The sequence below is a fragment of the Apium graveolens genome, chromosome 2, assembly GCF_009905375.1.
Source record: "Apium graveolens cultivar Ventura chromosome 2, ASM990537v1, whole genome shotgun sequence".
NCBI classification, from domain to species: Eukaryota; Viridiplantae; Streptophyta; class Magnoliopsida; order Apiales; family Apiaceae; genus Apium; species Apium graveolens.
In genome coordinates, this window is record NC_133648.1 from 126,831,317 (window position 1) to 126,975,495 (window position 144,179).

General features: G+C 35.9%; 5 protein-coding genes and 1 non-coding gene across 15 annotated transcripts; 5 read left to right on the forward strand and 1 right to left on the reverse strand.

Annotated features, from left to right (window-relative positions):
* The first annotated feature begins 56,582 nt into the window (after nt 1-56,582).
* On the forward strand, nt 56,583-60,316 carry LOC141707830 (nudix hydrolase 16, mitochondrial-like). 3 transcript variants are annotated; one of them, XM_074511205.1, is made up of 4 exons: nt 56,583-56,905; nt 58,351-58,480; nt 59,623-59,706; nt 59,870-60,316. In XM_074511205.1, exons 1-4 carry the CDS (start codon nt 56,835-56,837, stop codon nt 60,125-60,127), a joined length of 543 nt encoding a protein of 180 aa, XP_074367306.1. In that variant the 5' UTR covers nt 56,583-56,834; the 3' UTR covers nt 60,128-60,316. The 3 variants fall into 3 exon arrangements, with proteins under 3 accessions (XP_074367306.1, XP_074367307.1, XP_074367308.1); XM_074511206.1 differs by having other exon boundaries at nt 58,366-58,480; XM_074511207.1 differs by having other exon boundaries at nt 58,381-58,480.
* A 1,897-nt stretch (nt 60,317-62,213) lies between these two features.
* On the forward strand, nt 62,214-68,867 carry LOC141707833 (TGACG-sequence-specific DNA-binding protein TGA-2.1-like). Of its 4 annotated transcripts, none has more exons than XM_074511214.1 (10): nt 62,214-62,382; nt 64,002-64,088; nt 64,201-64,343; nt 64,635-64,715; nt 64,788-64,847; nt 65,020-65,097; nt 65,196-65,238; nt 65,379-65,650; nt 66,635-66,883; nt 67,806-68,867. In XM_074511214.1, exons 3-10 carry the CDS (start codon nt 64,239-64,241, stop codon nt 67,950-67,952), a joined length of 1,035 nt encoding a protein of 344 aa, XP_074367315.1. In that variant the 5' UTR covers nt 62,214-62,382; nt 64,002-64,088; nt 64,201-64,238; the 3' UTR covers nt 67,953-68,867. The 4 variants fall into 4 exon arrangements, with proteins under 4 accessions (XP_074367315.1, XP_074367316.1, XP_074367317.1 ...); XM_074511215.1 differs by having other exon boundaries at nt 64,014-64,088; XM_074511216.1 differs by having other exon boundaries at nt 62,214-62,378.
* A 1,087-nt stretch (nt 68,868-69,954) lies between these two features.
* Nucleotides 69,955-75,036, forward strand: LOC141707831 (microtubule-associated protein 70-1-like). Its single transcript, XM_074511208.1, has 11 exons — nt 69,955-70,322; nt 71,136-71,221; nt 71,843-71,908; nt 72,007-72,177; nt 72,378-72,548; nt 72,672-72,827; nt 72,919-73,065; nt 73,579-73,650; nt 73,733-74,269; nt 74,353-74,525; nt 74,771-75,036. The coding sequence occupies exons 1-11, from the start codon at nt 70,097-70,099 to the stop codon at nt 74,790-74,792; spliced, it is 1,827 nt and encodes a 608-aa protein (XP_074367309.1). The 5' UTR covers nt 69,955-70,096; the 3' UTR covers nt 74,793-75,036.
* A 145-nt stretch (nt 75,037-75,181) lies between these two features.
* On the forward strand, nt 75,182-79,941 carry LOC141707832 (F-box protein At2g32560-like). Of its 5 annotated transcripts, XM_074511213.1 has the most exons (6): nt 75,182-75,508; nt 76,663-76,973; nt 77,092-77,198; nt 77,341-77,513; nt 77,633-77,707; nt 79,073-79,941. In XM_074511213.1, the coding sequence occupies exons 1-6, from the start codon at nt 75,469-75,471 to the stop codon at nt 79,255-79,257; spliced, it is 891 nt and encodes a 296-aa protein (XP_074367314.1). In that variant the 5' UTR covers nt 75,182-75,468; the 3' UTR covers nt 79,258-79,941. The 5 variants fall into 5 exon arrangements, with proteins under 5 accessions (XP_074367314.1, XP_074367313.1, XP_074367310.1 ...); XM_074511212.1 differs by lacking the exon at nt 75,182-75,508 and having other exon boundaries at nt 75,557-76,973; nt 77,663-77,707; XM_074511209.1 differs by lacking the exon at nt 75,182-75,508 and having other exon boundaries at nt 75,560-76,973.
* Nucleotides 79,942-92,635: 12,694 nt separating this feature from the next.
* Nucleotides 92,636-93,303, forward strand: LOC141693031 (uncharacterized). Its single transcript, XM_074498017.1, has 3 exons — nt 92,636-92,730; nt 92,807-93,003; nt 93,125-93,303. Exons 1-3 carry the CDS (start codon nt 92,636-92,638, stop codon nt 93,301-93,303), a joined length of 471 nt encoding a protein of 156 aa, XP_074354118.1.
* Nucleotides 93,304-111,612: 18,309 nt separating this feature from the next.
* Nucleotides 111,613-111,719, reverse strand: LOC141710333 (small nucleolar RNA R71). Its single transcript, XR_012570859.1, has one exon. It is a non-coding gene; the product is annotated as a small nucleolar RNA R71 (small nucleolar RNA).
* Between the last annotated feature and the right edge of the window lie 32,460 nt (nt 111,720-144,179).

Below are 144,179 nucleotides of genomic sequence, written 5' to 3' on the forward strand. Positions count from 1 at the left end.
CTTTTTATTTTCTTGATTTTCATGGCATGATTTAGGATCCTTAAGCATAAACAATCCCTCCCAAGATTCAAACATAAAGAATAGAACCTCCGAAGCCACCAAGAAAGGTATAAACCTTCATCAAACTTTGTTTAAGTTTTAAGTTTCAAGAAAAGTAAGGATCTTGGATATAAGTATGGTTTTGATGATTGATTTGATATTATATTGATGTTTAGTTAATTAGTTTTAAGGTTGACGATTGTTGCCTCAAGAACATGATATTATTGATAGGAGTTAGTTTTGAGACAACTATTTGATGATTGTTTATGGTGGTATAATGATTTAAGACGTAAACGAAACTCGTATCGTAATTGTAACCTCATTAAAATGAACAAAACTCAACTTAAGTATTCTGCAGAAGTTCCCGAATGTATAAACTGTAGTTTCTTGAAAAGTAATACTTTATTATGATAGAAAATGTTATGAGGATCATTTAGGCACTTGAATCGCTTGATTTTGATTTACGGATCAAAAATTATGACAGTTTTAGTAAAAGCGATTTGCGCAACAAAAACTGCTACAAATTACGAACTTTGTAAATAGAAATTATCATCTTAAAAATATTTAAAAATCATGAAAATTTTAACAGAGAGTAATAAATATAGTTTATCAACTTCCATAAAATTTCAAGTAAAAATGTTGATTTTTCAATTTTATAAAAATGTCGGAGCCAAGGTCGCGCGGAGTACGAACGTCAAAAACAACCCCCTGTTGGAAAACTGCCACTTTGGGATTTTCACCCCTGCTACCAGAAAACCATTTTCAACTAATGTGTTCAAAATTTTATCTAAATCGTGCATGCAAAAATGTTGCGTCAATTGAGTTAACGGTTTGAGAGATATCGACATTTTAGTGAAAACGGTTTGAATAGTAAAACTCCGTAGTTGACCGAATCTTTGAAATGCTTTTCACCTAATTAAATTCATTTTATCAAAATGAAACTTTTATGATAAATATTACAAGAACTCAAGAAGCTCCTTGAGGTGGTTTCGTATTAAAATATTAATTATACGGTTTATTAAAAATGATAGAGTGCGAGTCGCGTAATAGTAACATTCGGTAAAGTCAACTCTAGAAGACTATTTTGACCGTCCGTTTTGACCAAGGATTGATACTTATTTCGAGTCGGTCGAATATTGAAAATTATGAAGTATTGAACTTATTAGAATTATAAGTTGGTGATGAGAGTAGGAATGCTGATTAAGATTATGATATTTGTTGATTAGAAAACCCGGAACGAGAGGAAGTCGGGAAACGTATCTTGGACTCCAAGTAAGTTTTCAAACCCTACCTCTTTAAAATTGTTGTGTTGTATTTGTTTTTCAAATAATTGTGATATATACATGATGTTGTATTGATATTTTATGAATTTTGATATATAATATCGTACAATATATTAATAATTTCGGTATAAGAATATTATCGGATTTCAATCGATAACGCTAGAGAATAACATTGTATATGTGAGGTATATATTTTAGAACGAGGATCGGTCAGTATGATTTGATGAAAACCTGGAAGTATTCCTGAGGGGTTTTATTTAAGAATATTAACGTTATAGTAGAGCGTGATGTATAAGTTGTAAGACCGAGAGTCAGTCAGTTTTCATAAAGTATAAACCCGGGAATCATCCTGGAGATGTTTTGGACAATCAAAAGTCCGTATTTATTTTATACCAAGAGACTCGATGTCCACTTGTGAAGTATTAAATACCTCAAATTTATTTAAAATGATTTCCAAAGATCGTACTCCCTCAACTATATTTAATCACTCGAACAATGACTATTATTTCGGATATTCATTTAAATAGGAGAATTATTCTCCAGTAATTATTTATTTCAAATTCGATTAATTATATTATTAAAGATTACTTTAATTATTTAAACATAAAATAGTTGGGGAATATTATTTCAAGTGTTTCTTTAAAACATAATCATTCGTGGTCTAATTATTTAATAATTATTATAAATTTATTAATTTATTTATTAAACGATTCAATATGATTTAAAAATCATAAAACCTATTCAAAAATACTCCTGGATTTCAGAAAATCATACAAATACTTTCAGATCGTCGATGAATTTATTTCGACTTATTTTAAATATTTGAGCATAGTTTCAAAAGAAACTCCCTCTTATTTATTTATCTGTTGACAACGGTCAACTCACATCCTTAGTACTTCCTCCCGAAAATTCTCGGAAGTACATATATATATACACATATGAGACGAGCTGTTCCTATCAACAAGCAAAACGCTTGGGGAACTTCGATATAGTTCGATGATTCCAAGTATATGATAAGATTCTTAAATTGACATAGGAGGGGTAGAGATCCAGTACTTCATGGACTGGGGAGACTGCTATATAAATTTTCGTATGAGAAGGTACCATGTGTACTGAGGGATATACGAAGTTTGCAAAACATAACCGGGATGAATTGGGAAGCATATATAGCCCGAATGCGTCTAGGGTGACAACCGGGAGTATGGAAGTCGTCCATTTACATGTAGAAAAGTATATCATTATATGACTTATCAATGTATCTCGGGGGCTCCAATGAATGTCTTATTTTTCCAAATTATTTGTGATGCAATACCGTAACTCAAGCCTAGGTGATGGGTTTACCATTAAGGTATTTGCGGGATAATAAAAGTATTGTTATCGAAAGTAAGTGTGAATCACCGAGGAAAGCTATTTTAAATAAATATACTTATCGTATGTGGAATTATACTTAAATTTCTCATACAGTCTATTCATACTGTATGGCTGAGAATTATTGCTCACTCTTACAGATAATCAGTATGCCGGTGTGGGACTCAGTCGCTTGCAGTCATGGAGAGAATCCCTGGCAGCTTTGTCTGAGGTGGGCTTGAGTATCAGATAGGTATAAGATATCAGCGTAATTATTGTAACTTCATGTAGAGGTTATGAATAATTGTTTGAGATCCTGTAAAGTACATTTGAGTTTTAATAATAGATGATACTTGTTGTACGTCATTTCTAAGGCTATAACTTGTGAGTGTGTGAGATTGGGGGTCTGTGATATGGAATTATTGGATTATTGAGTTAATGCAGGTTACACATGATTAAATGATTGCGTGACGACCCGGATTCCTGACCCCGAATTTGGGGGCATTACACAGGGGGGAGTTTCTTCTAATCAAAACTCTGTCATGCATCAAGACAACAATGAGGCCTCTTCATCTAGAGCTAATCTACTACAACAGCGAAAATGGACTAGAGATCACCCATTTGAATTAATTATTGGTGATACATCTTCAAGAGTGCAAACAAGGAAAGTAACTCAAGAAGAATGTCTATACAACAGCTTTATGTCACAAGAAGAGCCTAAAAAGGTAGAAGAAGCTCTGTTGGATCCTGATTGGGTTTTAGCTATGCAGGAGGAGCTGAACCAATTTGAACGGAATAAAGCTTGGCAGCTGGTACCCAAGTCCAAAGGAAAGAATCCTATTGACACTAAGTGGGTATTCAGAAATAACATAGATGAAAATGATATAGTAGTCTGGAACAAAGCTAGATTGGTTGCTAAGGGATACTGTCAGCAAGAAGGAATAGATTTTGATGAGACATTTGCTCCTATTGCAAGACTTGAAGCCATCAGAATTTTCATAGCCTATGCAGCCCATGCCAATTTCAGAGTCTATCAAATGGATGTTAAAAGTGCCTTTCTGAACGGAGATTTGGAGGAGGAAGTCTATGTCAGTCAGCCTCCTGGTTTTGAAGGTCCCAATTTTCCATAATATGTCTACTATCTCTTGAAAGCACTTCATGGACTGAAGCAAGCTCCTAGTGCCTGGTATGACACTTTGTCAAAGTTTCACTTAGAAAATCATTTCACAAGAGGTACTGTTGACAAAACTTTATCCTATAGAAATATTAATGGCTCTAGCATACTTGTTCAAATTCATGTAGATGATATTATATTTGGCTCTATAGATGAGAAACTTTGCAGAAAGTTTGCCAAATTGATGCAAAGTAAATATGAAATGAGAATGATGGGAGAACTAACTTACTTTCTTGGTTTACAAGTTAAGCAAGTTAGTGATGGAATATTGTTGTGAATATGTTGTGCACTTGATGATTACCTAAACAAAACATCTAAGTAGATTTTACTTAGTGAAATAATGTAGCACTCGACGGATAAGAATTATAGTCCCGACGGATAACTCAGTTTGAGTACCGACGGATGAGTAATTTATTATCCATCGAGTGAGTAGCTTATATAATGATAAGTTTGTAGCACAGTGTTGTATGCACCTTTGTATAGAATCTGTAGTAGCATATAACTCATGTTGACTTTAACTAGATATGCAGAATAGGTTGATTAACTGTACATAAGCAATGTCTAGTAATTCTGTATAAGTGAAATGAAGTCAAGTGCCAAAATAGCTATCAACGGATGCTTAACAAAGCTTCGACGGATGATCAAATGACTTTCAACAGATGTTCAAAATAGCAGTCGACGGATGATCAATTAAGTCATCGACGGATGATCTGAAAGTCGACGGATGATAATATCAAGATTCAAACATCAGTTGAACAGTGAAAGCTGACATACAGCCATCGAGATTGGATACAAACACTGTGGAAGCCTATTAACTGGGTAATAAAGGACGAAAAGCAGCAAAGATCAAGACTGTTAGATTTTATATTTATTCAGTTCTTTTGACTTTGTAATCTTGGTAATATATATAAACCAAGAGAGTAGCAAATATAAAATAACTAATAATACTAAGTGAGCTTAGAAACAAACACAGAGAAATCTTTGTAAGCACTATCTTTAGCATTTCCTGTGTTCTTAGTTGTTCTATCTTGTAAAAGCAGCTGTGAGCATTTCTGCACATAGAGTTCTCTCGATATATTAATATATATCTCTGGTGGAATTGTTTAAATCCACCAGAAAGTTTTTAAAGACTCTTGTTTTTAATTACTCTTGTTTTGATTCATTAAATTTTATATTCCACATTGTGCTAATCAAAACAGATATATCTATAATCGAGTTGAACATTTTTATTTCAAGAAAAAGGTAAAGAATTCCATTCAACCCCCCTTCTGTAATTCTTGTTATATTGTTAAGGGACTAACAATTGGTATCAGAGCAAGCTCTTAATCTACAAAGAGTTTAAAGATCAAAACAATTCAGCAAGATGAACAAGAAAGATGTTGGATTCAAGATTCCTTTTCTGGATAAAGATAATTACCATCATTGGAAGGTAAAGATGCATCTTCATATGCTTTCTCAAGATGAGGCCTATGTGGACTACATAGAAAGAGGCCCTCATGTTCCAATGAGAGCTGCAACAGGAAATGAACCATCAGTTCTAAAGCCAAGGCATGAATGGTCTGATCCTGATCTTGAACAAGTCAGGAAAGATAAAAAGGCCATGAACATTCTGTTCAATGGTGTTGATGCAGATATGTTTGATAACATCATCAACTGCAAGACTGCCAAGGAAGTTTGGGACACAATACAGATAATCTGTGATGGTACTGAGCAAGTAAGAGAAAATAAAATGCAGCTCCTGATTCAGCAATATGAGCATTTTCACAATGAAGAAAGTGAGTCACACACTGACATTTTTAGTAGATTCCAAAAGCTACTAAATGCTCTTAAATTGCATGGAAGAGTCTATGAGACTAAAGACTCCAATCTGAAATTTCTCAGATCTCTTCCAAAGGAATGGAAACCAATGACAGTCTCATTGAAGAACTCACAAGATTATAAGGAGTTTACTTTGGAGAGACTGTATGGCATTCTGAAGACCTATGAGCTTGAAATAGAGCAGGATGAAAGAATGGAGAGAGGAAAGAAGAAAGGAGGATCCATTGCACTACTTGCTGAACTGGAAAAGGAGAAGAAAGTGAAGATGGAAGCTGTGGAATCAACTTCAAAGGCCTGTGAAAGCAAGGGTAAAGGGCTAGCTGCAGAAAGTGAAGATTCTTTGAGTCAAGATGACATGGAGGACATTGATGAGCACCTAGCATTCCTTTCAAGAAGATTTGCCAAGCTCAAGTTCAAGAAGAACTTTGGAGCTGCCAAGCCAAATAGAAACATGATGGATAAGTCAAAATTCAAGTGTTTCAAATGTGGCTTGGCAGGGCATTTTGCAAATGAGTGTAGAAAGTCAGATTCCAGTAAGAAGAGATTTGAGTCTGTGGATTATAAGCAAAAATACTTTGATCTACTCAAACAGAAGGAAAGGGCTTTTATTACACAAGAGAATGATTGGGCAGCTGATGGTTTGGATGAAGATGAGGAGATCAGCTATGTCAATCTAGCCCTTATGGCCAAGTCTGATGAAACAGAGACAAGTTCCTCAAGCAATCAGGTAATTACTACAAACCTTGCACATTTATCTAAAGCTGAGTGTAATGTTGCAATAAATGACATGTCTACAGAATTGTATCATTTGCGTGTTACGCTTAAGTCCCTCACTAAAGAAAATGCTAAAATTAAAGAAAACAACTTGTTTTTGAGTGAGAGGAATAATGTGCTTGAGTCTCAGTTTGTTGAGTTTGAGAAACTAAAAATTGAGTGTAGAATTGCTAAGGAGGAATTAACTGAGTCCTTGAAAAAGGAAGAAATTTTAAAGAAGCAGCTCGATCGTGAACAGGACGTGATTAAAGCATGGAAAACATCCAGAGATGTTCATGCTCAAATCACCAAGGTTCAAGGAATTGAGTCCTTTTGTGATGAAGCCTGGAAAAAGAATAAGGAAAAACTAGAACCTATTTTGGTAGATGGATTGCTGACAGATGTAGACTCGACGGATGATGAGGACTATCCGTCGGATAACAAAATGTGTTATCCGTCGAATGATAAAGTTCTCATCCGTCGGCTATGAACAAACCCATTAGTAAAGCCAAATTAACCAAGCTAAATGAAAAGTATGGGTCTGTTTCCAAGAACTTTGTTTCAGGGGAGTCAAGTCAAGCCAAGAAAGGGAAGAAGGCTAATGTTGGTCACATAACTGTCAAACAGTTGAGTGACAGACTTGAGAAGATAGAGGTAAAAACAGAAACTAAAAGGAAAAACAATAGAAATGGTAAAGTAGGGATTAACAAACATAACAACTACACACCTGACAAATATGCTCCTAGAAAAATCTGTGTCAAATGTGGTAGTGTAAATCATTTGTCTGTTAATTGCAAATCTGCCATGCCTACTCCCATGTCTGTTCAGCCTCAATTCTCTAACATGAATGCCATGCCTCCTATGCCTGTTAATGCTATGCCTACACAGAACATGAATGCACAGTTTGCTAATATGCCATTTGCACCTAATCCATATTATGCTACATACAATATGCCTCAAATGCCATTTAGCATGCCTTACTGGAATAATATGTTTGCACCAAGCATGCCATTTCCTGTTAGCCATAACATGCATAATAATTCTGTAGCATCTAGTGGTTTCAAAGGCCCAACCCAAATGACTAAGGAAGAATCTAAAATTCCTAAGTCAAATGAGTTAAAACCTAAGAAACAGAAGAAGAAAGCTAACAAGGCAGGACCCAAGGAAACTTGGGTACCAAAATCAACTTGATTTGATTTTGATGTGTGCAGGGAAACAGAAGGAATCTTTGGTACTTGGATAGTGGTTGTTCAAGACACATGACTGGTGATTCTACCCTGCTCACAGAGTTTGAAGAGAGAGCTGGCCCAAGTATCACTTTTGGAGATGACAGCAAAGGTTATACTGTGGGATATGGCTTGATTTCAAAGGACAATGTCATCATTGAAGAGGTTGCCTTAGTGGATGGTCTCAAACACAATCTGTTGAGTATCAACCAGCTTTGTGATAAAGGCAACTCAGTAACCTTCAACAAAGAAACCTGTGTTGTGATTAATAATCAAAACAACAAAGTGGTTCTCACTGGTGTGAGAAGAGGAAATGTGTATCTAGCTGACTTCAACTCAAATAAAGCAGAATCTGTAACTTGTCTTCTCAGTAAAGCAAGTCAAGATGAAAGTTGGCTATGGCACAAGAAGCTATCCCATTTGAACTTCAAGACCATGAATGAGCTGGTAAAGAAAGAGCTAGTTAGAGGCATTCCTCTGGTGGAGTTTACAAAGGATGGACTGTGTGATGCCTGCTAAAAAGGGAAGCAAATTAAAGCATCATTCAGGAAGAAACTTGATTCAGCAATTGAAGAACCTCTACAACTGCTTCACATGGATTTGTTTGGACCAGTCAATGTTTTGTCAATCTCAAAGAAAAGATTTTGCCTAGTAATTGTAGATGATTTCTCAAAGTTCTCTTGGACCTATTTCCTAAAGTCCAAAGATGAAGCTAGTGAAATCATCATCAATCACATAAGGCAAGTTAACAATCATCCTGATTTCAAAGTTAGAAGAATCAGGAGTGACAATGGAACTGAGTTCAAGAACTATGTCATGAGAGCATTCTGTGAGGAAAATGGGATCCTGCATGAGTTTTCAGCAGCAAGGACTCCACAACAGAATGGAGTAGTGGAAAGAAAGAATAGATCTCTTATTGAAGCTGCAAGGACAATGCTTGAAGAATCAAAATTACCAACATATTTCTGGGCTGAAGCTGTCAACACTGCATGCTACACTCAGAACATCTCTCTGATTAATCAAGCAAAATGCAAGACACCTTATCAATTGTTCAAGAACAAGAAGCCAACTCTGAACTTTCTTCATGTCTTTGGCTGTAAATGCTATATTCTGAGAAATCAAACTGATCAAAATGGGAAGTTTGATGCTAAAGCAGATGAAGGAATTTTTGTTGGATATGCTGTTGGTAAAGCATATAGAGTCTACAATCTAAGAACCAACATTGTTGTTGAATCTATACATGTTGTGTTTAATGATAAAAAGATTGAAGGACTAAAAGATGGAGATTACCATGAGAGCCTCAAATTCGACAATGTTGAGATGGTCAGTGAAGAAAGTGATGATGAAAGTGATCAAGAAACAGTGTCTAAGGATAATGCAGACAAATTTACTACAAATGAAGCACAAAACTCAACATCCGTCGAGTTACATAATGCTTCATCCGTCGGAAGGCAGTCTGTATTATCCGTCGGAAGACAACCTGCCTCATCCGTCAGTACTCAAAATTCACCATCCGTCGGGTTATCAAAAGGAGCAGGAAGTCAAGGCAGATCACCCATAGAAAGCACCCCAATTTCAAATCAAAGATCCACAAACTCAGGGGGAGTTTCTAGCAATCAAAACTCAATCACACATCAAGACAACATTGAGGTCTCTTCATCTAGGGCTAATCTACCTCAACCAAGAAAATGGACAAAAGATCACCCCATTGAACTGATTATTGGTGATGTCTCTTCCAGAGTTCAAACCAGGAGAGCAACTCAAGAAGAATGTCTATACAGCAGCTTCCTGTCTAAGGAAGAACCAAAGAAGGTAGAAGAAGCCTTATTAGATCCTGATTGGATTTTAGCTATGCAGGAGGAGCTAAACCAATTTGAAAGGAATAAAGTATGGAAGCTGGTACCCAAGCCTAAAGGAAAGAATCTAATAAACACCAAATGGGTATTCAGAAACAAGATGGATGAAAATGGCATAGTAGTAAGGAACAAAGCAAGATTGGTGGCTAAAGGCTATTATCAGCAAGAAGGGATAGATTTTGATGAAACATTTGCTCCTGTTGCAAGACTTGAAGCCATCAGAATCTTCTTAGCCTATGCAGCCCATGCCAATTTCAAGGTCTATCAAATGGATGTCAAAAGTGCCTTTCTGAATGGAGATTTGGAGGAAGAAGTGTATGTAAGTCAACCTCCTGGCTTTGAAGATTCAAATTTCCCAGAGTATGTCTACTATCTATTGAAAGCACTTTATGGACTGAAGCAAGCTCCTAGAGCCTGGTATGACACATTATCAAAGCTCCTTTTGGAAAATCACTTCACAAGAGGTACTGTAGATAAAACTTTATTTTTCAGAAATGTGAATGGCTCTAGCATACTTGTTCAAATTTATGTAGATGATATTATTTTTGGCTCTACAGATGAGAAACTTTGTAAAAAGTTTGCCAAACTGATGCAAAGCAAGTATGAAATGAGTATGATGGGAGAACTAACTTACTTTCTTGGTTTACAAGTTAAGCAAGTTAGTGATGGAATATTCATTAGTCAAACTAAATATATTTTTGATCTTTTAAAGAAGTTTGATCTAATGGATTGCACATCTGCAAAAACTCCCATGGCCACTGCAACTAAGCTTGAACTAAACACTACTGAAAAGTCTGTGGATATTTCAAGTTATAGAGGCATGGTTGGCTCACTTCTATACTTAACAGCCAGTAGGCCAGATATAATGTTTGCTACATGTTTGTGTGCTAGATTTCAGGATGATCCTAGAGAGTCTCATTTGATAGCTATTAAAAGAATTTTCAGATATCTCAAAGGAACACCAAACCTTGGCATTTGGTATCCTAGAGATTCTGGTTTTGATCTAACTGGTTATTCAGATGCAGATTATGCAGGTTGCAGAATTGATAGAAAAAGCACAACAGGAACCTGTCAATTTTTAGGAGACAAGCTTGTGTCCTGGTTCAGTAAAAAGCAAAATTCAGTTTCTACTTCTACAGCTGAAGCTGAATATATTGCTGCTGGCAGTTGCTGTGCACAGATTTTGTGGATGAAAAATCAATTGCTAGACTATGGTTTGCAAGTTGAAAGGATTCCTATTTTCTGTGACAACACAAGTGCAATTGCCATCACTGAAAATCCAGTGCAACATTCAAGGACAAAGCATATAGACATCAAGTACCATTTCATAAGAGAACATGTAATGAATGGTACTGTAGAGTTATATTTTGTTCCAAGTGAGAAGCAACTTGCAGATATTTTTACCAAGCCACTGGATGAATCCACCTTTTCTAGGTTGGTAAGTGAGTTAGGTATGCTTAATTACTCTTGAATTTATCTGAATTATTCTTGCAAGTTGAAAAGGAGCCAGAAATTTAGTTGATTTTCAGTCTTGCATGAAATTTTGGCTAAGTCAAAATTTGTCTCTCGACGGATGACCATTATCCATCGGGTTGAGTCATCCGTCGATATTCAAATTGTAAATAAAAATCAATTACTTTTCTGGAATATTTTAAAGCTCGATGGATAACATTTTATCCTCATCCGTCGAAGTGTCTAAATCTTAATCGTTAGTTCCCTGAACATTATCCATCGAGTATACTTACAGTTTATAAGCATTACACGACGGATAATGGGTGGAATTTTTAAAGTTTATTTTAAAATGGTAATTTTAGGCAGTTTCTATTGGGTAATTTATTTCTCTTTATTATTTTTATCCGTTGAGTTTGAGCAAAGTATAAAAGCCTATTTCATTCTAATCATTTTCTTTTATCATTCTCAAATTCAACTGTCTTATTTCATTCTCTCTCAAGCAAAAATCCTCTTTTTCTTCAAGCTTTTCTTCCTTAACAATGGCACCCGTAGTAAAGATCATGTCACAGACTGGGTTCATCTATGAGAAGAACAACTTCACTGCCTTGGTCAATAAGGGGATTCAGTAATCTGAAGACTATCATAAGATGATGGACTTCGTGAAGAACTGCAAGTTAAGTTTTGCTATGCTGGAATCACCCACAATTTATTGTGAAGTTGTTGAGGAGATGTGGACAACAGCAATCTACAACTCTACTGACAAAATCATCACTCTGACCATCAAAGGTAATGTTTTCTGTATCAACAGTGATGTCATAAAAGCATGTTTCAAGATTCCTGATGACAATGTTACTGTACCACACACTGACACTGATATTGTCAATATGCTAAATTCCATTCATTATGCACTTCCTACTGCAAAACTAAGTAAAATTAGAAGACTAGGTCTTAGGAAGGAATGGAGTTACTTGTGTGATGTAGTAACTAAGGTCTTTTCTGGAAAAATCAGCAATTTTGATTCTGTGAACATTTCCATGCTTAACATGCTATACATGCTAGTTACAGACAAATATTACAACTTAAGTGATCTGGTTGTGTATGAGTTAGGTTATAAACTAGGTGACTTAGCCAAAAGAGGAAAGAATATTTACTATGCTAGATTTTTTATGCTTTTGGCTAACCATCTTTGTGAAGAGATTGTACTTGAGAACCCAACCAACAAATTAGCGTGTTGGGTTCAAGAGAGAAGAATCATTGCAGATTTGAACAGAGCCAACCATCACAAGGATGTGCCAATGTTCTATTTTCCTGTAATGCTGGCACCTCAGGTAAGTGAGGTAAGTTCATCTACACTCTCAACTATTCCAATCCCTTCTATTTCTTTGACTTCAGGCATAGCTATGGCAACTGTGATAATGACCAAACAGTTGCCTACCAAAGCTGCCAAAACAACTGCAATTCTTAAATCCAAATCAAAGAAAACCCCCTCTGGTATCTCTCAAAAGGTACCAGTTGAAAATTCTACCAAAAACAAAGAGGGGAGTGTGAAGGAGGGTAAGATAGGTGAGGGAAGGGGTGAACATCAAAGAAACCCCAAGGATAAGGTTGGAAAGATAAGTGAATCCCAGCCTAGCCACACTGCAGTTTCCCAACAAACTGCAGTGCTTAAAAAGGACAGAAGCTCACTTCTAGCTGCATCCTCCCAAAAGGATGTGGCTATTGAACAAAGCTCTCATCCAAGAGCACAGGCCAAGAGGGTTAGGGACACAAGCCTACACCAAACTTACACTAAAAAGAAGAAATCCAAAACAACTGGGGATGCACAGGACACACACTTAGTGCAAACTGGTGCTAAAGACACAGTCCCTGCACCTTCTCAAATTCAGATTGATGTGGCTCCAATAAATGTGGAGTCACAGCCAAAATCTCTCTTGATAGAAGCCACTGAAACACAATATTCACCAACCAACTCACTGGAAGTGGACATGATAAACACTTCAATTCCTGATTTCCCTTCTTTAACTCTGTTGGGGAAGCCAAAATCTAGTGCAAGTGAGCATCATCTTTTAGATGATTTGTTGGCTCACTTGCCAATTCTTTCTGATTCTATTGTGACATCTGTGCCTCAAATAACTTCAATCAACACAGAGTCAACAATAGTTTCTCTTCCCACCTCATTCATTTCTACTCTCTCGATGGATATTGCTCATCCGTCGAGTAGTGATTGTATCCCGATGGATAAGCTTAACAGCAGTTATCCGTCGGATAGCTTTACCACTCACCCGACGGATATCATTTATCCGTCGAGTGTCTCTGCACAACTTCAAACTTCAATAATTTCAAGTGCAGAAGATTTGGTGGTAATACAATCACTCTTAGGACTGAGAGAGGAGAGTGTATTGAGTGAGAGGCTGGGTTGCTCCCAGGCAAAAGGAGAGGAAAAGAGTGAATCTCAGCAATCCATTCATTCAGGATTGGCAAAAGTGAGTGAGAGGAGTCCCACCTTAGTAGGTGAAGGTGAGGGTGTGAGGGTGGGGAGCCAGGGTGAGACCCTGATGCAACAAAAGAGAGAACATGAGAGAAAAGCAGGTACTGGAGCAATAAGGATGGAGCCAGCCATTGCTAGTGAGTCAATGATTGTGGATGATGCTGAAAAGGAAAGACAATTTCAGCAACATTACAAAGCTGTAATTGATAACATTTCCTTGGATGCTGCCACTTTTACTCACCCTGTTTCCGCCTATCAACGGTTGGCTGCTCAGGGCAATGTGGAGGCAGAGCAGACTTTGCACTTAGTGCACACCACAGAATCTCTTCAAAGAGATAAAGCTGCTGTCAACAGGATGCCTCCTCAAGCTGGAGAGCCATCTGAAGAATTTGGAGTAAATTCTGATGATGATGACTCTAGTTCTTTGAATGGAAGCATGAACTTAGGGGGAGCTGAAGGCCAAAGTTCTGCTTTAAGTTTACCTGAATGGGCATGGGCAAAGGACTTTATACCAGGACAATTTGAGGTGTCTTTGGTAAGACAAGTAACAGCTATTCAGCAAGCCCTTCAGGAAGTTTCAGATGCTGGTACCAAGGCTGTTCTTAAAGCTCATCTAGACTCCTTGCACTTAATGAAGATCCAACACTCCAGACAGAATATCAGTGTGGATGAATTGAAAAAGGAGATAGCTGACTTAAAGACATACAACTCTGAGAAACTGGATTCAATAATGCCATATGGTACCATGCATGATTTATTACAAAGGTTGAGAAGAGAATCAGATTCTGAAAAGAAGATAGCCAAGCTGGAGACCAGAGTTCAAGTTATTGAGAATTCAGTGGCCCTACTTCTTCAAAATCAACAGACTCAGACAAATCTTCTCATGCAACTGGCTAAAGCACAAGGCCTAACTCCTTCACTTGATGATAACAAAAAGGGGGAGAGAGAATCAAGTAAGGGGAGAAAGGACCAACTAAGGGGGAGAACATTGTAGTTCAAATCAGCAAAGTAATTGTACCTTCAATTACTATCTCCAAGCCACCAGTTGCAGATGGTATAGATCTTATAAATGCAGCAGCAGCAAGTTTGAAAGATGTTGATAAAGAAGAGTTGACTCTGATCAACTGGAAAAAGATTGATGAGGAAATACAGAGAAAGTTTCAATTAGTCAAGGAACCAGATCAGTCAGCAATCCATCACTCTCATATCAAGCCAATCAATGTGAATGAGATGAGCATGAACTATCTGGAGAAAGGACAATCTTCCTGCATCAAGACTACAAAGGCTGAGATGATTCTTAAACCAAGGGCAAACTATCCAAAGTCATCTTTGAAGAACCCTATGGATACTGTGTATGAGACACCCAAGCCTGATGAAAAGAAGCTTCTGTCAAGATCTATTCTTCTCTACAAAGATCCAGCTGATTCAGCCTCAAGAGAGAGAATTGCAAAGATATTCAGAAATGGGAAGGAAATTTGTGTGGTAGCTGGACATCCACAATTTGCTCAAGCAAAGGAAGAAGAAAAAGCCAGATTGAAGCAGGAAAAGAGGCAAGCTCCTCTAGATGCAAAGAAGTCTAAACAAAAGAAAGAACAGTTTGCTATCTTGACCAAGCTACAGGCTGTGAACTCTTCTCAAAAAATTCCCTCTCAACCAACTCAAGCTACTGGATCAAAGAAGAAGATTGAAGAACAGAAGAAATCTCCAAGAAAGAAAGAATTGGCTAAAAGAACAAAAAGAAAGTTTGATATTGTTAACAAGGAATTGGAAGATCAATTTCCAATGGAATCCACTAAAGCTGAAACTCAAGCATCAAAGCCCTCTGTGGTATTTGAAGACATAAGGGTGGTAGACCCCTACAGGAACATACATGAAGAGCCTATTGTGCCAAAGGATGAGCCAATAGAGTGGGATAAATTACCAATTCCTGACTTCAACTTGCCAATTCTCACCAAGCCAAGAAGGACAAAATCAAGGGCAGTCAAGAAAGTGAAGCTGTCACCTCTCAAATCCAAGGCAGTAGTCAAAGCTCAACCCAAGATCAACAAGGAAGACTACTTGTACTTGTGTGACATCAAGGAATTTTCAGACCTAAACCTTTATCTGGAGGAGCTGGATGAGGTAAGGGCAATTGATGCATACAGAAACCTACCTGAAAGGTTGGTATTCAAGTACAAAGGAGGAAGGGAGATTCAGTGGCCTCTTCACAAGATACTTCAAGAAAGCCAAGCTGTGTTGATCAAAGTCTATTCATCCTTCAATAAAAACTTTGGGTTTAATGTAACTGCAAGAAGATTAGTATTGAAGAAGATTGAAGAGCTAAGGAGTGTTAGAGCCAAAGATGCACTACCCAAAACTCTTATCATCCCATACACAGGGAGAAGAGTGCATCTAAGGCCCTACTGGCTGATGGAATTCATGGATGACAAGGGTGTGAGAAGATTCTTCAGACTAGAAGACCAATTGAGTATCTCTAGCAATGAGACTCTTTTGGAAATGCAAGAAATGTTAGATCTCTCAGAATCTGATGAATTAGAATTCCACAGACAGCTCCAGAATCAAATTGAAGAAAACAACAGAAAGCTTGGAAGAAGATCCAGACCTTCAAGAAACTAGAAAAATCTGCTCAGGCTAGAGGAGCATCTTGAATTGACTGTGAGCCAAACCTTGTATACCTTGTTTAAATTGAAGCACTTTCAGTTTTATCTACTTATCTTTAAAGATATATGTTTAGGATGTTTTGTTATCATCAAGTGTCTCTTAATTTATGGCTACAATTCCAGTAGACATAAATTGGGGGAGATTGTTGTGAATATGTTGTGCACTTGATGATTACCTAAACAAAACATCTAAGTAGATTTTACTTAGTGAAATAATGTAGCACTCGACGGATAAGAATTATAGTCCCGACGGATAACTCAGTTTGAGTACCGACGGATGAGTAATTTATTATCCATCGAGTGAGTAACTTATATAATGATAAGTTTGTAGCACAGTGTTGTATGCACATTTGTATAGAATCTGTAGTAGCATATAAGTCATGTTGACTTTAACTAGATATGCAGAATAGGTTGATTAACTGTACATAAGCAATGTCTTGTAATTCTGTATAAGTGAAATGAAGTCAAGTGCCAAAATAGCTATCAACGGATGCTTAACAAAGCTTCGACGGATGATCAAATGACTTTCAACAGATGTTGAAAATAGCAGTCGACGGATGATCAATTAAGTCATCCACGGATGATCTGAAAGTCGACGGATGATAATATCAAAATTCAAACATCAGTTGAACAGTGAAAGCTGACACACAGCCGTCGAGATTGGATACAAACACTGTGGAAGCCTATTAACTGGGTAATAAAGGACGAAAAGCAACAAAGATCAAGACTGTTAGATTTTATATTTATTCAGTTCTTTTGACTTTGTAATCTTGGTAATATATATAAACCAAGAGAGTAGCAAATATAAAATAACTAAGAAAACTAAGTGAGCTTAGAAACAAACACAGAGAAATCTTTGTAAGCACTATCTTTAGCATTTCCTGTGTTCTTAGTTGTTCTATCTTGTTAAAGCAGCTGTGAGCATTTTTGCACACAGAGTTCTCTCGATATATTAATATATATCTCTGGTGGAATTGTTTAAATCCACCAGAAAGTTTTTAAAGACTCTTATTTTTAATTACTCTTGTTTTGATTCATTAAAGTTTATATTCCGCATTGTGCTAATCAAAACAGATATATCTATAATCGAGTTGAACATTTTTATTTCAAGAAAAAGGTAAAGAATTCAATTCAACCCCCCTTCTGTAATTCTTGCTATATTGTTAAGGGACTAACAAATATTCATTAGTCAAACCAAATATATTTATGATCTTTTAAATAAGCTTGACTTAATGGATTACACATCTGTAAAAACTCCCATGGCTACTGCAACTAACTTGAATTAAACACTACTGAAAAGTTTGTGGATATTTCAAGCTATAGAGGCATGGTTGGCTCACTTTTATATTTAACAGCTAGTAGGACAAATATAATATTTACTACCTATCTTTGTGCTAGATTTCAGGCTGATCCTAGAGAATCTCATTTAGTAGCTATTAAGAGAATTTTCAGATATCTCAAAGGAACACCAAAACTTGGCATTTGATATCCTAGAGATTCTAATTTTGATCTAACTGGTTATTCAGATGCAGATTATGCAGGTTATAAGATTGATAGAAAAAGTACTACAGGAATCTGTCAATTTCTAGGAAATAAGGTAGTATCCTGGTTCAGTAAAAAGCAAAATTCAGTCTCTACTTCTCTAGCTGAGACTGAATATATTGTTGCTGGTAGTTGTTGTACACAGATTTTATGGATGAAAAATCAACTATTGGACTATGGTCTACAGGTGAATAAGATTCCTATTTTTTGTGATAACACAAGTGCTATTGCAATTACTGAAAATCCAGTATAGCATTCGAGGACCAAGTACATTGACATCAAGTACCATTTCATTAGAGAGCATGTTATGAATGGTATTGTGGAAATTTATTTTGTTCCAAGTGAGAAGCAACTTGCAGACATCTTTACCAAGCCACTTGATGAATCCACCTTTACTAGGTTGGTAAGTGAGTTAGGTATGCTTAATTACTCTTAACATGTTTTGATGTCTAAGGAAATTGAAATGCAGCCAAATTAAAATTTGATATTTCATGTCAAAGATGAAATTTTGGCTAAGTCAGAATTTACATCTCGACCGATGTTCATTATCCGTTGAAAATGAATATCCGTTAAATTTTATTGTATCATCCGTTGAAATATCATATATTATTCTGGGTGCTCTTAATCCTTATCCGTCGAATTATTCTCAATCTTAGCAGTTAATTCTAGGCATTATCCATCGATTTTACTTACAGCCTGTAAGTATACTTCGATGGATAATCATTAGAATGTTGACAGTTTTCTTTATTTTTAAACGGCTATTTTGGGATAATTTGATTGGTTACTTTATTTTGCTTTTATTTTTTAACTGTTTATTTTTGAGATAGTATAAAAGCAAATTTCATTTTTCATTTTTTACTTTTATCTTTCTCAAGCAATTTCTCTGACTCTTTCGTCTCCAAAGCAAAAGCTTTCTTCTCTGCAATTACTCTCATTCTCAGCAATGGCACCAGTAGTCAAGATCATGTCCCAAACTGGGTTTGTTTATGAAAAGAATAACTCCGTCGTACTGGTGAACAAGAAGATTGCAGCTTTTGAAGATTACCACAAAATGATGGATTTCATTCGAAGTTGAAAACCGAAATATGCTATGTTGGAGTCTCTTGTCATCTATTATGAAGTGGTTGATGAGGTATGGACCACTGCTGTTTACAACTCAAAGGAAAAAACAATTACCTTCACTCTTAAAGGTAAAAATTATTGCATAAACAGTGATATAATTCGTGCTTGTTTTCAATTGCCTGAGAATAACACATTAGTTTCACACACTGATGCAGATCTAAGCTCTATGCTTATTTCTATGGGTTATAATTTTGACCCTGCCAAGCTAGGCGAGGTTAGAAGAAAAGGCCTTAGAAAGAAGTGAAGCTTTCTCTGTGATTCTTTTATCAAAGTCTTTTCTGGAAAAATAAGGAACTTTGATGTTATGACTTACTCACTTGTTAACATGCTATATATGTTGCTTAGTGACAAGTACCATAATTTCAGTGAGTCTGTCCTGTATGAATAAGGCTTTAAGCTAGGAGCCATTAAGAAAAGGTCTGAAAACATACATTATGCTAGATTCTTTATATTACTAGCTAACTTTGTTTCTGAAGATCTTATCATTGAGAACCCAATCAACAAGCTTTATTGTTGGGTTCAAGAAAGAAGGGTTATTGCTGATTTGAACAGGGCAAACAACCTCAGTAAGGTTCCTCTAGTCTACTTTCCAATCATGGAGGGGCCTCAGGTAAGTGAGGTATATACTTCTGTCCCTGCTACTTTTCTACCATCAGTTTTTTTGCAGACAACTGTGGCTATGACACCTGTGGCAGTGACCAAACAGGTGCCCACCCAAGCCACAAAATCAAGAATTTCCAAATCCAAGTCTCAAAGACCCCACTCTAGTTCCTCTCAAAAGGAACCAGTTTCAAAAACTACCAAACCTAAAGAGGGGCGAGTGAAGGGAAGTAAGCCTGGTGAGGGACAGGGTGAACGTAAAAGAAACTCTAAGGATAAGGATGGAGAGATGTGTGTAACCCAACCTAGCCACACTGCAGTTTCTCAACAAACTGTAGTGTTTAATAAGGATTTAAGCTCATTACTAGTTCATCTGCCCAAAAGGATGTCACTATTGAAACAAGCTCTCAACTAAGAGCACATGTCAAGAGGGTTAGGGACACAGACTCACCCCAAACTTACACAAGAAAGAAGAAATCCAAAACACTTGGGGATACAGAGGGTGCACACACAGTGCAAACTGCAGTCAAAGACTCAGTTACAGCACCTTCTCAAAGTCAGTTTGATGTGGCTCCTATAAATGTGGAGTCACAGCCAAAATCTTTAATCATAGAAGCACCACACACACAAAGCTCACCCACAAATTCTTTGGATGTGGACATGATTTACGCATCAATTCCTGATTCTCCATCTTTAACTCTCATGGAAAAGCCAAAATCTACAGCAAGTGAGCATCATCTTTTAGATGATTTCTTGGCTCACTTGCCATTTCTTTCTGATGCTACTGAGAAATTTGTGCCAAATCTTAAATCAATCACCACAGATTCTACAGTAGTTTCCACTCCAAACTCTGTCATTTCCACTATCTCGACGAATATTGTTCATCCGTTGACTAGTGATTGTATCTCGATGGATGTGATTAACAGCATTCATCCGTTGAAACTCTCAACTACTACCTCGACGAATATTTCTCATCCGTGGACTATAACTGCACCACTTGAAATCTCAACTATTGTTACAAGTGCAGATGATTTAGTAGTTGTACCATTACTCCTAAGATTGATGGAATGGAGTGAAAAGAGTGAGTGGCTGAGTTGCTCTCATGCAAAAGGAGAGGAAAAGAGTGAATCTATGTAAGTTATTTCTCTCAGTTTGGCAAAAGTGAGTGAGTGGAGTCCCACCTTAGAAGGTGAATATGAGGGTGTGAGGGTGGGAAGCCAAAGGGAGCCCTTGATGCAAGAAAATAGAGAAAATGAGAGAAAAGCAGGTACTGAAGAATGGGAAGAGCCCATTATTAGTGAGTTAAGGGATGCCAATGAGGCTGAAAAGAAACAGCTATTTCAACAAGATTATCAAGCTGTCTTAGACCGTGTTTCTTATGAAGCTGAGGCATTTACTCACCCTGTTCCATCTTATCAAGTTTTGGATGAACAGAACAATGTGGCTGCTGAGAGAATTCTCAATTTGGTGCACACAACTGCTTCTATGCAAAGGGCCAAGGATGCAATCACTGCCATGCCCTCCACAACTGGTGATGACTTTGAATATCCAACTGGTGTTTCTGAAGACAGCTTTGGGGATGATGGTGAAGATGATGAAGGAGATTTCATGAACATAGGGGGAGAAACAGGCCCTAGCTCCAGTAAAAACACTCCATCATGGATGTTTAGTAAAGAATGCAGTGAGCGCCACTTCAAATCAACTCTCTTCAAACTAATTTGTCAGACTCAGACAACACTTCAAGCCACTACATATTCCAACACCAAGAGTCTTTTTCAAGCCAACCTTGAGTCTCTTCAATTGCATAAAATCCAATCTCTCAAGAAAAATCAAGATGTGTCTGAGATCTAGACAGAGATTGGACAAGTCAAAAAGGACATCACTGAAAGATTGGAGTCTATGCTTCTTGCCACTACATTGTCAGATATCAACAGACAACTCTGGAAAAACTTTGTTCTCAGTAGCAAGGTGGATTCTTTGGACACTAGGATCAAGACTCTAGAAACCTCTATTACTCAAATCCAACTCCATCAAGCTCAACAGACTCTGCTTCTTCAAAAGTTGGTGGCTGCACAAACCTCAAACCCTGCTCAACTTGATGCTAACAAAAAGGGGGAGAAAGACTCTATCATTCCAGTTAGCCAGGGAGAGTCAGCTAGTGAGGGGAGAAATTGCTCAACATAAATGTCAGCAAGGTACTAGTTCCAGCAATTGCTTTCATAAAGCCACCAATGTTTGACAACATTGATTTAATCAACATAGCAGCAGCTGAATTGGAGTTGAATGAAAAATGGAAGAAGTTTGATGAGAACATCAAGAAGAAATTTGGTCTAATTAAGAAACAAGACAAAGCCTTTTCTCATTTCTCTCAACTGAGATCAATTTCAGCTCATGACATGAGCTTAGGGAACATGGAAAGGGGTCAACCCTCAACCATCAAATCTCCAAAGGCCAATGTGATTTTTCAACCAAAGAGAAATTATTCAAAGAACTTGGACAAAAATCCATTGGACCTGGTCTATGAAACTCCCAAGCCTAATGAGAAGAAGCTGCTTGGAAGGTCTATTACTTTCTTCAAAGATTCCAGAGACTCAGTACTAAAGAAAAGAATTGCTAAAATCTACAGGAATGGCAAATTAATCTGTGTGGTGGCTGGACATCCACAGTTTGCAGAGGCTAAGAAAGAAGAAAAGGTGAGGCTCAAACAACAACAAAAGCAAGCTACTTTAGATGCCAAGCACCAAGCTGAGAAGCTTGCAACCACAGATTCTGTAATGCCAACTATGACAGCTGAGACTCATATTGAAGAAAAGCAAGTAGAAGCAAAGAAGATTAAGAAAATAAGATACAAGCTCAAACCAAAGAGGAAGCTGGATTTCAATTAAGATAATGAAGAATATATGCCAACTCAATCTACCACCTCAAGTCAAACCGCCACACCCATAATGGAGCAGACTGAATTTAAGGTCTATCTTGACATGAATTTCCATGGTGAAACCATAATTCCCAAGGATGAATCAATAGATTGGTAAAGCCTACCTCTTTCTGATCTAAACATTCCAATCCTACCCAAGACAAAGAAAAGAGCAATCAAAAAGGTCAAGCCTGTCAGACTTCAATCCAAATCATTGGTCAAACCCAAACCAACTGTCAACAAGGGAGATTAACTCTTCATTTGTGACATCAAAGAATTTTCAGACATAAATCCATATCTGGATGAGCTGGAAGAAGTAAGAGCTATTGATTCCTACAAGCACCTTTAAGAGAAATTGGTCTTCAGGTATAAGGGTGGAAGAGAGCTGACTTGGCCCATTCACAGAATTCTCAATGAAGGCTATTTTGTTTTGGTGAAGATTTTCTCCTCAATCAAGAAGAACTTTGGATTCAACATATTTGCCAAGAAAAAGGTACTGAACAAAATTGAGGAGATAAGGAATAGTTGGAGAGGACCAAATGCACTCCCAAGAGTCCTAACAATTCCATACACAGGAAGTAGAGTGCATTTGAGGCCTTACTGGTTAATGGAGTTCAAAGATGAGAAATGCATCGAAAGATTCTTCAGATTGGAAGATCAGCTAAAAATTTTAAGCAATGAAACTCTCGTGGAGATGCAAGGAATGCTAGATCAGATAAATGAGGATGAATCTTAATTCTACAGGCAACTTCAACACCAGATTGAAGAAAACATTAAAAAATTGGGAAAGAAGTTCAAACAATCAAGGAAATAAGTTATATTTGCTCAGTCTAGAGAAGCACCTTGATAATGGCTTGTAAGATTCTCTCTAAACTTTCCTTTATATAATTGTCAATATATTGCAACACTTATTAATTTTATATACTAGAAATCAGTCTGTATTCATAGGGTGTTTTGTTATCATCAAGTTTCTCTTAATTTATGACTACAATTTCAGTAGACATAAATTGGAGGAGATTGTTAGGAATATGTTGTGTACTTGATGATAAGTTAAACAAAACATCTTAGTAGATTTAATTTAGTGATTTTATAGTTTTCAATGGATGATCACTTTAACATCCGTTGAAAGGGTAGCTTATGTATTAATAAGTTTAGTAGCACATTTCTGCATATTGTAATGCCTTAGAGAACTAGATGTTTTATAATGTTTTAAGTCATGTTGACTACTAGATTGATATGCAATATAGGTTGGCTAATTGTAAATATTAGATTCCTTGTAATCTTGTATAAATGAAATGGAGTTAACTGCTATGAAGATAGTCTCAACGGATGTTCCACAAGGCTTTAACATATGATCAACTAAAGCTTCAACGGATGTGTTAGATATATTTGATAATGTCATGACTAATATGATTTGTGTTTAGTTTTCAGATCTTACTTAACAGGACAAATCAGTACTTAACTGGAAATCAGTACTTATACTGAAGTCAGAACTTAAGATATCAGAACTTAAGTTGTCAGAACTTAAGTTATCAGGAGATATTTATCAGGAGATAATATCAGGACTTAAGGAGACTTTCAGATAAGGAAGGCGGCTGATTGAAAGGAAAGAAGATCAAGACAAACGCAAGAAGAGATATGCATGAAGAAGAAATTCTATGAAGAATAGAATACTTGGAAGAAAAGATAACTAGTTGATATATTTTAGGAAGCAGAATTATATTCCATATCAATTAGAATTTATCTTGTAACTGTGTAGTATATAAACACAGATATAGGGTTTACACTATATGTGTTATCATAATCGAAGTTATTATTTATTGTAACCCTAGCAGCTCTCGTGATAAGTTGTTCATCACTGAGAGAGGACAGTTCCATATTGTAACAAAGTTTATTGTGTTAAATAAAATCTGTTTTCTGTGTTCTTATATTCGATTTGATTGTGATAAACACTGTATTCAACCCCCTTCTACAGTGTGTGAGACTGAACAAGTGGTATCAGAGCAGATCTGTTAACATACAAACTGTTTAAGATCCAAAAACAATCATGTCTGAAAAAGAACAAACTCCAACCAAGCCCACCAAAACTGAAGAACCTCCAAAGACCCAAATCCATAATCGATATGAGACTATTAGAGTTCCCATACTGAAACCATCTGAATATCCCATATGGAAGGTGAGGATGTTTATGTTTCTGGAAGCTACAGATCCAGAATACCTTGACAGAATCAATGAAGGACCACACAAGCCAACCAAACTCTCTGTTGTAGTTGCAGGTGAACCAGCAAAGTCCGTTCCAAAGGAGAAGAGTGATTACATTGCTGAAGATATCTCATCGATTGCTAAGGATGCTAAGGTACGACACTTGCTATATAGTGCCATTGATAGTGTCATGTCAAATAGGGTAATTAACTGCAAGACTGCAAAGAAGATATGGGATGCCTTGGAGACAAGATGTCAGGGAACTGATTCAATTAAGAAGAACAGGAAGACTATACTCACTCAAGAGTATGAGCACTTTGACTCAAAAACTGATGAGTCATTGACTGGTTTATATGACAGATTTGTCAAACTCTTGAATGATTTGTCACTAGTTGACAAGGAATATGATCTTGAAGATTCAAATCTTAAATTCCTGTTAGCTCTTCCTGAAAGTTGGGATTTGAAGGCCACCACTATAAGAGACAACTATAATCTTGAAGAAACAATTCTTGATGAAATTTATGGGATGCTCAAGACTCATGAACTTGAGATGGAACAAAGAAGCAAGAGGAATGAAAGAAAGTCAAGGACAGTTGCTCTAAAGGCTGAGGAGGAATCCCCCAAAGCATCTGCCTCAAGAAAAGGCAAAGGAAAACCTCTCATCACCAAGTCTGATACTGAGTCATCAAGTTCTGATAATGATGATGACTCAGAAACTGAAAGCTCACCTGAGATGGATGCTGATGAAGAGATGATGAAGCTGTGTGCTCTTATGGTGAAAGGAATCACAAGGATTACATACAGGAAATTCAGAAAGGGAAAGAAATTTTCCAGGAAAGGTGCAAGTTCTGATAAGAAGGGTTTCAGAAAATCTGAAGGCAAAGGAGGAAAGTCTGACAGAGGAGATTACTCAAATGTCAAGTGCTACATCTGTGGTGAGAAAGGCCACATATCTCCTGGTTGCAAGAAAGTGAAGAGTGACAAAGGCAAGGCTCTTGTCACAAAAAAAAAGCTGGACAGACACTTCAGATTCTGAAAGTGAGTTAAATTATGCCTTGATGGTAAATGCTGATAGCAGTTCTGATAATGCTGAGTTAAAGGTACCTCAAACTACTTATGCCTTTCGTACTAATGATATTACTGAGGTGAGAAGATATCTTAAAACCATGTTCATTAGTTATAGAGATCAAACTTTAACATGTGAAAGATTAACTTCTGAAAATCTTGCTTATAAAAAGAGGAATGATTATTTAGAAAAAGAGTTAGTCACGTTCCATCAAACTCGGAAAGATAGAGATGATGCCTTTTATGTTAGGGATGAAGTACTTAAAATAAATGAATCTCTAAATACTGAGTTAGAAAAGGAAAGAGAGATTACCAGGACTTGGACTAACTCTGGCAGAACAACTCAGAATTTGTTAAGTAGTAGAAACTGGAAAGAAGGCTTAGGTTATGGAGATGATAAGAATGATAAGAGAACTGTAGAAATTGAACCTACAGTTGTTAAACAAAAGCCAAAGGTAAATCCTGTTAAGTTTGTAGCTGTAAAGTCTGATATTGATAAATCAGAAGTTAAAGAGAAATTAACTTCTGACAAACCAAAACAGGATAAGCCAACTGAAGTTAACATAGGCATAATGACAAAGAAGCAGCTTAAGCATAAGCTGAAAGATGTTAAGAATGTATACAAGGTAAAGCATCCTAGGAAAAATAGGAATGGAAAGGAAGGTGTGAATAAAAGTAATGATCATAAGCCTGTTCCTAATGCTCCTAGAAAGAAATATTATAACTGTGGAAATTCTAACCATCTGACTTCTTTTTGCAGGAAAAATAAGAACATAAACTCCTTACCTTCAAAGTTAGGAGTTAAGAGTCAGTCTGTTAGATATAGGCCACAAAATCCTTGTTTTCATTGTGGTAGTTTATGGCATTCCATTTATACTAGTAAGGAATATCATAGTTTGTACTATGATTATTATCAAATAAAACCTTCTTTAAAGAAAGTTAGCATTATTCCTTCTAGTGTAAGTTCTGATGCAAAGTCTGATAGTGTAAATGTTGATAAGAAAAATGTTAACATAAACTCTGATGCTAAATCCGCTGCAAATGTTAACAAACTTAATAAGGCCAAAGGATCCAAGCAAGTCTGGGTCCTTAAAACTAATCATTAGTGGTCTTTGTGAATGCAGGGCAACAGGAAAAACATCCTAGTTCTGGACAGTGGATGTTCAGGACATATAACTGGAAATAAAGCCTTGCTATCAAACTTTGTGGAGAAAGCTGGCCCAAGTGTTTCTTATGGAGATGGCAACATGGGAAAAACTTTGGGATATGGCAATATCAATCTGGGGAATGTCATCATTGAAAAAGTAGCTCTAGTCTCAGGACTTAAACACAATTTGCTGAGTGTTAGTCAAATCTGTGACAGAGGTTATCATGTGGATTTCTTTGAAGAACACTGTGAAGTTGTAAGCAAATCTACAGGAAAAGTTGTTCTGAAAGGATACAGGCATGGTAACATTTATGAAGCCAAGCTTTCAATAAGTACTGATGGTTCTGCAATCTGTCTGTTAAGTAGAGCATCAATTGAAGAAAGCTAATTGGCACAAGAAACTCTCTCATTTAAATTTCAACAATATAAATGAACTAGTCAAGAAAGATCTTGTGAGAGGTTTTCCAAAATCAGTATTTGCTCCTGATGGCCTTTGTGATTCATGTCAAAAGGCAAAACAAAGAAAATCTTCATTCAAGAGCAAGACTGAATCTTCAATTCTTGAGCCTTATCACCTACTACATGTTGATCTATTTGGTCCAGTGAATGTCATGTCCATTACAAAGAAGAAATATGCTATGGTCATAGTGGATGAGTTCACCAGATACACATGGGTGTATTTCTTGCACACAAAAAGTGAAACTGCATCTATCTTGATTGATCATGTCAAACAACTGGATAAAGTGGTTAAAGACTCTGTGAAAATCATAAAAAGTGATAATGGCACTGAGTTCAAGAATTTGATTATGGAAGATTTCTGCAAAGACCAAGGAATCAAGCAGGAATTCTCTGCTCCTGGAACTCCACAGCAAAATGGAGTGGTTGAAAGAAAGAATAGAACACTCATTGAAGCAGCTTCAACTATGCTTGATGAGGCAAAGTTACCAACCTATTTTTGGGCTGATTGGTTTCTTGGTTTAGCAAGAAACAAAAGTCAATTTCCACATCAATTGCAGAAGCAGAGTACATTGCTGCAGAAAGCTGTTGTGCACAGATTCTTTGGATGAAGAATCAGTTACTGGATTATGGGTTAATATATTCTAAAATCCCTATTTACTGTGATAATCAAAGTGTTATTGCTATGACAGGTAATCCAGTTCAACACTCAATGACAAAGCACATCAGCATTAGGTACCACTTCATAAGGGAACATGTGGATGAAGGTACAGTGGAATTGCATTTTGTTCCAACAGATCAACAACTAGCAGATATCTTCACAAAACCACTATGTGAAGCAACCTTTACAAGATTGGTAAATGAACTTGGAATGGTTTCAGGTTCTTTTTCTAAATCTGCTTAGTTTATGTTCTGATACATCAGACTTTATGATCAGTATTTACAGATATTACTATCTTTGTGAATTATGTGCCTAAATTGAAAATTTTCTTAAATGTTGATTGTTGTCTGATGTGAATTTCTAAACTCTGATAGTGATATGAATGTTTCTATGACTATTCAATCCAATGAGGATAATTGTGCTAGATGCTGAACTAGTAGTCTTTAATATACTAAAGATCCCATGTCTGAAGTAATTGTTTATGTGGAAATCTCTTAACACAAGCAAATTCTGATATTGAGCTTAGTTGAAGTTTACTTTGTGTATCTTATTACTAAGTCAAAAACTAGAATAGTGCTTCTTATCTGTTAAGTTCTGATGTTAGTAAATCTGATGGATGTACTAAGTGCTGATAAGCCTCACTTATCAATAGAAAATAAAAGAAATAAAAATCAGGTACTCCTTTGAGATCTAGAGTAAAAAATGTGGAAGGGAAGACCCAAGTGCATTGCTGGTATTAAGTAATATGCATTAGAAAAGTAAAATAAAGTTTTCTTGGTGACTTTTCACATTCTCTGATTACTGGAGAAATACTCTGATAATAGCATAAATTATGATAAGCAGTTGTGACTCACTTATACTGAGAAGCCACTATAAAAAGGAATTTCAAAAGATGCATAAAATGAGCACAAAACAGTTGAGGTGGACTCATGCATGAACTCATTCTATAGTAGACTTCAGAATAATGACAGATTTTAAGCAAAGTTCTTAGTTATGCCTTATTTCTAAGATGTACTGAAGTGAATCAGACTTTACTCTTTGTCTGATATTTAGCTTAATGCACACACATACACTCCATATGAATGATGAAAATTACTGTGGTGATAAATGTTATTTTGGATGAACTGTTTAAGTGTTAGTTGCATAAATTCTGAGGACAAGTTCTGATGGAATTTCTGATGATTAAGTTCTGATGTACCCATATCAGTATTTGTGTGAAGAATTAAAGGAATAAACATTCACTTTTCGAGTTAAGAAGCCATATTCCGATGACTTTTAAATTCTGATAATAATTAAGTTCTGATGCTGACGTGGCAGTATTTATTTACTTGGTTTATTTTTGGTCATTATCTCAACGGTCACATTTTTTTTCAGAATATTGGTTTATGTGAGATAAAGCAGTAATAATCAATTGTTTAGTGGGAACAGGTTTTTTTGAAACTGAACGTGCAAAGTCATAATTGCTTATTTACCGTGCCCACTAACTTTTGCCTTAACTGCTACATGTTTAACAGGTGTAAAGGTCTGTTCCACTCCTCATTAACTGCTGTAATGTGGGTTTTCTAAGTAAAAGAGACAAAAGGTTTTCAAATCTTTTATTCATATTTTTATTCTATTTCACTCTCTCTTTTTTCTTATTCTCTCACATTTTTTGACGGTTTACTATACAGACATTTCAGGCAAACAAGTTTCTCACTTATTTCTGATGGCGCCCAAGGATTTAATTGTTGATGGAGCCAAGTTTGTACCAAATAACTATGCTGCAATCTTGAACAAGGCTGAAGCTCCATCAGATTTGCACTTTGTGCAAGATTTCTTAGCAAATAGTGAGATTGGGTATGCTTTGACCCAACCTCAAACCATTTCAAGCCAACAAGTACTAACGTTTTGGCGGACTGGGATTTTTGATGATGGTGGTGCTACTGGTACTCCAAGCATCGTATTTGAAGTAAATGATGTTGAACATGTAGTTACTCCTTGAAAGGCATATGTCATAGCCTATTTGTTTATTCGAGGATTTAACTCAACTCAAATAAGAATGTAATAAGTAAATAGTGGATCTACCGTCAAAGAGATCTCACAAAGTAACATTTGTCAAAGGATTCAGAAACAAGGTTCATCTACAGACTTGAGGAATTAATTCACTGGAAGAAGCTCAAGAAATTGATCAAGCCTCAGTGATACAAATCAAGATTGTGGATTTAATCAAGTGACAGAGATCTCGTCAGAGGATCAGAGAATTACAAGGATTTAATCTGAAGAAAATCAAGTATCAAAGTCAAGACATGAAGAAACGTCACTGAAGTTAGTCACTCATGAACCAGACAGTACATCGAGTGTCAACATTGAAGTGGTGGAATTGATTCATAATTCTCAGTGATTTTCAGAAGATTTTTAGAAGAATGGTTGCTGCTCAAGATTAGTATTAATTCTCTATTAATTAATTAAGTCATATAATTTAATTAAGAAAATAAATTATATCTGCAAAGATTAATTTATTGATTAATTGAATTAATTGATTAATTAATTCTGAATTAATATTAAGGATTCTCAGAATTTTAATTGGATTAAAATCTGTTTTAAATCAGCAAGACAATTGAAAATGAACTAGCATGACAATCTGGATTGTCATACCGATTGTCATGCCAGGCCATTTTCAATAGTCTCACCGAAAGTTACACTGGGAGGAGGATTGTCTTGCCAGTTCATTCTGATAGTCTTGCTAGTTCATTCAATTGTCTCATCGAAAGTCTTGCTAGCTCAATGGATTGTCTTGCTAGCTCAATGGATTGTCTTGCCAGTTCAAGTAGGTCTGTTAATTGAATTATAAAGAAAGGAGCAGCAGAAGTCATTCTTTATCATCCAACTCAAGAACAAAACACAACAGCCGCAGCAAAATATTCCATTTTCATCTGCTGAATTCAAGATCACAATTTCTAGTTTTAAAGTTAAATCCAAACCACTAGAAATCATTCTCTTGTTCTTGTGTAACTATCTAGTGGATCAAAATCCCTAGAACTTAATCTCAAATTGCGTTTAGCATTTGATTCTTTTTATTGCAAAAATAGAAAAAGTTCATGTCGAATTTATTCTAGATTTGTGATAATTAATTTGAGATTTATCCCTTGTAATCGATACCGTTGTTGTAACACCTTTCAAGTTTAATAATATTTTTATTTAACTTGAATTTTGTTTCAATTTTTTATTCCGCACTAAATTCGATTATTCGGTATTGTTTGTATTCAACCCCCCCTTCTACAAACACATTGGGACCTAACAATTGGTATCAGAGCCTTCTGATTAACGAACAAATCAAGATCCTAGACTTCTATGATTTTTCAACTCCTTGAATTTTTATTTATTCAAAAATTCATAATGACTTCACAAAAAGTTGGAACCGTTAAAATTCCACTATTTGATAAAGAAAATTATATCATGTGGAAGAAGAAGATGCTCTTGTTTTTACAAGTTGCAAATCCCAAATATCTGAACTTGTTAAAGAAGGGTCCAACAACTCCAATGGTTATTGAACCAGAGGTGATAGTAGATGATGTTGTGATTACCAAAGCTAGAACCTATCCAAAAGAGCCTGAGGATTTTTCTCCTGCTGAAAAAGAAGAAGCCTCCTTGGATGCCAGCCTTCAATTAATATTAATTGATTCCCTTGATCCCTTGATGAATAGACATGTGATGAACTGTAAAAATTCCAAACAGATGTGGGAAACTATTGAGGTGATTAATGAAGGCACAGAGGAAGTTAGGGAGAACAAGTTGGAGATCCTAACCTCTGAGTATGAACATTTTAAATCCAATCCAGGAGAAGGAATTACTGAAGTGTTTGAGAGGTACAATGCGTTGATCAACAACCTGAACATAAATGGAAAATATTATTCAATCAGGGAGGTCAACAAAAAGTTCCTTTTAACACTGCCAACTCATCTTGAACATACAATCACTTCCATTAGAGAAGCTAGAGATCTGAGTGAGATTTCTTTGGATAGACTCTATGGTGTGTTAAAAACCTATGAGTTGGAGCAGATTCAGCAAGAGGAAGTCTACGGGAAAGATAGAATGGTCAGCACATCTACTGCTCTTGTAGCTGAAGGTCAACAACAACAACAATCTCAACAGTTAGAGAGAATGGTACAGTTTTCCAAGGCTGAGGAAAATGTGTTAGTAGCAGAATATGATCCTCCTACTACAAATCAATCCAGTGATGATTTTTATTCCTTGGAAGAGCTGGAGCAATTGGAAGATGAGGCAATGGCCCAAATTGTCAAGAGATTCTCCAATGTCAGATTCAAGAGAAATCCCAAGTTGAAGTACAAGTCCAACTACAACAGATTCCAGACAGGTGGATCTTCATCCTCTAACACCAGCAGTGGTGGATACAAAACAAGGATGGTTAATCGGAGCACCATTAGATGCTATAACTGTAATGAGTTGGGACACTTTGCCACAGAATGTAGGAAGCCAAAGCAAGTAAGGAAGAACTCTTATGATTCAAATCAGAAGAGTAACTCTGAAAGGGCTTATCTGGCAAAGAGAAGAAGCTGGGATGATACTGATAGTGAAGATGAAGAAGAAGGGAATCTTGCTCTTATGGCTATTGATGGAAAAGCTTCATCGTCAAGAAAAGAGGTAAAATATACTGATGCTGAATTAGTTTATCATCTAGGAGGTAACTTAGATTTTGCTCGTCGTGATAATGAACTGTTAAGTCAACAGATCAAAGACCTTGAGAAAGAGGTCAATGAATTAAGACTTGTGCACATTAATCAAGACAAGTTAAAAGAACATGTAACACCCCCAGATCCGGGGTCGGGGATCCGGGTCGTCACGGTCTTTCTTTCCACAATATCACTTAACTTAATTAATAATAAATAACCTCATGCTGTGACCCCACACTAACACACCACAACCCGTTATAGTCTCAGAGATGAAATGGAAATAAGTACAAGTCCTTGAATCCACAATTTAAAAGTTATTACAACCCAAAATGATTATTTGATAAGTTTATAATTAATTGCCATTATCTGCCACAAGTTATAATTATACATAATTGATTCCCAAAAGTAGAATGTCTGGTCTATAGATAGATCTACCTCTGCAGCTATAGCAGCTACGATCTCAACGGGAAGGCGCGGGGCGCTTCCCACGCTCTTGCGCTGGGTCTGCTTGAGTCTGACCATCTTTCCTAACTGTTGTTGTGTGATGAAGAAATGAAGCAAGAGTGAGCATTACAGCTCGCAAGATAATATATAGTGTAAACAATAATGCAAGCATCTCAATGGATAACTTACTAGAATCCTTTATCAAGTGTAAGATAATTACTTACAGGATATAAGCAAAAAAAAGGGATGAAGTTACCAAATACTTCACTATACTTATATCATTTATAAAACTACTTGAACTACCATTGTTCAAAGTATAATGAGTTTTCAACAGTTCATCACATAGATGAGACTAAAGGAAAAAATTTGAAAAGATTAAATCTTTGAAATATCATTGAATGAAATGAAGTTACGAGATACTTCATTAAGTCCCGATATATATCCACATATATATCTCTTATGCATTTCCTAAAAACCTCTGCCATGTAAAGTATGAACAGAGTTTGTAACATCCAATGAATTTTTGGAAAGGAAAAGAATTGTGGCATAAACCCGATATCTTGTTGATCAGGCAAAGATACCAATAAGTAACCTTTTCTACTGTAGATGGATGAATTCCTCGCCGGTCATCACCCTGGCCGCATTCGGACCTCGCGCTAGACCGTTACCCGGCCACTCACGCGTGGATGGACTGTCACCCAGTCTCTTACACCTTCATAGACCATACCCCGGCATGTCGCTTATGCCGACTCAATCAGATGGACTTACTTCCCGAACATTGGGCAAGTAATCAAATTGTTGTCTGAAGACAGCAACCACGTTGCGAATATAAAATACACCACAGAGCCGGATCCCTCAGGTTTTGAGCGAGTATTTAAATCCCCTTGAAAGGAAGATCTTTAATATAAAAATGAGTTTTGGGATCCGCTCTAACTTTTAAAAATCATTTTGAAGACTCGAAAACATTTTTAAGAATGTTTGGAGTAATGCCGATTTAATAAAATAAATCAGTCCCAATATATTAGAAATATCTGAATATTATTATTTAAATAATATTCCCATAAGGATAATCCTTATAAAAATAATTGAAGTAAAAGTTTTAAAACTCATACTTGAAATGAATATTAATAACCAAAGATATACTTATACGAAAGTATGATCTTTATTTGAATAATCGAAAACAAGTTTGATTATTGAAACATTATTCTTTAATAAAATAAAGAATATTAATTAGTAATTTTAAACAGAGTCATAAGTCCTCGAATAAATATTCAACTAATATTCATTAATTAAAATAAACGGAGTCATAAGTCCTCGAAAGAATATTCAACTAATATTCATTAAATAAAATATACCGAGTCATAAGTCCTCGAATGAATATTCAAAGTAATATTCATTAAATAAAATAAACCGAGTCATAAGTCCTCGAATGAATATTCAAAGTAATATTCATTAATAAAAATAAAGTTATCGAATAAACCTTATTCGATTAATAGTTTTGAAAACTATATCAATATATATATAAGTATATATATATTATATACTCGGGAACATCGACTCCCGGTTTTAGAAAATGTTCACCTTTGGGTCCCCTATACTAAGGGTATACGCAACTACTGCTTATCTCTAGCATAGGTATTATGCAACTATAAGCAATTGAATCAACAATATATCAAAATTACAAAACAGACATGTATATATACCATATCACATGCTCCAATATATCGCAAGATTTGCTAATTAACCACCATGCATCTATCACAAGATAATGCATATACATATGTATACATCACAATAATAGTATAACGGGTAGAAAACTTGCCTGAGCGATAGGGGGTGATAAATGGCTTGGGACGAGTCTGGTAACCTATAAACAACATATAAGTTGAAATTAAACCAAAGTCGCTTATGAATCTATACTTTAACCAATTAGACTCTAACACTCGCTTTGCGCTCAACGATTCTCTTAAGTCGCTCGAGTACCCTCATCTCCACCATTTTTAATAAATTAACCATTAAGGGTTTTAAGGCGATTCTTTCGCGAGTGCCTTGCCAACTGCCTAATACACTTTACATAAATGATTCATACTCCAATTAGTCCTTAAGGGTTTCAAAGTAAGGCGAGGGGTAATGGTTCGTTCGCGAACGCCGTTACTTAAAACTGTCGTTTCTCCTAAACCGTACATCGGATTCAAATGAACCACATATCAAAATGAAGCTCGTAACATGAACTATCTAATCATGGCAATGGTCAAAACCTAACAGTGAGTCCTCGGGTCCTGATTGTTAAGAACAAAATAGTCTAAAGTAAATCGGACATTACGACGGCTATGTTTACGCGATTACCAATTTTTATCCTACTCTAAATCAACCACCAATCAACCACAATTCAACCATACAACCAAAATCCATACTTACAATGCTACAACAGCCCCAACAACTCCATATTTCCAAATTTATACTACTTCCCATCATGAACTAAAAGATATACTTAAGTTCTTTAACTAATCAACAAGTTTTACAACTCCAAACACATCTTTAAATACTCAATAATAAATCTTCTCATGAACCATACTAAACACAAAAGCTCTAAATATACAAAAGTAGGGCTAGGGTTTGAGATTATACCTTCCTTGGTGAGTAGGAGTAACTAATTAGCTTGGAATCACCCTTGAAAGTCCTTACCCAAGCTTAATCTAAACAAAAACTCAAGAACAAAATTTTAAGTTCTTGAAAAACACTATTCACCCTCTTCTTCCATGAATTTTAGGAAGAGATTGTGAAGGAATTTGAAGCTCAAACTTATAGGATAGCTATATCTATGCATAAGGAGTATTAGATAATTACCTCACTAATTAACAAGGCTTGGATCTTGGATTTTGGATTTTTCTTTCTTGAAATATGAAAAGGGCCGAGAGCTTTCTTGAAGAAAAGTGAAGTCAACTTTGTGTTTTGGTGAAATGAATTGTTGGTTGGTTGTTTTTGGCTTTTGTTTTAATTATTTACCTTTTAACCATGGTGATTTTTTGTGTGGTTCTTAATCAACCAACAACACACTTCTCTTTGGTCATGCTTAGGTCATCAATCCTATGTCATCTTCCCATGCTTTTCCTCTTCTTATTGGTTTGATGACATCATCCTCACTAATCTCTTTGATTAGCTTCTAATTACTTGGCTAATGACCGCTGATCTGTTATACGGTTCGCTTAACTTTCGTTTTCGTTTATCGTTTGAGGGATCATACCCGGGATCTTATTACTTGGGTTTCCTTAACCTTTCTCAATACATTATATTCCTTTTATGATTCTCTCTTATAATCCTTGAATTTAAATCCTTTTTATCATGTTACCTTATACTCAATTCTTTCGGTATCTGGTGGATTTTCGGGAAAAATCAAAGTGTTTGAATTTGGATTCTGACGATCTTTACATACACTTATATATCATATAGAGTACTAATAAGATCTCAGAATAACAATAAAAGAACTCCTACATAGTGTGGCATGAAAAGTTTTCTTATTCAGCAATATCAGGAAAAACACTATTCATAAGGGTTACAAAAAGTTCAAAATTTTGGGGTTATTACAGTCTCCCCTCCTTAAAAGGATTCCATCCCGGAATCAACTAGAAAACAAATGGGGGTACTTTTCTAGAATTGCGCTCTCTAGTTCCCAAGTCGATTCTTCCACATTGTGATTCTGCCAAAGCACTCTGACTAGCTTGATTACTTTGTTCCGAAGCACCTGCTCCTTCTTATCCATAATCTTTACTGGTCTTTCCACGTAAGTCAGATCTGGTTGCATATCCACCTCCTCGTACTCCACTATGTGTCTGGCATCCCGATGATACTTCCTTAGCATTGACACATGGAACACATTATGAACTTGTTGTAGGTTCGGGGGTAAGGCTAGCTCGTAATCCAACTTCCCAATCCGTCTTAGTATCTCAAAAGGTCCAATGTATCTTGGGCTTAGTTTCCCTTTCTTTCCGAACCTCATTAACCCCTTCCAAGGGGATACTTTTAGTAGTACTAAGTCCCCTACTTTATACTCCTTGTCCTTTCGGGCTAGGTCTGCATATTTTTTCTGTCTGTCTTGGGATGCTACCAGCCATCTTCTGATGAGATCCACTATGTCTTTGGTCCTTTAGACCACTTCGGGTCCGAGCATCTTCCGCTCTCCTACTTTATCCCAGTATAAGGGAGATCGACACCTTCTTCCGTACAGGTCCTCATAAGGCGGCATTCTGATGCTAGCATTAAAGCTATTGTTATAAGAAAACTCGATCAACGGCAAGTGATCATCCCAACTTCCTTTAAAGTCTATTGCACAGACTCTCAACATATCCTCTAGTGTCTGGATGGTCCTTTCACTCTGCCCATCCGTCTGGGGATGGTAAGCGGTACTCATATTTAACTTGGTCCCCGCACATTCTTGAAAGCTCCTCCAAAATCTGGAGTTGAACCTGGGGTCTCGGTCTGAGACAATGGACGCTGGGACTCCATGTCGCGTCACTATTTCCTTAAGGTAAATGTCCACCAGTCTATCGACTGTGTATCTCTCATTGATAGGAATGAAATGAGCTGACTCTGTCAGTCGGTCTATAATCACCCATATGGCATCATGGTTGGCTTTCATCCTTGGTAAACCAACAACAAAATCCATGGCTATCTATTCTCATTTCCATTCGGGAATCTCCAGGGGTCGTAAAAGTCCACTGGGTCTCTGGTGCTCTGCCTTTACTCTTTGGCAAGTCAAACATTTGCTTACCCATTCTGCTACGTCCCTCTTCATGTTGGGCCACCAGTATTACTCCTTCAAATCCCTATACATCTTGGTGCTTCCCGGGTGAATGGAATACCTTGAACTATGGCTTTCATCTAAAATCTCATCTTTAAGCTCTTGAACGTTCGGAACCCAAATCCGGTAGGAGTACCTCATTATCCCTTTATCATCTCTCTCAGTATGGATCTCTTCTCCAGTCATTGACTCTCTGCCTTCATTCATTACTTCCTCTTGGCACAATCTAATCTTTTCCAATAACTCTGGCTGCATCGAGATCTCAAACAGCTTTTCAGTTCCGACTCCGGTTACCTTTACTTCTATTTCCATTCTCTCAAAATCCCTCATTAATTCTTCTGAAGTCATTATCATTTTGAGCTTTTCCTTCCTGCTAAGGGCGTCAGCCACCATATTGGCTTTCCCTGGATGATAGAGAATCTCACAATCATAGTCCTTGATTAGCTCTAACCATCTCCTCTGGCGCATTTGAGCTCTTTCTGCGTAAATATGTACTTGAGGCTCTTATGGTCTGTGAAAATCTCGCACTTCTCTCCATACAAGTAGTGCCTCCAAATTTTTAAGGCAAAAACTATTGCCGCGAGCTCAAGGTCATGAGTAGAATATCTAATCTCGTATTCCTTCAGTTGTCTCGACGCATACGCAATCACCTTACCGTGCTGCATAAGCACACACCCTAATCCTTTGTGCGACGCGTCACTATATATCACAAAATCTCCTTATCCGTCTGGCAATGCCAACACCGGGGCCGTTATCAACCTTTTCTTTAATTCTTGAAAACTGCTCTCGCATTTTTCCGTCCATACAAACTTCTCTATCTTACGAGTAAGTCGTGTCAAAGGGGCTGCGATCTTCGCAAAGTCCTGTACATATCTACGATAGTAGCCGGCCAATCCTATAAAACTTCTTACCTCTGTGGGTGTGGTTGGCCTTTCCCAATTTGAGACCGCCTCTATCTTGGAGGGGTCGACCAATACTCCTTCTTTATTGATCACATGTCCTAAAAACTGTACTTCATTCCGCCAGAATTCACACTTCGAGAATTTGGCAAATAATTGTTCCTCTCTGAGTATTCCTAGAGTTATCCTCAAATGCTCTGCATGTTCTGCCTCAGTCCTTGAGTAGATTAAAATATCATCGATAAAAATTATCACACACTTGTCCAAGTACTTCTTAAATACTCTGTTCATTAAATCCATGAAAGCCGCTGGGGCGTTGGTTAATCCAAAGGACATTACCAAGAACTCATAGTGCCCATACCTGGTACGGAACGCGGTCTTGGAAATATCTTCGAGTTTAATCTTTAGTTGGTGATATCCAGTTCTCAGGTCAATCTTGGAAAAATAAACAGCATCCTTTAGCTGGTCGAACAGATCGACTATTCTAGGTAACGGGTACCTGTTCTTTATGGTTAGCTTGCTCAACTCTCGGTAGTCGATGCACAGCCTCATGCTCCCATCCTTCTTCTTAACAAATAACACTGGTGCTCCCCACAGAGACACACTGGGTCTTATCATACCCTTATCCAAGAGTTCCTGCAATTGAGTAGCTAATTCCTTCATTTCTAACGGGGCTAACCGGTAAGGTGCTTTTGAAACTGGCGCCATCCCTGGGGCCAACTCAATAGCAAATTCAATCACTCTATCGGTTGGTAATCCCGGAAGGTCTTGTGGGAATACATCTACAAATTCGTTGACTACCGGAATATCTTGTAAGTTGGGTACCTCCTTCTGCGTGTCCACCACATAGGCTAGATAACCCTCATTTCCTTTTCGTAGCATCCTTTTGGCCTGGGCCATAGTCAAAAAATTTTGCGTCTGCCTCTTTCCTCTAAATATGACTTCTTTCTTTCCTAGGATATTCAACTTAACTTTCTTCCCCTTACAGTCTATCTGAGCATCATTGCTAGATAGCCAATCCATTCCCAAAATTACATCAAACTCCCCTAATTTAAAAGGAATCAGATCAACATTAAAAGATTATTCCCCTATGCCTATCTCACAGGCGGGGTGAATCTGGTTAACAGGAATAACTTCATGATTGGCTATTTCTACTTGTAAGGGTTCTATCAAGGGTTCAGCCTTAAGTCTTAATTTACGTGCAAAGTCTCTTGATATAAAAGATTTAGTTGCTCCCGAATCAAATAAAACATTTGCACTAGCTGAATTTAGAGAAAGGGTACCTGCTATGACATCTGAGTCTTTCATAGCATCCTGGACTATCATGTTGAAAGTCCTCGCAGTAGGTGGCTTATTAGAAGCAGCCCTGCTTGCTCCTGAAGCTACTGGTTTATTCCCTAGGCATTCCCTCCTCATGTGGCCTGGTCTTCCACACTGATAACAGATGATGGTCGGGCTGACACTAGGGGATTGCGAAGTACACTTGTTAGAATAGTGACCCTCTCGACCACACTTAAAGCAGGTTACTGGCTTCCCCTTACACTCCCCAGAATGCATCCTACCACAAGTGTTACAGGCTGGTAATGGGGGTCGAGACTGGTTGGAATAGGACCTTCCTGACTTCTGGCCGATCTGGCTCACATTCACACCTATTGGCCGCTTAAACCCAGTACTCTTTCCTGGTAGGGACACTGCTCCTCGATTAAATCTAGTTGGGAAGCTCCCCCCTGCGGAACCTCCACCCATGCTCATACTTTTCCTCTTTATTCCCTTCTTCTCTCTTTCCTTCTGCATCTGTTCACTTCCGGCTTCTACAATTGTTGCCTTTTGCACCAGAGTCGCATAATCCGTAAGCTCAAGGATTGCCACCCTATTCTGAATCCACGGTTTCAGTCCCTGCTGAAACCTTCTAGCTTTTTTTTCTCGGTGCTCACAAACTCCGGCACAAACCTTGATAACTCAGTAAATTTTGCTTCGTACTCTACTATATATAAGTTATTCTACTTTAGCTCCAAGAACTTGAGCTCCATTTAGTTCTCCATAAACCTCGGGAAATACTTTCCCAAAAACAACTGACTTAACCTCTCCCAGGTTATGATAGCATCTGTCTCCATGTTTTTCTTGGCCTCCCACCAGTAGTTGGCCTCTCCTTTCAGAAGGTAGGTAGCAAATACAGTCTTCTGTGCCTCATAGGTACTCAGAATCTCAAAGGATTTCTCCATTTCCTTTAGCCATGCCCTTGCCTCAACTGGGTCGGCTGATCCGTGGAACTCAGGGGGCTTAAGGGACTTGAAAGCCCTGAAAGAGTTTGCCACAACATTGTTATTTCCTTGAGGGGGTGGGTTGGGTTGACGCTCCAAGTTCTGCCTTAGTAGTTGCATGAACTGACCCACGGGATCCATGCCTGGGTTTGGTACTGGTTTCTCAACCTCAGTTTCTCCTTCTTCAGCCTCTATCTCAAATCCTTCAACATCATATGTTTCCTCCTCCTCTCATACATGGAGTCATCCTGTTCAACATAATCCTCGTCTTCCTCTTCACTGTGTTCTTGGTTCCTACCATCCTGGTTATGGCTTCCTTGGTCCTCAGATCCAGGGTTCGCCCTAGTTCCAATCTTTCTTGGCGGCATAATACTGATAAATATTTGGGAAATTCAATGTTAGGTCACAATCATACACAACATTGTGCCTTGCACAGTTCTATAATGGGGAGAATGTATCTCGCAATTCTATTATATTATGACAGTTCTAAAAGAAGTGCAGTAATAATAATGATAAAAACAGTGATCTCGTCACTAAGGAACTGAACTGAAAGGAAACAAATATATACATAATGCGAGAAATACATAGTTTGATCTAGTAAAAAGTACAACAGTGCTACAGCCGTCTGCCCAAAAGTGATACACAAGAGTCTATCTGTCTAGTCAGAAAAAGGGATGCTATATACAAGTCAACTATCCCGGAAAATTGGCTCTTACTATGGCCTCGACTAACTAGACAACTAGACTATCCCATCGTCGGTCCTGAATCACACACCGGGGCGGGTCAGCTCCCATACCCTTTCCATCGCATGACTGAAGATATAGTCGGCCTGCCGCCTGGAGATCCTACCATGCCTGTCCCCCTGGAGCCTCCCTCCTCAAGGATCGGGGTATAGTAGCCCTAGTCTCATAAGCTCGGGCACGCCTACCCGCCCTCTCCGCATCCAACTCCCTCCTGACCTCATCCAGCCGGGCCTCAGCAACAGCCACTCGGGTCCTTAGTACATCCTGAACATAGCCGTGAGCTAACAAAGACTGCCTATGGGCAGGGTCGAGAGGTGGTGAATCCGGAGCCGCTGGGGGTGCCTCCTCGGTCTGTCTAGGCTCGGGAGTATGGGTCTCTGAGCTGTCATCATAGGGGATCCAAGATAGTGGTGGAGGGGTAGGAGCTCTGACCACCGGGAGTGTGGGTAAAGGGGTACCAGTGTACTCCACTATAGCTCCGATATGCTCCTCAGCTACTGGGACCTCATCCGGGTCCTCCTCATCTGAAATAGCAATAACCTCTGTCTCTGACTCCTCTGAGGGGTCCTCCTCATCCTCCTCCATCTCAGGCTCCTCCTAATCCTCGGCATCTAGCAGTGCCTCATCATGCTCACGCTCGAACATCTCAGGGTCCTCTATCTCATGTGCCTACACATTAAACGAACTAAGTTACTATCATGATACTTATAAGGGTTCCCGTAAGGGTTTTAACTGTCAGTGCTACTTTAAGTAGTCCGACCATGAACTTGGCAAGAGTTCATATTATCTTTGTGAGTTTATTATTATATCGTCGCATCATCTCTGAGGTTTATAACACTTGGCTCTAATACCATTACTGTAACACCCCCAGATTCGGGGTCGGGGATCCGGGTCGTCACGGTCTTTCTTTCCACAATATCACTTAACTTAATTAATAATAAATAACCTCATGCTGTGACCCCACACTAACACACACCATAACCCATTATAGTCTCAGAGATGAAATTGAAATAAGTACAAGTCCTTGAATCCACAATTTAAAAGTTATTACAACCCAAAATGATTACTTGATAAGTTTACAATTAATTGCCATTATCTGCCACAAGTTATAATTATACTTAATTGATTCCCAAAAGTAGAATGTCTGATCTATAGATAGATCTACCTCTGCAGCTATAGCAGCTACGATCTCAACGGGAAGGCGCGGGGCGCTTCCCACGCTCTTGCGCTGGGTCTGCTTGAGTCTGGCCATCTTTCCTAACTGTTGTTGTGTGATGAAGAAATGAAGCAAGAGTGAGCATTACAGCTCGCAAGATAATATATAGTGTAAACAATAATGCAAGCATCTAAATGGATAACTTACTAGAATCCTTTATCAAGTGTAAGATAATTACTTGCTGGATATAAGCAAAAACAAGGGATGAAGTTACAAAATACTTCACTATACTTATATCATTTATAAAACTACTTGAACTACCATTGTTCAAAGTATAATGAGTTTTCAACAGTTCATCACATAGATGAGACTACAAGATAAGATTTAAATAGATTAAATCTTTGAAATATCATTGAATGAAATGAAGTTACGAGATACTTCATTAAGTCCCGATATATATCCACATATATATCTCTTATGTATTTCCTGAAAACCTCTGTCATGTAAAGTATGAACAGAGTTTGTAACATCCAATGAATTTTTGGAAAGGAAAAGAATTGTGGCATAAACCCGATATCTTGCTGATCAGGCAAAGATGCCAATAAGTAACCTTTTCTACTGTAGATGGATGAATTTCTCGTCGGTCATCACCCTGGCCGCATTCGTACCTCGCGTTAAACCGTTACCCGGCCACTCACGCGTGGATGGACTGTCACCCAGCCTCTTACACCTTCATAGACCGTACCCCGGCATGTCGCTTATGCCGACTCAATCAGATGGACTTACTTCCCGAACATTGGGCAAGTAATCAAATTGTTGTCTGAAGACAGCAACCACGTTGCGAATATAAAATACACCACAGAGCCGGATCCCTCAGGTTTTGAGCGAGTATTTAAATCCCCTTGAAAGGAAGATCTTAAATATAAAAATGAGTTTTGGGATCCGCTCTAACTTTTAAAAATCATTTTGAAGACTCGAAAACATTTTGAAGAATGTTTGGAGTAATGCCGATTTAATAAAATAAATCAGTCCCAATATATTAGAAATATCTGAATATTATTATTTAAATAATATTCCCATAAGGATAATCCTTATAAAAATAATTGAAGTAAAAGTTTTAAAACTCATACTTGAAATGAATATTAATAACCAAAGATATACTTATACGAAAGTATGATCTTTATTTGAATAATCGAAAATAAGTTTGATTATTGAAACATTATTCTTTAATAAAATAAAGAATATTAATTAGTAATTTTAAACGGAGTCATAAGTCCTCGAATAAATATTCAACTAATATTCATTAATTAAAATAAACGGAGTCATAAGTCCTCGAATGAATATTCAACTAATATTCATTAAATAAAATAAACCGAGTCATAAGTCCTCGGATGAATATTCAAAGTAATATTCATTAAATAAAATAAACCGAGTCATAAGTCCTCGAATGAATATTCAAAGTAATATTCATTAATAAAAATAAAGTTATCGAATAAACCTTATTCGATTAATAGTTTTGAAAACTTTATCAATATATATATAAGTATATATATATATATAATATACTCGGGAACATCGACTCCCGGTTTTAGAAAATGTTCACCTTTGGGTCCCCTATACTAAGGGTATACGCAACTACTGCTTATCTCTAGCGTAGGTATTATGCAACTATAAGCAATTGAATCAACAATATATATCAAGATTACGAAACAGACATGCATATATACCATATCACATGCTCCAATATATCGCAAGATTTGCTAATTAACCACCATGCATCTATTACAAGATAATGCATATACATATGTATACATCACAACAACAGTATAACGGGTAGAAAACTTGCCTGAGCGACAGGGGGTGATAAATGGCTTGGGACGAGTCTGGTAACCTATAAACAACATATAAGTTGGAATTAAACCAAAGTCGCTTATGAATCTATACTTTAACCAATTAGACTCTAACACTCGCTTTGCGCTCAATGATTCTCTTAAGTCGCTCGAGTACCCTCGGCTCCACCATTTTTAATAAATTAACCATTAAGGGTTTTAAGGCGATTCTTTCGCGAGTGCCTTACCAACTACCTAATACACTTTACATAAATGATTCATACTCCAATTAGTCTTTTAAGGTCTTTAACCTAAGTTTCAAAGTAAGGCGAGGGGTAATGGTTCGTTCGCGAAACGTCGTTACTTAAAACGGTCGTTTCTCCTAAATCGTACATCGGATTCAAACGAACCACATATCAAAACGAAGCTCGTAACATGAACTATCTAATAATGGCAATGGTCAAAACCTAACAGTGAGTCCTCGGGTCCTGATTGTTAAGAACAAAACAGTCTAAAGTAAATTGGACATTACGACGGCTATATTTACGCGATTACCAATTTTTATCCTACTCTAAATCAACCACCAATCAACCACAATTCAACCATACAACCAAACTCCATACTTACAATGCTACAACAGCCCCAACAACTCAATATTTCCAAATTTATACTACTTCCCATCATGAACTAAAAGCTTTACTTAAGTTCTTTAACTAATCAACAAGTTTTACAACTCCAAACACATCACAAAACCAACACATCTCTAAATACTCAATAATAAATCTTCTCATGAACCATACTAAACACAAAAGCTCTAAATATACAAAAGTAGGGCTAGGGTTTGAGATTATACCTTCCTTGGTGAGTAGGAGTAACTAATTAGCTTGGAATCACCCTTGAAAGTCCTTACCCAAGCTTAATCTAAACAAAAACTCAAGAACAAAATTTTAAGTTCTTGAAAAACACTATTCACCCTCTTCTTCCATGAATTTTAGGAAGAGATTGTGAAGGAATTTGAAGCTCAAACTTATAGGATAGCTATATCTATGCATAAGGAGTATTAGATAATTACCTCACTAATTAACAAGGCTTGGATCTTGGATTTTGGATTTTTCTTTCTTGAAATATGAAAAGGGCCGCGAGCTTTCTTGAAGAAAAGTGAAGTCAACTTTGTGTTTTGGTGAAATGAATTGTTGGTTGGTTGTTTTTGGCTTTTGTTTTAATTATTTACCTTTTAACCATGGTGATTTTTTGTGTGGTTCTTAATCAACCAACAACACACTTCTCTTTGGTCATGCTTAGGTCATCAATCCTATGTCATCTTCCCATGCTTGTCCTCTTCTTATTGGTTTGATGACATCATCCTCACTAATCTCTTTGATTAGCTTCTAATTACTTGGCTAATGACCGCTGATCTGTTATACGGTTCGCTTAACTTTCGTTTTTGTTTATCGTTTGAGGGATCATACCCGGGATCTTATTACTTGGGTTTCCTTAACCTTTCTCAATACATTATATTCCTTTTATGATTCTCTCTTATAATCCTTGAATTTAAATCCTTTTTATCCTGTTACCTTATACTCAATTCTTTCGGTATCTGGTGGATTTTCGGGAAAAATCAAAGTGTTTGAATTTGGATTCTGACGATCTTTACATACACTTATATATCATATAGAGTACTAATAAGATATCATAATAACAATAAAAGAACCCCTACATAGTGTGGCATGAAAAGTTTTCTTATTCAGCAATATCAGCAAAAACACTATTCATAAGGGTTACAAAAAGTTCAAAATTTTGGGGTTATTACAGAACAAGTATCTTTTCTAGAGAATAGAGTTAACTGTTATAGACAACTCGAAACTATTCTCTAAGACAAGATCACTGGTCTTGAGACTAAGGTTAGAGCCTACTTCAATTCTTGTTCGAAGGCTAAAGAGTTCTACAGTAAGCAAGCTGTTAATCAAACATCTGGAATAGGTTATGATTACAATGCTGCTATTGGAGAATTAGGCATAAACTCCCCTCCTCATGTCTGTGCTAAAGGTAGGGAAGTACCACATGTGCTTAAGGGTGTTGATGAACCCCTCTATAAAGCATCAATTGCTGAACCATTTGATGCGACCTCTTCTGTTATTCAAGAAGAAATACGTGCTGAAGATCATGCTAATGAGAAGGTTGTTTCTGAGTCAAGTGTGTCGAAAGTTCCAGTCAAAGTTGTGAAAGCAACTGAGACTAACTCAGATATACATGAGTTGGATAACAAAAATGCCATGTCTATCATGCATAAATTGCCTGATGTTAATCACTCTCATAAAGCATGTGGTGTTGCTAATTGTATGTCTTGTGCTTTTAATTTGATGTATGCTTATTTTAATGGTAAGCATGTTTCTAGTGATAAGACTACTCCTCGTCAGCATGTGAATAATAGGAAGCATGATAGGTCTAAGACTGCTAGTCCTTCTAAGGCTAGAAAGGAGACATTTGTGCCTAAGCTTAAACAGAAATTTGTTAAGGCTGTTTACAAGGTCAAATGTCCAGTCATTGAGAAAGTTGAGACCATTAAAGTTAAGAATGTTGTTTTACCTGACAAAGGTCAATTCTACAAGTATGTCGGGCCCAACCAAGTTTGGGTTCCGAAGAAGGTCTAATCCATTTGTAGTGCAGGGCATTAAACAGGTGGAACCGGTAGTGTGGATTCTTGACAGTGGATCGTCAAGATATATGACCGGAGATAGAGCCCTGCTATCAAATGTGGTTGAGAAAGCTGGCCCACTGGTTACCTTTGGAGATAACAGCAAAGGTTTATCTAAGGGATATGGCGGTTTGTAAGCTGGTAACGTTATCATTGAACTCAAACTTCTTTCTACATTAGTGATTTCTTATTTCATGTAAATCCTTTGAAATCACTATTGTACATCATTTCTCTCAAAAGATTAAATGTATAATTTTCATTCATTATATATCTTAAGTACATTTTATCTCTCTATTGCCATATGTTTTGTGATACAGGTTCAGTCTCCAATGACTTTCTTTCGTTGACAGTCATGAAGTTGAAAACCCACAACATCTATCCCAGAATGTAAAGACAAACACAGAAACAGAACCAACCAACACTCTCTTACCACTACATGTAGTATGAATGAGCGTGAGGGAGACAGTGCCTTAGTGCACCACATAAGGAAGGTTCTGTAGTCAACCCAGTAGCTCTGTCTCCTACATAGATGAGTAGTACTTAAACCGAGACAACTGCTAGCTCCCATACATCTTCTCAAAAAGATGTAATGGCTTTTTTAGGCACAAAAACAGTTACTAGATTCATTCTCTCAACAGGGTGCGTCTATTGAAATTTGCCTGTCGGCCAGGGTATCCGATGTAGTGTCACCACCTCAAACATAAACAATTCTTGATGCCCAAGGAAAGGTTACACACACAAAGGATGAGTTGATGGAAACAAGAGTTTCAACCATTTTAAGGTCAGATTCGATTGTTCAAGGTTCTTTAATGGACCAATTGCCTTTACAGGTGTTAGGAGAGGATACTGATCCAAAAGCCATATGTCAGTGGTCAGTGTCTACCTCCCCGGGCTTAAATCCCCTGGATGCATCTGCGGATAGTGGATCTGACATAGGCGCAGATCGGCAACTTGTTGATAATGATTCAGATATTACCTGATGAGTCACAAGGAAATGTCTTCACAGACATTAGAATGGAACTTTGATCTTTATGCTAAAATTCGTTGGATCATTGTTTACCTTCCCAGAATTCAAATCTGGAACCCTAAAAGGGAAACTAGCAACTTGTAGATTATGACTCAGATTCATCTGACGAGTTTAACAAGGATGGGGATTTGCGAACTCCCATTGCACCACCTGTGACCTCCTTAAGGATGGCTAAGGTGATTTTCCTTGCAGGTACAGCTGAATGTTGGAGCTATGAGAGGAGTGATACACTTGTGAGAATGAGTGTAAACACGAGTGGAGAGAAGAGTGAAACACATGTGAGGTACACCTAAACAGAATCACACACTCACAGTGAGGAAGAAAGAGAAACTACTTGTTATTTCTTTTCCAACCAAGTGAAATATGAGAACTCCTTCAGACAACGGCATACATTCCTTCTCTAAGGGGGAGATAAAAGCTTAAGTAATAGTTTGGAGGATTCCTCAACTAAGGGGGAGAAATAGCAGGGAGGAAGAAAAAGATCCTACATATGTACATTACAAAACACCATTGTTGTTTGTAACTACGGATCCTATTATACGGGAGAGGTGGTAAATACAAGGCGATTTTCTTCATAAGGGAAGAAGCTGTTTTCCAAAAGGGGAGTACCGTTGGTTTTTATCTGTGGATCCTATTGTACGGGAGATGTGGTAAATGAAGGTGATCTTCTTTAATCAGTTGATTCTCATAGGGGGAGAAGCAAGAGATATATGCGCAGCTCAACAAGAAATGTGGTTGTACAAAAGAAGATGAAACTACTTGAAGATATGTTCAGTCTAGAGGAACATCTATTTGGAATCTGGAAAATGTTAAATGTTATCCAGAACTTTTCTGCTATTTACTTTGCATTTCTGTTTATATCTTTTTCTTATTTGTTAGTTGAGTTATCCTCTAGGTATTTGTTGTTATTGTCTAACAAACAAATAGGGGGAGATTGAAAGGCATATGTCATAGCCTATTTGTTTATTCGAGGATTTAACTCAACTCAAATAAGAATGTAATAAGTAAATAGTGGATCTACCGTCAAAGAGATCTCACAAAGTAACATTTGTCAAAGGATTCAGAAATAAGGTTCATCTACAGACTTGAGGAATTAATATACTGGAAGAAGCTCAAGAAATTGATCAAGCCTCAGTGATATAAATGAAGATTGTGGATTTAATCAAGCGACAGAGATCTCGTCAGAGTATCAGAGAATTACAAGGATTTAATCTGAAGAAAATCAAGTATCAAAGTCAAGACATGAAGAAACGTCACTGAAGTTAGTCACTCATGAACCAGACTGTACATCGAGTGTCAACATTGTAGTGGTGGAATTGATTCATAATTCTCAGTGATTTTCAGAAGATTTTCAGAAGAATGGTTGCTGCTCAAGATAAGTATTAATTCTCTATTAATTAATTAAGTCATATAATTTAATTATGAAAATAAATTATATCTGCAAAGATTAATTTATTGATTAATTGAATTAATTGATTAATTAATTCTGAATTAATATTAAGGATTTTCAGAATTTTAATTGGATTAAAATTTGTTTTAAATCAACAAGACAATTGAAAATGAACTAGCATGACAATCTGGATTGTCATACCGATTGTCATGCCAGGCCATTTTCAATAGTCTCACCGAAAGTTACACTGGGAGGAGGATTGTCTTGCCAGTTCATTCTGATAGTCTTGCTAGTTCATTCAATTGTCTCACTGAAAGTCTTGCTAGCTCAATGGATTGTCTTGCTAGCTCAATGGATTGTCTTGCTAGCTCAATGGATTGTCTTGCCAGTTCAAGTAGGTCTGTTAATTGAATTATAATGAAAGGAGCAGCAGAAGTCATTCTTTATCATCCAACTCAAGAACAAAACACAGCAGCCGCAACAAAATATTCCATTTTCATCTGCTGAATTCAAGATCACAATTTCTAGTTTTAAAGTTAAATCCAAACCACTAGAAATCATTCTCTTGTTCTTGTATAACTATCTAGCGGATCAAAATCCCTAGAATTTAATCTCAAATTGCGTTTAGCATTTGATTCTTTTTATTACGAAAATAGAAAAAGTTCATGTCAAATTTATTCTAGATTTGTGATAATTAATTTGAGATTAATCCCTTGTAATCGATACCGTTGTTGTAACACCTTTCAAGTTTAATAATATTTTTATTTAACTTGAATTTTGTTTCAATTTTTTATTCCGCACTAAATTCGATTATTCGGTATTGTTTGTATTCAACCCCCCCTTCTACAAACACATTGGGACCTAACACTCCTGGGGTAGTTCGAAAAGCTCTCCACTTACCAGAAGGTTGTACATTCTCAACAGTGGAGGACCCTGTTTTACAACAACTTATGGCCAGTTTGGGTTATGAGAAAAGTTTGGGAAAGCTTGGACAACTGAAAATAGCAAATATCAGGAAAGAATGGAGCTTTTTCTTTGATTGCATCACTAAGGCATTCGCCAATAAATGCTCCAACTTTGATGTTATTCCAATCATGAGTCAGCAAATCGGGTATGCTCTTATTCATCAAACTCACTTTGATTTTGCAAGTGTTGTGCTAGGTTTCATAGGGGATAGGATGACAGAGGATAGGAATGTAGTATATTTTGCTAGATTCTGTCAACTTATATATACTTTTTGTTGTGCTGATGAACCCCATCCTACCACTGATTTAATTTCACCCTTTAAGCTTGTAAAAAGGGCTTTTAATGATTTGTTAAATGTTGACATTAAGAAACAAGTGGTTAGACCCTTACAAATACCTCAGTTAGTGAAACGGATACTGGTAAATGCTGATCCTCAAACCTACACATTTGTTTACCCTGATGTTCAACCCACATTCCAGCCACCACAACAGCCATCAGAACATACCACATCTACACAAACACCTCAACCTACTCAACCCTCAATCAGGACATATTTCAAACCATCACAGTCATCTCAATCTCAACCTTCAGCACATCCTGTGAAGCCTTCATCTTCCAAACCCAAGAGGACTAAGACAGTACCTCAGACTCAACAGAAGAGAAGGAAACTTGTTCTGAGAGATGAGTCAGACAATGAGGAACATGTTCCCATGTCTGAACCTGTTGTGGTAGAAGCTGAGAAGATCTCTTCACAGAAAGACACTGTAATTGGGAGTTCTAGGCCTCTCAAAAGGCTTAGAAAGCTAAATTCTGATGATAAAGCTCCTACAGTGTCTCTATCCTTGAAGAAAATGAAAAAGCAAAGAGCTCACAGGGACACAGTTGAGTCAGAATCAGAAGATGAGGAAGCAGCTAAGGAAGGGGGTCAGAAATCTCTGATCCCAACAGAACCAATTATTATTGAATCACTTCCTTCAGCACAACCAGAAACTGCTCAAGACAGAGTGCCTACTCCTCCTGTGTCACCTATAATTGAACAAGTACATACTGATGACCCAGGTACAAGTGCTGAGATTGATATTCATAACTTGATTGTGCCTGAGGTTTTGTACTTAGAAGCTCCACCAACTCAAATCATTCCATCAACAACACCAATTCTAGATGCTGATTTTAATGAAGATATTCCTACTACACCAATTCTGAATCTGGATGATGAAAATCAGATTTTAGGTGGGCATCAAGGTTTGGCTGTTGATCAGAACTTAGTTGGAGATCAGCACTTAGAGGATGATGTTAAAGCCTCAATAGCCTCTCATACTATTCTTTTATCAGAGGATGCTGATGATGCTGATTCTATAAGTTCTGATGCTGTTAATGCTGAACTTACTGGTGAAGCTGCTGTCAATGTAGATGCTGATGTAGCTGGTCCATCAGGACATGCACCTCAATAAGCTCCAAACAAAGCTGACTTAATCAAGAAGTTTATTAGAGAAGATGCACCAGTACCTTGGAGTGAAACTCCTAGAGGAAGGGAGTGGACTAAGGAATGGAACAAAATTGATTTTGTTCCTTCTTCAACCATACTTGCTGAGCACTTGACCAAAGCTGATGAGATGCTAGTCAATGATAATTTCAAGACACAGCTCAGAGTTACTGCACTAAGTACAAGGCACCTTCAAGGTCAACAATCTGTAACTCAGGCCAAGGTAGACAAGATTCAAGAATCCATAAATCAGCAAGATATGCTTGTCAAGCTGGACAAGAAAAGGTTTTTCAAACCTACCTTTGATAGAATTGAGTACTTTGAGAAAACTCAGGAGAAGCAACAGGCTCAGATTGATGAAATTTTGAAGAATCAAGCTTCTCATCAAAATCAACTCAATGAGATCCAATCCTCTGTGGAATTTCTTGTTTCTCTTCTTTTATCCGCTGATGCCAAAAAGGGGGAGAAAGTAATTAAGTCCAAATACAAAACTGTTAAGACACTTAAGGGAAAGGATGATGAAAAAGATGACCAGGGAAACTCTGGAATGGGTGGAGGTCATGGTCAAAGGTAAAGGTTTTTCATCAAGTAAAGCTGGAAATACAAGTCAAAGAATAAGTTCTGATACTGGGAAAAAAATAAGTTTTGATACTGGTAAAAGGATAAGTTCTGATGAACATCTGGAACTTGATGAGGAAATTTTAAGACAGTTATTTCTGAAAGAAAATCCAGGAATGCACTTTGAGAGTCTAAAGGAAGAAGAAGCTAGACTTAAGTTAGAAAAAGTCAACTCCAAATCTAAAGCTTCTGTTGTTAAAAAGAAACTTCCTAAGGCTAAAGGCATTGTGATAAAAGAAAGGACAAATCCTGAGGCAACTAAAGCCAAATCACAAGTGGAGATAGATTCAAGGTCCAAGGGCAAAGAAAAAGTTGATGAACCTGTAAAGGTTTATGTGCCATTCATGGATGAAGAAATATCTGATGAAGATGCTAGTCTTACTCTGATACAAAGGAAGATTTCTCAAACAACCTCTGACATGGCTCATGTTGTTCAGAGTCAAGATATAGTAAGTTCTGATATGACAGTGAAGCAAGCAACCTCTGACATAGCTCAAGTTGGCTTGATATCAGAAGATAAGGAAAATGAAACCTCTGACATTGCTCATGTTAAACCTTCAAAGTTACTCCTACCAGGATTCACCAAAGCTAAATAGACTCAATCTTTGAAGACTGCAACAAGTGGTTTTGAAGCAAGAGTTGTTACAGGAAAAGAAGCCAGAGATAAATCTGGATTGGGTAGTGCTGATGAAAGAAGAATACAGAACACAACCAATGATCCAACTTCTTTAAGTGAACCAGGTGTTGGAGAAACTCCTGAAAGATTGAATCAGCTTGAATCTGTACAGATGGTTTACCATACATTTTTAAAATAACACATTTTGTTATATTTTATGACAGATGGAAGGGTATACCATATTAGGCAGAATGCTATACCACTGAAGTATTTTGAGGAACCGGAACATGTTATATTCTTACTTCAAGTGAAGAACAGATTAACAGATAGTGCTGCAAATTATTTGAAGACTCAAATTCAAAGACAGAAGAAGCTTTACTCTGTAAAGTCTGACAGCACATACTGTCCCAAGTACAGAGATCACAAAGGTGATATTGTCGAGATGAAGCCTAACTCTGCTAAGATTATAACTATTTTTCTGGGTTATAAGGCTGTAAAATTCAATCTTGAGTCTGACAAGGCATATTTAATCAGACTAGATCATGATATAAGGAAAGCTAGAATAAATGATCTCAGGGCTGCTATCTTTCAAATTGGTGAAGATACAGTTGAATTGAAGAATGCTAAAAGGAGGATGGTTAATGAACTTGAATATGCTGAGAGATGTTTGTTAAAGAACTATCTCAGAACAACTCCTAATATTAAAGAGATCAGTAATTGAAGCCAAGTCAAAGATCTACAACTGCTTAAATTCTGATGTGTATACAGACTGAAGCTGTTATCAGACCTTGAGGATGGTAAAGCTAAAAGGACTGTAAGTTGTAGTTATCTAGTCAAATTTTCATGCATTTGTACTTAATATTTTTGACATCATCAAATATCTGTTAAACTTGTATATTATGCTAATTTACAAGTTGGGGGAGATTGTTAGATATATTTGATAATGTCATGACTAATATGATTTGTGTTTAGTTTTCAGATATTACTTAACAGGACAAATCAGTACTTAATTGGAAATCAGTACTTATACTGAAGTCAGAACTTAAGATATCAGAACTTAAGTTGTCAGAACTTAAGTTATCAGGAAATATTTATCAGGAGATAATATCAGGACTTAAGGAGACTTTCAGATAAGGAAGGCGGCTGATTGAAAGGAAAGAAGATCAAGACAAACGCAAGAAGAGATATGCATGAAGAAGGAATTCTATGAAGAATAGAATACTTGGAAGAAAAGATAACTAGTTGATATATTTTAGGAAACATAATTATATTCCATATCAATTAGAATTTATCTTGTAACTGTGTAGTATATAAACACAGATATAGGGTTTACACTATATGTGTTATCATAATCGAAGTTATTATTTATTGTAACCCTAGTAGCTCTCGTGATAAGTTGTTCATCATTGAGAGAGGACAGTTCCATATTGTAACAGAGTTTATTGTGTTAAATAAAATCTGTTTTCTGTGTTCTTATATTCGATTTGATTGTGATAAACACTGTATTCAACCCCCTTCTACAGTGTGTGAGACCGAACAGGATGATCAACCAGACTCTCAAAGGATGATCCAACAAAGTCTCAACGGATGATCCCACAGAGTTTCAGCGGATGATCTAACTGAGTTTCAACAGATGAACAAATTCAAAAGAGTAGTTGATAGTGACTTGACAGTCACATGCGTTGATTGTATGCAAATGGAATGTGGCAGCCTATTTACAGGTTTTAGAGAACAAAGAAGCATTTCCATTTTCATGCTAAACTGAAGATATTTAAAAATGCTAGATTGAGAAATGAAGGAGCATGAGATTAGACTAGAAATATCTTATCTTATTTGTTTGTCTTTTTATCATGTAATTTGGTGATATATAAACCAAGTGTAGCAAGTAGAACAGTATTGAAGTAAGTGGGCAATTACCCGAGAAATAGAAAAAACTATATCTGTAAAGAATTTCTTTGTAAGTTCAACTTGTAAGCAGCTGTGTGCAAATCTTGCATCACAGAGTTCTCATATTAATATATATCTCTGGTAGATAAATTCAATCCACCAGAAAGTTTTTGAATACTTGTATTTGATTACTTTGTGTTTGATTTCTTCAATATTTTCATTCCTCACTTTAGCAAAATCAAACCTTGTTATATATTCATAGTAGAACAATTCTTAAAATTTAAAAATAGCCAGAATTACATTCAACCCCCCTTCTGTAATTTTTTGTTAGATTGTTTGGGAATAACAAGAAGTTCAGGTCAATAACTTAATTTCGTGGGCTCGAGGCCCACGATTATCACTTATAAGGTGGCCTCAATCCTATGGATTTTGGAGAAGAAAATCTAGCCATCTATTTCTTGCTGCCGAGGAATTGCATTTAGTTTGAAACTATATAAATAGCGGTACTTATGCACATTACGAACCTAACCCTTGCGGAAAAAAAAGTGATTCAAACATTCGATCTTACAAATTCGATAATTTATACGATCTCATCCATCTCCAAACACGAAACCCTAATCCTGACCTTCATATTCTACGTTCTTCACCATCTGTCACTACCTCAATTCCAACAACCCTCCGAATTCATTATCTCCAAATTTATCAGTTAACAATATTTTAAAAAACATATTAAAATGCATCCATTTTATTCCAATTTAATATTATAATAGTACCCGATTTTAGATATGAATCACAATGTCTGATTAACGATTTTTACACTAATTACATTAAGTAACATTTTCTTTTTTGATTTTTTTCAAACATACCCCCTCCGTCTTAATTTTTGACTTATTTGACTTTTGTGGTCATAACGAACTTTGATCATAAATTACATATAAAATATGGTTAAAAATAATTATAAAAATTATACACTTAGAAATTTTATCTAACATACTTTATGATATATTTTTTAGATTTTTAAAATTATAAGAAAATTATATGTGACTTGTAGTCAAATTTACAAAGTTTCATATAAGCCAAAAATTATTGGACGGACGAATATTATTTTAATAGATTTTTTCGTTATATGCCCTAAACACACTTTAACGGTAAGTTATTTTTATTGTGTGTGCATGGGCTTATTATAGAAAACCATAATATAATATCTATATAAGATAATATTAATTTATGAAAATAAGGTGAGTAATTACTAAAATAAGTAAAAAAAAATAAAAGATTGGTTGAGAACCAAACACTCATGACATGACTCACCCCTCCGTCCCTGTGATTAAAGAATTGTATCCGATCTCTCCATTTTTGGGCATCTCTCTCTGCGCAATTTATTTTACTCTGAAACAACAGCAATGGTGATATTGATATCGTAATTTACATACGCATATCTAATTACATATAATAGCATTGCAATTTAATCATATAAAAACAGATAAAAGGAGTTGAAACAATAAGGATGCAATTATAGATGAGGTTGGTTTATTGAACAAGGAGAGATGTCTGAATTGGTGGCCCGCACTGGTCGTCTTCAACAACGCTATGTTGATGGCCATCGCCTCGTTGCCGGGTATCCTCCTCCTCTCTCTCTCTCTCTCATGTATCTATGTATTGTTCCTTGTTTTGGTTTTGTTACTCAAGGATCCAATTAGCAAAACAGATATTTTCCCTTTTTCATCTTTTGTGCCCCATTGCATATCTTAAACATGTTCCCCTTATTTCTTCCACATTGCTTAAATATATTTATGCATTTATGTCATCATGTCCACCAGCATTCATTACTTTCGAGTTTTTCGGTTAGGCATTGCGTCTCCTTTTTCTTTATCCTATTCGGATGTAGGGATCAAATCATCAAATGCAGGCGTTTTATGTCCTTGTCTCGGAAATAACTCTGCATTATATAACGGAAATTGACATATACGGCTGTTTTTATGGCAAACCAGGGATGTCTGAATTGTTTATAAGCATAAATTATATCTCTGAAAATAGCTCTTTCTTCCTAATAAAATTGACCTAAAGGTTAATATAGAGTCATTATGTTATTACTTGACAAACAGGCTATATAAGTTGTTATCTCTGTAATAACTTATTTTTGTGTATGCATGCCGAACAAGGGTCAGTGGACGAGTAGTGAGTTGGAGTCATTTGATTTTGTTGTTTACCACATGATTTGTGTAGATACTCTACTAACTCAATCTATCCAAATTTTCTAGTATGTGGCTTCTTCATTTCCTAGTTCGTACGACTTGGAATAGCTCTCATTTTCTGTGTGGCAGTCATGTATCATCAGGCTTCTTTGTCTTTGTATTGTCGGGGTTAAGATTACTTGTTGAGTAAAAGGGAACTGCGGTTGGAACTCATTAGAGTTTTTTTGGTCTTACATAGTGGAAGCTTCTTTAAGATATTTTAGTTACTTTTCTTAGAAGTTCACATGTGTGTTCCAGATACATTTATTTAACTTTGAACTTGTTTTAATGGGGTAGAGGTGATTTGAATAGGGAAATAGTTTCCTAATTCTTAAAAATATTGCTACTTTTGGCTTGTAATTCCTGTAGGGGTATATAAGTAGTGGATTGTGGAATTTATACATCTTGTATGCATTTGATTGAGCTAGTCAGATTTTGCTATAGAAAAGTCTCTTACAAAGTGGTTCTTCAAAGATTTATAGCATCTAATTTGAAAGGTATGCCCATTCTTAAGGATGATAGTGGTTCATATAGACTATAGTTTGTCCATGTGCATATTATCAACGTGATAATCAGGTAAATCATTCCGAATGTTTACTGAAATGGTTCTTTTGAAATGTCTCTCGCTTTCTTTATGTGAATCTATTGCTTATCCATTAATAGCGTTTCTTTTACTAGAAGTCTAGAACTTTAGTACAGTAGACATTGCATATTCATATTAAACCAGCTGTAAATGTTATATGATCCTGTACTTGCAATATATGTCGAATGAGTGCATTCTATATTCGAATGAAATTTTAGTGCAATCTATAATTTATTGTTTGAACAGTAGTCATTTGTGCAGGTGTATTCCATTTAGGTATCGAGATTCTGAAGAAAATGATGGTAAAAAATCTGAAAAAAATGTTGAAGTACTGATGATCACCTCGACTAGTGGACCCGGTTTTCTGTTTCCAAAGGTATGTATTAGAGGTATTTGTTATGATTTAAAATTTTGTTTCTATCGAGTTGTAAATCCAAATTGCTGTAAATCTTTTACTATCATATTTTTTCATGCATGAGCCTTAATAATGTAGTCCCACCTCCTCAACCTACTAGAAAAGACTGAATAAATTTATGAATAATGCACTAGGCATTTGGTGAACAATCTGTAACAGCTTGAAAGTGGGACAGTGTATATTATTAATATGGTAAACAAAAGTAGCTTCTGATCTTCAATTTTCAGTCCTAGTTTGTCCTTTTTCTTCTTCATAGTTCTTTGTTTTTATTAAATCGCATTCTACATATGAGGCGAGTTGATACTAGTTTTCAGTGTGGCATTTGTGGCATTTTGTGGTATTTTTTATGAATTTTTTTGATTTAAGAAGCATATATTATAAATCTACTGTGTGTGTTAGAACGTGAGCATACTGCAACTTTAATTTTTTTTATTCAGTTATTTTTAAAAGAACTGACTAAGTGGCGGTCATGGTAGCAAGTCTCCTTTGGAAGAAATTGGAATTGCTTGTTATTTTGGCTTGGTGAGATGGTCAAGTGTATACTTGCTATTCCGACCTTCCATGAACCTGTTGCTTGATACAACCTAAATAGACTGAAAAAAGTAGCATGTTTAATTTGATATTTTACTCTGTATGTTCAATTAATGAAAAAGAAAATTGTGGTTTTAAGAGTGCATGAATGTCCAAGGTTTGGAATTCCTTTTTACTTTTTTTTTCCTTTTTCTTTATGTTAAGTACTGTTTTTAATTACTTGCTATTATTTTCTACTTTTTTTCTTCCACCGCAAATATTGATACACCTTGTCTTTAGTTCCTATCCCCTTGTGTAAGTTTTGGGAACTCCCCATTGTCTAATTTCCCTCCAATGAGGCAATGATACTTGAACTTAGGAATTGTCATTTTTTCTATCTGCGCTTACCTCTTCTCTTCAATTCTTTAAGCCTTCAAAAAATCATGGCATCTGTTGAAGTGCATAATTTATCATCCCTGGCGTTTTACCTACACTGTTGAGATTGTTCTTCTTATATTTCTGTCAAATCTGTGAATATGTGGCCAAGTGCTTCGTTTAGGATAGTAAATCTTCCTTTGTTTCCTTCTTGACAGGGTGGGTGGGAGAATGATGAAACTGTTAAAGAAGCTGCAATGCGTGAAGCTGTGGAAGAGGCCGGAGTTCGAGGAGATCTAAAGGTAAACGTAAACATGATTGTTGATTAGTTGTAGATGAGATATGTAGTATTGTACCAGGTATGTAGTAAGTAGTATGTATTATGAAGTGTTATCACTGGCCTAAATCTTAAACTGTAGTTACTGTGAATTGTTGTGATTTGTTTAATGTTATATTGTGTTCCAGCATTTTCTGGGGTATTACTACTTTAAAAGTAAAACACTTCAAGATGAGTTCAGTCCTGAAGGTTTGTGTAAAGCCGCGATGTATGCTTTGCTTGTGAAGGAGGAGCTCAATTCTTGGCCGGAACGGAACCTTCGTGAAAGACGTTGGCTATCAGTTTCTGAAGCAGGGGAATGTTGTCGGCATTCATGGATGAAACAGGCCTTGCAAGAGGGATTTGTAAGGTGGCTTAGTGATGGTATGATAAGCACCATGGAATAGGGCACCATTTTCCAGTCTACTACTTCCTTGAGTAATGTATACTTGATGTTTTTTCAAATAGCACTGTTGAAGCCGATTTGCCCCCTCTTTTTGTTGAGAATTAGGAGGTTAAAAGAGGTTTAAAGGCAGATAGTTGAATTGTTTTATATGAATACTATTAGTTATAAATGGAAATTGTTGATTCTTTCCTGTTTGACTGCTTCCTTTAATATGATTTAAAGACCATATAATTGGGGGCTTCAGAGTTTGCTCGGTACTTGCATAAAATATGCCAATATTGGTGGTTCAGAAAATGATCCCTGATGGAATATGCAAGTCGAATCAATATCATGAATTGGGTATCTAATTATTGGATCAGTAAGGCCCCATTTGTTTGGCCCTGAATGTTACTGAATGAATACTGATCTGACCGCATCTTTCATTAACGTCATTTGTCAAAACATTTAACACATGAGAAATTCATAAATCACCTAATCATTCATGTAGATAACTTTATTCCAATGATTCATATGATACTGTCCACACTTTTTATCAAGCTTTTATATTATTTTTTTCCTTCATTTTTGCAAAAGCCTATTTTCTCTTTCATTTTTAATATTTTTTTATTAATTATAATTATTATGACATTCATAATTATATCATTTTGCCCTAACATTAAAACAAATATTACGATAAACAAGTTATTTTATTAAGTTAATAATTTTTTAATAATATTCCCATGTATCCAAATTTAATATCTAGCTACACTATATTATATTATAATCAATGAAACCTTAAAATTTTGAGAGTGGATCGAAATACCTGCTTAATTTACTTAACTACCCTTATTTAAATTTTATTTTTACTTAATTAACCTAACTTAATTAATATATAAATCAATAAATTTTTTCAAGTTAAACACATTGCCCTTTTTATTTTACCCAACTAAAACACTTCTTTTTATAAAAAAATCAAGAGCAATTTTATTTAATAAAATATTATATTTATTAATAACTAACCAATTATTTTTACTAAAGCGTATTAGTACCTTTTTTAATTTATACATGTCTTTGTCTGAATTACATTTTTAATTAAAACACATTATTTTTTAAAATATTTAGTGCATCTAGCATTTTAAATGCTTAGCACTTTTAACATTCAATATTATATCAATTTTAAAATCTTGTAATTTTTTCAGACTCATTTAATCACAAAATTTAATCATTCAGAAATCATAAAAATAAATATATATCAAATGATCTTAATCAATTGATATTCAGATTTTTGATTAATTCAGATCATTCAGAAATATTAATAATTCAGATATAAATGATTCAGATTTGCCAAATGACCCTAATAGTCATTTTTACCATAATCTTTAGTCATTTTCACTATTGTTTTACTTGGTAAAAGTTAAAGTGAGAAATAATTACTTGCAGAGTCATATATTTAGTAACATATTATCTCGAATAATTGTGGAATATACTAAATTATAATGGTCAATTAATTCTATGAGTTTGTGGTATTTTAATTAATAATTACTAATTATATGAGTTTGTGTCATTTTAATTGATGAAATTATGTAAATGGAGGAAGTTGTAAAGTATAATATGTGTTCGATCTTGATTTTTAGTTTTCCATTTTAATCATTAAATCTTCAAAATCAATTTTATAAGAATTATCAACTTTTTTTAATAATAAAATTATTTTGAAAAAAGAATAATATTAGTGGCATAAAATAAATATAAAAAAATATTATCAAATGACGTGTTAATATTAAATAATTGAATTGATAGTATTGGTATGAATGCATGGTCTATTTTCATTTAACAAATAAAAATCTGACACGTAATAATTTGTGATTATTTTGAGAATTTGGAATTTAGAATAAATTAATAAAAATAAAATTAATAAGTTTTAATTTGCAATATAACATGAATAGAATATAATTTGAAAACTAAAAGAGAAATTAGAAATATAAGAAAAGACAAGGGTATATTATACATATATAATAAATATTATCAATTATTTAAATTAATAAAGGGGGTTACCCAAAATGACGTAAGGATTAGAAGAATGGAATAGAATAGAATAGAATAAAGCGAAGCCCAAACGTCAGGCTTTCGTTATCTTCCTTTGTCTCCCCCTGAAGTTGTGTTGAATAAGATACCACTCACTGACACTGTTACTGTAGTAGTATAATTCTGTATTTTGATTGCCCACAAGAAGCTAGCCCCTCCTTGAATATATATCTTTTGCCAAGTGAACACTAGTAGGTACTTACCAAATCTCTTACATATTTGTATGTATGTATGTATGTATGTACGTATAAATTCAATCTCAGTAATTGGTGCTGTGTTGTGTTCCTTCATCATGGCTTTTTTACTTTTGCTTGTCAATTTACCTTTACGCCCAGGGCTTCTTCTTCGCTTCAATTACAGGGTTGAAGCCTTATGTATGCTTCTGTTTTAATTTCCTGGAATTCACCAATCAAACAAAATGTCTCTACGCTTCTACTGATTTTTTTTTATTAATGTATGAATCAGAAATATAGGTTTCGTCAATAGTGGCTATGCCTAGTAGTTACTACTAAACATTGTGCATCTATGTAAATTCAAATTATGCCTGTTTCACTCTTGTCAACTGTGTATGTGGTTCTCTTTCTGCTTTCCATTTAATGCTTCTCTTGTGTGTCACATAATGACCAAACTCTTCTTATGCTGAATTTATATAAGCAACACTTTCGATTAACTCATGTAGCACAACACAATACAGATATTTGGTAACCACATTCTACTCTCTCATTAGCTCCCATGCCAAACATTTCTTCTATTTGTGATTTTTATGGTAGCTCAATGCCAACTATTACTCTACTCAAATGTGTTTTAATAGGGCACAAGAGTTGTTCATATTACTCCCTCCGTCCTAATCATTTTCTCTACTGATCAAAAAACATGTTTTTACTAAATTTTACTATAATTACATTTATTTTCTATATTTAAACTCATACAATACTGTATTCACAAAATTATAACATAGTTAAAGTTTATTATACCTTCATCATTGAACGTGGACAAACTTTATAGAGAAAATAAATTACGAAATGAGGTCAAAATAAGTGGGACGGAGGGATTATTAATTTTCTCAACTGCAAGGGATTACTGCTACTTTCATTGGTATGAACACTTCCCATACCTACTCACATTTCAGAATGTGAGACTTCTAAGATCATTTATCTAATATCATAGATTCTGGTAATGTTTATACAAGTGGCCATATTATACCTTCAGAATTAACTTTTTAAGCTGCTGTAATCTGTTTGACTCTGCTAGTGCAACTGTGCAAGTTCTTTTTACTCTGTTCGTGTAAAAAATATAAGTCATTGTTAGAGGGTATCTAAGGATTTAGATTTTTGCCTAATGATTTTGTCCCAGATTATCATTTTGCAGCAAAGTCTTGTAGAATGTAAACAATATTAGATTTGTTCAGATAGAAAGTATTTATTGATTATCTAGATGGCAATTGATCTTTGAAGAAATGAATAATGTGATCTTATTATTTGCACCTTAGTACCTTACATTGATCAACATCCTGCTCAACATAACCGTGCCACTTCCCCTGAGTTCAGCCATGTTTTGTTTTGAAAATAGATTCTGCTTCTACCTTTTTCACTTCTGATTTTATTAATTTGTGGAGTCACATTATGAAGCTTATACATATGCTTTTTTGCATAAGCTTTGTAATTTTTATAAACCATCATGCGTAAAAGTAAGCAGCAGAGTTGGCTTTATCAGAAGTGGGTTTCCCACTTCAAAAGTACATACCTTTAATTCAGTGAGCTAAACAGTATATAGTCATGTTCATAGTTGCAATCACTCACATATTGAACTTCAAGTTTGGTTCTCAGATCAACTCTTTGGAATCCCAATATACAACCGCCTCAGGATTTTGCCCATTCTTCGGAATTAATACATTTAATAAGGTATAGTCGTATGCCTATGCAATGCTTGATGCATAATGTTCGTTTCTAATATTACTACAATGTTAATTAGTCAATAGTTAAGTTGTTACAATATGTCTGTTGCTCTTTTCAGGCTTTGCAGCTGAAAAAGGGTTTGTAAAGCTTGTATATATGTTTGGTTCTCAGCATGAGAACTGGGAAGAGTCAAATATGGCAGATAGAAGCCCTATGACCGACACCTCCACAGATGTGGATCCAGATGATCAAAATCGAAGGGTAATTTATCTTACAGAAAAACATCACATAAGTTCCCGCTTAAATAGATGCATGTTTCTTTTCTCTTAGCTGGAACCAAGTGTTCAAGACCAGGATTAACAGTTGCAGGGCTGTAGCTGCTGTTTCAGCATGCATAATTTTTTATCAATTACCCTCACCTTTTATATTTTAGAAGGAGATATTTTTAATGTGTGGGACTTCTCATTATTTCTAGCACAACCTTTTCTTGCTTTAATCGTGGCCTTATGCTGCACTAATAAAGAGCCCTCACTTTAGGCCTTCTGTGTGCAGTTTGACAGAGATCAATCCGGTGCTATTGTGCTGGTTGCTGATTCCCACGATGGATCAAAAGATAAACCTTTGGACCAGAAGGTATGCAATTTATTGTATATTTTAACCAGAGACGCTAAGGTCGTGCTAAGTTGAACTTTACTGAAACTGTAGACTCTACGGAGACTTGCTCAAAATCGGGAAGCTGCCAGGAAGAGCCGATTGAGGAAAAAAGTAAGTTCTCTCCTGAAATTAGATCTTCTCGCGTGTAGCAAAGTTTCTGTTTTATTGATTAAGAGCTGTGGGGCACTGTCACATTCTACATGATACATTAGTTATATAATGATCTATTTATATTTAAAGCTGATGGCAGAAGCTTTAAGTCACTATCTCACTTATGTGGCAGGCTTATGTACAACAGCTGGAAAGTAGTCGGCTGAAGTTGACCCAACTTGAACAAGAGGTCCAGCAGGCACACCCGCAGGTCTTTTTCTCGGCCCATGTCTTACTAATATTTACCATCTTCAGTAGTGGTGTAATATTCTAAATTGGTCTGGTTAAGAATTTGTTATTCTATTGTAGGGTGGTTCAACCTTGACTTCAGGAGATCAATCCCATGCAACAGGTGAGAGTGACTGTCTAGTCCGTCTTCTGATCAGCTGCTTTAGGATATGTCTCTCTTTAGTGTGTGTGTTTGTATTTATTTATCATACCATTAGCTTTTACTGATTGGTCTTGTGATTCTATAATTGATTACATTGTCAGGGGCCCTGGCATTTGATGTGGAATATGCACGATGGATGGGAGAGCAAAACAGGCAAATAAATGAGCTGAGAGCTGCTGTTAATTCATATGCAAGTGACAATGACCTTCAAACTGTGGTTGGAAATGTCACTGCACATTTTGATGAAGTTTTTAAGCTTAAAGGTACTGCAGCAAAGGCTGACGTCTTCCATATTTTGTCGGGAATGTGGAAAACACCTGCAGAGCGTTGTTTTATGTGGATTGGCGGCTTTCGTTCATCTGAACTTTTAAAGGTAAGGTTCTTAGTTCTGTCCATTGCCAACATAGGATTCCAAGGTTAATGTCCCCATCAGCCTATTTAATTTATCATTGTAAGTGCTGTGAAGACTTTGAGGTGAGAAGTAAAGAAGTACCTGAAGCCTGAAGGTTTAACTGCACCCTTGCAGTTGTATTTGTCTGATTCACCCCCCCCCCCCAAACATTTTGTTAGCGCAGCGCTAGGAATTTCTCATTTTTTTGATAGATCGTGTCAGCCAAGTAGCATAGTGTCTGAGCTGAAGTATGTGATAATATTCTTGTATTGTTTACGTCAAGTACTGTCTTCTATGTAGTTTTCCTTAAAAATAAAGTCTTGACTTGAGAAAAGGACCTTCTTATCGCAATTTGGGGTTAACAGGCCCAAAAATTTGCAACTTAATAAAGGCCCAAAAATTTGCAACTCAATAAAGGACCTTTTTATCACAAAATATTGCACAAAAATGCGCCTATGTACAAGAATACAAATTTGTAGCTGACTAGCTTTAATTTTGAGAGACACGGTCTGACCCACGTGCTTGCCATTCGGTGGGTCCCTACAAGTGTGAGTGTAAGTTCACAAATGCAAAATAAACTTGTGTGGACTGTTTCCCGTTCTCCTGAAAATCACCTAAAACGCATTGTACGTGTTTCTGATCAATTCTTTTTTGTTGAAACAACATGGCAGCATAAAATGTAATAATGATTTATTATTTTTCGTTTCTTGTAAACGTATTATAAAGCTGCGTTTCCCGGTGATGCAAAAGGCCATTTTGTGGTTTGTGATTTTTTGGGCATTTTTATTCTGAATTCTGATTAAAAGGGCCAATACCCCTTGTTCTTTCCTTCAATAGATGAACACGTTTTATTCTGTAATATTTATAAGATTGCAAAATGACCTTATTACATTTCAGACTGTGTTTTATTTTATAGGGTTCAACATCTTTATTTTTTTTTTCTAAATCAATTTGATGATGATGCAGCTTCTTATGAATCAGTTAGAGCCTCTAACTGAGCAACAGCTGGAAGGCATATATAATTTGCAACAAACATCACAGCAGGCCGAAGATGCTCTCTCACAGGGGATGGAAGCATTGCAGCAATCACTTTCGGAGACATTAGCGAGTGGCTCCTCGAGCACACCCGGATCCTCTGGAAATGTTGCAAACTATATGGGCCAAATGGCAATGGCCATGGGGAAGTTGGGGACTCTTGAAAGTTTTCTTCGCCAGGTATTATCTTTTCGTCATGTTCTTATATTTTGAGTTCTAATTCCAGACTTTCCAGTTATTGTGTTCTTGGTTTGATGTAAACTTACAATAATATTTCAGAGTGTCACTTCCTCGTTTTATGACTGTTCTTATCCTCTACCCCCTCCGTCCCATCCAATTGTATATATTTTTTTAAATGCTTGACACACATTTTAAGGTGGATATAAAGTATACTTCCATAATTTTTTTTTGATTTTTTTTTGTTATAAACTTTAAACAACAAATTTTTATTCAGAAGAAAAAAAAATTTAAAAAACTATTTTACGGAACTATACTTTAAAGGAGCCTTAAAATGCGTGACAAGCCCCCGTCTCCCAATATATACTACCTAGGGGGACCGGGAGTTCTGTCGTGGTCTTGGAATTACACAGTCCGTGTTTAAAACATCGATGTAATCTTTTAAAAATCATTGTTTATGTCTTTGCTCTTTCCATCCATCCTTAGTCCTAGAAGTAATATTTTCATGTTAAAATTGATGGTAATCTAATAGCTTAGGTAGTTGTACACTCGTACTCTTGAAGGACCGACCCAAAAAAGTGGAGAGATGTCTTGTTGTTTAAGTTAGCTTTCTGCTCAGCATGTATAACAACTTACAAAGTGAAGAACTGTAGTTCAGGAGACTTTAGATTAAGAGCATGTGTTCTTTATAATTAAGTATCATTTTACTGCTTATTTCTTTAATTATGCATGTTTTCACATATTTTTTTCGGGACTCACACGGATTGCTAGTCCCTTGATAGGTTTCACAAGACTCAGTGTTTCTGCAGTTGTCTAACTTGCAACGAGCTGCATTATGCATACAATTATATAAGCCAGCTAAATATGAATTCACTCTCTGATTTTGTGACTCATGAGTAATGCTTATAGTTTCTGGCATTCACAGGCTGATAACTTGCGCCAACAAACATTACAACAGCTGCACCGTGTTTTGACAACGCGACAATCTGCTCGCGCCTTACTTTCTATAAACGATTACTTCGCGCGGCTTCGAGCCCTTAGCTCTCTATGGCTTGCAAGGCCACGCGAATAACAATTCAGAATTCCCCGGCCTCCTGATGGGAACCTTAAAAGTCTATGCCCAGGAGAGAAGTGAACCAACAGAATACAGTCCAGATAGTTGTGGCAATTGGTAGTATAGAAACTTGATGTTGGTTATGGTGGGAGCCTTGGACTGTATTAACAAATTGAAGCTGCAATTTACAGGTGCAGTAAAGCCTCTACTGTAGTTTAATACTAAAAAACACAATGTCCAGCGTTAAGTGATTGATTTATGTTAGTTAACCGAATAACGTTATATGTAATAGGCATAAGAACCGAGGATAAGTTTTGTTTACATTGACCACTTGTACAGATCAGATATGAATCAGTTAAATGCAGATATATGTCCTAAACTCCTAGGGTTCATCTACTAAAGAATTTGATCCCGCCCCAAAAAAGAATAAGTTAATATTAATAAATTATTCTAGCTACAAAATTTTGATGCCAGAGCGAGAATATATCCTGGAGATCTGATTGTAGCTTAAGGTCCAGCAGTATGAGATTTTCTTACATTTGGAAGGTGTCCAAATGTAGACGTTTGGTATTCTGCAATTTCCAATGCCCAAACTGGGTGGTTCAGTGCAGTATAACCAAGTGTATTAGGCATTATGATGGCACTGGATAGCTTGAAAGTCTGGTGATTGGTGCTTGTCCTTTCATTAAGAGTTTGTTATTCACATGGGGTTCCTTTGACAGTTGAGAGCCTATTTGTGGGTGGTCCTCCAAGCATCCTGTAGTGTTCACCGATGAATAGATCAAACATGGTTGGTTTTTAGTGCCTGAATAGTGATAGAAAAGGATTACACCTGCTAGATCTTAAGCTTGTCTCATTTGTATGTTGAGTTGGTATTACGGACAAGTACAATTCTGTCATTATAGATATACATTATCTCATTTCTGGGTTGTCCTAGTGAATTTGATAGCATTGATTTTCTGAAATTAGGTGGAGTACATGTTATCCTAATTAGCACTAGTACACATCATAAATTAATATCAGTGTCCCCTAAAAGAATGATTGATCAGCGCTTATTATGAGCAAGTGAGAAAGAAATGGGTGGGGGAAGAATGGTGTTAGATAAGCAGTAGTAGTCTCTCTCAGTCTCTGGGTAGCATCAGCATGCATGTGCCAACAATGTATTCATTTGCTTTTACGCTTTCCATGCTAATTATCATCTATGTCATTCCCCACCATTCCATGTGCTTCTGGTCCAACCCCCCCTTCTTGCTTTTCAGGTTCCCCCTTCCCCCGTACTCTTCTTCTTCCCAACCCCCTCTTCTCTTCTTCTTCTTCTTCTTCTTTAGCAAATACGCTCGAATCTCCCACTCGATAACTATTATCCATAATATTGTTTCGTACCCAAATATTTGTCAGAAGTCGAAAAATTGGAATGTGAGTGTCTGCATAGTGGGAATGGTAGCAGCATTGGGTAATTCCGAACTGAATAAAGAGACCATAACGGTACAAAAGGGAGACTTGCCTTTTTAACGGTTAACTAATTGCAAACTTTACGTTTTTGTTGCAACCACTACATCGTATGTAGCCGTTGGATAAAAAATTGTGATTCATAAGCTTTTCTTCTTTTCTTTCCTGTCACTTTATAACATTGTAATTCTACTAATCTATTTCCTATTTTTCTTTGAACTATGCTCTAACATTCACATATATTTAAAATAACAATATGAAAAACACACCTAACCTAGTGTAAAACACACGATGACGACCCAAAATCAAAAAAAAAAAACTCTTGATTTTTCAAGATCAACGGTCATTTAAAATGGATCTTTTACTAAATTTAACACACTTAACCTAATGTAAAACACACAATGACTAGTGAGAATTTTTTTTTTTTTTTTTAAAACTTGATTGTTCAAGATTAAAATGGATCTTTTACTAAATTTTAACTAATTAATCAATGTCACGTAAACCCCACTAAACCCTGTCCTAAACCATCATTACTATCAATGCAACATGTATACTATTTATACCTCTATTAAAACAAAGATTGAGTCCATTAACTTCTCTGTCGCCAAAGATCTTTTCTCTAGACAAATTCACACCTCTATCTATATATAGTTGTATGATATAGTTGCCAATAAAGAATTTCACGTAATAAAAAAATATAAAGAAGATCTTTGATGGCCTGCGATGATCATAAGAGCGCCTTGCTTGAGCCTAGCTTTGAGTCTTGTAAAGCAACCACTATATCTTGTTCATCCGCAGCTATGCACAAGTATGGAAAGAAACGACAGTCGAGTGTTAATCGACCTGCAGGAGGCTCAGAAGTTGATGACATTGTCAGCCTCCTACATGGCTCTGATCCTCTTAGGCTCGAGCTCACTCGCCTACAAAATCAACTCCGAGGTTAACATCTTTCTTCGCTTCTCACGTATATATGGCGCCTTTTGTTGTTTACATGAAACCGCACACGGAGGCGTTGGCCTTTACTTAAGGACTTTATGTATCCGCTAGACTGTGATGCTAAGAATGTGATGCTAAGGACTTAAGCAATATGTGCCCTTTATGTTGTATTTGTAGCTAACTATTGGTCTTCATCTTACATTTTTGCCAAGTCTAATTATGTCTTTAGTGGTTATTTTAAAGTATGTTTCTGGTCTCATTCAATCTGTACAGACTCCTATTTTTTGAATGTCTATGTTCTTGTGGAGAGTTATTCATTGACATTTCTCCCAAATTCATATCTGGCAGTATCAATAATTTTGGATGCTATTCAGTTGTGTAGTTTTAGAATTATTCAGTTATATAAAGCTAGTGTGAGATTGCTTAAATACCTTAATGGGCTGTCATGTGGAACCACAACATTAATGTTATACAATACATTTACAAGAAAAAAAGTTATTATGTCTAGATTAAGCACAATTTCTGACCAAAGATTAAATAGATCCGACTTTATTTTAGATTATGCAAGTCTTTAGGCTTGCTTGCTGTCTTGAGCATAAATACGTCGTACTAATTTCTGTTTATGTTCAGTGTTTTATATATTGCATGACCATTGCAGGAGGGTTGGGGGCACACTTGGATGTTAACTTGTGGAAACTGTAGTTTAGTTATTGTTTCATGGCAATTATATAAGCGGTGATTCAGTTCTGTAATGGCTGCCATAATCTTTTATGGTATATGGATGTTTCATTTTGTGTCCCAATTTTACTTTTGCAGATAAAGACAGGGAACTAGGAAATACACGTTCAGAAATCAAGGCACTGAAGTACTCAGATCGCCTCAAGGGGAAGGCAGTTGAGGAGGTGTGCCTAAATCCTCCCCTGTAGCAAAAGCTTTTGCATTTTACATGCGTATTGTATATGTGTTAGTAGTTGCTATTTCATGTGTGCTACAAGTATATAACGTGTCCTTATTCAAGTGATTAAGCTAATGTCAATGACCTACACTAGCTTTCTTTATGTGTTTCTGTGGAGGGTTTATTGTGGGGCGATAATGTCTTATATTACAGGGCAACAACATCTTACATTTAATGTCAAGATAAATTAAATACAAGATGTTTTCTGTCCATGCAATGAACGAGGCCATCTTTGAGGTGGCTTCATCTCTGCATCAATATACCAATGATTTATCAATGCATGAGGTGCGTGAACTGAAAAACATACACATATTTGAACGAAGGTCCAAATGGAAAATATTGCAGCAAGTGCATAAAGCTTCCACGTCAAGGAAGGTCTCAATGTAAACAGTCTTGCCATTATTTTTATAAAGAGGCTGTTACCAAAAAGGGTTTAAGCTTGTGACTAGCAGATAACAAAACTGCAAACCATAAAATTAAAATAAGGTTGCATGCCTATATGAACTATGTGATTAAAATAAGTCTTTTTGGTTTATGTTCCTAATCTCTCTCTGATTTTCTACTTCAGTTAACTGATGAGCTGCATAAAGTTGATGAAAAGCTAAAACTTGATGAAGCTCTTTTGGAAAGCAAGGTACATTGTGCTATTCTTAAACAATCAATGATTGGTTATTTTTACTATAGAGTTTGGGAGCATTCTGAATGATTCACTTACTCGTTATTACTCTGCAGCACTTGGAGATTAAGAAGATAACCGAAGAGAAAAAATCAGCTTTGGCTGCACAATTTGCAGCTGAAGCCACTCTACGAAGAGTTCATGCTGCACAGAAAGATGACCAAATGCCACCTATCGAGGCTATCATTGCTCCATTGGAGGCAGAGCTGAAGTTAGCTAGGCAAGAGGTAATATCTCTATTGATTCAAAAGACTTAAATTTACTTGATCCTGGTAAAAGTTTACAGCAACTTATATGCGCTTTGGTGGTATTTCGTACACACATGAAGAATGCAATGAGTATTGTACAAGAACTAGAAATCAAAATGATTTCATAGTGATTGAAATAAAGCTCTTCTTAAGTATTCATGAAATGTTTGTTTGCTTAGATAGCGAGCTTGCTGGATGACAATAGAGCTCTGGATCGGCTTACAAAATCTAAAGAAGCTGCTTTGCTGGAGGCTGAAAAATCTGTTCAAGTGGCTATGAAAAAGGCATCAATTGTTGACGATTTGCAGAACAAAAATCAGGAACTAATGAAACAAATTGAAATATGCCAGGTTTAATAATTTAGAACTTTTACTGTGGCAGATTTTTCATCACGTAGCAAGAACTTATGCATGCATGCTCTTATTTGGTAGCCCATTATGTGGTCTAAAACAATTTGTTGCGATCAACTTTAGGAAGAGAATAAAATCTTGGACAAAATGCACCAGCAAAAAGTTATCGAGGTCGAAAAGCTCACCCATACTGTTCATGAGCTTGAGGAGGACGTTTTAGCTGGAGGGGCTGCTGCAAATGTTGTGCGTGATTATCAACGAAAAGTGCAGGAGATGAATGTATGAACCTCTCTATTTTTTTTATAACCTTTCGACTACTTTGGAAGCAGAAGTTTCTTCGAGAGAGACTAACTTTAAATGGTATCAATAGGAGGAGAAGAGAACTTTGGAACGAGAATTGGCCCGTGCAAAGGTTAGCGCAAACAGGGTTGCTGTTGTTGTTGCAAATGAGTGGAAAGATGCGAGTGACAAAGTAATGCCTGTAAAACAATGGCTGGAGGAGAGAAGGATTCTCCAGGTATGATATTATCTCAGCCTAATAACCATTGTTTGAGTCCAAAGTTAAGTTTTTAGGTTATGGTGCAAGTTGAATTCATAAAAAATGTTCTGTTATAGAAACTGGCAGATTGTCCTATGATGACCAGTATATAGGCAATTGCATCATTGTGTGATAGCAATTCAAAACACGTACAATATATATCAACAATGAATACCAATTATAAATGTAAAGTCTGATCTCGTCAATTTGATCATAGTGAGTATACACTATGAGAGACATCAACCTCAAACACCATTCTTCTCAATTGTACGCAATGCAGATGACTTCATTATTAAGAGAACTCTTTTTGTGTTTAAAGAGACGTAATTTTTATAGCATTCCTAAGACCCCTCTCAACTTCTTCTTTCTCAGCTAATAACGAGTAAATTGTTTTTGTTGCTTATGTATGTGCATACAAAGCAGGGTTTTAAAAAACACTGGAAATGCTAATTTGTCTCTTCTTTTCATATATATATATATATATTTCTGCAGGGAGAGATGCAGCAGCTTAAAGAAAAACTGGCAATAGCAGAGCGTACTGCCAAAGCAGAAGCAAATCTGAAAGTGAGGAATTGGTTAACTTATACGTTACCTGCAGTTCCTATTTCAGTTTGAAACTTAAATTGATAATTTTTGGATTGCATAGGAAAAGTACCAGTTACGTTTCAAAGTTTTGGAGGAAAGGCTTAGAGCGCCTTTGGTTGGGTTTGCTCACACAACCTCAGCAGCTAAAAGGATGACCAATGGTCCTTCACGACGCCAATCTATGGGTGGGACTGAAAATTTCTCCAGGTCACCATCAAATGGATTTTTGTTTAGGAGAACCAGTAGTCAAACTGGATCAGTGCGGGGAACTGGTTCAAACGCTTTGTTAAAGCCAACAAAAGCCTCCCCTGTATTTGAAGATGGTAGCAGATCTGAGGAGAGAAAGAAGCTGGTTTCAGATGCAACTGATAAAGGTAATGGACCTATTACAGATGACGAGTGCATTGAAAACAATGGTATACTTACTTGCATATTTGAGGAGAATGAGAATGGGAGGACAACAAACGAAAAGGTAAGGAAAGATGAAGATAGTGTTTCTGGAGTGCTATATGATATGTTACAAAAAGAAGTCATAAGCATGCGGAAAGCCTGTAATGAAAAAGATAAAAGGCTTAAGGATAAGGACAACGTAATCGAGGTATAATTTCTAGTCTGATTACTCCCTTCTCCTCCCCTGTGTCCCCTCTTAATCAGATTCATAATTGTCATTCAACATTTTAGATGTTGGCAAGGAAGGTTGAAACATTGAACAAAGCAATGGAAATAGAGTCGAAAAAGATGCGTAGAGATATGTCTGTGATGGAAAAAGAAGTTGCTGCAGTACGTGGCATGAATGGGCAAGATCATAGGACACGGCATGCCAGTGCTCCCAGGAGATCTGTTAACGGTGCTAGGTCAGTTGTTGTGCTAATCTTATTTTTTTAATCAACATGTTTCATTAATTTCTATTTATACACTGAATGCTGATATCCGCAAACATATTTTTGATTTTCGAATTACACTTCTATTATATGCACGACAAATGTAGATTAATGAAACAGAGCTGCTATAATCACAGTTATTTCTTTTACTCTTCAAGAAATTTAGATGTATGTATTAGATCAGAAGTACGGAATTAACATTAATTTAAAATTTTCAGGAGCGGAACTCATAGGCACTAAAATGGTGCGATGGGAGCATCATATATCACTGGGCATATCTGTAACCTTGGCAGTAGATAGGATAACTTATATCACATTATAGCTTTCTAATAACATCACCTGTCTACGTTAAGAAAAACATATACCAACCTCCTAATTGTAAAGAATTGGTTTGAACTCCCCTCCTCTTGTTCTGTATTCCATTGGATTAAGAATTATTCTGTTGTAAAATTTCTATATTCTAAAAGTAATTATGTATGGTGAACTATTTGAAGCATGAAAGATAAAACACACACACACAGGGACCATTATGCAGGTCGGTTCATTTTTTTCTCCCTCTCTTTGCACAAGGCTTCATCATTTCTGTGTTATTATTCTTTCAAGTATGTCATCACAGGCACATCAAGTTTTAAGGTAAAAGGATTGAAAACTTTTTGCCTCGCTAGCAGAAAATCTGGCCTAAATGAACCCTTACTTGAGGTTGAAACTCACTAATTTTTTCAAAATGACTCATACTGGCTAGAGTAATATGGAAAGATCAATCCTTACCAAAGACTTGCAGACTACTCATGGGGGGAGAACTCCCTTGTTATTCGATCTTGAAAGTGGAGCACAAAGCGAAACTACCAAGTAAGAAGTAGTCTACAAGCCATTAGAGTCAAATGCAGTGGCATTCAGAACAGTTTACTGTTGGACTATGTTGAAGAGATCGCCGTCCAGTCGGACTGGGGCTTTAGGTATCTATGTTACAATATGTTTTAATTTATCTAACGAATTATAGTTGCGCATTGTTGGAGCCCATACAGGGGTTTCAGTCTAGTTCTTCCTTTCAAACCTTCTTTGATTTATAAGTAACTCCTGTGGTTTAGTTTTTAGCTAATCATTAGTAAAACTTAATCAAAAGTTCAATGTACTTTTTATTTGTGCTTTCTTACTATTAAAGTGAAGACATCGACAGCAAGGTAAACACAATGACTGAACAAAATATTAGTGTATTCTGATGGTAACATTTTGTGAAAAGAATCACAAAAAACAATGCAATGTTAAATATAGCAGTATGCTTCCATCAACAACCTGCATTAGTAAGAATGCAAAAAAGGAGGAAAAAATCTTGTTAGTAACGAAACGTTTAAAGTTTGAGTTGCACGATGTGTGTGAGGATATTTAATATCTGCCGTTGAATAATATGATCCATCTTTCTCTAACACCTAAAGGTTTTTGATCTAAAAAAATGAAAAAAGAAAATTTGAGACTCTAAATAGGTAAGAACTAGGACATTATTTCATCCGGGGGCCGGGAGAAACCCAAGGTGGTAGTTTTGGAACCTTCAGTTAAGACAATCTAATGGGGGAATTCTCTAAGATATGATGATGACAACCCCTCTGATTCTTTTATACACCACTATACTACTAATGGCAGTTCCAATAAACAAGTTCATTTCTCTTCCTTTGCTTTTGGGGACATCAAGATTTTCTTTGTTTCCCACATTTGCTAGTGCCTATCTTATTTTTTGTGGGAGCTGTGACACTTGTTGTAGTTAGAGAAGTACTCACATGTGCTTCTGTCTATATTTTTTTTTATTTACACACACTTGTAGGTAAATGAAGGCCCCTCCTTTAATTTACACACTGACATATATGTGCTTCTGATTTTGTGGTTAAGACTATGGATACTGAGATTGTGACATATATGTTGCCCTGGCTTCTTGAAGCACTATCCCTAGTTTTCATTTACTTGTTCAAAAGAAGTAGGGGTAATGTTTCGCTTTTAAAGTTTCCAATGCTGTATGTTGAAGAGCTTGAAGAAAAGAAATCATTACTGGATTTGCCTGATTTAGCCTTGGACTCGATTCTTAAGAAGCTTTCACCAGCAGATTTAAGTAAATTGTCAGGGGTATGTAAAACTTTGAGGGACATGTGTACAAGTGATCATTTGTGGGAGAGGCACATGAAAAGAAAATGGGGTGGACTGATTGCAGATTTTACCTTTAAGGAATCGCAATGGAGCATAGCTTCAAAAATACACCAAGAAAACTTAGAATGCCCGCAGAAAAATGGATTGGTTGCATTTTTTTCGTGTAAGAAGTCAGATAGAAGAAGGGGTAAGATGAGTGGTACTTTACCTGTGGATTCAGTCATGGCTTTGTATCTGTCTATTGAGACTGGAAAGCTCTGGTTCCCAGCTCAAGTCTTTAATCGCGAGGTAATGATCATAAAAGGTTCAATTAGTTTCCCTTGGTTCTAATTGTTAAATATCAGCATATCAGGGATTGAAAGAGCCATAACAATTAATTGTAGAAAGTGGTTATTTTGTGTTGCAGAATGGGTATGATGGTTTTGTGGTGTCTTGTTATGATGCTGAGCTCAGCTATGATCGTCACTGGTGCAATTTCAGAGCAAGGCAATTAAGCTGGTTTCTGCATGTCGTGTTTGTTGTCTGTCGTTTACCATTGAAATTCGATTATAAAAACTTGTGAAATGACTAAATAATTGCTCATATTAGTTGCTACTTAAAAGATTGCTGACTACTATGTTGGGTGCATTTGAAGTTGAATTCCTAATTGTTGCAGGTTCTCAGATGATGGGAGACTGACCATGGAGCATAATATAGACTGGAATAGGCTTAGAGCACCAGCAGTAGAATGCGGACCGCATACTCTTCATCTCTCAGATTGTTTAGATGACTTGAAACCTGGGGATCACATTGAAATTCAGTGGAAAAGAGAAAGAGAACATCCATATGGTAAATATATGATCAATTAAAATACATTTTCTTAGGCTGGGGCCTTCTTTTTCAGGTAAACAATATCTTTTGGTGATTGTACGTGTTAATATTGGATTAATGATATAAATGTCTCTCAGGTTGGTGGTATGGTGTTGTTGGCCACTTAGAACCATTGCAGAGGTGCAAAGTTTATTGCCAGTGTCTCAGAAGTGGTAAGATGATCATCCTTCTTCCTTTCTTTTTCTGAATATAAGATGATCATTTTACATATTGATTATGTTGAAAAAACTTAGAGAAAAAAGACACCTACATGTACTGCTATATTTCTTGTTTTCTTTTCCTCTTTTAAAACTCAAGGTAAACTAGCCATTATATAGGCTTTACAAACATATTAAAACTAACTACTACTAAAACTAACCACTACTAATTAATGGGTAAATTACATGTCCATAATTTACTCCATAACTCCACTAGCCCACTACTAAACAATTCTAAAATAATATTTTTCTCTAATAATTAATCTATTGCTAAATATCAAATAATTAAATAAACAAATAATTAATAACTAAATTTAAGATTATTCCAACATTCACCCCCATAATCTTAAATTTACGAAGCACTTTCTCTTCGCCTGTGATGCACTTCTCACCACCATCAATTTTGATGCACTATCTCATCAAAAACACTTTGAAGCACTTTCTCTCCAAAAACACTTTGGAGCACATTCTCTCCACAACTCTAAAATAAAATTTCTTTCATTGCCTCTTGAGCCATGATATCTTTCTCATTATTTCCCCCGCTCATGTTCCTCCTTCATTTTTATTCTTGCTTCTCTTTCCTTTTCCACGTACCATTTCATCTTGATATTTCACTAAATATATATGAAGAAATTTTTAATACCATTTGAAATCTCATATAAATACTTAATATATATATATATATAAATGTATGTATTTTTATAAGAGTCTCACAAGCCTTATAACATATAGCTCTGATGCCATGTTGAAAAAACTTAGAGAAAAAAGACACCTACATGTACTGCTATATTTCTTGTTTTCTTTTCCTCTTTTAAAACTCAGGGTAAACTAGCCATTATATAGGCTTTACAAACATATTAAAACTAACTACTACTAAAACTAACCACTACTAATTAATGGGTAAATTACATGTCCATAATTTACTCCATAACTCCACTAGCCCACTACTAAACAATTCTAAAATAATATTTTTCTCTAATAATTAATCTATTGCTAAATATCAAATAATTAAATAAACAAATAATTAATAACTAAATTTAAGATTATTCCAACAGATTATACGCTAATATTTCTTTTATTTTTGAAGTTCAAACGTTTATATATCTGTTTCTTTCTTTTTTTAATTGTGATATTTATATAGAGACTGAGAATAATGAGAGTTAAGCTTTTTTCGTACATTGTAATACCTGGTTTCTTCAAATCATGTAGAACTTATTAGTTCGTTTTTATATGTAAACAATTTAGATGAAGACACTCTTGTTTGGGTTTTTGGTTACTCCTGTATCCGAGTAAATATGATTATAACTTTTTAAATGGCAGACAAAGTGAGACTGGAGTTCAAGCAATACGACATTGCCTCACAATGGAGAGAAACAACCATATGGAGGAAGAATCACGGTGAAATAGGAGATGGATCAAATGGATACTACGGAGGGATCCGCAAAATTTCCAACAAACATGAGATTTCAATGTGGCAGCAGCACTTGCCAATAAAAGCCATGTAAATTTATAGCGTTAGTAAACAGCTGTGGAGAGTATCAATGTTTCTAAAGCATTCCGTAGATAAGCCTCCCAAAATGTAACTAGTAGCACTACAAGAAAACGGGTTAAAACTGACCGGACATAACCGATCGACGTCGATTTGGTCACCTTAAAACCGACCGATGTCACTGATCGGTTATATGCCAACTAAACGACACTGTATCGATGACGTGGCACACATAAAACCGACCACCCTGAAAAAAAAACGACACTGTTTTGCTGATATGTCACTTCTAAAACCGACCACCTATATGTGGTCGGTTATATCCACAAATTCTGCAGGTTAAAACCGACCATATCTGGTGGTCGGTTTTGTAGAATAATAAAAAATTAATTTAAAGTACAAAAAAAGTACCCGTTAGAGAAAAAACGGTGTCGTTTTATTCTTCTGCCTAAAACCGACCGCCGACAGTCGGTTTTAACCTCTTTTTTTTTAGAAAATTGTAAGTTATTTCCATATTTTGTAATTAATGTGTGTGTGTTTAATGTTGGTGTATGTATTAAATGTTGTTGTATGTATTTAATGTTTTTATTTTTTTTATATAATGTTTGTTGTGAGAATTGAAGTTTGGTAGTAGATAATTTGTAAGTTAGTTTCATTTATTGTAATTATAGTGTGTGTGTGTGTGTTTTATGAAATACATGAATAATTATGAGATTAATGATAAATTATTTGTTAAATATTTTTTTTTAATTTTAAAAAATATTATTATAGATGGAAACCATTGATCAAAGTTGGATTGGTAATCAATTGCAAAGCGATAAAATTTCATTGACCCCGGAATATAGAATTGGTGTAGAAATTTTTTAAAATTTGCTAGCGAAAATGGAATGGAAGATGGTACAATGAAGTGTCCGTGTAAATGTTGTAAAAATTTGAATTGGTTAAAGATCGATGATGTTAGATTTCATTTGCTCGCTAAAGGGATGCTCGAAGGTTATACCGTTTGGACGTCGCACGGTAGAAAATAGGAAGAAAACGAAGTCGAACATCACATCACCGTTATTGTGTTCGGGAACCTTCGAGAGTAGAAGAACCGGTAGATTTGAATGCGATGTTACATGATTTAGCAGGTGAAAATTATCAATTTTATGAAACTACGGATACGGGAACTATGAATGTTGAAGAAGCTCCAAATGATAGTGCTAAAAAATTGTACGAGGTTATTGTTGAAAATGGAGTACATATTTATACCGGCAATACAAAGTACACAAGATTAAGCTTTACCACCAAATTATTGGAATTCAAAAATAACTCGCATTGTAGTAATAAAGCTTTTGATAGTTTGCTTAAACTTCTTACGGATGTGTTACCAAAAAAACGTACATTACCCGACAGTTATTATGCAATGAAAAAAATTATGAAGGATTTGAGGGTTGAATATGAAAAAATTGATTTATGTGAGAATGATTGTATGTTATTTTATGGAGATGACAAGGATAAAGTTGTGTGTGATATATGTGGTGAAGATCGTTATCGGGATGTTTCTAGGAAAGATGGTAAAAAAATAGCAAAAAAAATCTTAAGACACTTTCCTTTGATCCCTTGATTACAACGCTTATATATGTCGGCACATACATCCGATCACATGAGATGGTACAAAAATAGAGATGTGAAAGATGGAGAAATAAGTCATCCCGCGGATGGAGAAGAGTGGAAAATTTTTGACTGTCGGTATCCTTCATTTGCTCAAGAGATTCGTAACATAAGGTTCGGTCTTGCGACCGATGGTTTCAACCCTTTTGGCCCTACCGGGAAAAAAACATATAGTATGTGGCCCGTGGTGATAATTGTCTACAATCTTCCACCATCGATGTGTATGAAAAAGCCTTATATGTTCATGACCGATATAGTTCCGGGTCCAAATAGTATCGGAAAAGATATTAACGTTTGTCTAAGGCCTCTCATCGATGAATTGAAGATATTGTGGAATACCGGGGTGAAGACGTACGACCAATCTTTGAAATAAAATTTTACAATGAGAGCGGCTATTATGTAGACAATTAGTGACTATCGCGCTATGAGTATGATAAGTGGGTGGTCGGGAAAACGAAAGATGGGATGTCAAGTGTGTCTTGGAAGCGTGCAAGGGTTTCAATTAAAATATTATGAAAAATGTAGTTTCTATGGAACGAACCGAATATTCCTTGAATCAAATGATCCACTCCGTCAAAAAAGTAATTTGTTTGATAACGAAGAAAGATGATTGTTTCGTGGTCGTTTGTCTGGTGAGGGTATTAAGGAATTGCTTGATGGTTTAGTTTTTCCACCACCCAAAAAGACTAATTCGAAGGTAAGGAGTATCGGATATGGGTAAGAGTATCATTGGACTCATGTCCCAATCTTTTACGAACTCCCTTATTGGTCATCACATAGTTTATGATATTCAATTGACATCATGCATACGGAAAAAAATGCGGCAAAGTCAAAAGTTCATAAAAAAGCAAGAGCGGATTGCAAGCATTTTGGGGTGTTAACACATTTGTGGATCGATGAGAAAGGAAAGTCACCTAAAGCACCTTATTCCCTTACTAGAAAACAACGTAAACTTTTGTGTGAATGGATTAGTTCACTAAAACTTCCGGATAGTTATTCCTCAAATATATCATGTTGTTGCAATGTTGAGGAGTGTACATTTTATGGATTCAAAACGCACGATTGTCACATTTTTCTTCAAAAATTATTGCATCTCGCAATTCATGAACTCCTACCGGGCCTATTGCCGATGCAATCACGACAATTTTTAAATTTTTCCAAGATTTATGCTCATCCGTGGTTACAAAAACTGACTTGGAAATAATGGAAAAATCGGTTATGAAAGCGTTGTGTTTGTTGGAAATGATTTTTCCTCAAAGTATGTTTGATTCGATGGAACACTTGGTTGTACATTTAGTCGAAGAAATTAGACTTGCTGGACCTGCTTATTGGCATTTGATGTATCCGATTGAGCGTTTATTGGGCAAATTAAAATAAAAAGTCGATAATAAAGCAAGAGTTGGAGGGTAAATTGCCGAACGATATATAGAGGAGGAGATTCATAATATTTGTTCCTTTTATTTTACCTCTAACACGATCCATAATAAGGTACGTCGTAACGAGGTTTTGTTTGATGTGCAAAATTCCGAGAATTTAGAAGTGTTCAAATATCCAATTCAATCTCTTGGAAAGGAAGGAACTCGATACATGAGTGATAATGAACGAGAGTTAGCGGAAGAATATGTTCTTTTAAACTATCCTGAAGTTCAACCTTATCTAAGGTACCAAAATCTTACTTTAAAAAATATGCGTAATAATTTTTGTTAATGACACATGCATGATTTCTGTTAATTTTTGTTTATATTTTAGGAAGTACCAAGACCGTGTTATGCGACAACGCCCGGAAATAACACCTCAAGATTTAGATCGTATTGTCAAAAGTCGATTTAAAACTTGGTTTAAACAAAAGGTATTTATCTATTTTTAATTTGCATGATTTGTTTTTTTTAAAATTCTTATAATTACAATGTCTCATCAATTTGAATTGTTTTTAGGTTGATAAAGATGAGGTGGAAGTACCTCGTTTTAGGGACTTACTTGAAGGACCGGTATTAAAAGTTATGACTTTTGAGACTTGTCAAGTTAATGGATATAAATTTTCAACAAAATCTGCATCCGGTTCTGGTATTGCTGTTAAAGGAAATTTGTACGGAATTAATCTTGATTATTATAGTCAACTACAAGAAATTATAAGACTTATTTATCAAAGATGCAATCATGTATATTTGTTCAAATGTATATGGTTTAATAGTGTTGGTAATGGTGTGAGGATTGATAAGAATCGTGTGATTACAATTGATATGACTTCAAGATTGAAGTCAAATGAGATTTTTATTTTAGCTAGTCAAACCTCACAAGTATATTATGCTCCTAGTGTATTGGATCCAAAAGCGAAAATATATACTGTGGTCAAATCTAAAAGTCGTCCAATTGATGAATCTATCGTTGCGCAAAATGATATAGATGACGCTTTTTAGGAAGATAGATCTAATGCATCGAACTCGTTTTCGCTCTTTGTCGATTTTGCACAATATGGACAAATACCGTTTATTTGGCGTGAAGAAGAAGAAGAAGACGAAGAAGATGATTTGAAGGATGACGAAGATGAAAATGAAGGAGAAGAAGAAATAAGTGAATGTGACAATGAGAATGATGATAATGACGAAGATGATGATGGTTTTGACGATTTTGAATAACGTGATTTGTATTTTAAAGATGATTTTTAGTAAATTTTGTAATGATTAGGATACTTTATTTATAAGTTATAGTAAATTTTTAATGGGTTTGTGAATTTTTGGTTTTAATGCTAAATTTTTATGCGTTTACGTCCGGTTAGGGCCAAAAAATCATAATATTTGACCATAATATTTCCTAGAAAATCGATCGAACCGTACGGATGTTAACTTCATGTCAAAATATGCTTATACACAAAAAATTAGCACTTTTGAATGAGTACCATTATGTTTTTATAAGTAAATTAACAAATTTAATTAAAAATTAAAAAAAATGAATTCGATTTGAAAAGTATAATTTTAAAAGGTATTTTTAACGATCGAACCGTACTGATGTTAAATTCATGTCAAAATATGCTTATGCACAAAAAATTAGCACATTTTAACGAGTACCATTACGTTTTTATAAGAAAATTAGCAAATATAATTAAAAATGAAAAAAATGAAAAATATCAAATACACATGATCGAACTGTATGGATGGACTGACGCGGTGAAAACAAACAAATGTACCAAAAATTAGGCTATTTAAAATATTATAATCAAAATCATATGGAATATAATTATTTCAGTAAGTATGTCGGCATTCTGTAGACTGAATAAGTTGAACTTAGCATTCGATATTATAAGTATAATTTTAAAATTTATTTTTAACGATCGAACCGTACAGATGTTAACTTCATGTCAAAATATGTTAATGTACAAAAAATAGCATATTTGAACGATCACAAATACGTTTTTATAAGAAAATTAGCAATTTTGATTAAAAAAGTGAAATAGTTAATAAAAATTAAAAATTATGAAATGCACACAATCGAACCGTACGGATGGACCGACGCGGTAAAAACGAGTAAAATGTACCAAAAATTAGGCTATTTAAATAATAATAATCATGTTTTTATAAGATTTTTTTTTAATTTTGGGGTTTTTAACCCTAAACCCAAACCCTAAACCCCAAAATTAAAACATAATTGAAAAATAAACTGTACAAAACCGACCACTTTGGGTCATAACTGACCACCTAAAAAATGCGGGTTTTTTTGGTGAAAAGGTAAAAACCCCGCCTTTAGCAAAACGACGTCGTTTTGCATGCTGCACAGGGTTCAAGGATAAAACCAATCGACCAGGCTGTCGGTTTTAAGTTTGTTATAAATAAAAAAACGGTTCATTTTTTCTTTTCTCTCTTTCTTTCTCTATCTCTCTATTCTCTCTATTCTCTCTATCTCTCTATTACACTCAAAACCGACTTAATTCACTAAAAAGCTTCGATTCAATGGCGTTTAATTCATGAAGGAGCCCCAAATCATCTCTCATTGCCTCCGGTTTCACTCTCGATGTAAGATTTTCTTATGATTAAGCACTTTTTTTACTCGATTCATATATGTGTGTATGTGTATGTATTTTTTGTGTTTATATATATGATTCGAAGTTAATTATATGTTTTTTGTGTTTGTTAAAGTATTATTCTCACTTAAATTGGTGTGTTTCACTTCAAATCAAACTTCATTGATTTTTCAGTTTTTATGTAAAGTTTTGCATGTAAAACATTCGTCGGTTATGTCAATTTATTGAATATAGGTTAAAGTCATAATTTTTGGGTGTTTCGTCGGTTTGTTTACTCTTTTTAGAAGTATAAATGTATTTTTATGGTTAATTTTTAGGGGTTTGCTCTCGTTAACACATAAAAGTACTCGAAATGGATAATTGCACTTATATGTTAGTTTGTAACTTTAATTTGATGTATATATATGCATTTATATGCCTATATATGTTAGTTTGTAACTTTAATTTGATGTTAACACATTCCTTACTCGAAATGGATACGTTTAATATGCATTTTTGTGATTCGAAGTTAATCATATGTAATGTGATTTAATATGCATTTTTATGTGATTTATGTGATTTTATATGCATTTTTTATGTGATTTTAAATGTATAAGTTAATATGTGATTTTGTATGTGATTTTAAATACATTTTGATGTAATATGATTTTAAATACAAATTGGCTAATATATTCTTATTGTTTATTTTAGGATATTTTTGCTTGGTTGTTGACGTTGATGATGATTAGCCTCGTTGTTTTGGAAATGGCGAGGAAAGGGAAGGGGAAGGAGGTTGAGGAGGATAAAGGGAATGAGGCCAAGGGCAAGGCCAAAGCCACTAGTACTACAAAGGGCAAGGGCAAGGCCAAGGGCAAGGCCAAAGCCACTAGTACTACAAAGGGCAAGGGCAAGGGCAAGGCCAAGGCCAAGGGTAAGGGCAAAGCTAGCGTGCATTTGCGGGATGAGTCGACGGATTCGGATTCGGACCCGAATGATCCAACTCGGCACATGACAAATGCGGAGGAGCGAGAATGGCGAGGAAGGCGACCTCGATCACATTCGAGTGGCTTATATGGAGAGAAACCGCTATTGAAGCCATATCGCATTGTTATCTCCGATGGACAGTAAGTTAAAAAGTTTTTAAATTGCATTATTCCTATATGTTTATATTTTTGGTTCATTGTTCAATATTGTTATGTGAATTGTTAATGTTTATTGTTTTCTTTTGTTTAAATATAGTATTGAAGATGATACAGCTAAGAAAACGCTTTTGGCTATGATTCGGGAGAAGTGGCTTCTTGGGCGTTACACTTATATCGATATCGAAGAACGTCACCCGGGTTGGTTAAATGCAAGAGTTGAGGAGTTTCAAGTAAGTTAAAATTTAATTTTTTTTGTAATTATCATTTATTTCTTTATTTTATGATGCATTTATCTTTGTTTTCTTTTTTTTTTGTAATTTTAGCAATATTATAGGCATCTTAAGGGGCAAAGCCGTTCAAATGCCCGAAGAATTATGGAAGATCATATTAAAGTGATGATAAAAAGGACTTTGAACGAGTTTAAGAAGAGGGTGGAGCGAAAATCAAGGGAGGAGGGCGTGAACAAGTTGTCTTTGAAGCCGCCTTATTTGTCCGTTCCTTTTTGGAAGGACCTTTTGGAGTATTGGGAGAAGAACGAAGGACACTTGCACCGGTCATCGGTTGGATCCGCCAACCGATAACAAGTTGAAAGATTGCATAGTGCCGGTGCAAGGTCATTCAATAAGGTTCGGGCGGTAATATTAATATATTCCATTACACACACATACATACACGTTCACCATATTATTATATTCCATCTCACACACATACATATTTAATATAAGTTTGTTTAATATTTTGAAAGGTAATGACGAACAAAAATAAGAAAAAGCCGACGAAACTCGAGGTGTGGGATAAATATCATAGGAAATTTGGAACCGATCCGGAAAATCCTGTCTACACTACATCGGCCGCCATGCGTATTGCGGTAAATGCATTTTATGTGATTTTATGACCATTTATGTGATTTTTAATGCATCTTTAATAAGTGAATTTATATGTATTTTCATGTGATTTTAAATGCATTTTATGTGATTTTATGACCATTTTATGTGATTTTAAATGCATCTTTAATAAGTGAATTTATATGTATTTTTATATGATTTTATGACTATTTTATGTGATTTTAAATGCATCTTTAATAAGTGAATTTATATGTATTTTCATGTGATTTTAAATGCATTTTTATGTGATTTTATGACCATTTTATGTGATTTTAAATGCATCTTTAATAAGTGAATTTATATGTATTTTCATGTGATTTTAAATGCATTTTTATGTGATTTTATGACCATTTTATGTGATTTTAAATGCATCTTTAATATATGATTTTATATGTATTTTAATGTGATTTTAAATGAATTTTTATGTGATTTTATATGCATTTTTATGTGATTTTAAATGCATCATTAATATGTGATTTTATATATATTTATATGATTTTAAATGCATTTTTATATGTGATTTTATATGAATTTTTATGTGATTTTAAATGCATCGTTAACATGTGATTTTATATGTATTTATGTGATTTTAAATTCATTTTTATATGTGATTTTATATGTATTTTTATTTGATTTTAACTACATCGTTAATTGTTTTAAATGAATTTGTAGAAACGATATGCCGCCATTCTCGAGCGCATGCCCGTGGAGGTTACACAAACGGATGATCGGGATGAGCCGTGGGATTGGTGGATGGAAGCCTTGGAGGTCCCCCAAGGTACAAGGCCGAAAAAGAATTATGTGGTGGGGTTCCCCAATACTCGGGCCACCGATCTCTTGCCTACACTTGCTACCCGGTACCGAGATTCCACACGGAATGAAGCCGGCTCATCCTCATCCGCTCCGAGACAGCGTGAAGCCATCCCCGACAATGTATATCTTGCCATCATGAGGAATGTGCTTACGGAGATCCGTGCTATTCCAAACCGGTTTGCTCGCCAACTTTCCGATGCGGAGATAGCTACATTCGCACGTACCACTCTCGAGGCCTCGGATCTATCCTCCGATCCTAGCCAAAGGTTGCAATGGGATAACCTTATCGGTGGCGAGATCGTGCATATCGTGGGCTCCTTGATTGAAGATATCGTCCAAAAGACGGAAGCTCGTGTTGCGGAGGTATAATTTTTGACCTTCTTGTTTATTTATTTGTTTTCATTCACATGTAAATTTTTTTCTTCTTTTTAACTAGTTTAATTAAACTTGTGTATCTAGGAAAACAATCGGCATGCTATGGAAGTCAATAAGGATTACACGTCCGAGGATGAGACCTCCGATGACGAGGACTTTGATGATGACAGCGATGATGGCGCTGGATCGTCCGATGTTGATTTGTCGGATTAGTTTACATTGATCGGTTTTAAGACTATTGTAATTTGATGGTTATGGGATGTAATATAATACGTTGTGATGGTTTGATACTTTGTCAGTTATTTAGGATTGCTTATAATGATGTAATGATACGGTTTAATCCTCCGGTTATCAGAGTTTGTGAATGTTTGCGTTGGATTTAATTACTATGGTTTAATTGTGAAATTTACTAGTTTTTGCGAATGATTTTGAGTAGTATAGTTTAATGTTTATCATTGTTGTTTGGTTTGGTTGTTTGGTTGTGATTGGATTGGATTTGTGATTGGTTTGTGTATTGATTTCGTTTGGTATACAGGGACTGCAGAAAAACCTATAATTTTTTTTAAAATCAGACCTTAAAACGGACCGACAATAGGCATAACTGACCACTTTTGACCATTACAAAACCCAGAAAACCGACCGTCAAGGGATATAACCGACCACCTTCTTCATAAAACCGACCGTCTCCTCTAGAGGGTGGTCGGTTTTAGGACGATCGGTTATGACATTTAAGTTAGCTTCTAAAATAAAATCGACCGATGTGCACACTTTGACCACGGTCGGTTATGAGTTCCAGTCAACTTTTTAAAAATAGACATAACCGACCACCTACGGTCGGTTATGACTCAGTGACGTGGCAACACGTGTGCACACGTGTTGCCACGTGTACACAGTGACCCCACATTTGAATAAAATGCACAGGCACTTAACCGACCACTACGTTGGTCGGTTATGAGGGTTAAACCTGACCAAAAGTCATAACCGACCAGGCTAAAACCGACCAAGCCCTGTGGTCGGTTATGACTATTTTAACCGACTGTGTTGCCTCTTAATCTACCATTTTTGATGGTCGGTTTTATCCTATTTTCTTGTAGTATAGTGTACATGCATCAGAAACTAAGTAGTGCAATAAGCTTCATGTAAGATTGACTACCAGCTTGTAAATTAGTGTAGTAAGCTTGGCACATGTCGGTTTTCGCCTGGTGAATGTACTGGCCTTCATTCTACACAGCAGCTTGTATGTGAAATCCTGTTTCCGCCAGCAAGTTTACATTTCTACATCTATGTTACATAAACAAGCAAGATAATTGGCCTCATGGTACACTCACAATTGCTGCATATGGTATGGTGAACTTCACATTCCTGATCACAAGCACTAAGAATCACCTCTTCCTAAAAATTGCATTATAGCTAATTATCAAGAGAAATGGACTACTACTTTATTTCCAAATATTTCAAAATTTTCATCCAATTTAATTTTGTCTTGGCTTTTATTATTAAGATATTAAGAGATATAAAATGATTATTTACTTAAGGATATAAAGGGTTAAAAATATAATCTGTATTTTGGTTTGAACCAAATACAAATTATGAATTATATTCGGACAAGATCATTTTAATATAAATAATATGAGACTAATATTGGCGGGTATATGAATACTCATATTCATGACCATTTTTACTTATAGTTTAAGTTTTTTACGAAATTTGAATTATTTATAAAATAAATATGAGACGTTTATCATATTTTTTTAATCTGTAGATATAAGTCGAGATATAGGATATTTCAAATCAAATTAAAGGCCAAAAATATAGTAAAAAGTTATTTATGATTATAAGTAAGAGTTCGTGAATGTTCATATTTTCTAAATATGCATTGCAACCAACAGCTGTTCCGTCCATTACACAAACCCTCACATACGTACACACTCACAAAAATCACGAGTTCTCTTCCACTACTCGGTCAAATGATAACATGGTATGCAAGTCATGGCTGTATCAGGGGTGACCCTGACTATAACTATAGGGGGCCTAGTCTTATGCCTAGGTCTCCAAAATATAAGGACCCCAAATATTTTATAGGTTTGTATATGTATAAGTATGTTTTTATTATTTTATAATTATTTTTTATTTATTTGATTTTTTTTTAATTTAGTTTTTAGTACTTGAAAAATTAATATATAATTTTCAATTATTAAACTTATTTTTTTTACTAATATTTAATTTATTTTAGTATTTAATATTCATGCTTTTACTGTTTTATGCCTTTAATTCATTTATTTTTTCTTTCAAATTAAACATCCAATTAATTTTGTAAGTTAATAATTTTTGTTTTATTAAACAAGTGCTAATATGGTAAAGTTAAAAATAAAGAGACAGAGGGCCTGATACTCTGATTTGCAAGAGACAAGTGAGAAAAACCTAGCGAGCATACTATTAGATTCATTCAATCAAAGAATCTACGACTAAAGGCTGGATTAATAAGCAAAGAGGTAAATTTTCCTTTGGATTTCTTGTTTATAACAACAGATTGTATTCATATTGGAGTATTTGACTCATTTCATATTCACAAATCTCAGGAAAATAGATCAATGGCTCCGATAAGAAAATACAAGTGTGGAGGTGAGAAGAGAAAGGAGAAAAGGAGAAGAGAAGCTCTTCAAAAGACTGAGGTAGGCTCTCTGGACAAGTATTTTCCAAAAAATACAGTAAAGAATGTGGTTGTTGATGAAATTGATATTGGGCATAGTATTAATAGTGATGTGAATAATGCTACTGTAGTTGAAAATCAATTTTTGAATAATAAAAATGAGAATGAAAATGTAAATGAAAATGAGAACCAAAATTCTAATGGTATTGAGGATGATAGTGGAAGTAAGGAAGAGAATGAAAAATTGGGTGTTGGGGATAATTTTTCTTTTGATGTTGATGATCCAGGATATTGGAGTAGAAATGAAAATAACAAGATAGAGTTTTTAGTTGAGAGGGGTCCGAAAAGAGTTAAAGATTTAATTTTTCCTAAGGATATTTCTGATAGGAGTTTTTCTTCTATACATTGCATTAGAGATTTTCCAAATGGGGAAAGCAGGATAGAAAGTGGTTAATATATTCAGTTGCTTTAGATAAAATATTTTGCTTTTGTTGTAAATTATTTGCCCAAAATAATTTGGTGGGTCGGTAGGTGAAGAGGGCACTAATGATTGGCATAACATCTCACAACGTCTTAGAATTCATGAGTGAAATCCACATCACATTGAATCTATTGCACGTTGGGTAGAATTGGAGAAAAGATTGAAGTTGAGTGTCACAATTGATTCAACTGTACAAGAAAAAATCACTCAAGAGAAGAAGCATTGGAAACAAGTGTTAGAGAGAATTCTTGCTATTGTGAAAAGACTTGGGAGAAATAATTTGACATTTCGGGGTAATAGTGAAAAAATATATGAAAATAGTAATGAATTTTTTAACAAATGATAGAACTACTTGCTGAGTTTGATCCTATTATGCAAGAACATACTCGTCGTATTTTACAAGGTAAGACACATTATGATTATTTGAGCCACAAAATTCAGAACGAGATGATACAACTACTGGCCCAGGAGGTCAAAGGTTTAATCATTGATAGAGTTAAAGATGCAAAATATTTTTTAGTTATATTAGATTGTACCCCGGATGCAAGTAATGATGAACAAATGTCTCTTATCTTAAGATGTGTGAATTTCTCAGAAAGTCCAATCAGAGTTCAAGAATTTTTTATTGATTTTCTAAAGGTATATGATACATCAGGACTTGGATTGTATAATGAACTCGTAGAGGCGTTAAATGTTCATGGGCTTGATATTGATAATATTAGAGGGCATGGGTATGACAACAAGTCTAATATGAAGGGAAAGAATAAAGGTGTGCAAACTAGACTACTCGAGAAAAATCCGAGAGCCTTTTACACTCCTTGTGCTTGTCACTATTTAAATCTAATACTATCTGATATGGCTCATTGTTGTTCCAAGGCTGTCTTTTTTTGGGGTGTTGCAGCGAATATACTCATTATTTTCAACATCTACAAAGAGATGGAAAGTTTTTACTGATCATGTGCAAGGCCTAACTGTTAAGCCATTATCAGAAACACGTTGGGAAAGTCGTGTTGAGAGTGTTAAAGTAATAAGATATCAAGCTCCGCAAATTAAAGAAGCTTTAAACTAATTGGTGAATAGTAGTGAAGATGCCAAAATAAGAAGTGATGCTGAAACTTTGGCAACCTATAATCTTCAAAATTTTGAATTCTTGTTAAGCATGGTGATTTGGTATCAATTGTTATATACCGTTAATCATGTTAGCAAAATTCTTCAAAGTGAAGACATGCAAATTAATATTGCTATCAGAGAATCAAAAGGTCTCCTTTCATTTCTTCAAAATTATAGAGAAGCTGGATTTCAGGAAGCTATGGTTGAAGCTACTGAGATTGCCAATAAGATGGAAGTTGAACCGATATTTATGGAAAAGCGTGTGGTTCACAGAAAAAGATAATTTGATGAGAGCATGGGTGAAGATGTGACGCAATCAGCTGAGGAGAATTTTAAGAATAATTATTTTCTCTACATTATTGATCAAGCTATTTCATCATTTGGTACCAGGTACATATATATGATTTAATTTAAAATTATGAGATATATTAGTCATACATTTTTAACATATATATTTTTTAATTAGGTTTCAACAATTACAAAGTCTTGAAGAAAATTTTGGAATTTTATGGAATTTTGAGAAGTTAAAGTCCATTGATCCTGAAAAGTTGAGGACCTTTTGTGATAATCTTGCAAACATTACAAATTATGGTGAGAATTCAGATCTTAATGGTGATGATTTGTATGAAGACTTGTGTATGTTGTGTCGAAATTTTCCAGAAGGTACAAATTAAGAGTGCTATAAACGTGTTGACATATATCAAAGAGATGGAAGGTAGCTACCCAAATGCCTGGATTACTTATAGGATTCTTCAAATGATACCGATTATTGTTGCTTATGCAGAACGAAGTTTTTCAAAGTTGAAGTTGATAAAATCCTACCTCCGTTCAACTGTGTCTCAAGAAAGGTTAAGTGGCTTAGCTATGTTATCAATAGAAAAGGATATGGTTGAAAAACTTGATTATGTAAATTTGATTGATATTTTTACATCAAAAAATGCAAGACGTGTTATATTTAAGTAATATAATAAGTTTAGTTTGCATAATGTTTTGTTTTTCCTTTTATTAGTATATTTATAGCTCTCGATATATATTTTGTACTTGATTTATTAATTTATAAGAGCCCCATAATTTGAGTTTGCCTAGGGCTCCTCAATTCTCAGGGCCGGCCCTGGCCTGTACTATAATAAGACTAAGTCAAATTGACAGCCCTAAGTAAGTTGTAGGATAATCTAAGTTTGTATTTTGTATTATATCACTTAAGTTTGTAAAACTGTAAATAGATTAGACTGGAGTATTTTTCTATAAACAGTCTCAAGCCTAAGTATAAACTCTGGAAGAAGATCATGAAGATCATGCCTCAGAGACAATGTGAAAAAGTTTGGAGTTGAATAAATCTGTTTTGGGGAAAATATTCTAAGTTAAGAAATCTACAAGTCACAGATTAAGTTTTATAGAGAAGTCATTCGAGAACTCCACTATTACCTTCTAGGAGTTGATGACTCATATTTGTATTGGTCGATTTCACTATTATTAGTTGAAGACTTGTGTCTAGATTTATCAGGTTTATGTCAGTATCTGTATATTTTGACGGAACCCTGGAAGTGGATGTAGAAAGAATTCTAGCACTGGTAGTGGTACTCGATTCAACAATCACTTCCATCGAAACATAAGGACCATTCAATAATATCCCAACATATAATGGATTCGAAGCTTTAATAAACAACATCATCTTTTTCATACATAGGTTGTAATTTTCTCGATCCAAAGGGGGGACCTTGATACTTCCAATTCTTTCGTTGTTCATCATCATGGCTGAATTAAAATTATTTAAGATTCAAAAATTTTAAGATTGAGAATTTTTAAAAATTAAAAAATCTCAAGAACTTCCAAGAACTTATTTTTTCTCCAGATCTTGATTTGTATATCAATCAACAAGCTCTGATACCAATTGTTAGTCCCAAGATATCGTAGAACAAGCATTGCAGAAATCTCAATATACATATTTATATAGAGTTCTCTACAAGTACAAATTTTAGACTTATCAATAACTCAAAATTGGAATAATTTAATTTAATAAAATATTTTAGTAAAATAATTTTGATATAAAATCAATTCTAATTTTATGATTGATTTAATCAATATAAATTGTAATAATTCAGTCTAATTAGGACAAACTGGGTATTTGTTCTACATCTCGATAAGTCACTTTCTAGTTCTCGATAAGAGTCAGGATAATGACATCTCGACATGAGTTTTCTAATTTACGTGACTTCTCGATAAGCAAATATCAACCGTTTCTCGACAAGTCACATCTCTAGCCTATAAATACCCAGACATCTCGACATAACCCCTCTTTAAGCTTTCAAGATCGCAATTGACCTAATTTATGCAAATTTTCACCGCTCTCACTCGTTTCAAGCTCCTTCTTCCTCTAAACACTTACCCACTCAAACTCAAACACTTCCAATTGTTGCCAACAACATTAGAGGTTTTATTCCAAAATAGAGAACCAACTATTTGGCATTTGTTGATGCAAACCAAGCCCCTGACAACATCAAGTATTTTGTGAGATTCATTGCTGATTCATATCTCTCAGGGGCCTTGACTTCTAATTATGTGCTTTACCCGGACATGTTGAATGAATTATGGAACTCTGTGGTTATCAACACCATTGTCCATAAAAATCAAGCTGTATATTGGTGGTGAACTACACAATTTAGGGGGTAGCTGTGAAATTCAATATTAATGATATCAACAAAGCTCCTACAGACAACATTGTAGAGGTTTCAACAACACAGGAATTAGCTGAGTTTATGGACTTCATTGATAAGTGGATTTTATATCTACTTGGAAAACTTCATTACAGGCTTAAGTTGGTGTTTTGGACTCAAGTTGTTGGTATTTTTGATGTGTTTTTGCGTTATTGCATTTCAGGCATCAATTAAATGAAGAAAGGATATTTTCAAAAAAAATGCTGAAAATAGATCAGAATTAGAAGCCTAGGACACTCTCAAGTTGTAGAGAATCTCTTTAGCTTCGCGTGGGCAGTTGAATCGCCTAATTCTGACGAGCAGAACTCAAGATATGGCCAAAACAAGATTTGTCAGAAAAATTCCAGAATGTCAGCGCGGCCACGTGTTGGATATATTTGATAATATCATGGCTAATATGATTTATGTTTAGTTTTCAGATCTTACTTAAACAGGATAAATCAGTACTTACTGGAAGTCAGGACTTAAGGATATCAGTACTTATATTATCAGGAGATAATCATCAGAAGATGGATATCAGAACTTAAGTGCTGAAGTACATTCAGATAAGGACAATAGCTGATTAAAGGAAAGAAGATCAAGATAAGCATAAGAAGAGATATGCATGAAGAAGGAATTCTATGAAGAATAGAATACTTGGAAGAAAAGATATCTGATTGATATATTTTAGGAAGCAGAATTATATTCCATATCAATTAGTGATTATCTTGTAACTGTGTAGTATATAAACACAGACATAGGGTTTACACTATAAGTGTTATCATATTCGAGAAGATTATTCGTAGTAACCCTAGCAGCTCTCGTGATATTTGTTTATCACTGAGAGGTAACAGTTCCATACTGTAACAGAGTTTATTGTTTTAATAAAGTTTGTTTTCTGTTACTTGAGATATTAAAGTTTGATTTGATTGTACTTTACATTGTATTCACCCCCTCTACAGTGTGTGTGACCTAACAAGTGGTATCAGAGCCTATCTGTTAACGCACATACAGTTAAAGATCCAAACACAATCATGTTTGACACAGAAACTCCAACTAAGCCTACCAAAACTGAAGAACCACCAAAGACACAAATTCAAAGTCGGTATGAGACCATCAGAGTTCCCATACTGAGACCATCTGAATATCCCATATGGAAGGTGAGGATGACCATGTTCCTGGAAGCAACAGATCCAGAATATCTTGATAGAATCAAGGAAGGGCCTCACAAACCAACCAAGCTCGTTGTTGCAGTTGCAGGTGAAGCAGCAAAGACCGTACCAAAGGAGAAGAGTGATTATACTGCTGAAGATATAGCATCAATTGCTAAGGATGCTAAGGTACGACACTTACTGCATAGTGCCATTGATAATGTAATGTCAAACAGGGTAATTAACTGCAAGACTGCTAAGGAGATATGGGATGCTCTAGAAATAAGGTGTCAGGGAACCGATATAATTAAGAAGAACAGGAAGACAATACTCACTCAAGAGTATGAACACTTTGACTCAAAGGCTAATGAGTCATTGACTGATTTATATGATAGATTTATCAAACTCTTGAATGATTTGTCATTGGTTGATAAGAAGTATGATCTTGAAGATTCAAACCTTAAATTCCTGTTAGCTCTTCCTGAATGCTGGGATTTGAAGGCAACAACAATAAGAGACAACTACAATCTTGATGAAACAACTCTTGATGAAATTTATGGAATGCTCAAGACTCGTGAACTTGAGATGGAACAAAGAAGCAAGAGGAAAGGAGGAAAGTTAAGGGCAGTTGCTCTTTAGGCTGAAGAAGAATCCCCCAAGGCAGCTACCTCAAGGAAAGACAAGGGTAAAGCTTTTTTCACAAAGTCTGATACTGAGTCATCAAGTTCTGAAAGTGATGATGACTCAGATTCTGAAAGCTTGCCTGAGACTGATGCTGATGAGGAGATGATGAAGCTGTGTGCTCTTATGGTGAAAGGGATCACAAAGATTGCATACAGGAAGTTCAGGAAGGGAAAGAAGTTTTCCAGGAAAGGCACAAGTTCTGATAAAAAGAATTTCAGAAGATCTGAGGGCAGAGGAGGAAAGTCTGATGGAGGAGATTATACCAATGTCAAATGCTATAACTGTAGTGAGAAATGCCACATATCTCCTGATTGCAAGAAAGTGAAGGGTGACAAAGGCAAGGCTCTGGTCACAAAGAAGAAAAGCTGGACAGACACCTCAGACTCTGAAAGTGAGGAGAACTATGCTTTGATGGCAAATGCTGATAAAGAAAGTGCTGAGAGCAGTTCTGAAGCTGCTGAAATAAAGGTACCTCAGACTACTTATGCTTTTCATACTGATGATATTAATGAGTTGAGAAGATATCTTAAAACCATGTTTGTTAGTTATAGAGATCAAACTTTAACATGTGAAAGATTAACTTCTGAAAATCTTGCTTTTAAGAAAAGAAATGATTTCTTAGAAAAAGAGTTAGTTATGTTCCATTAAACTCAGAAGGATAGAGATGATGCTTTTTATGTTAGGGATGAAGTGCTAAAAATGAATGAATCTCTAAAAACTGAGTTAGAAAAGGAAAGAGAGATTATCAGGACTTGGACTAACTCTGGCAGAACAACTCAAAATTTGCTAAGTAGTGAAAATTGGAAAGAGGGCTTAGGTTATGGAGAGGATAAGAATGATAAAGGAACTGTAGAAATTAAGCCAGTTGTTGTCTAGCAAAAATCAAAGTTAAAACCTGTTAAGTTTGTAACTGTAAAGTCTGATAATGAGAAATCAGAAGTTAAAGTGGAATTAACTTCTGACAAACTAAAACAGGAAAAGACAGCTGAAGTAAACATAGGCTTAATGACTAAGAAGCAGCTTAAGCATAAGCTGAAAGATGTTAAGAATGCAAACAAGGTAAAATCACCTAGGAAAAATAGGAATGGAAATGAAGGTGTGAATAAAAGCAATAATTACAAGCCTGTTCCTAAAGCTCCTAGGAAAACGTGTCATAACTGTGGAAGTTCTAATCATCTGGCTTCTTGTTGCAGGAAGAATAAGAACATAAACTCCTTACCTTCAAAGTCAGGAGTTAAGAGTCAGTCTGTTAGATACAAACCACAAAATCCTTGTTTTCATTGTGGTAGTTTATGGCATTCCATTTATACTTATAAGGAATATCATAGTTTGTACTATGATTATTATCAAATAAAACCTTCTTTGAAGAAAGTTTCCATTGTTCCTTCTAGTGTAAATTCTGATTCAAAGTCTGATAGTGTAAGTTCTGATAAGAAAATTGTTAACATAAACTCTGATGTTAAACCCGCTATAAATGTTAACAAACTTGATAAGGCCAAAGGATCCAAGCAAGTCTGGGTCCTTAAAACTAATCATTAGTAGTCTTTGTGATTGCAGGGCAACAGGAAAAATATTCTAGTTTTGGACAGTAGATGTTCAGGACATATGACTGGAAATAAGGCCCTGTTATCAGACTTTGTGGAGAAAGCTGGCCCAAGTGTTTCTTATGGAGATGGCAACATTAGAAAAACATTGGGATATGGCAATATCAATCTTGGGAATGTCATCATTAAAGAAGTAGCTCTGGTCTCAGGACGTAAACACAATCTGCTGAGTATAAGTCAAATCTGTGACAGAGGTTAACATGTTGATTTCTTTAAAGAACACTGTGAAGTTGTGAGTAAAGCTAAAGGCAAAGTTGTTCTGAAAGGATACAGGCGTGGTAACATTTATGAAGCTAAGCTTTCAACAAGTACTGATGGTTCTGCAATATGTCTGATGAGTAGAGCATCAATTGAAGAAAGCTGGAATTGGCACAAGAAACTCTCTCATTTAAGTTTCAACAATATAAATGAACTAGTCAAGAAAGATCTTGTGAGAGGACTGCCAAAGTTAGTATTTGCTCCTGATGGCCTTTGTGATTCTTGTCAGAAGGCCAAACAAAGAAAATCTTCATTCAAGAGCAAGACTGAATCATCAATTCTTGAGCCTTATCATCTACTACATGTTGATCTATTTGGTCCAGTGAATGTCATGTCTATTGCAAAGAAGAAATATGCGTTGGTCATAGTGGATGAGTTCACCAGATACACATGGGTGTATTTCTTACACATAAAAAGTGAAACTGCATCTATCTTGATTGATCATGTCAAACATTTGGATAAATTGGTCAAAGATTCTGTGAAAACCATAAGGAGTGATAATGGCACTGAGTTCAATAATTTGATAATGGAAGAGTTCTGCAAAAACCATGGAATTAAGCAGGAATTTTCTGCTCCTGGAACTCCACAGCAAAATGGAGTTGTTGAAAGGAAGAATAGAACTCTCATTGAAGCTGCACGTACAATGCTTGAAGAAGCAAAGCTTCCAACCTATTTCTGGGCTGAAGCTGCGCAGACTGCTTATTTTACTCAAAATGCAACACTCATTAACAAGCAAGGAAAAACACCATATGAAATGGTGAAGAAAAAGAAGCCAAATCTGAAGTACTTTCATGTATTTGGATGCAAGTGTTTTTTTCTCAAGACTCATCCTGAACAGCTATCCAAGTTTGATCTAAAAGCTGATGAAGGAATCTTTGTTGGATATCCACTTTCCACAAAAGCCTTCAGAGTCTATAATTTGAGAACAAGAGTGGTCATGGAATCTATCAATGTCTCTTTTGATGACAAGAAGATTACTGGTCTTGAAGATTTTATTGATCATGATCAGCTGAGATTTGAAAATGAAGACTCAAATTCTGATACTGAAAATCCTGACAGTCTAAGTCCTGATACTGTAAACTCTGATGGATTAAACTCTGATGTTATTGAAATTGTGGTAACTACGCCAAAGGAAGATGCACCTATGTAGGGGGAGCATACTCAAGAACATATCATATCTCAAGAAGTATCAGAACATACATCTGGCTCATCAAGTTCTGATAAGCCAAGTTCTGATAGTTCTGAAAATCTAAATTCTGAAGAATCCAACTCAGAGAGCATAGTTTCAGGGGGAGCATCAGAGAATGAAAATGACGACAACATGGATCATGGGGGAGCATCCAGTTCTAGAGAAAACCTTCCATCTACAAGGAAGTGGACTAAATCACATACACCTGATTTGATAATTGGAAATCCTGATGCACGTTTCAGAACTAGAACAGGTACTTCAAACGAATATCTTTACAATTCTTTTCTCTCTCAGACAGAGCCAAAGAAAGTGGAAGAAGCTCTTCAAGATGCTGATTGGGTGCAAGCAATGCAGGAAAAGTTAAATGAATTTGAAAGAAACAAAGTCTGGACCCTAGTGCCAAAACCAAAGAATAGATTTGTTGTTGGTATAAAGTGGGCATTCAGAAACAAAACTGACAGTGATGGCATAATTACAAGGAATAAGGCAAAGTTGGTTGCAAAAGGATATTCTCAACAGGAGGGAATTGATTATGATGAAACATTTGCACCAGTTGCTAGGTTAGAAGCCATAAGGATATTTTTGGCTTATGCTGCTCACAAAAAGTTTACAGTCTTTCAAATGGATGTGAAAAGTGCTTTTCTTAATGGAGAATTGGAGGAGGAAGTATATGTTGAACAACCTCCAGGCTTTGTAGATTCCAAACATCCAGATTACGTCTACAGGCTTGATAAAGCACTTTATGGACTTAAGCAAGCTCCCAGAGCATGGTATGAGACTTTAGCTCAGTTTCTTCTGGAAAGTGGATTCAACAGAGGAATAATAGACAAAACACTGTTCTACCTCAACCATGGAAAGGACTTACTTCTGGTCCAGATTTATGTTGATGATATCATTTTTGGGTCTACAAATGACAGACTTTGCAAGAAGTTTGCCAAACTGATGCAGTCAAGGTAACAGATGAGTATGATGGGGGAACTTAGCTATTTTCTGGGCCTTCAAGTCAAGCAAAATGAAGAAGGCACTTTTATTTGTCAAACTAAGTACACCAGAAACTTGCTGAAGAAATTTGGAATGCAAGATTGTTCAAGTGCATCCACTCCCATGGCCACTGCAACAAAACTGGATAAGGATACTGGTAAATCAGTAGATATTACTGATTACAGAGGTATGATTGGCTCTCTACTCTATCTAACTGCTAGTAGACCTGATATCATATATGCTACCTGTCTTTGTGCAAGATTTCAAGCAGATCCAAGAGAAACTCACTTAACAGCTGTGAAAAGAATTTTCAAGTATCTTAAGGGAACAGCTGATCTGGGATTGTGGTATCCCAGAGAATCAGATTTTAAACTAATAGGTTACTCAGATGCAGATTTTGCAGGTTGTAAAATTGACAGGAAAAGCACAAGTGGAAGCTGCCAATTTCTTGGAGGCAGATTGGTTTCTTGGTTTAGCAAGAAACAAAAGTCAATTTCCAAATCAACTGCAGAAGCAGAATATATTGCTGCAGGAAGCTGTTATGCACAGATTCTTTGGATGAAGAATCTATTACTGGATTATGGGTTAACATATTTCAAAATCCCTATTTACTGTGATAATCAAAGTGCTATTGCTATGACAGGTGATCCAGTTCAACACTCTATGACAAAGCACATCAGCATCAGGTACCACTTCATCAGGGAACATGTAGATGAAGGTACAGTGGAATTGCACTTTGTTCCAACAGATCAACAACTAGCAGATATCTTCACAAAACCATTGTGTGAAGCTACTTTTACAAGACTGGTAAATGAACTTGGAATGGTTTCAGGTTCTTTCTCTAAATCTGCTTAGTTTTGTTCTGTTGCATCAGACTTTATGATCAGTATTTACAGAATTTAATCTCTTTGTGTATTCTGTGCTTAATTGAAAAATATGTTTAAGTACTGACTGTTGTCTGATCAATGTTTCTAAACTCTGATAGTGATATGTCTGTTTAGGTAACTATTCAATCCTATGAGGATAACTGTGCTAGATACTGACCTAGTTGTCTTCAATAAACAAGGGATCCCATGTAAGAAGTAATTATTTCTGTGGAAATCTATTGACACAAGCAAATTCTGATAATTGAGCTTAGTTGAGTTTACTTTATCTATCTTATTACTAAGTCACAAACTAGAATAATGCTACTCATCTGTTAAGTTCTGATGCTAGTAAATCTGTTGAATGTACTAAGTGCTGATAAACCTCACTTATCAAAAGAAAAAGAAAGAGAAACAAGGATTAAAAATCAGGTACTCCTTTGAGATCTAGAGTAAAAATGTGGAAGGGAAGACCCAAGTGCATTGCTGGTATTAAGTAATATGCATCAGAAAAGCAAATAAAATATTTTCTTGGTGACTTTTCACACTCTATGATTACTGGAGAAATACTCTGATAATAGCATAAATTCTGATAAGCAGTCGTGACTCACTTACACTGAGAAGCCACTGTAAAATAGAATTTAAAAAGATGCACAAAATTAGCACAAAATAGTTGAGGTGGACTCAAGCATGAATTCATTCAATAGTAGGTTTCAGAATATTGACAGGTTTTTAGTAAAGTTTTAGTTATGCCTTATTTCTAAGATTACTGAAGTGAATCAGACTTTTCTCTTTGTCTGATATTTAGCTTAATGCACACACTAACCACTCCATATGAATGATGAAAATCACTGTGTGGATCTATGTTGTTTTAGATGAACAGTCATTGTGTCACATTGCACAAATTCTGAGGACAAGTTCTGATTGCATGTTCTGATGATTAAGTTCTGAAGAATATAAATCAGAATTTGTGTGAGGACTTACTAAAATAGGCATTCCTTTATCGAGTTAAGAAATTATGTTCTGATGACTGTTAAGTTCTGATATAAGTCTAAGTTCTGATATTACAGTCTGATTCTTTACTTGACTTATTTTTGGATAAAATTTGACAACAGTCTCAGTTTAAACCTGAATACTGTTGAAGTGGAAGATTAATAGTCACTATAGTTAGGGATAGTGGTACTCGTACATGAACAGTCAACTTTTACTTGCTTCTTGTGCACATTAATCCATGTTTTCTTTTTCCAATGAATGTTTTTCTTTTTCCAAGTCTGGGGAGACGAGGTAGAATTAATTCCACCTGTCAGCATTAAATTTCTTTGCGTCTCCTAGCATTCTCTTGCCTATATAAACAACCACTTCACATCAGCCTTCCCATCAAATCTTTTATCACAAACTCACCTTCATACTTTTTCTATCAAAAACACCATGGTCAATTACAATATGTTTTTGAACTACGACACATTCAACATGGAGCTGAGCTGTGCCGATTGGCAGCAGGAATGGCACGTCACTGCCATTCCTGATGAGATATGGGACTCCGTTCCCCAGGAGGTACTCACACACCTCCTGTTCTTCTACATGGACTACCATCGCCATCTGGAGCGATTGGAGGAGGAAAGGCTGGAAGCTCTCCTCCAGCAAGAGCGAATCATTCGACTCGCTATTCTGTTTGTCGAGAGTAGGAAGAAGAAATAATTTATTTTCTTCTTCCTATTTTTCTTCATCATTAGCCTTGCCCTGCTTCTTGAGCTAGGACTAAGGCTGTTGACGTTAGGTTTAGCAGCTTAGGGAAACTTGTACAAGTTCTGATGTAATTTAAATTTCATGAATGTATTCTCTTGATATATTAATGAAATTTGTTTTTGTTTCAATATCTTGTCTCTGAGGTATTTTGTAATGTATTGATAAATCGTGATACATATTCATATTCTGATGACCATATAAATTTTGTTTTAACTTAAGTTCTGATTTTATTTTATCAGTACTTGCTCGTCCGATTTATTATGGTCATTTTCAGTCGATTTTTTTTTTCAGAATATTGATGTTGCAGTGAAAAATAATTAAATAAGTGGGAATAGTTTCAATTTTGAATTAAAACTGATTCACCTTGATTAATGGAATAACTGGGTAAGTGGAACGGTTTTTTTTTCCTTGAAAAACTGCAAGTGGGTAAGTAATGATTACTATTTTCTCGTGCCCATTAACTATTCATTTTTACTGCATGTCTGACAGGTGTCCAACGGTTACATTTTTTTTTCAAAAGTACAAGTAAGATAGAGAGAGGATTTTTTAATCTTTTATTTCCTTTCATACTTTTTCTCTCTATTTGCTTTTACTGTCTTTTCTCTTCTAACGTTTTTTTTCATATAGACATTCTATCAAACACCTAACAGGCACTTTTACATCTCGATTATTTTCATGGCACCTAAGGATTTGATCATTGATGGAGCTAAATTTGTTCCAAACAACTATGCTGCAATTCTTGATAATGCTGAAGCTCCGTCTGAATTGCATTTTGTGCAAGATCTTCTTGCACACAGTGAAATCGGGTATGCATTGACCCAACCTTCCGTCTTCTCAAGCCAACAAGTTCTGACACTTAGGAGGACTGAAAACTTTGATAATGGTGGTCCAAATGGTACTCTTAGTATTGTTTTTGAAGTGGGTGATTCTTCATATGCAGTCACTCCTGGTACAATACGCAAGGCTCTACATCTCCCAGAAGGATTTACTTTTTCAATTCCAGAGGAATCAGCTCTTCAGGAGTTAATGGCCAGTTTGGGGTATGAACAGAGTTTGGCAAAGCTTGGGCAGTTGAAACGGGCTCATATCAGAAGGCAATGGAGCTTCTTCTTCGACTGCATCACTAAAGCTTTTGGGAACAAGTGTTCGAATTTTGATGCCATCCCCATAATGAGTCAGCACATCGGGTATGCCATTATAAACCAAACTCATTTTGATTTTGCAACGGCTATAATAGGTTTTATTGGGGATTGGATGACAGAGGATAGGAATGTTGTTTACTTTGCTAGATTCTGTCAACTTATATATACTTTTTGTACTGATGAACCTCGACTAACCAGTACCTTAACTTCACCTTTTAAAGTTGCAAAACGTTACTTTAATGACCTGGTAAATGCTGACACTAAGAAACCAGTGGTTAGACCTTTACAGATTCCTCAGTCTGTGAAACAGATCTTAGTAAATGCTGATCTTGATTCCTATAGATCTGTTTATCCTGATGTTCAACCAACAAACACCTCCCACACACCACAACAACCATCAGCCCTTACCACCCATACTACTCAACCAACCCTTAGGCAATATATCAAATCCTATCTCTCCACTTCACAGACAGTTCAACCCTCATCCTCAGCACCTACTGTGAAGCCTTCATCTTCCAAACCTAAGAGGACAAAGACTATTCCTCAAACACCTCAAAAGAGAAGGAGGATTGCTTTGAGAGATGAGTCTGACAGTGAGGAACAGGTTTCTGCATCAGAACCTGTTGTCCAAGAAGCTGAGACAGTGACTTCTCAGAAGGATTCTGAAATTGGGGGATCTAGGCTTCTCAAGAGGCTTAGAAGAATGATTGTTCCTGGAACTCCCAAGGAATCCATATCTACAAAGAGATACAAGAAACAGAGGGCAAAAAGGCCAGTTTCAGTTGATGAAGAAGCAGCAGCTAAGGAAGGAGATCAGGAAGCTGTTCCTGAAAAGGCCAACACACCATCTGTGTCTCCTATTCAAAAGTCTGTATCTCCTGTTAATACAGGCACCAGTACTGAAATTGATGTTCAGAACCTGGTTGTGCCTGAAGTAATTCTCCTAGAAGCTCCAACAACAACTAATCCATCAACAACACCTGTTACTGATGCTGCTCAAAATTCAGACTTCTCTTCTACACCTTCTCTGCATCTCGATGCTAATGATCAGAATATAGGCGAGCATTAGGATATGGCTGTTGATCAGAACTTAGAACCAGATCAGCAATTAGAGGATGCTGAAGCCTCCATTGCTACTCACATTGTTGTTTTATCAGATGATACTGATTCTGTAAGTTCTGATGCTACAAATGCTGGAGATACTGGTGATGCTGCTCCAAATATAGATGCTGATGAAGCAGGTCCTTCAGGACATGCTCCTCAACAAACTATTCTTAAATCTGAACTTGTTAAGAAGTTTGTTACCAGAGAAGCACCAGTGCCTTGGAGTGAAACTCCTGCAGGACAGGAGTGGACTAAGGAATGGAACTCAGTTTCCTGTGTTCCAAATGCAAAGCATCTTGCTGAGCACTTGACAAAAGCTGATGAAATGTTAATTTCTGATGATTTCAAAACCCAGCTTAGAGTCACTGCATTGAGTACTAAACATCTACAAGGTCTCCATTCAACTACTCATGCAGAGCTACACAAGATTCAGGAAGAATTCATCAAACAGGACCAAATTCAGAAAATTGACAAGAAAAAGTTCTTCCAACCTACCTTTGATAGGATTGCTTATATTGTGAAGACTCAAGAGAAACAACAAGCTCAGATTGATGATATTCTGAAAAATCAAGCTTCTCAGCAATCTCAACTTACTGAAATCCAAGCCTCAGTGGAATTGCTTGTCTCTCTTCTACTACCTGCTGATGCCAAAAAGGGGGAGAAAGTAATTAAGTCCAAATACAAGACTGGCAAGACACTGAAAGGGAAGGATGATGAAAAGGATGATCAAGGAAACTCTGGAATGGGTAGAGGTCATAGTCAAGGTAGAGGTTTCTCATCAAGAAAAGCTGAAATCACAAGTCACAGGACAAGTTCTGATACTGGGAAAAAAATTAGTTCTGCTACTGGTAAAAGGATAAGTTCTGATGAACTTTTAGATCTTGATGAAGAAATGTCAAGACAGTTATTTCTTCAGGAAAATCCAGGAATGGACTTGGAGAGTTTAATGGAAGAAGAAGCCAGACTTAAATCAGATAAAGTCACATCTAAATCTGAAGCTTCTGGTAAAAAGACACTTCCAAAAATCAAAGGCAAGAGACAGTAAGTTCTGATATTCCAAAGAAGCAAGTAACCTCTGACATAGCTCAAGTTAACTTGATATCAGAAGTTAGACCAAAGACACTCCTACCAGGATTCACTAAAGCAAAACAGACTCAACCTTTGAAGACTGCTGCAAGTGGTTTTGAAGCAAGAGTAGTTACTGGAAAGGAAGCAAGAGATAAAACTGGATTGGGAAGTGCTGATGAAAGAAGAATACAGAACACTACCAATGATCCAACTTCCTTGAGTGAACCAGGTATTGGAGCAACTCCTGAGAGATTGAATCAACTGGAATTTGTACAAATGGTTTACCATACCTACTTGAAAGAACACATCTTGTTGTACTTCATGACAGATGGTAGGGTTTATCATATAAGGCAAAATGCCATTTCATTGAAGTATTTTGAAGAATTGGAGCATGTACTATTCTTACTTCAAGTGGATGACAGATTGACAGGAAGTGCTGCAAACTATTTAAAGGATCAGATTCAGAGACAGAAAAGGCTTTATTCTGTTAAGTCTTACAGGTCTGTGGAATTCAATCTTGAATCTGATAAAGCTTATTTGATCAGACTGGATCAGGATATAAGAAAAGCAAAGATTAATGATCTCAGGGCTGCAATCTTTCAAATTGGTGAAGATAATGCAGAGCTTAAAGATGTTAAAAGGAGAATGATTGATGAACTTAGATATGCTGAGAGATGTTTGTTGAAGAACTATCTCAGAACAACTCCTGACATCAGAGAGATTAGAAGATGAAGCCAAGTCAAGATCTACAACTGATTAAATTCTGATATTTGTACAGACTGAAGCTGTTATCAGAAGTTAAATATTGGTAAAGCTTTAAGGACTGTAAGTTATAGTTATCTAGTCTAATTCTCATGCATTTGTACTTAATGTTTTTGACATCATCAAATATTTGTTAAACTTGTATATTATGCTAATTTACAAGTTGGGGGAGATTGTTGGATATATTTGATAATGTCATGGCTAATATGATTTATGTTTAGTTTTCAGATCTTACTTAAATAGGATAAATCAGTACTTACTGGAAGTCAGGACTTAAGGATATCAGTACTTATATTATCAGGAGATAATCATCAGAAGATGGATATCAGAACTTAAGTGCTGAAGTACATTCAGATAAGGACAATAGCTGATTAAAGGAAAGAAGATCGAGATAAGCATAAGAAGAGATATGCATGAAGAAGGAATTCTATGAAGAATAGAATACTTGGAAGAAAAGATATCTGATTGATATATTTTAGAAAGCAGAATTATATTCCATATCAATTAGTGATTATCTTGTAACTGTGTAGTATATAAACACAGATATAGGGTTTACACTATAGGTGTTATCATATTCGAGAAGATTATTCATAGTAACCCTAGCAGCTCTCGTGATATTTGTTCATCACTGAGAGGTAACAGTTCCATACTGTAACAGAGTTTATTGTTTTAATAAAGTTTGTATTCTGTTACTTGAGATATTAAAGTTTGATTTGATTGTACTTTACACTGTATTCACCCCCTCTACAGTGTGTGTGACCTAACACCACGTCCGGTTTCTGAAAGGAATATGTCCTAAGTCCAATCATGTATTAGGATTTAGGAATAACTTCCTGTAGAATCTGTTTTAATTTCATTGATATTAATAAAAGACTTGTTTTGTTTTTATTACGGGCTCTATCTATTTAAGTGTTTAAATAAGATATACCATAGTTTAGAGTAAAGCATTTTATGGATTATGATGAGATCATAATAGTGAGACCTAAAAGATGATAACTCCAAACTTAAATAGTTCCTGATCATAGGATTACTAACTGGTAATTAATAATCCGCAAAGATCGGTACATACTATGTTTGCTTCATTATGAAGGATGTCTTTTCTCATAGACATTTGTGTGGTGACACTATAGCTAGTATGTAGGTGCTTATTATAGAATAAGTTCACTGAACATGACTCGCACAGCTGAACAACTGATTGAGTTCACTCACGTGTCAACAGTTGTTCACATAGTGATAGTTGTACAAGTATCCTTAGACTTGAGGTCATCGTAGTCATCTTGTGTACACTGAACTATGTTTTGGTTTAGTTCTTAGTCTCCAGGGACAATTATTAGGGCTCTACTGGGTATAGGAATTTGTACACGAAGATAGTGTATGATCAATAAAGGATCTACCCCTTCCAGTGAAGGAAGCAAATGTTCAAGGCTGATCCACTTATGCTAGTTCAGGAATCTCTGGCCAGAGTGAATGAAATTAGAAAGGAGTTTCTAATTTGCATAGAACTACGCATAGTAAATTATAAGCAAGTGATTAAATTAGATAGGCTTGACACGAGATCCATGCCTTGTATTTAATCGGGACATTGTAGGGTAGAAGGAGTTTATTGTACGGTAACTATTCACTGAATAGGTTCTTGGTATTCTAAGCAGTGAATTTGTATTATCCGGATAGTCGCGATATGCTGAGAAGTATCCCTCACGATGTAGAATAAATGTGATTAATTAATTAATCATATTTAATAAATTAGAGAATTTATATAAATAATGATAAAATAGTTTTATTATTATTTATTTCTACTACCGGCTTAATATTGAACCTACAGGGTCACACCATAAAAAGAGAATGATTTAATGGTAGAAGAATTAATTAATAATGGCTAATAATTATTTATTTGTGAAATAAATAATTAATTGGCAAATTTAATAATTGATTAAATGAGATTTAATTGATTATAAATTAATTAAGAAAAGTTCTTAATATTATTAATTAAGGATTTAATTTTTTGGAAATTAAATCAAGAGAGAGAATTATTTCTAAAGTGTTTAGAAAAAGGATTAATAATTAAAAGGTGTTTTAATTATTAATGAGAATAATAAATGGGATAATAATAATAATATTTATGGGAAAATTTCAGCTGAAAATTTTGCCTATAAATATACTATTATAAACCCTATTTTTATTCTAACCCACTAATGCCAAAATTTTATAAAACCTAATTCTCTCCACCTCCTCCTCCTCCTTAACGTCATTTTCTTGGTGGATACCGGTGGAGTGCTTCACGTTTGAGGAGCAGCTGCTAAGGATCTCCGATCGTTGCTCTTGGATCGCATATTAAAGGTTAGTAATCGATCCCTACGTTTTTACCATTATTTATATGCTTTTATTTGGATTTAATGTGTGTAAAAGTGTTTTACCATGCCTCCGCTGCGATTAAAATCCAACAGTTTCTGCCCCAGAATCCTGATTTTAGTCGAAATTGAAGATTTTGAGAGTCCTGGTCATTCTGGAGCCTATATATACCAATAAAAAGACGTTTTTAACAGCAAGGAGGCCTGGGAGAGCAATAAGAAGACCTAGAGAACACGAGAAGGCTACGGAGAAGAAGACTCTTATTTTTTTCAATATAGTTGATACTTGGATGCTTGTTTTTTATTTATCTTTGAACCCTAGAACTCTTATATTGTTTATTATCATGCTTTCATTGGAACCCATGGTGATGATGAGTTCGATTATGAACTAATCATTATCGTGGGGTTCTAACTGATTTACTTATGGATTTCTATAGTTAATTTGTTTCAATATCTTGGTGTGTGGTGATTGATTGATATCCTAGTATTGGTTGTGCTTATTCGTCTTATGTGTGTAGCTAACATATAAGATAGCGTGTTAGTCTCTATTGAAGCGAAAATAAATATAGAGATTTAGAATTTGCCATGCTAGCATAGGTTCATGTATTGTTATGCATGATTCGTAGGTAATTTTAACCATCTTACTGGCCCTATGTAATCACGATAGATGACTTGCGCATTAAACCATTATGTTTTCAATTCTTATAGACATATAAGGACTAAGCATAACTGGTGTCTATTCAACTTCTATCTCTTTTGTGGATGCTTGGTAGTAGGGTATTCGTACAACGAAAGTTGACGTTTACTAGTTTCGTGTTATCTGATTAGTGTCATCTCCATCACATGCTAAGGTTAAGAATGAAAAGGCTATTGAATGACATATTTATTGAAGTTATAATCCCATGTTTGTCTCATATAAGTAATTCAACCTCAATTCTCTTAGTTAATGCAATTTAGTATAATCTCTTAGTTCAATCCAAACCCAACTTGTTATTTGTCTTAGCATTGAGCAATAACCATACATTGTTGTATAGGTGCATAAATTGAACTTAACCTAAATCAGTCTCTGTGGGAATGCATCTGATTTATATCTTATACTACTTGCGAACGCGTATACTTGCGTGTATTATTAGCACGTGTTAACGTCCTAACAGGTTTTTGGCGCCGCTGTCGGGGACTCGGTGTTAATTTTTAGTTTATGTGCTTGTCATCAGTGGTCGTTAAAGTTCAGTGACTCAGATTCTTTTACTTTTACGATTTATTTGTTTGTGCTTTAGATACTCATTATAATGGAAGATCCAACAGCACGAACGAAAGCCTTGATGGATTTTTCTCAACCCAAGATCAATAACATTCAATCTAGCATTGTCAGGCCAGCTATCACAAGTAATACCTTTGAGATCAAGCCTAGTATAATTCAATGGATGCATAATTCAATCAAGTTTGGGGGTTCTCCAACAGAAGATCCCAATATGCACATTAGGGATTTTATTGAGATCCGTGACTCCTTCAAGTTCAACGATGTTTCCGAAGATGCTGCGAAGCTGAGACTATTCCCATTCTCTTTGAGGGACAAAGCAAAGAGCTGGTTACACTCTCTACTAGCTGGTTCGATTACTACTTGGGAAGATCTTGCTCAAAAGTTTCTCACAAAATTATTCCCTATGGCAAAGTCAACTGCAATCAGGAATGCTCTTACTCAAATTATGCACCAAACGGGAAAATCTTTGTGTGAAGCTTGGGAGCGCTACAAGGAGATGCTTAGGAAGTTTCCTCATCATGGAATGCCTGATTGGATGATCATCAATTACTTCTATAACGGTTTGGGAGCACAGTCAAGACCCATGCTCGATGCAGCATCAAGTGGAGCAATATGGGAAAAAATCTATGAGGAAGCTTATGATCTAATTGAACTGATGGCTGCTAATGAATATCAGTACCCAACTCAGATATTACTACAGGGCAAGGTAGCAGGAGTTCTTCAAGTGGATACAGTTATGGCTATCACTGCTCAACTAAAGGAGTTGTCTATGAAGATCGATTCTCTGGCTAACTATGGTGTTAATCAGATAACCAGAGTTTATGAGTTGTGTGCAGGTTCGCATGCGATGGAGCAATGCGCTATATCTAGTGAATCAGCTCAATTTGTGAGCAACTTTTAGAGATCGCAGCAACCAGTTCCAAACACTTATCATCCTGACAACTGGAATCATCCTAACTTCAGCTGGAGCAACAATCAGAATGCGATGCAACAGCCATTCCAGCAGTTTGGAAATAAGCTATTCAACCCTCCTAGTTTTCAGCAACAAATTGCACCAAGACAACAACTCCAACTTCAATAACAAACTCATGGTGCATGTCTATCTTCGAATGAAAAATCTGAATTGGAGGAGTTGCGGCTTATGTGCAAAAACCAGGCTCTTATATGCCAAATCCAGGTTGTTTCTATCAAGACTCTGGAGAACCAAATAGGGTAAATTGCTAATGCCTTATTGAATCGACCACCAGGAACGCTTTCTAGTGATACAGAAACCAATCCAAGCAAGAGGGAAGTTGAAGAATAGGTGAACGCCATCACCTTGAGGTCTGGAAAGGTCGCAAGCCCCCAAATTCAGCAAGACGAAGAGCCTGAAAAATCTCAAGATTCAGAAAATTACAGTTATGGCTGAAGAAGAAGTGCGGAAGGAAGCAGATGTGGAACCAAGGAAGACTACTATGGAACGCACTCCTCCTTAGGGTAATACAGGGGAGAAACAGATCTATCCACCACCTCATTTTCCTAGGAGGCTGCAGAAAAAAAAACTGGATAAGCAGTTTGAGAAGTTTCTGGAGGTGTTCAAGAAACTTCATATCAACATACCTTTCGCTGAAACTCTTGAACAGATGCCTAGCTATGCGAGGCTTATGAAAGGTATTCTCTCTCGGAAAGTGAAGCTCGATGACTTAGAGACTGTTGCTCTAACGGAGGAATGCAGTGTTGTGCTATAACAGAAGTTGCCTCCGAAGCTTAAAGATCCTGGAAGCTTCACTATTCCTTTCACTATTGGAAACTTGTCATTCGACAAGTATTTATGTGATTTGGGAGTTCATCAATCTGATGCCCTTGTCTATCTTCAAGAAGCTTGGTCTACCTGATCCGAAGCCGACATATATGTCCTTGCAGTTGGCCGATCTTTCTATTACATATCCACGAGACATTGTGGAGGATGTGTTGGTCAAGGTGGACAAACTTATCTTTCCTGCAGACTTTGTAATTCTTGACTTTGAGGAAGATAAGAAGATTTCCATTATCTTGGGGAGACCATTCTTAGCTACTGGCCGAACTATGATCGATGTGCAAAAAAGAGAGCTTAAGATGAAGGTTCACGATCAAAAGGTCATTTTTAATGTGTTCAAGGCAATAAAGTTACCCACAGCTAAAGAGGAGTGCTTTAAAGTAGAGTGGGTCGACTCTGTCATGAATTCAGAGCCTGAGCAATTGCCAAAGTCAGATACCCTAGAGAGATCCTTAACATGGGAATCAGTTATTGAAGATGAAGAAGGGGCGGAGCAACTGCAGTATGTGAATACTCCTCCGTGGAAGAGAAAGTTGGATATGCCATTCGATTCTCTTGGGTTAGCAGAGCTGAAAATTTCTCAGGAGCATTTTGAACCATCTATTGAAAAAGCTCCCACAATTGAGCTCAACCGACTTCCAGATCTCTTGAGTTATTCATTCTTAGGAGCCCCCCATGATAAGAGATTGGGATATATTTTTGATGATGTTGATAGTGGTTGGACCGATCTTCCCGTGCCTATAGAGGTTTCTTCTCATGTGCAGCAGGTAGTTTATAGGACTGGTGTTGGTGATGAGCAGTACAGGTGAGTAAGTAGGCGTATGGAGGCCATGCACGACATTCACTGTCATTTTACTGCAAATTTGATATAGGCTTTGGGCACTATTTTCTGAGCCACTGGTGTCGAGGTTGATTGGCCACCTGATCCTCCACCCGAGGAGGGTGATCTTTCTGACGGCTAGGTATGCCTGAAATCCTTATAATTACCTTCAATGAAGACATTGAAAATTTTAAGTTTGGGGGTGATAATGTAAGGATTAGTTTGTGTGTGTCCATATAGATTCATATTGCATGTTTAATTGTAGTTCATTCATATTTTTGCATGATTGTTCATTTAGGACATATTTGTTTGCATTTTTGTTCATGTTATTATGCGAGTCCATGTAGTTGCACTTGCATGCATATAACATGATCCCTTAGGTTGAGCTATTTCTGATTGATTGGTTGATATTGATGTGAGTGTATTGATGACGAATAGAGGGATATTTAAGTCCTAATGAATTGATTTGCATGTCATAAACAGATATTTTCACAAAGTCTTATAGGGTTGCTTTTGATCTAGATCATGACCATACTTGTTTATTGTTGAGATTTAATCACTTAGTTATATTTAGAATTTATGATATTCTCGTAATGATGTAAAAGCACTGATTTTTAAACTGGAGAAAACCAGGATTTCATTGCTAGTTGTTGTAAGGCTAGGCGTCAAATGGCTAGTAGCCGGCTCATAGTTTTATGAGTAGTCTAGGGATGAATGAGATGGAGCGAAACGCACTCATTCAGAAATTGTTGGAAAAAAAAGAAAAAAAAAGTATGTGTTTATGCATAATTGATCAAGAGTGAGATCTTTAATACTCGAGTTATTAAGTTCTAGAGGACTTTGTGCCTAGTGAGCTAAGGCTTTTATAGTCTGGGATCCGTTAACCTAACGCTCACTACATGGGTATTATTGCATAAGTCTTTTGGGACCTCATTCATTGCCCGATCAAGTAAGCATCTTTGTTATTGTTCAATAATAGCATGAATCCTTGTATAACTCTAGTAGAAAGGAGGTGTTGTGAGTCATTATGCATTTAACATGTATTCTAGTTATAAATTTGTGATTATTTTGATGAAAAACAAGTTATGGTTATTGATCTAGTATCGAGAGTATATCTGTTAAGCATCCCACACACGCACGTTTCTAGTTTGTAAGTTGGTTTGTGGGATTTATTAGAGATCTATTTTGAGTCATTGCATTCTTAGAGGCATTAGCTTGTTGGTTGGTTATGGTTATTCTGAGGGGATCAATTGCATTATCATTTAGTTGTATTCATGTAGTTGCATTCATGCATTAGGTTTGTTTTGTAGTTTTGAGTCTGTTTATGCTTGAGGACAAGCATCGATTCAAGTTTGGGGGTGTGTTAAGTGGATTTTATATCTACTTGGAACACTTCATTATAGGCTTAAGTTGGTATTTTGGACTCAAGTTGTTGGTATTTTTGATGTGTTTTTGCGTTATTGCATTTCAGGCATCAGTTAAATGAAGAAAGGAGTTTTTTAAAGAAATATGATGAAAATGGATCAGAATTAGAAGCCTAGGCCATTCTCAAGTTGTAGAGAATCTCGTTAGCTTCACGTGGGCAGTTGAATCGCCTAATTCTGACGAGCAGAACTCAAGATATGACCAAAACAAGATTTGTGAGAAAAATTCCAGAATGTTAGCGCGGCCGCGCCGAAGGCCGAGCCCGGTTTCTGCCCCAGAATCCTGATTTTAGTCAAAATTGAATATTTTGAGGGTCCTGGTCATCCTGGAGCCTATATATACCAATAAAAAGACGTTTTTAACAGCAAGGAGGCCTGGGAGAGCAATAAGAAGACCTAGAGAACACGAGAAGGCTACGGAGAAGAAGACTCTTATTTTCTTCAATATAGTTGATACTTGGATGCTTATTTTCGATTTGTCTTTGAACCCTAGCACTCTTATATTATTTATTATCATGCTTTCATTGGAACCCATGGCGATGATGAGTTCGATTATGAACTAATCGTTATCGTGGGTGTCTAACGGATTTACTTATGGATTTCTATAGTTAATTTATTTCAATATCTTGGTGTGTGGTGATTGATTGATATCCTAGTATTGGTTATGATTATTCATCTTATATGTGTAGATAACATATAAGATAGCGTGTTAGTCTCTATTAAAGCGAAAGTGAATATAGAGATTTAGAACTTTCCATGCTAGCATAGGTTCATGTATTGTTATGCATGATTCGTAGGTAATTTTAACCATCTTACTTGCCCTATGTAATCATGATAGATAACTTGCGCATTAAACCGTTATGTTTTCAATTCTTATAGACATATAAGGACTAAGCATAATTGGTGTCTATTCAACTTCTATCTCTTCTGTGGATGCTTGGTAGTAGAGTATTTGTACAACGAAAGTTGGCGTTTACTAGTTTCGTGTAATCTGATTAGTATCATCACCATCACATGCTAAGGTTAAGAATGAAAAGGCTATTGAATGACATATTTAATGAAGTTAGAATCCCATATTTGTCTCATATAAGTAATTCAACCTCAATTCTCTTAGTTAATGCTATTTAGTATAATCTCTTAGTTTAATCCAAACCCAATTTGTTATTTGTCTTAGCATTGAGCAATAACCATATATTGTTGCATAGGTGCATAAATTGAACTTAACCTAAACCAGTCTCTGTGGGAACGAATCTGATTTATATCTTATACTACTTACGAACGCATATACTTGTGTGTATTATTAACGCGTGTTAACGTCCTAACATTGATCAACTACTGTGAGAATATTGACATGGCCAGACTGAACAGGAAGAACCTAAGGAGAGAATGGTTTTTTGTATTTGTATCATAAGAGCATTCACATGCAGAAAGACTGGCTATGACAATATCTCCAGTATAGTGCAAAAGCCGGTGTACTCCATGGGTTAAAATAGACAGCTTAATGTTGGAAGCTTGATCCTGGAAGAACTAAGCACAAGGTTGACAATGCCTTTGGTAAGTAGAGGTAAATAATTTTTTTTCCTAGATTTATAATGTCCACTTTAAACAATAAAGTAGCTGACATTCATATGATTGATGGTATATATAGAAGTAAAATAGGAATTTATAAACAGGTGTCCAAAGTTCTATTTGGTTCACTAACTACAAAGAATCAGGTAAAGGTAGCTCTAAATGTCACTGACTTTATATTGGAGAGATTTAGAACTTACCCTTACGTTATGCCGATATGAGATCCAGTGCAATATCTAGCATAGCTATGGCCTCTGCACCTGTAGAAGTACACAAACATGATAGCACACAGGGGCCTTCCACAGCTGAGACCTTTCTTTGTAAGCATTAGATGCTAGGAAGCCAACTACTTCATCCTCTCAAAAGAATGGAGTTAGTAAAAAGAAGAGAAAGCAATCACCTATGGTAAATGTTACATAGAGTGGTAAGGACCAAACAAACATTGAGTCTCCCTTGGTAAAAAAATTCAAAGAAGCAAAGGAAGGTTGAGTTGACCACTCAAATAGCCACCTTTACATCTTCTCAAAAAGATGCAGTTGTAAAAAGGGGAAACAACAGACTCTAGTGGCACCTTCTCAACAAGGTGTCACTAATGAAACAAGCATTCTCCCTAATTCCTCCTATCAAGAGTCTGCACCCCCTCTTGAGCACTCTCAAGAGGGTGAAAGAAGTCATTTTGTTAGCACACACTGTGAGAGCATATCATTTGAAAATCCGTCATCCATTCAGGGGGAGTTACCAAGAATCATTCCTGAAATCACTAATCTCATTTCTCAAATTTCTTCATCTTACAATGAGAGGCTTGAATCTACTTCCCAAGCCTTGCCAACCTCAAGTGACATAATTTAAGAAATTGTGTTCACCACTCAGAAACAATCTTTAGATGGTGAGAGGCTACATGCTGAGGTAGACCTTGATGACACCATCACAAACACAGGGAAGAAATTGATATTGTTTTTTCAATTGAAGCTGGGAGTACAATTTCCAATAATCCAGTTATTGGGGAGGCAAGCGCACAAGCACATTCAAGTGCAGTCCCATGCAAGAGGGACAAGGGTTTTAGGCTATGATACATGATAGTAACCTGGTCAAATCCCCATAAATTTCAATGAAGGTTCACTCTACTAGTGAAAATACACTATCACAACCACAGTTCATATCGTGAGTCAAACTGTGACACTTATCACAGAAGAAATTCCTACCTCTACTTCATCAATCTCAAACAAAAAGAATCAACTATTAACCTCAAACACTTCAAACCAACCCTCCACCTTTACTTAACCTTCACGCCTCATCTCTCAATGGTTACAAGATGTTCAAACTCAACCAACAATAGTAAATGATCTTCTAGTTAATCAGCTTGCAGGCCTATCCAGCATCACCCAATAACTTCTCAACACTGATATGTCTAATCAAGACTATCAGGTAATCTTACTATCATATAAGGAAGATGTAGAACAACAGCAAGCCAAGATTGTAGATGAAGCAGATGGGAACGTGGATGCATGGTTGTCCAAGGACTTTACAGTGAACATGGAGGAGGCCTTGGCTAAGTTTAGAGAAGAATACATCAACATTTTGGGGAGTAATTCCAAAGTCCTCACTCCTCAAGAAGTGTATGATGCCATCACTGAAGATACAAAGCTCAATTAAAAGCCTTTCATCATATTGGAAGAGCAGTGGAGAAAAATTTATATGGACATCAGATTGAAATAAAGAAATTAATAAATCAAAGGATTGATGAACTCATGCCAACCTTCTCGGATATGAAAAAATTCAACAAATTCTCATACAAACTTCAAGCTCTCTCTTGCACTAGTTGAAGAAAATGTATCCAAGTTGAGGGACTCTTTCATAGCATTGCATGAGGTGATCCAGAAACAAATTACTCAGAATAATGACTCCAAGGTCAAACTGGATTAATTGTACAAGGCTAGGTATGAACCATCAGTTTTGGTAATGGGGGAGATCAAAAATGCTGTCCAGAATTCACTTGGAACCATTTCTGCATCTAGTTCGCAATCTATCCCTTCCACATCCACCAACCTTTAAATCCATAATATTCAAGCACAGGTTACAGATCTTCAGGCCTCCAACACTTCTCTATCAAATTAAGTCACACAGCTCACTTCTCTACTTCACTTTTTTCATGGTAGAGGAGAAAAAATAACCAAAAGCTACTACTAGCTGGCTAATGATCTATCGAACTTGTGACTGTTAAATAATATTAACTTCCTTTAACAGATATATATAAGTTAATAATATTTGTGAGTAATCAAAAGTAATCGAACCTTAGTCTTTTTTCTTCTTCTTTTTCTGACTAAATTGAATATATATATAAAATAAAAGAAAATAGAGGGGTTACCCTGCCTCTGGGATATGCCCTAGATGGGGCTATCCATAAGCACTCTAAGACAACAAGATTGCAAATAGAAGGAAACAAAAAAAAAGGATAACCCGCGACTAATCTAGCCAAAATCTAAAATCATCTATATAATGAAGTTTCATGAAGCAAGTAGAAGTGTGAAGCCTTGTACTGATATCAAGGAAAATAGCATCAAAAAGCTTCCTAGGACCAAAACAGCCTTTGTCATGAAGTCGAGCATTTCTCTCGCGCAAAGAGAAAGAAGACTAAGTTGTTGACGAGGCATAGAAGTAATAGAAACCCAGCAAAGAAAAATATCCATCCAGGAGTAACAATCTTCAATAGTGACAAGAAGTGCACGAGCCAATTTCTGTAAAATGAACCAAAAGTAAGAGCAATTGATAAAGACTAAAGAGATACGAAGAAGTCTTCATACCTCCAGGACAAAGTAAGCAACATGGGGAAACCTTCATACCGAAATTGATCAATCTGTTAAAAATATATTTGGCCTAGAGTGAGAATCCACTCATGGTGGGCATATCTAGCAATCTGTAATCGGTGCCAAATGAAGGAGTGCCAAGAAGTTTATGCATGACGGTCTCAAAAAGAATCCCAAATAAACCAAGTGTTAATCTTCTGCAAAGGCCTATCTTGCCATATAAGGATGTCTTGTTTAGTGAGATCAAAAGATGGTGGAGATAAGTTATGCAACCAGAATAGAAGGCCCAGGTGATAATAGTGAGCGCGTCTGTTGAGCACAGGAAGCGTCCAAGTTCCTGAATAAATAAGAGAGTGCACAGTGGCAGAGGCATTAGACCCAGCTTGGGAAATGATAGGATCAGACGGGGTACTGGCCAAACATGCCCCATTCCACCCAGGATCAAACCATAAGAAAATTGTGTGACCATTACCAATATAATAAGTCAAGAACTGTTTTGCAAGAGGACAAAACTGAAGCACCTTATGCCAAATCCATGAACAATCAGTGGGGTTTTATAAGGTCCATAAATTGGCATATTTGAGAGTAGTGGAGTGAATCTTGGAAGCCTAAAGTGAAGGGGACTTTGTGATAACTTTACAAAGGTGCATGAGAATTTGAGATTTGTTCCACTCTTTGAGTTAGGAAACCTCGGGCCCCCTTCTTCTTTAGGCAAGCATACCTGAGACCAAGCAACCTTAGCCCCTCCCTTAGTAGTAACATCTCCTTTCTATAAGAATGGAGTGAAAAGTGTTTGCATTTTTCTATGCACCGTCGCTGGAAGCAGAAAGTGGTTGGACCAAAAGTTGCGAATGGCGTTTAGGACCACTAATTAATTGAACTCGTCCAGCAATAGAAAGAACTAAGGTAGACCAGTGATTAAGTCTAGCAGTGATCTTGTCTATGAATGGCATGCAATCATTATGAGAGAGCTTGGAAGAAATGAGAGTAACCCCAAGAAAATGCATCGGAAGCTCAGCGTGCGGTATAACATAAGTGCTATCAAACCAGTCAAAAAAATTTGTGGTGCATCCCCCAAAAAACACATTGCTTTTAGAAACACTGGCTATAAGGCCACTCCAAGCTGCAAACGTGTCAAGGCACTGCATGATGTGAGAGATAGAATCTTTGTCTCCCCTAGAGAATAAAAAAACATCATCCGCATAGAACAAATGTGTGAGTTTGAAGGTCTTGCATTTTCGGTGAAAGTTGAAACCAGTAGGAGCTCGAGTTAAGAGACTTGATAACACGTACATTGCTACTTTGAACAAATAGGGGAACATGGGGTCCCCTTGTCGAAGACCTTTTTCACCCGAGAAGAACCCCTGCAGCGAGCCATTGACCTTGACAGAGTACATAGGGGTAGAAATGAAAGCATAAATCCAACTAAGAAAAGTTGGAGAAAAGCCTAACTTGTCCAGAGCCATCATCACAAAATTCCAATCAAGAGAATCAAAAGCTTTATGTAAATCAATTTTTAAAGCACATTTAGGTATCCCTGTTTCACGATTATAACCTCTAAAAAGTTCTTGAGCCATAAGAATGTTATCAGAGATGTTTCTCCCTTTAATAAAAGCTGATTGACTAGTATTAATGACCGAGGGTAAAACATGTTTTAGTCTATTGGTAATGATTTTAGCTATGCACTTATAAGCAATCTGAACAAAGAGAGATGGGACGGAGGTCCTTCATGGCAGTAGGAGTCGGGAGCTTAAGGATGAGGACAATACATGTAGAATTGAGGCCTTTGTGCATAAAAGATGTAGCAAAGAAGTGTTTGATAGCTGCACAGAAATCATAATCAACAATATCCCAAACTGCCACAAAAAATTCAACAGAGAAGCCATCGGGGCCCGGAGCTTTATTGCGCTTCATAGAGTCGACAGTTTTAAGAATAAGCTCATCCATGATTGGGGCTTCCACCAAAGTAGCTTGAGCCTCAGAAATAGAAGGCATAATAAAAGAAAATAAATCATGTGGCTGAACATTAGAAGGTTGATCAATCGTTGATGCAAAGTAGTCAACAACAACCGAGGACACCGATTTGTGACCAAAAATTAGAGCACCCTCCGAATTCTCTAGAGCTAAGATTTTGTCACGGTTCCAGTTGGCTCTAACTTGATTATGGAAGAAATTATTGTTACCATCCCCGAGAGAAAGCCACTTAACACGAGATTTTTGAATTAAAAGAGTCGTTTCTTTGTGAAAACATTCCGCAAGATGTTTACGAGCAACAACCTCATTAGCAAGCAAGACATAGAGAGCTAAATCGATAGGATTGTCTTGGATGCTATACAATTTAGAATGAGCACCTTGCACTAGAGTGTGCACATTACCATGCTGTTTATTTAAATTAATGAGAGCAGCTTTGACATTCTTCAATTTTTTGCATAAGATAGCATAGGGTCGCCATATCATTGCTTATTCCAGGCCTCTTGAATGATTGCACGAAGACCCTTGATATCAAGCATGTAGTTGAAGAACTGGAAGCGCTTGTGCGTTTTCTCAATATGCATAGGCACATGATGCATGAGGGGAGAGTGATTTATGAGATCCCGAGGGTGCACATGCACAAGAGCATTCGGAAAATCATTAAGCCACTCTTGAATTCCGAGCAGGCTATCTAACTTTTTTGTGTATAGGCTCACGAGGCCTGTTGCTAGCCCAGGTGAACAAAGGACCTATGGTGCGAATATGATCCAAGCCACAATCTGTTACGCAATCAAGAAAATTGTGGAGAAGAAGGCCATAAATGGTAAAGAAAAGAGGCGGGATAATATAAGATGATGAGCGGGAGACAAAAGTAGAAAAAAAGGACAAAAGTGCTATAATCCGATGGAAAATAGATCTGGGTAAAAGGATGTAAAGGCTAAGTGAATTTCGGCCATGTCGAAGTTTATGCGTTTTGTTTGATATAAAAAACCAGAATTTTTTGGTAAGTTATCATCAAATCTACAACATATTCCTTATAATCTCCCCTGATATAGTCTTTTTTCTTAATACCACTATTTCTAAAATCATGATTATATCCAGAATGATTTAGACATCCTTGTTAATATGATTCTTATTTCTTGGTAAGTATTTTGTTGTATTAGAGGAATATATGAAAATTATATATATTTCAACCTTAAGAACATATTTAAAATAAAAAAATTATAAGTCTAAGGTCTAACTAATATTATTTTTCTTGAATAACACCTTAGAATATACTATTATAATTGGGAAAATGTGTACTGACCACGAATCTGGTCCACAATTTTATAAAACAATCCAATTCTAACATAATAACAGAATAAATAATGTAAAGCAATAAACAAAATCATAAGCAACATTGGATGTCCAATAATGAGATGGTTCCAATTTTCACAAATAAAATATGGCTATCAAATGGTGAAAGAAATGGATAACAAAAGAATCAAAGTTTCAAGGTTATAGGGATTTGGTCTTTAAGAGCGTAAAGTACAATGGTTTGAATATGTAAGCAATTTGATTCAGTGTTTGGTATTTAGTTTGCATGTATTTGTGGAGTAGTATTGTATATATATGGTTCGTATTCGGGGATTTAACAATCAATGGTTCAGAAAGAATAAGGTTTACGGCTCAAAGATCAATAGCTGGAATCAAGGTTTAGGGTTCAGTGCTTCAAAGCACTTGCAATATAGGACTATCAATAATCTATAATATATCTCGAGAAAGTTCAGAACACTTGCCTGGTACTAGCTTGCTATACTTCACCAATTTCCAATCACAATCTCCTACTCCTCGACTATCAGTTTCCATTTCCTATGCCTTGCCACTTCTGCTCACATAATATAAGTATCTATCAATACTCAACTCATACGATTCTATTTGGTATACATCTCTATCTACCCTTCGTTTTACCCAAATCCGACTAACGGATTGAAAGTTATGCTAAAAACAAGTAAACGCTAAACATATAGACCGACAGTCAAACAAACAAGACACATATAGCACATAGCACGTTAGACAATCAATGAAATTTCGTTTATAAGGAAGTCTCGGGTCATAAACAGTCTTTTGGGTATTTAATATGATTTTTAAAATATTTTTCGGAGTCAAAACGGGTCGTTGGGTAGATTTTAAAGCAATAAACAGTTTTCGGTTGGCCACATCTAGCTTCAAAATAATTTTTTAATAATTATCGAGACTTGAAAACAATTTAAAATAATATTTTAAAGCTCGAAACTATTTTTCGAAATTTTTAAATCATTAATAAATAATTAAATCTAATTAAATAATTAAATAAAATTAATTAACAATTAATTAAATTAATTAATCAATTAATTTTCGAATTAATTGACCAATTAACTAATTAATTATTAACTAAAATTAATTAACTAATTAATTCAGATTTATTTTTTAATTTGAAATAATTTTTGGAATTTTCAGTAATTAAAAATGAATTTTTATAATTAAAATAAATAGAAAATATGATTTTTAAATAATTTATAAACAGGAATCCTATTTTTGCAATTTCTGGAAAGTTCAGGGACCTAACTGTTTCTTCTCCAAAACTACAGGTACTAAACTGCAAGTTTTACAGGGGTTCGCCGGAAAACACCCATGTCTCGCCGGAGAAGACGATCCAGGGATGCTCAGGCCACCACCACCTCCAGATCACATCTACACAATATCAGGAACACAACCATGCCATCAAGTCATTCTAACAATCCCTGAGTTGGCCGGAAATTGGCCGAGAAGTTCGCTGGTTTTCAGCGAGCTCGACGTAAACTTCAAATCACGACTCACTACTCTACAGACCGCGTCGATTTGCAAAACTTATACGAATTGATTGCAAATTTCATAAGGAACACAACCCACCCCTCTCGAACATCTATCTATCCCGAAATAAGAAACCCCAAAATTCAATCAAGAACATTAAAACGAATTATAAACCCTAATTTCAAAATTCGAAGATCAAACTCAATTTTGAATATGTTATTGAACTCCAAATCAGTCATATAACATATCAAAATCATCAGGAAAACAAGCTCTACAACATGCAAGCATCAAATCATTCAAACAATCATCCGTATAAAAATTCATATTTTTAATCAAAATAATTTGAAAATAAATAAAAATATAGAAAATCAACATTTGATTATGCAGTAAAACGAGTTCTGGAATCTGATAGTACTCCTCAAACCCTTCGATTTGGTTACTCGAGCTTTCCAAACAAAGATCAATAACACCTTCAAAAGCGGGTTTGATTTTCAGAAGATTTTATGAATATATGAATTTTCTCTGTAAAATTCCATAATTACTGTTTGTAAATGATTTTCGGTACGAAATAAAATACGGTAAAGGCTATTTATAATTACGGAAAATTAGTATCCCGTTGGATCATTCCGGATTAAAATAATACGTTTATTTATAAAAACAGATCCAAACGGTACCGGTTTTCGGGATAATTATCCAAATCAGTACAATTTGTACTGCGGTCTTGGTCTCAGTGCCTGGTTACACGTATTACGAGGTGATAATTATAATAGTTTAATAAAAATATCCCGTTTATCGAAAATACAAGTTTTATTGATTTACCGAAATGAATTTTGTATCGAAAATATTGCGCCGAGACACGCACAGGACAAACCGTATGCCGGATCGAAAAAGTCGAAACATGGAAAATGCTCAGAATATTGCAATTAGGTTAGAAAGGAGTTCTCGGAAGAGTTTCGGGTTATAAAAACGTAAAAACGGGTGAAGTCGGCTGGTTCCCGATTATATAAAATAGTTTATAATTACTCGGAATTTTTTTTTATAAAATCCATAAATTTCCTATAAAAGCATAAATGAACATAAAAATAAATAGGAAGATATGACAATTATCTATATTTTATTTTGGACATATAAAAATTAAAATACTCAATTTATATTATTTTTAAACATTCAAACACATATACCACTTAAAAATACTTCACAGAATAAATACGGAACATGCATAATATTTATTTATTTGCAAAATAATTTCACGATATATCCCAGATATTACATCCTTCCCCCTTAAAAGGATTTTGTCCTTAGAATCTCTTAAGAAAACAAATGAGGGTATTTTTCTCGCATATCACTTTCTAACTCCCAGGTTGACTCTTTAACCTTTGGGTTTCTCCAAAGTACTCTGACTAACTTTACCACTTTATTTCTTAACACTTTCTCTCTTTCTTCTAGAATCTCTATCGGACTCTCTACATATGATAAATCTGTTTGAAGTTCTACTGGCTCATATTTGATTACATGCCTGGAGTCTGTATTATACTTCTTGAGCATCGATACGTGAAAAACATTGTGAATGTGCTCCATGTGCGGAGGTAACGCCAACTCGTAAGCTACTTTGCCAACACACTTTAGAATCTCAAAAGGTCCGACATATCTAGGGCTCAGTTTTCCTTTCTTCCCGAATCTTGTCAATCCTTTCCACGGCGATACTTCCAGTAATACTAGATTTCCTTCTTCGAATTCCAGATCTTTCCTTGATTGATCTGCATACTTCCTTTGACGGTCTTGTGCTGCTATCAATCTCTTCTGGATAACTTCAATAATTTCCTTCGTATGTTGCACTAATTCAGGTCCAAGTATTTTGCGTTCTCCTACTTCGTCCCAATATACAAGAGATCAACATTTGCGTCCATAAAGAGCTTCATAGGGTGGCATCCCAATGTTGGCATGATAACTGTTGTTGTAAGCAAATTCTATCAAGGGTAAATGATCGTTGTAATAACCCCAAAATTTTGGACTTTTTGTAACCCTTATGAATAGTGATTTTGCTTATTATGCTGAATAAGAAAACTTTTCATGCCACACTTTGTAGGGGTTCTTTTATTGTTATTCTGAGATCTTATTAGTACTCTATATGATATATAAGTGTATGTAAATATCGTCAGAATCCAAATTCGAACACTTTGATTTTTCCCGAAAATCCACCAGATACCGAAAGAATTGAGTATAAGGTAATGGGATAAAAAGGATTTAAATTCAAGGATTATAAGAGAGGATCATAAAAGGAATATAATGTATTGAGAAAGGTTAAGGGAACCCAATTAATAAGATCCCGGGTATGATCCCTCAAACGATAAACGAAAACGAAAGTTAAGCGAACCATATAACAGATCAGCGATCATTAGCCAAGTAATTAGGAGTTAATCAAAGAGGTTAGTGATGATGATGTCATCACACCAACAAGAGGAAGACAAGTGTGGGAAGATGACATAGGAGGATGACATAAGCATGACCAAAAGGGAAGGAATTGTTGGTTGATTATAAGCCACACAAATTTTACCATGGTTAAAAGGTTAACTAAACAAAACAAAAACAAAGCAACCAAGCCAAAACAAATCAAAAACATAAAACACAAAGTTGACTTTCATTTTCCAAGCCAAGAAGCTCTCGGCTTCATCTCTTTTTCAAAGAAGAAAAAATTCAAATTCAAGTTCCAAGCCTTGTTAATTAGTGAGGTAATTATCCAAGGTTCCTTGTACATAGATATATATATATATATATATCCTATGAATCTAAGCTTCCAATTCCTTCACAATCTCTTCCAATAATTCATGGAAGAAGAGAGTGAATAGTGTTTTTCAAGAACTTGAAATTTTGATATTGTGTTTTTGTTTAGATAAAGCTTTAGTAAGGATTTTCCAAGGTTGTTTCAAGCTCATTAGTTACTCCTACTCTCAAGGAAGGTATAATCTCGTAACATAGCATTATTATTGAATGTTAAGAGCTTGTTATGAGTAGTATAGTTCATGAGAAGCATGGTTATTGAATATTTAGAGATTGGTTGGTTTTGTAATGTTTTTGGAGTTGTAAATCTTGATTATTAGTTAATGAACTTAAGTATAAGCTTTTAGTTCATGATTTAGAGTAGTATAAATTGGATAACTTGAGATGTTGGGGCTTTTGTAGTAGAGTATGGATGGATTTTGGTTGTAGTAATGATTGTGGGATTGATTGTGGATTGATTTGGAGTTGTACAAATTTGGTAATCGCGTAAACGTAGCCGTCGTAATGCCCGATTTACCTTAGACTGCTTTTGTTCTTAACATCAGGACCCGTGAACTCACTGTTAGGTTTTGACCATTACCATGATTAGATATTTCATGTTACGAGCTTCGTTTTGATATGTGGTTCGCTTGAATCCGATGTACGGTTTAGGAGAAACGACCGTTTTAAGTAACGGCGTTTCGCGACCGAACCATTACCCCTCGCCTTACTTTGAAACCTTGGTTAAGGCCCTTAAATGACTAATTGGAGTATGAAACAATTATGTAAAATGGGTTAGGCAGTTGGTAGGGTACTCACGAAAGAATCGCCTTAAAACTCTTAATGGTTAATTTATTAAAAATGGTGGAGCCGAGGGTACTCGAGCGTCTTAAGTGAATCGTTAAGCGCAAAAGCAAACGTTAGGGTCTAATTGGTTAAAGTATAGATTCATAAGCGACTTTGGTTTAATTCCAACTTATATGTTGTTTATAGGTTACCAGACTCGTCCCAAGCCTTTTATCACCCCCAGTCGCTCAGGCAAGTTTTCTACCCGTTATACTGTTGTTGTGATGTATACATGTATATGCATTATCTTGTGATAGATGCATGATGGTTAATTAGCAAATCTTGCGATATATTGGAGCATGCTGATATGGTTTATATGCATGTCTGTTTCGTCATCTTGATATCTATCTGTTGATTCCAATGCTTATAATTGCATAATACCTATGCTAGAGATAAGCAGTAGTTGCGTATACCCTTAGTATAGGGGACCCAAAGGCGAACATTTTCTAAAACCGGGAGTCGATGTTCCCGAGTATATTATATATTTATATATATATAGATATAGTTTTCAAAACTATTAATCGAATAAGGTTTATTCGATCACTTTATTTTGTATGAATGAATATTACTTTGAATATTCATTCGAGGACTTATGACTCGGTTTATTTTATTTAAGGAATATTATCTTGAAGATTCATTCGAGGACTTATGACTCTGTTTATTCTATTTAATGAATATTATTTTGAATATTCATTCGAGGACTTATGACTCCACTTATTTACTAAATAATATTCTTTATTTTATTAAAGAATAATGTTTCGATAATCAAACTTATTTTCGATTATTCAAATAAAGATCGTACTTTCGTATAAGTATATCTTTGGTTATTTAATATTCATTTCAAGTATGAGTTTTAAAACTTCTACTTCAATTATTTTTATAAAGATTATTCTTTATGGGAATATTATTTAAATAATAATATTCAGATATTTTCTAATATATTGGGACTGATTTATTTTATTAAATCAGCATTACTCCAAACATTCTTAAAAATATTTTCGAGTCTTCAAAATAATTTTTAAAATTTAGGGCGGATCCCAAAACTCATTTTTTATATTTAAGATCCTCTTTTCGAAGGGGATTTAAATACTCGCTCAAAACCTGAGGGATCCGGCTATGTGGTGTATTTTATATTCGCAACAAGGTTGCTGTTTTGATAAATGAATTGATTACTTACCCAACGTTCGGGAAGTAAGTCCATCTAATTGAGTAGGCATAAGCGACAGGCCGAGGTACGGTCTATCAAAGTGTAAGTGGCTGGGTGGCAGCCCATCAACGCGTAAGAGGCCGGGTGGTTGTCCAGCACAAGGTTCTAATGAGGCCAGGATGATGACCGGTGGGGGATTCATCCATCTACTAGTATAAAAGGTTACTTATTGGTATCTTTGCCTGATCAGCAAGATATCGGGTTTATGCCAAAATTCTTTTCTTTCCAAAATTCATTGGATATTATAAACTATGTTCATACTTTACATGACAGAGGTTTCCAAGAAATGTATAAGAGATATATATGTGGATATATATCGGGACTTAATGAAGTATCTCGTAACTTCATTTCATTCAATAATATTTCAAAGATTTAATCTATTCAAGTCTTAACTTGTGGTCTCATCTATGGGATGAACTTTTGAAACCTATTATACTCTGAACAGTGGTAGTTCAAGTAGTTTTCTAAAATGTTATAAGTATAGTGAAGTAATTGGTAACTTCATCTTCCTTTAATCTTATATCCAGTAAATAATTACCTTACACTTAATAAAGGGTTCTAGTAAGTTATCTATTTAGATACTTGCATTATTGTTTACACTATATATTATCTTGCGAGCTGTAATACTCACTCTTGCTTCATTTCTTCATCACACAACAACAGTTAGGAAAGATGGCCAGACTCAAGCAGACCCACCGCAAGCGCGTGGGAAGCGTCCCGCGTCTTCCCGTTGATATCGTAGCTGTTATAGCTGCAGAGGTAGATCTATTTGTAGATCAGGCATTCTACTTTTGGGAATCAATTATGTATAATTATAACTTGTGGAAGATAATGGCAATTAACTATAAACTTATCAAGTAATCATTTTGGGTTGTAATAACTTTTAAATTATGGATTCAAGGACTTGTACTTATTTCAATTTCATCTCTGAGACTATAACGTGTTTTGGTGTGTTAGTGTGGGGTCACAGCATGAGGTTATTTATTTTTAATTAAGTTAAGTGATATTATAGAAATAAAGACTGTGACGACCCGGATCCCCGACCCCGGATCTGGGGGTGTTACAATCGTCCCCGCTTCCTTTGAAATCAATAGCACAAACACGTAACATGTCTTCGATTGTCTGGATTGTTCTTTCGCTTTGGCCGTTCATCTGTGGATGGTAAGCCGTACTCATGTTTAATCTCGTTCCCAAACATTCTTGAAAACTCTTCCAAAATCTTGAATTAAATCTCGGATCTCGATCGGATACGATAGACACAGGAACTCCATGTCGAACTACGATTTCTGTCAGGTACATATGGACTAACTTGTCTAGTGAAAATCTTTCATTTATAGGCAGAAAATGAGCTTACTTGGTAAGTCTGTCCACTATAACCCAAATGGCATCATGATTGGCTTTTGTTCTTGGTAATCCAACTATTAACTTCATGGCAATATGCTCCCACTTCCACTCTGGAATCTCTAATGGCTGCAACAATCCACTTGGTCTCTGATGCTATGCTTTAACTCTCTGACATATATAACATTTGCTAACCCATTCTGCAATTTCCCTCTTCATATCGGGCTACAAATAATTTTCCTTTAAATCTCTGTACATCTTGGTACTTCCTGGATGGATTGAATACCTTGAATTATGAACTTCCTGTAAAATTTCATTCTTCAACTCTGTTACTGGTGGAATCCAAATTCTAGAAGAAACCCTAAGAATACCTTGATCGTCCTTTTGCGTGCACAATTCCTCTTCTACCAAATGATTAATGTCATGATCTATTATCTCTGCTTGACACTTCCTTATCTTTTCTAACAACTCCGGCTGGAAAGTCATACTATACGCTTTTGCTTCATCAGGCTTGCAAACTCTGATTTCCAATTCCAATTTCTGAAATTCCTTGTATATCTCTTCGGGTACTGATAACACATTCAACTTTTCTTTTCGACTTAACGTGTCTGCTACAACATTTGCTTTATCGGGATGATAGTTAATCGTGCAATCATAGTCCTTAATCAACTTCAACCATCTTCGTTGTCTCATATTAAGCTCCTTCTGTGTGAATATGTACTTCAAGCTTTTGTGATCCGTATAAATCTCGCATTTCTCTCCGTATAGATAATGTCTCCAAATCTTCAAAGCGAATACTATGGCTGCTAGCTCCAAATCATGAGTAGGATACTTTTGTTCATGTGGTTTCAATTGCCTTGACGCATAAGCAATAACCTTATCGTGCTGCATCAGAACGCATCTGAGTCCTTTATGAGAAGCATCGCTATAGATTACGAAATTCCATTGATCATCTGGAAGTGACAAAACAGGTGTCGTGATTAATCTTCATTTCAATTCCTGAAAACTTTCTTCACATTTATCGTTCCATATAAACTTTTCATTCTTCCGTGTAAGCTTCGTCAATGGTGTTGCAATCCTTAAGAAATTTTGAACAAATCGGCGATAATATCCCGCTAATCCCAAGAAACTTCTTCCCTCTGTTGGTGTTCTCGGTCTTTCACAATTGGTAATTGCTTCAATCTTCGCTGGGTCCACTTTGATCCCTTCATTACTGACTATGTGTCCTAAGAACTGGACTTTCTGTAACCAAAACTCACACTTCGAGAATTTAGTATATAACTTTTTCTTCCTTAAAATCTCCAAAGTTATCCTCAAATGTTCTGCATGATCCTCTTCTGTCTTTGAATAAATCAAAATATCATCTATAAATACAATAACAAACTTGTCCAAGTATTCCTTGAAAATTCTGTTCATCAGGTCCATGAATGTTGTCAGGGCATTGGTTAATCCAAAAGACATCACTAAAAATTCATAATGTCCATACCTTGTCCTGAAAGCTGTCTTTGGTATATCCTCTGGCTTAATCTTTAGTTGGTGATATCCCGATCTCAAATTGATCTTGGATAAGTACTTGGCTTCTTTCAACTGGTTAAACAAATCATAAATCATGGGTAACGAATACTTGTTCTTGATTGTAAGCTTGTTGAGCTCTCGATAATCGATGCACAGTCTCATGCTTCCATCCTTCTTTTTAACAATTAGCAATGGTGCACCCTACGGGGATACACTGGGTCTGATTACTCCTTTCTATAACAACTCTTGCAATTGCTTTGCTAGTTCCTTCATCTCAACGGGCGCCATTCTGTACGGGGCCTTGGATACTGGTTCCGCCAGGTGCTAGGTCGATCGCAAACTCAATTTCTCTGTCTGGAGGAAGTCCTGGTAACTCATCGGGAAACACGTCTGGAAATTCATTAACTACTGGAATATCTTCAAGTTTTGCTGGCTCCTGACTTCTATCAATCACATAAGCAACGAAATGCCCGCATCCTTGCTGTAGTAACTTTTTAGCTTGAAGCATCGTTAAGAACTTCATTGCTTGCTTCTGGCCCTTAAACGTTACTATCCTCTCGTCTGGCGTCTTTACCATTACCTTCTTATTTCGACAATCTATCTGGGCATCGTGCTTAGATAATCAATCCATTCCTAATATAACGTCAAACTCTCCTAACTTAAATGGTATCAAATCCACACAAAACTTATTACCAGAAATCTCAATCTCACAATTCCCACAAACTTGATTAACATATATACGTTCTGGATTTGCTAATTCCACAATCATTATTTCATTTAAATACTCAACTGAATAATTTAACTTATTAACAAAATCTTGTGAAATAAATGATCGAGTTGCCCCCGAATCTATTAATACTTTGGCACATAAAGAATTCACATTAAGCGTACCTGCCACGACATCAGTATCCTGGATAGCATCCTTCACAGACATATCAAAAACTCTAGCCCTTGGAGTCTCATTTACTGCTGGAGTAGATCCCATAATTCTCAATGCATTACTGACTGGGGCCGGTGTCTTGCAATCCCTGGCTATATATCCTGGCTTCCCACATTTAAAGCATGTAAATCCAATAGCTGAAACCTTAATTGCTGGATTACGGGTAGGCTGATCCTTGTTCATTGGTTCTCTCGCTGGCTGATTGCGGCACTCCCTCGAATAGTGCCCTTTCTGATTACACTTGAAACAAACCACGTTCAACTTATTACAAACTCCTTCGTGCTTCTTCCCACATACCTGATAATCGGGAAAAGTTAACCTCAACTGATTCGGATGATTCACATTGACTGGACGGTTGCCCTGGCCTCCGTCGCCTGCATTTTACTTCTTGAAATTAAAATTTCTCCCTGGCTGAAACTTGCCCTTCTTAAAATTTGGAAACTTCCCTGGTTTTGACTGTCCTTCATTCCCTTCAAACTTCCTCTTCTTACTTTTCTTTTCTTTCTGTGATATCTCACTCTCAGTTTCTGCAATCATGGCCTTCTGTACAACTCCTGCGTAGGTATCCAATTCAAATATGGCTACCTTCCCTCTGATCCATGGCTTCAGACCTTGCTGGAATCTTTTGGCCTTCTTCCTGTCAGTATCTACATATGATGGCACATACCTTGACAATTCTTCAAACTTACTGTCATAATCAGCTACCGACATATTTCCTTGCTTTAGCTCTAAAAACTTCAACTCCATTTGATCCTGAACAAACTGGGGAAAATACTTTTCTAAAAATAATTCTTTGAACCTCTCCCAAGTAATAACATTTATACCTTCCAATGTCTTCACAGTCTCCCACCAATAGGTGGCCACATTCTTCAAATAATAACTTGCAAACTCCACCTTCTGTTCTTCCTTCACTTTAACTAAAGCAAACGACTTCTCTATTTCCTTCTCTATTTCCTTTAACCAAACATTCGCTTCAATCAGATCTAAGAAACCCTTGAATTCTGGTGGGTTTACCGTCTAAAAAGTTTTGAAAGTTACCTGGGGATTGGTTTGTCTTTGTTGCTGTTGTGTCAGGTGAACTGTTTGTTGAGCTAAGATTTGAAGAATCTGGGCTATTGCTGGGTCTATGGGTCCTGGGTTTGCATTCTGGTTGGTATCATCTTGGTTGTTATTGTTGTTGTTGGTTTCTTCATTCTGGGTGTTGGTGCGGGTATTTCTTCTGGGAGACATTTTCTGTAAAGAATCAAACAACTTATTTAGCCTTTAAATCAAATCCTTTGCATAAAAGAAAAGTTTTGTAAAACTAAAATATCTCTTTTTGAAAACAGTTATAACAATTGAACTAAGTAAATTGCATGCTTCTTTACAGAATATAAACAGTTAAGGGGACAGGGTATATGGTATCACATGGGTATAACTGGTGCAATAAATAAAGTAAAGTAAAACAGGTGCAGTAATGTAACTGACAATGCTGGAAAGGAAAAGGTACTGATATATATAGATCAAAAAGTTTTAGGTAGTACAAGCGTTAAAACGCTTCGGAAGTAAAAGCAAAAGAATACAACAAACCTACTCACTAGTCAGCAGATCTAGTTTATAAATACAACCCAAAAGTCTACTGATACATACTACACACTACTGTACATACTAAACAACCACAACAACACTGATCAGCATCTCCATCTCTGTGCCTCTGGCTCATGGCAAATCTGGACCTCCAATCTCCTCAAGCTCCTCCAGTACCCACTTAGCCCACTCCACAAGAAAAGCAGGGGTGATATCCTCATGAGTAGCCTCAGCAATCCTCACAGCAGCTGCTCTCCGAAACACCTGGAGTCTCTCTCTGAGTCGCCTCTCACCACTCCCAAACTCTCTGGTACGCATGATATGTAATAACTCCTGAATATGACCTCGTAGGAATCGATGCTCCATAAGGCAAGCCTCGAACTGATGATATGGGACAGGATAGGAAGAGAACTGAAAAGGTACACCTGTAACTGAATGACCAGTAAGACCTGAATCAGCAGGTGGGGGTCCTCTGATAAGTGGCCTCATGCCTGGGGGTGGAATAGCCTATAGTGGTATGGGTTGTAACACAAGTGGAGGTAAAATAGCCAACACTGGTGGAACAACAGGACGTGGATCTGAAGATGGTCCTCCAACTGAGGGCTCTGAGTGATCAACTGGTACGGAGATGAAAGAGTCGGCCATCGCTGCTATCTGAAATCATATCGCAATATAAGAATCTCGAAGCACAACGCGAATTATACTAATACATGTTATACCTTCGCACTCAACCTCTCGATGTTATATTATTTATTTTTCTACTTCTTACTTCTAATCCTAACCCTCTACCCATTCCCGTCAACCTAGGCTTGTGTCACTGACTTTTAACCTGGAGCTCTGATACCAAACATGTGGCGCCCTCCAAACCTGGGTCAGAAGTTTGGGGTCCACACATACACACCTTAATTATAACCTGCTTATAACAATAATAAAGATAATAATAATATGCAGTGACCCTACTTACCAACTATCACGGATCGCAACAGGTTAAAGTATGTACACAAGCCACACACACACTTATTTTACAAACGCCTAAATCCCAACTATTCAAACTTACAACTGAATATTAAACATTATTATAAACTTCATAAACTTAAACTATTCCAAAAGCTGTCAGCTAGCTTAACTCGATCAACCTGGACCCCTAGCTCTCGCACTGGATTGGGGATCCTCGCTACCAACAGGTTCCTTCTTAACTGGAAAAGAATATAAACAACATCGCACAAATGAGCTAACTAGCTCAGCAAGTCACATTGACAAGACTGAGAATAATGATCATCAAGTGAAAAGAGTTATGGTATCAAGTGAACAATGAATAATGATTTAGAATTGGATATTATATTTTTATTTTAAAAACCAAGGTTAGGTTGCTGATCAGTTACACACTAACCTCGAGCAAGGCACACAGCTCTGTTCTAATTACTGGATCTAAGGCACACATTGGCCTAACTTGACCAAGAATCTGGTCCATAATTTTATAAAACAATCCAATTCTAACATAATAACATAATAAATAATGTAAAGCAGTAAACAAAATCATAAGCAACATTGGATGTCCAATAATGAGATGGTTCCAATTTACACAAATGAAATATGGCTATCAAATGGTGAAAGAAATAGATAACAAAAGAATCAAAGTTTCAAGGTTATAAGGATTTGGTCTTTCAGAGCGTAAGGTACAATGGTTTGAAAATGTAAGCAATCTGATTCAGTGTCTGGTATTTAGTTTGCATGTATTTATGGAGTAGTATCGTATATATGTGGTTCGTATTCGGAGATTTAAGAATCAATGGTTCAGAAAGAATAAGGTTTACGGCTCAAAGATCAATAGCTGGAATCAAGGTTTAGGGTTCAGTGCTTCAAAACACTTGCAATATAGGACTATCAATAATCTACAATATATCTCGAGAAAGTTCAGAACACTTGCCTGGTACTAGCTTGTTATACTTCACCAATTTCCAATCACAATCTACTACTCCTAGACTATCTGTTTCCCTTTCCTACGTTTTGCCTCTTCTGCTCACATAACATAAGTTGTTAGGTCACACACACTGTAGAAGGGGGTTGAATAAAGTGTTTAGCACAATCAAATCGAATATAAGAACATAAGTAACAGAAAACAAATTTTATTCAATACAATAAACTTTGTTACAATATGGAACTGTCCTCTCTCAGTGATGAACAAATTATCACGAGAGCTGCTAGAGTTACAAAGAATAATAACTTCGATAATCGTAACACTTATAGTGTAAACTCTATGCCTGTGTTTATATACTACACAGGTACAAGATAATCTTCTAATTGATATGGAATATAATTATGCTTCCTAAAATATATCAACTAGTTATCTTTTCTTCCAAGTATTCTATTCTTCATAGAATTCCTTCTTCATGCACAATTCTTTCTGTCTTAGTCTCGATCTTCTTTCCTTTTAATCAGCCGCCTACCTTATCTGAAAGTCATCTTAAGTCCTGATATTATCTCCTGATAAATATCTTCTGAACCTTAAGTTCTGATAACTTAAGTTCTGATATCTTAAGTTCTGTCTTCAGTATAAGTGTTGATTTCCAGTTAAGTACTGATTTGTCCTGTTATGTAAGATCTGAAAACTAAACACAAATCATATTACACATGACATTATCAAATATATCTAACAATCTCCCCCAACTTGTAAATTAGCATAATATACAAGTTCAACAGATATTTGATGATGTCAAAAACATTAAGTACAAATACATGAGAATTTGACTAGATAACTACAACTTACAGTCCTTTCAGTTTTACCATCTTTAACTTTTGATAACCACTTCAGTCTGTATAAACTTCAGAATTTAAGTAGTTGTAGATCTTTGACTTGGCTTCAACTTTCAATTTCTTCTGATCTCTTTGATATCAGGAGTTGTCCTGAGATAGTTCTTCAACAAATATCTCTCTGCATATTCAAGTTCATTGACCATCCTCCTTTTAGCATTTATCAATTCAGATGTATCTTCTCCAGTTTGAAAAATAGCTGCTCTGAGATCATTTATCTTAGCTTTTCTTATCTCCTGATCTAGTCTAATCAGATATGCCTTGTCAGACTCTAGATTGAATTCCACAGCCTTATAACCCAGAAAAGTAGTTATAATCCTAGCAGAGTTAGGCTTCATATCGACAATATCACCATTGTGATCTCTATACTTGGGACAGTATGTGCTTTCAGAATTTACAGAATAAAGCTTCTTCTGTCTTTGAATTTGAGACTTTAAATATCCTGCAGCACTATCTGTTAATCTGTCTTTCACTTGAAGTAGGAATAGAACATGTTCCAGTTCTTCAAAATACTTCAGTGGTATAGCATTTTTCTTAATCTGGTATACCCTTCCATCTGTCATAAAATATAACAAGATATGTTCTTTCAAGAAGGTATGGTAAACCATTTGTACAGATTCAAGTCGATTCAATCTTTCAGGAGTTGCTCCAACACCTGGTTCACTTAAGAAAGTTGGATCATTGGTAGTGTTATGTACTCTTCTTTCATCAGAACTACCCAACCCAGATTTATCTCTTGCTTCCTTTCCTGTAACAACTCTTGCTTCAAAACCACCTGTTGCAGTCTTCAAAGATTGAGTCTGTTTAGCTTTGGTGAATCCTGGTAGGAGTATCTTTAAAAGTTTAACATGAGCAATGTCATAGGTTTCCTTTTCCTTATCTTCTGATATCAAGCCAACTTGAGCTATGTCAGAGGTTGCTTGCTTCACTGTCATATCAGAACTTACTAAATCTTGACTCTGAACAACATGAGTCATGTCAGAGGTTGTTTGAAAAATCTTCTTATGCATCAGAGTAAGATTAGCATCTGCTTCATCATCAATTATTTCTTCATCCATGACTGGCACATAAACCTTTACAGGTTCATCAACTTTTTCTTTGCCCTTGGACCTTGAATCAATTTCCATTTGTGATTTGGCCTCGGTTGCCTCAGAACTTGTTCTTTCCTTTATCACAATACCCTTAGGCTTTGGAAATTTCTTTTCAACAACAGAAGCTTCATATTTTGTCTTGACACCTTCTGCTTTGAGTCTAGCTTCTTCTCCCTTTAGACTCTCAAAGTCCAATCCTGGATTTTCTTTAAGAAATAACTGCTTTGAAATTTCTTCATCAAGTTCTAGATATCCACCAGAACTTATCCTTTTACCAGTATCAGAACTTATTCTTCTCCCAGTATCAGAACTTGTTCCTTGACTTGTAATTCTAGCTTTACTTGACGAAAGTCCTTTGCCTTGACCTTGATCTCTACCCTTATTAGAGTTTCCATGGTCATCATTTCCATCATCTTTTCCTTTCAGTGTCTGAATATATTTGCATTTGGACTTAATCACTTTCTCCCCCGTTTTGGCATCAGCAGGTAATAGAAGAGAGACAAACAATTCCACTGAGGATTGGATCTCATTGAGTTGACTTTGGTGAGAAGCCTGATTCTTCAGAATTTATTCAATTTGAGCTTGTTGCTTCTCCTGAGTTTTCTCAATGTAGGCAATTATGTCAAAGGCTGGCTTGAAAAATCTGTTCTTTTTAAGTTTCACATTCATATCTTGCTGGATTAGAGCTTCCTGAATTTTGTTCACCTTGTCATGAGTTATTGAGTGTTGACCTTAAAGATGTCTTGTACTCAATACAGTAACTCTCAGCTGTGCCTTGAAATCATCATTTATCAGCATTTCATCAGCTTTTGCAAGATGCTTAGCAAGAATCTTTTCAGAAGGAACAAAACTAACTGAGTTCCATTCTTTAATCCGCTCATTTCCTCTAGGAGTTTCACTCCAAGGTATTGGTGCTTCCCCTATAACAAACTTCTTGACTAAATCAGCTTTATGAACAGTTTGTTGAGGTGCATGTCCTGATGGACCAGCTGCATCAGCATCTAAATTACTAGCAGCTTCACCAGTAGTTTCTTCATTAGCAGCATCAGAACTTATAGATCCTGCAGTATCAACATCCTCTGATAAAATAACAGTATGTGAGGCTATAGAGGCTTCAACATTTTCCTCTAAATTATTATCTGTAGCCAGGTTCTGATCAACATTCAAAAGTGATGTTGTTGGTGGAGTGAGTTGAACTGGTGGAGCTTCCAAGTACAAAACCTCAGGCACAGTCAAGTTATGAATATCAATTTCAGCACTTGTACCTGGTTCTTCAGTATGTACTAGATCAACTATAGGTGACATAGAATGTGTAGGTATTTTAGCTTGAGCAGTTTCATGTTGTGCAGAAGGAAGTAATTCAATTAACAACTGGTTCTGTTGAGATCAGAGATTCCTGATCCCCTTCCTTAGCTGCTTTCACTACATCTTCTGAATCTGACTCAACTATATCCCTATGAGCTCTCTGTTTCTTTAATTTCCTCAAAGGTGGAGACACTGTAGGAGCTTTATCATCAGAATTTAATTTTCTAAGTCTTTTGAGGGGCCTAGAACTCCCAGTTACAGTATCTTTCTGAGAAGAAACCTTCTCAGCTTCTTCAATAACAGGTTCTGATATTGGAACCTGTTCCTCAGTTGTTTTCTCAAATCAACAGAATTTAATCAAAACATTCATCAAAAAATAAAGTTAAAAGTCGATGAAGTAAAGATTAATAAATTCTAATTCAACATGCACAGTCACATAATTTGAGAAACAAAGAACAAATCTTGCAATTTAAAGAAAATTTCATTAATATATCAGATGATTACATTCGATGAAATTTATCAATTACATGCAAAAATTACAAGATAGTCCTATTCTACGATTCCTAACATCAACAGCCTTAGTCCTAGTCTAAGAAGACCTAACGACTAATTCCTTCTGCTGCTGACGAAAAGCACTGCAAGACGGATGATCCGTTCTTGCTGACGGAGAGCTTCTCTCCTTTCCTCTTCCAACCTATCAAAATGGAGGTGATACTCCATCGATAAGAGCAGGAGTTCTGTGTTAACCTCTTGTGGAAGTGAGTTCCAAAGTTCGTCAGGAATGGCGGTGACATGCCACTCATGTTGTCATTCATCACAACTCAACTCGATGTGAAAGGTTTCATAGTTCAGGAACATGTTGAAACGGACCATTTTTGTTGGTATGAATGAAAAGAGAGTGAGTTTGTGAGAAAATGAAAGATATTTTGGCTGGAATGGATGGTTGGTTTAAATAGCCAATGGAATACCAAGGGACGCGAGAACTGGTTAAACTTTACAAGTAAAAAAATAATGATCCCTCGACTCCCTAGACTGATGTGTAATAATAACAGTCAGCAAAAGATCTAAAGCCAGAGTTAATGGGCACGGGATATAATAATAATTACTGTGCGTATGCAGTTTTTTCAAGACATACACGTTAACCACTAACCCACAATGATTATGACTGTTTTATCTCATATTAGCCAATATTTTGTAAAAATATTATCGTTCAAGTAATGACCAAAAATAAACTAAGTAAAGAAATACTGTCACGTCAGCACCAAAACTTGATTATTATCAGGATTTAAAAGTCATCAGAATATGGCTCCTTAACTCAAAAAGTGAATGTGTATTCCTGTAATTCTTCACACAAATACTGATATGGTTTCATCAGAACTTAATCATCAGAACTTTCATCAGAACTTGTCCTCAGAATTTATGCAATCTGACACATAAACTGTTCATCTAAAATAACATTGATCACCACAGTAATTTTCATTATTCATATGGAGTGTATGTGTGTGCATTAAGCTAAATATCAGACAAAGAGTAAAGTCTTATTCACTTCAGTACATCTTAGAAATAAGGCATAACTAAGAACTTTACTTAAAATTTGTCATTATTCTGAAGTCTACTTTAGAATGAGTTCATGCATGAGTCCACCTCAACTATTTTGTGCTCATTTTATGCATCTTTTGAAATTCTATTTTACAGTGGCTTCTCAGTGTAAGTGAGTCACGACAGCTTATCAGAATTTATGTTGTTATCAGAGTATTTTTCCAGTAACCATAGACTGTGAAAAGTCACCAAGAAAATTTTATTTTGCTTTTCTAATGCATATTACTTAATACCAGTAATGCACTTGGGTCTTCCCTTCCACATTTTTACTCTAGATCTCAAAGGAGTACCTGATTTTTATTTATTTTCTTTTCTTTTTCTTTTAATAAGTGAGGCTTATCAACACTTAGTACATTTACCAGATTTACTAACATCAGAACTTAACAAATAAGAAGCACTATTCTAGTTTTTGACTTAGTAATAAAATACACAAAGTAAACTTAACTAAGCTCAATATCAGAATTTGCTTGTGTTAAAAAATTTCCACATAAATAATTACTTCAAACATGAGATCTTTCGTATATTAAAGATTACTAGGTCAGCATCTAGCACAGTTATCCTCATTGGATTAAATAGTCAAAGAAATATTCATGTCACTATCAGAGTTTAGAAATTCTCATCAGACAACAATCACCACTTAAGTAATTTTCAATTTAAGTACAGAATACACAAAGATAGTAATATCTGTAAATACTAATCATAAAGTCTGATGTATCAGAACATAAACTAAGCAGATTTAGAGAAAGAACCTGAAACCATTCCAAGTTCATTTACCAATCTTGTAAAAGTAGCTTCGCACTGTGGTTTTGTGAAGATATCTGCTAGTTGTTGATCTGTGGGAATAAAATGCAATTCCACTGTACCTTCATCCACATGTTCCCTTATGAAGTGGTACCTAATGCTGATGTGCTTTGTCATTGGGTGCTGAACTGGATTACCTTTCATAGCAATAGCACTTTGATTATCACAGTAAATAGGGATTTTAGAAAATTCTAACCCATAATCCAGTAACTGATTCTTCATCCAAAGAATCTGCGCACAACAGCTTCCTGCAGCAATGTATTCTGCTTCTGCAGTTGATGTGGAAATTGACTTCTGTTTCTTGCTAAACCAAGAAACCAATCTGCCTCCAAGAAATTGGCAGCTTCCACTTGTGCTTTTCCTGTCAATTTTGCATCCTGCAAAATCTGCATCTGAGTAACCTATTAGGTTAAAGTCTGATTCTCTAGGATACCACAATCACATATCAGCTGTACCCTTAAGGTACTTGAAAATTCTTTTCACAGCTGTTAAGTGAGGTTCTCTTGGATCTGCTTGAAATCTTGCACAAAGACAGGTAGCATACATGATATCAGGTCTACTTGCAGTTAGATAGAGTAGAGAGCCAATCATACCTCTGTAATCAGTAATATTTACTGATTTACCAGTATCCTTATCCAACTTAGTTGCAGTGGCCATAGGAGTGGATGCACTTGAACAATCCTGCATTCCAAATTTCTTCAACAAATTTCTGGTGTACTTAGATTGAGAAATAAATGTTCCTTCTTCATTCTTCTTGACTTGAAGGCCCAGAAAATAGTTAAGTTCTCCCATCATACTCATTTGATATCTTGACTGCATCAGTTTGGCAAACTTCTTATAAAGTCTGTCATTTGTAGAACCAAAAATGATATCATCAACATATATTTGCACCAAAAGTAAGTCCTTTCCATGGTTGAGGTAGAACAGTGTTTTGTCAATAGTTCCTCTGTTAAATCCACTTTCCAGAAGAAACTGAGCTAATGTCTCATACCATGCTCTTGGAGCTTGCTTAAGGCCATAAAGTGCTTTATCAAGCATGTAGACATGATTGGGAAATTTGGGATCTACAAAGCCTGGAGGTTGTTCAACATATACTTCCTCTCCTAATTCTCCATTAAGAAAAGCACTTTTCATATCCATTTGAAAGACTTTAAACTTCTTGTGAGCAGCATAAGCCAAAAATATTCTTACGGCTTCCAATCTAACAACTGGTGCAAATGTTTCATCATAATCAATTCCCTCCTCTTGAGAGTATCCTTTTGTAACCAGCCTTGCTTTGTTCCTTGTAATTATGCCATCACTATCATTTTTGTTTCTGAACACCCATTTTGTACCAATAACTGATCTGTTCATTGGTCTTGACACTAGGGTCCAGACTTTATTTCTTTCAAATTCATTTAACTCTTCTTGCATTGCTTGCACCCAATCAGCATCTTGAAGAGCTTCTTCCAATTTCTTTGGTTCGGTCTGAGAAAGAAAAGAATGATAAAGACATTCATTTGATGTAGTTGTTCTAGTTCTGACACTTGCATCAGGATTTCCAATAATTAAGTCAGGTGTATGTGCTTTAGTCCACTTCCTTGCAGATGGAAGGTTTTCTCTAGAACTGGATGCTCCCCCATGATCCATGTTGTCTCCAATAATATTTTCTGATGCTCCCCCTGAAATTATGCTCTCTGAGTTGGATCCTTCATTATTTGAGTTTCCAGAAATATCAGAACATGAGTTTCCAGAATTATCAGAACTTGTCCCATCAGAACTTGAAGAGCCTGTTGTAGGTTCTGATGCTTCTTGAGATGTGGTTGGATCTTCAGTATGTTCCCCCTACACATGCATTTTCCTTAGGCGGAGTCACCACAGTTTCAATACAGAGTTTGCAGTATCAGGATTTATAGAATCAGAATTTAAAACTTCATTCTCGAATCTCAGCTGATCATGATCATTGAAATCTTTAAGTCCAGTAATCTTCTTATCATCAAAAGAGACATTTATAGATTCTATGACAACCCTTA

Bases quoted from the DNA above. Each gene is read 5' to 3' on its own strand.
- LOC141707830 (XM_074511205.1), top strand. From the start codon at position 56,835: ATGTCTGAATTGGTGGCCCGCACTGGTCGTCTTCAACAACGCTATGTT. The intron at 56,906-58,350 runs GTATCCTCCTCC...TTGTTTGAACAG, and splicing joins GGCCATCGCCTCGTTGCCGG to TAGTCATTTGTGCAGGTGTA. The intron at 58,481-59,622 runs GTATGTATTAGA...CCTTCTTGACAG, and splicing joins CCGGTTTTCTGTTTCCAAAG to GGTGGGTGGGAGAATGATGA.
- LOC141707833 (XM_074511214.1), top strand. From the start codon at position 64,239: ATGTTTGGTTCTCAGCATGAGAACTGGGAAGAGTCAAATATGGCAGAT. The intron at 64,716-64,787 runs GTATGCAATTTA...CTGAAACTGTAG, and splicing joins ATAAACCTTTGGACCAGAAG to ACTCTACGGAGACTTGCTCA. The intron at 65,239-65,378 runs GTGAGAGTGACT...TTACATTGTCAG, and splicing joins AGATCAATCCCATGCAACAG to GGGCCCTGGCATTTGATGTG.
- LOC141707831 (XM_074511208.1), top strand. From the start codon at position 70,097: ATGGCCTGCGATGATCATAAGAGCGCCTTGCTTGAGCCTAGCTTTGAG. The intron at 71,222-71,842 runs GTGTGCCTAAAT...TTTCTACTTCAG, and splicing joins AGGGGAAGGCAGTTGAGGAG to TTAACTGATGAGCTGCATAA. The intron at 71,909-72,006 runs GTACATTGTGCT...ATTACTCTGCAG, and splicing joins AAGCTCTTTTGGAAAGCAAG to CACTTGGAGATTAAGAAGAT.
- LOC141707832 (XM_074511209.1), top strand. From the start codon at position 76,437: ATGGATACTGAGATTGTGACATATATGTTGCCCTGGCTTCTTGAAGCA. The intron at 76,974-77,091 runs GTAATGATCATA...TTTGTGTTGCAG, and splicing joins CTCAAGTCTTTAATCGCGAG to AATGGGTATGATGGTTTTGT. The intron at 77,708-79,072 runs GTAAGATGATCA...TTTAAATGGCAG, and splicing joins TTGCCAGTGTCTCAGAAGTG to ACAAAGTGAGACTGGAGTTC.
- LOC141693031 (XM_074498017.1), top strand. From the start codon at position 92,636: ATGGGTGAAGATGTGACGCAATCAGCTGAGGAGAATTTTAAGAATAAT. The intron at 92,731-92,806 runs GTACATATATAT...TTTTTTAATTAG, and splicing joins ATTTCATCATTTGGTACCAG to GTTTCAACAATTACAAAGTC. The intron at 93,004-93,124 runs GTACAAATTAAG...TTGCTTATGCAG, and splicing joins GTGTCGAAATTTTCCAGAAG to AACGAAGTTTTTCAAAGTTG.